Source organism: Corvus hawaiiensis, chromosome 1 (assembly GCF_020740725.1).
Source record: "Corvus hawaiiensis isolate bCorHaw1 chromosome 1, bCorHaw1.pri.cur, whole genome shotgun sequence".
NCBI classification, from domain to species: Eukaryota; Metazoa; Chordata; class Aves; order Passeriformes; family Corvidae; genus Corvus; species Corvus hawaiiensis.
The window spans coordinates 22082565-22226743 of record NC_063213.1 but is presented as its reverse complement, the minus strand read 5'-3'; the positions used below and the strand labels follow the sequence as shown (position 1 = coordinate 22226743).

Sequence of the window (144179 nt, the reverse complement as noted above, 5' to 3'; positions counted from 1 at the left end):
TTAGTTTTTAATGGATTATTATACTGTTGATCAATGTTAATGAAGTTGTAAATCAGTTTAAATAGTTATTAGGTGTCATGAGTTGGGGTGGGAATTTTCTAGAATATGGGTGTAAACCTCATTATCATAAAGGAATAAGTCCAGGAACACCATTGGGCAATTGACAATCCAGTAAGAAGACCCCTGGATGACATCGAGCCAACCAGTGAGCCAGTGAGAAGGCCCTAGAAACCAGCGAGCCAACCATGATACCTCCAGAAGGCGGGGCCATGGGAGGGAATTCTCCGAACTTTGGGGTATAAAATGTAACCTCCCCAGCTGTGGGGTGTGCCTCTGACCGAACTGATCTCTGATCAAGTGCCCAGCGCTGTTACCCTTTACTTTGTGGTTGGGGCAGACCGCCCATTTGAGGTCTCTAATCGTCATTCTTTTGTTAAATAAATTTTCAAGAAGTTTCATCTGTGAGCAGCGTTTCTCACACAGGTAAATCAGGAGCAGCTGTTCAGCCAACAGCAGTGGCAATAAAGGTACTGAGTCAGGACCTCACCAAAACTACATTAAAAGAAATGCCAACACCTTGAGAATCATCTTGCTCAGCCCAGAGTCCATCCAGCACTCACAGAGAGCTGCTGGGAGGCAAAATTCTCCCTGCTCCTCCTGCCTGGGAAACCCTGTTTGCAGCTCCTGCCCCCACACCTCTCACCTGCATCATTATCCTTTTCCTGTGTCTTTGTTAAATAAATAGTTTTTATCTCTTTCACTTTCCTTCGAGGAAAATTTTTTTTTTCCTGAACCTGGTGGGGGAGGTATGGTTGTAAGCTGCCTTCTCTCAGAGGATATATTTCTAAATTTGGCCAAACCGGAACAGAGGGTTAAAAAAACTTTCTGTAAAGTGGCCATCTATGATCTGGCATCATGAGACTTCCACCCTTTTTTGCCATCTTGGATTCTGGCAGAAACCACTTCTGCCTAAGCCACCATCTCTTGAATAGTACTATAAAATACACCCACTCCTCAGAAGGGCGTCTATTCCACTGCTTGAACCAAAGTCCGACTCCAAAAATAACCATGCCTTTGCACCATCCATGTCTCCAAACTGTAAATCGCCCCTTGAAATCATGCTGAATTCAGGGTTACAGTTGCAGTTATGGTTATGGTTAGATTACGGTTAGATTAGGGTTTGGGTTGGGTTAGGGTTAAGGTTAGGATTAGGGTTAGGGTTAGAGTTAAGTTTAGGGTTTGGGTTAGGGTTGGGGTTATGGGTTAGGGTTAGGGTTTGTTGGCTGTTAGTTAGTTTGTTAGTTAGTTGTCACATAAACAAAAACAGGACTTTGGTTAAAGTCTACACTCGAGTTTCTGAAGAGGGTTTTCTCAGTGTACTAATTTATCTCTTTAAGTCGTGTTTTCATGCCTGTGAATCATGTGCCTGAATTAGTAATCTTTTACTTTGAAGGTTCCTGCCCATATTCTTGAAACTACATGATGACAACTGATGCCCACAATTTTCATGTCAGATTTAATTTTTTTTTTTTTCCCTTTATGCATGTCACAAATTCCATCCACCCTTCTTTTACAGCCTCCGAGGGGGTTCTTCATACAAATGTGGGTTCCTGCAAGCAGCTGCATGTTCCTGCATGGCTGTGCCTTGGGCAGAGACCTACTGATAATTGAGAGTTTATTCCATGTGTAATATTTATAAAGTCGGGTAAATAATTTGCATGGCTTGTGCATGCCAGCCACATGCTTAAATAAGCTACTCTATTGCTACTTACAGCAAAAGCAGAATTGATCTACATTGCAATTACAGTGAGTGGTTAGGAAAATCACACAGGGTGTTGCTGAGTTATTTGATTTCTGTTGTCCACATCAGGCAGGAGACTGGAATTTTAACCCTTTGTTTTTCCTTTTCAAGATGACTGCCCTTAGTGTTGGACGATTTTTGTTTGGATGTCCGAATCCCTCTCTGTCTCTTACTCTTCTTCATTTTTCCTTCCTTGAATAATTTTTGGTTAAAAAAAGCTTAGTAACCGTACATTTTGCCTGATACAGGAAGGTGGAAAGTACTTTGAGATTTTGGAAGCAGGAAGACAATTTCTTGCCCTTTGTTGTTATGATAAAGTGTAGAGCAAAAAAAAACCTGTTAGGAACATTCAGTTCTATTAATTTAAACAACTGCACGGGTCATCCAACACATATTAAAGGGCCAGACTTATACACAGCTTTAAAATTTTGAAGCCATTTTAAATAAACAGTTGAAAATATGATCATATAATTTTATTATATTGAAAGCCTAGATGGATTTGAGGGATCAGGAAGACGAGAATATGGGTCACTGTATATTATATATTGCAGTAGAAGTATGGTTTTAATTTCACTCACAGCCTTACATCTGTTCCTTCTGGAGGTGCTTTCTTTTAGTTAGAGTGGAATGTGTTGAAATTCTGAAAAGTCATGATTGAAAAGTCATTCAGTCCTTTTACGGACTAATCGGATTTATTGATGTATTCAGCAACCTGATCCTGTGGTCGGGAGTCTAGACCAATAGGACCAGGCTGTTTTCATTCAACCAAATAAATGGTCAAGCTTCTGCTGATGGCAGTAGGAAGACAACCAGATCCAAAAATTGGATTAGTTATTTTTTCTGTATAAATGTGGAAAATTGATTTTATTTTTTTGTCTATGGAAAAAGGCAGAGATTAAATAATTCCTTAAACGGTCAATAATGTTTGAGTACCCATCTGACCTACACAATATTATTTCCAAACTTTCTGGTACATGCTCATATAAGACCCCTTGCTTGCTTGCTTGCTTGGGGTTTTTTACTTATTTTACACTTTTTTAAAGTTCTTTGTCAGGTTTCAGTATGGAAATCTTAGAAAAATTATTAGACCATTTCAGCTCAGTATAAATATGTAAATAGAACTGCTAGCTAAAAAAAAAAGGGTTGGTATTACCGCAGGCCTGGGCCCTAGGGTATATCACCGTGTCCCGCAGCCATAGGGAGAGGAGGAGAGAAGATCCAGCAGGCAGGAATTGTGCAGCAAGATTGATTGATTGAATTATTTTACAAACTCTTTTATAGACTTTTTTCTTCATAGTCTAATTGGACAAAGGACCAGCCACCCCTTGGGGGTGATTGGCTAAAATCCTAAAACATCTATTGTCAAAATATTTTTCTACTATACATAAACAAGATTTTTCAAGGTTGCAGGTGGCTTGGTTGTTTACATTCCCTGCTACGTCTTCTGCGTGAGAGAAAAGCCTCTCACGGACTTAGAAAATAGCAAGAAAATCCTTGCTAGCAGCATTTTTGTATCTACAGGTTGGTCTACGTTTGTGTGGGTGAAGGGAAAAAATGTGATGCTTACTCCTCTCCTTTGTTTGTATTTGATCTTGGATGTTATTATTTGTTGAAATCTTTGCTTAAATGTGATGTTTTAATTTTCTCTTAACTCCTGTTTTTACTTGTAGTAAAATGTGTTTTAGCTTGACTTTATAAAGCTCAGTCGCATACTTCTGCTATAGAAGTAAGCAAGCAACTGTGGTCTGCAAATACTGATTTTGTTAGCAAGTGGAGCACTTAATGGTTCTTTGAGCTTCTCTCTTTACTTCAATTTCAATATGATAAAACCAAAATATATGCTTCAAGGTTTCCATTTGTGGAGGTACTTTTTATGTACTTGCAGTTAATATTCCTGAAGACCCAGTTTGTGATATTCACCCTATCTTATATGACCTCTGTAGAAGCACCTGCTTCTGGTGGACCTTAACAAGCACCTTTTTCCCATGAGAAAGTGCATACCAAAAATCATCTGCAGCCATAAATACCTATGTGAGAAAGTTTCAATTAAGCGTCCCAGAACACTGTGCCGCTAAGGTTCTGTGGGATGTGTGAGAGGGTCCGAGATAAAAGTGCAAGAAACATCTGCTCTACCATTTATTTGCATGGCTAGTTAGTCTCCTAATCACTGGCTGCATAGTTTGATCCTAAAGCTGTACACCGAAAAACATATAAATATTGGTGTATGCTTAATAAAGCAATTCTGTCGACTTAGAACAGGGTCCGTGTTTCTTCCAATCGCTACAAGTGGCACCCGCACAGGAACACAAACAATGAAGGGACACAAACAGTGAATCTCTGGTAGCGATGCCGAATTCAAACCAAGCTGTGTGGCAGGGGATCCCTGACCCTCGTCTCTACCCACTGGACAGGTGAGACTGCGAACACGGAACTATGGGATAGTCTACATCCCATGAGCATAAGCTTTATTTAGAAATTTTACGTAGAATTTTAAGAGAACAGGGATTTAACACCCCGACAGTTAAGTTAGCTGCTTTATTTGTATGGTTGAATAGCAATTCGAATGTATTCCCTGCACATGGTTCCTACAACACTGAAGTGTGGGAAAAGGTAGGAGCTGCATTAGAAGCACAGAAAAGACAAGGATGACCGACCACTGACAATATGTTAGTTACATGGAAAACTGTATATATTGCTTTAAAAACTTTGCAGCCCGCTGAGCAGGTTTGTGAACGCCCTGTAACAGACATTTTTTATTTGGAGACTGCTTCACATGTCACCCATGCCTACACAGAAGTGCCTCCTGAACTGGCAGATGATTACTCTCAGGGCCTGGCGATCTTTTTGATCCTGGCCCTACCAATCCTGAGAAAAAGCCTGATCTTTAATCCTTCCTGAAAAAAAAAGCGAAGTATTTCTGGATTAGATAGCCTGAAGCTCCTTTTCCCCCTCTTCTCACTATTACTGCTTAGACTAAGACGTTCCACAGGCTTTCCGTTTTTGCTGGATTTCACTAGGGCAGAATATTTCACCTGGAGATCCCATATTTTGTATACTTTATCTCTTTTCTGAGGTTACAGGCTACAACCATTTTCAATCCAAATCTCTGAAAGGAAAACCCACTAGCTTGAAGTTGGAGGACTATCTTTTACAGGAACCACATTGTTTTCTGAGGCTGTTCCAGAATTAAAATTTTTTCTTCTGTGTGCTGACTGCTAACATCATTAGAGTCACAGGCCTACAAATAAACTGTGAACTTGATAACATCAACATTGAAACCATAGGGTAAAATTTATATTTTCTGTATGTAGCCCCATTGTTCAAAGAGCTGAGGATGTTGGAGCCAGTCCAGCAAAGTATTTCAAGGATGCCCACAGTTGTTTAGGTAGACTAGTGGCCTTGAAAGGGATAAGGTAATTAAAGCAAACCAGCTAATGCAAAAATAATTACAGACCAACACACATAGTTCCTTCTATTAGTCCCTGGAATATACCTATTTTTGTAGATTCCCATAGAAGTCAGGAAAGTAGCATTTATTGCATGATTTCCAGGCCATCACTGCAGTCATAAAATGCAGGGTGCCCTCTAGCCAGGCACCCTGGATCTTCCTTTGTTGCCTGAGATTGGAACTTGTTATTGATTTAAAAGACTGCTTTTCTACTATCCTTTTACATCCTGATGATCAGGAGTATTTTGACTTTTCTGACCCATGCGTCAATATCATTGGACAGTGCTCCCTCAGGGGATAATAAATAGCCATACTATTTATCTGCTTTTTGTGGCCAATGCCCTGGCCCCTGTGGGGGCTCAGTATCCTCAGAGCACCATATATCATTATGTGGACGATATTTTAGTTTGTGGACAGGATGGTTCATATTTGCAAGATACTATTCAGCATCTTAATACTCAGCATGGGTTGCAGGTGGCCCCTGAAAAATTCAATAGATCCCTCCTTGGAAATATTTAGGATACTAACAAAATGCGAAACTACAGCAATTAACTTTGAAGCCTGATGTCAAAACATTGAATGATTTACAAGTTACTAGGAGCAATTAAGTGGGTAAGACTCATACTAGATTTAGCCACTTGTCAATTAAAGCATTTGTTTGCTCACTTGAAAGAAGACCCTGACTTTCCCACCAACATTATCTGTAGAAGCTAGTCAAGAATTAGATATAATTACCTCATGAATCTCCACTTGAACAGCAGACAGAATTTTGCCACCTTTACAAGTTTGCTTCTTTTTATTCCCTACTGCACTATACCCCACAGCCTTAATAAGATAATTTAATAGGGACATGGAATGATCTACTTAGAATGGATTGGGGTTTTTTTACCAAATACACCTAAGAAAACTGTCACTACTGTGACAAAGTTCTGTGCATGTTTAATTAAGAGGTGCAGAACTCACATCATGCAACTGATGGGATATGATCTAGAGGTTATTCATTTACCACTGTCTCTTGACAAGTTATGAGTATTTGTTACAAAATTCAGATATTTTTCATACAGCATTAGCAGATTTTGTGGGACAGATTTTCTTTTTCTTTGCCTTCAGACAAACTGTTGCAGAAATGTTGTTCACTTGCCTTTAACACTACAAACTGTGTGCCACAGCCCTATTCCTGATGCATATAATGTTTTTTATTGACAGAGCAGGTGTCTCAGTTTGAGACAAATTTAGGAGGAAACGTCCTGAAATGAACGTCTTTCCTAAAGGAAAGGCAGGTTTTGGCACTCCCTCCCCCACCGATATGAAAGGAATTTTCTTGGATGAAAGTGAAAAAAACTATTTATTTAACAAACAAAGTGCCCACAGGGCATGGGGAAAGAAGTTAATAACTGTTCAGGTATTAAACCTCCTTGATGTGGAGAAAGCTGGTGGATTTAGAGTTCCTTCTGTAGCTGGCTTGTCCCCTCCCGAGGTCCGAGGACAGGATGCGGCATCCCCACAGCCTCCATGCCGGTCCACAGGGTCCAGTGATCTGGTTCTCAGATCACAGCCAGGCCGAACAACTCCAGAAGAAGAAGAAGAAGTTATCGGAGGATTCTGGTATGTCAGTATGCAATCTTGGGAAAAAACTTCTTGCCTCAGCTAACAAGCCAGATAAAAGCAGGAATGAAACTCTCTCCCACTGCGAGCAGAGCCAAGCAACACAAGGGAGTGTGTGTGAGTCCTAGAACACAAACCGCGCTGAAGAATTCGCCCAGCTTCTTTCCCTGCTTTCCTTGGACCCAGCTTACAGCTGCGGGACCCATTTCTGGGCATAAAGCAGATGATGGGGAATACTGTATTATCATAAAATCACCCCAAGATAGCAGGACACACAGCAAAGGCAGTCATTACATGGCAAGAAGATCATGAATGGAAATGGAAATATCAAACAGGTGGTTCCACTTAACAGGTTGAACTTCGTGCAGCAGTACTAGCTTTAACGGTTTTTACACAAGAAACAGTCAATATGATTGGCGATTCTGAATATGTTGTTTATGTCATAATGTGAATACACAGGGCCTTTATAAAGTCAATTAGCTGAAAGATACTGTTTAATGTTACTCATATGCCTTCCTATGGTTGTTTGCGGTTTGTTCATGTTACAATAGATTATTTAGTTAAAAATAAATTACAAAGCCAAACTGGCTGCTTTAGAAACTTCCACATAACCTTTTGTAGTTATCTGCAAGAAATGTATCATTTTAAGAAACTTTCCCACCTGATATTGATAGAGGCTTGTTTGTAGGATATTTTAGGGAAAACCCTCCCAGTCAAGACCCTCCTAGGCTCTGGCCAAGCCCTGTCCCCAGCTGGTCAGGAAGTATGCCATCAGACCCAGGTGTTTCTGCCCTAAAAATGTAATCAAGTCACTTTTTCTTTCTGATTTTGACTTCTAAAGGCTGGACCCCCTCTCAGGATGAATTCAGAAACCTTACCCGGGAAAGGTTCTCCAGGTGCTCGCTGTAAAATGGGGCTCCCCAGCAATTGCAGACCCTGGGTTATAGTAAAGTATTTAGGCAATCGATTATGTATCTTTCTAAATCACTGTCCTTTCTCTTGTGCACTAATGATTACATGTATTACCTTGCTTATTTTTGCTTGGTGCTAAAGCTGAGCATTTAGTAAGCTTATTGTTTTATTACAGGTATTGTTTTACTTTTGTGTTGCCTTAATGTTCATAGTAAGAGAAACGCATGTTATTAAAACAAAAAGGGGGAATATGACCCCTCAAGAACAATTACATAATGCAAGATTTGCACTAAGTTTTTTGAATGCAGATCATCAATCTTGATCCCCGGTAGAGCAGTACAGCTCTTAAGGTTTGTGTGTGCAGAACCAATTTCCAAAATTTTTGTGCAAAGGCAAGGCCCAGCTGATTTGCTAGCCTGGGGGAGAGGATACGCTTGTGTTCTATCCCCTGCAGGTCCATTGTGAGTACCAGCTAAAGCTGTCAAACTGTACCGTGAGCTGAAAAGATGCCAGGCAGAATCCTGCATAGGAGATGATCAAGTTGAAGCTGACCAACCCCTCAACAGGGAAGAAGATGGAGAGAAGATGGAGTGATCTCAAGGCTCTGGATGCTGACGCACTAGAATGATGCAATGTGTGGGGGCAGAACCCACTGCCGCAAATACCTTCTTGGCCTACATGGCCATTGTATCGGCTAACTCGAAAGTAAGACCTTTGCTTTATGTTTTGCTGTTTAGCTCTTGTGTTATGGGTGTCAACATGCAAATCTACTGGGCTCCTGTTTATGACCCTCTGGTGTTTCGTCCAGTAACCTGGTGGGACCTGGAAATTCCCATTTCTAATAACAACTCTAAAATACTAGGAGGGGAATAGCTCCCTCCGAGTCATTAACTAATGGGACAGATTGGCTGTCAGTTGAAGGAAATCAAACTTTTGGAGCAGATTCCTACCCTCTATGCTTAACTTCTCGTAATGACAGTACTTGCACCCCTTTCACATTGCACATGTGTTTGGTAAAAATTCATACTGGCAAGAGAACAACCTTACAAGCAATCAAAATTCCAGGGTTTAACACATCACATAACCCTGTAAACACCACCACAGCGCCAAATAATATTCCCATACGTTAGCTTAGAGCCCTCTCACCTTCAGTGCATATTAAATGGTCTCCATGTAGGATGGAAAACCCGGAGCAACATCGGACACGCTCCCTTAATATATCAGTATCAGAATGGGGCCTGCAAGCTCATTTTATCTGTAACAATGCCAGACTTGACATAAATGGCTCCTGCTCAGCAAATATTAGCTGGAGGAATGCAGGACTCTCAGGGTCTGTCACACAGATCCATGATGCCAATGGTGAATCTCCTCCTCACATAGTTCAATGGTGATTAATGCTCCCCTTCCTTCCTCCATGGATATGGGCTTTGAGTTATTCTCATGTGTCATGTACATGTTGGATGAATGCCACTTATATCAAAACTCTTGACACAATGATCTGCACCACACATCCTTATGCAATTTTATTAATAACAAATATGGCAGTTGAATCTTGTAACCAATCATATTGCATCACAGCTGTCAACCCTATGTACACCTCCTGCATCGCCCCTGAAAATACAACTGAAAGGAATTTTACATATCCCTTACTCCTATGTCGGTATGCAGAACTATGGATTCCTGTGACTCTTACGTGGAATGGGAAGGACAACCAGGATTTGTGTATCTAAAATGCTTGTTTTTCAAGGAATCCAAATGAACTAAGAGATTTGTTGCTTGGCTTATTGCTTTTATAGTATCTGCTATTATTATTTTAGCTTCATCTACTATTGCTATTGCTGCTTTAATGGAATCAGTAAAAACAGCCCATGAAGTTAGTCCTGCAAAGAGTAATTTACAGAGCAGTTACAAATGCAGGAAGTGATTGATCAACAAATACTGGTGCACTTAGATGCCCTTGAGGCTGCTCTGCTATAGGTAGGAGAAAAACAAGATGCCGTAAATACTCAATTACTCCTTCATTGTGATTGGCAGCCCACCAATGCTAACGTGTGTTACCCCTGTAGAATGGAGCAGTTCTGAAATTTCTTGGTATAAGGTGAAGGCTCATTTACAGGGCGCATTTTCTACAAATATGGATAAAAACATAAATGCATTAAGTGATAGCCTTAGAAAACAATCTCAAAAACTGCAAACCATGTCTGCACAGTTTCTATGATACACTTGCTAGTGACTTTACCTGGCTTAATCAAAAAACTTGGTTTAAGGGTCTAGATTTACACATATGGCTGTTTGGCACTTTGGGGATAGGTCTCTTTCTTATTCTCCTTACAGGATTTCTCCGTCTCTGGCGACTGTTTCAAGTCAGCAAAAAGGCAGATGCAAACATGATGGCTGCTCTCGTGATCAATTCCTCCTTAAAAAAATAAGGGGGAGAGGTAGAAGCACCTGCTTCTGGTGGACCTTAACAAGCACCTTTTTCCCATGAGAAAGTGCATACCAAAAATCATCTGCAGCCATAAATACCTACATGAGAATGTTTCAATTAAGCATCCCAGAACACTGTGCCACTAAGGTTCTGTGGGATGTGTGAGAGGGTCCGAGATAAAAGTGCAAGAAACATCTGCTCTACCATTTATTTGCATGGCTGGTTAGTCTCCTAATCACTGGCTGCATAGTTTGATCCTAAAGTTGTACACCAAAAAACCATACAAATACTGGTGTATGCTTAATAAAGCAATTCTGTCAACTTAGAACAGGGTCCATGTTTTTTCCAATCGCTACAACCTCAAGGGGCAGCTCCAGAAAATGGGAGTGTCCTTGGAGTTCTGTGGTACATGCGGCAGCCTGTGAAGGTCCTTCAGATACTTCAGTGTCTGAAACGGTGCTTGGAACATGGACTTTGTAGCATCAATAATTTCCTGAGTTTCATGAGAAAAGAACAAGTTTGTAAACACCCAAATGCCTTTTAGGAACTCTAACATTTTTTTAAGTACTGTTGCAATTAATTTTTTTTTGTAGTGGACAACACGGATCATATTAAGTTATGACTTAGACATTCCAAATAAATACAGGTTCAAGGATGGTATGTGCCTGTTCCAACATATTGAAGAACCTGCAACATTACTACATCTAATTTTGTTCTTCTGGGGATTGAGAAAAAAAAAATTACTCACTTGGTGATTTTTGTTTGCCTTTCTGCATGGAAGTGTCTCTGGCTTCCTTTTGAACATTTGAAAATAGTGGTACTCTCAGTGTTGTGACTCCTAGCATTACGTTCCATTTCCTGGTACGCAGAATCATGATTTCCTGTGCCAGTGTTTCTGGTTTCATCTTGCATTCCAGGAACTTGCAGTGTTCAATGTTTGCAGTATTTCATTGTTACGTGACATCTTGAGATGCGTATGTTGCAATACATAGAAGCCGTTTTATAAACTAATTATCACCTGCCTTAAAAAACAAAGGTGTTAGGAAAAATGTTCTCTTGGCTTGTTCCTCTCTTCATACTGGTGATAAATTTCAACAATGCAGATAGATTTAATCCTGAAGGTTCTTTATGTCTTCTTTTGGTTTTTGATGGGGTTTTTCCCCTCTTCTGTCCTCATAGTGCTTAAAACAATTCTCCAAAATTAGTGTTGCTACTACTGGATTATTAAAAAGACTATGCAAAGAATTGTGCTAATTATTTAACTGTGACACATTGGTGGTTTTAAGCAAGAAATTTGTGCCTTTAAAATTGTCTTGTTTACTAAATATTCTTTGAAACTCCTGGTCCTATGGTTAACCTAGCCATATCACTACAGATTGCTTAGCAACTTTTGTTTTGTGCGCTGCAATTGAACTGTATTTGCCTTTGATCTAAATTTTTTTCCTCTTCAAGAAAAATTCTGGCCTTTTTTCTGTAGGGCTTTTTTCCCTCCTTTCATTTCTGCCAACCAGCTAAATGTACCAGAAGTAGCTGTTTCAGGAACCTTAGTCCATCTCAGTAGGGTTGTCTTCTGATTTTGAGGTTTAAGAACTCCTTGCTCAGTGACTGATTCTACTTAGGATATAGATCCATTGGATGATAGATGTAAAGTGGGCTTTTTGTTTGCTTGTTTGGTTGGTGTTCTGAATGCTTAAAGTACTAGAACTCAACACATATCATCTTGTTACAAAGCAGTTTCTTAACTGTGTATGACAGACCAAAGGAGAGACTGTGTAATTTGATGAACTGGCAAAAGGTATGCCTCACTGTTGATATGTTGGAGGAGAGTTTTGAAAAAAAAAAAATCTCATACATTTCAGATTTGTCCTACACATCCTTCCTAACTTTGAAGCCGGGTCAGATTTGCACATTTCAATTTTCAATTTATGTTGCTTCTAGTGTTTTTGGGAATTTCTCATTCTGTAGTCCTTGGTGGCTTTATATACTTTTGATGAGTCCTTCCTAGCTGTGGTGAGTCTCCAATTCTCTTCCATACAGTAGGCCAGGACTGACCCGTTCCCTGAGTGGTTTGGAAACTTCAGTGTGTAACATGTTACATATATCAAACTAGGAACATTCTTCAGGAGTCCAGGTGTAGGTCGAAGATGGAAGCAACTGTGTTACCCAGACTCAGGGGTCAGAATGAAGTGCTGTTGGGGTTTTAAGTTTAGTCCTAGTTTTTTTTTCTGATAAAGGAATTCCCCCTCCCCCTCCCCGCCCCATATATATTGCTAAGGGAACAAATCGCTGAGTGTTTGAGAAATAACAAAGGACCTGGCTGCTCTTTTTGTTTCACCTGGGGGTGTGGGAAGTTCAATCTCGGCGTTCGGAGAAAGAAGCTGCTGGTTCTTTTTTGGCCGTTTTTTCTTTCTGCGGAGAAAGATCCCAGGATCCCCGACTGTTGGGGTTTTAGTTTAGTCTTAGGTTTTCCTGTTAAAGGAATTTTCTCCCATATGCATGTTGCTAGGGGACAAATAGCTGTACTTAAGAAAGACAAAAAGGGGAGTGGGGCGGGCCTGGCTACTCTTTTGTCTACACCTGGGTGTGGGGTCAGTTCGCTCTGAGCGTCCGGAGAGAGAAGCTGCAGAGAAAGGAGCTGCTGCTTCTTTCTTTTTGGCCGTTCTTTCTTCCTGCTGGAAGCAACGCCGGGACCCCAAAAGCCGCTTTCCCTGCCCTGCTGGAGACCGAGCTGTAGCTGCCCTGCTCCACTGCTGCTTCGAGCTTTCGCTACGCTGTAGCCCTGCTCGCCCTGCCTGCCTGGGCCTCCGTGGTTTTTTTCCCATCTGGATACATCTCGTCTGCCACCCGGGATTTGCGTTCGTCCCTGCCATTCCAGCCTGCTGTTCCTGAGAGCCCGAGATCGGCTGCCCAGCGGTTTGTGAAGCCTTTGTTCCATCCCTCCCCAGGATCCCAGGGCACCAGTGCCGCGTGCTCCCCGAGCTCGCTCCGGAGCGCCCCCTGCAGCCGCGGGGGAACCATCGCACCTGCCCTGCTCACCGGGAGCCGCCAGCGCCCCTGCCGGCTGCGAGCGGAACTGCACCCGAGGGGAAAGGGCCTGACAGCCGAGAAGGCTGGGACTGGGTTTGTGATTGCTGTTACTGCCATAGTTGTTGTTGTTTTGTTTGACTGGTTATATACATATATATATAGAGTAAAGAACTGTTATTCCTATTTCCCACATCTTTGCCTAAAGGCCCTTGATTTCAAAATATAATAACTTGGAGGGAAAAGGGGTTATATCTGCCACTTCAAGGGGGGCCTCTGCCTTCCTTAGCAGACACCTGTCTTTCAAAACCGAGACACCGACCCACCTTCCCTGCCCCGCTGGAGGCCGGGCTGTGGCCGCCCTGCCCCGCCATTGCTTCGAGTCTTCGCTACATTGTAGCCGTGCTCGCCCTGCCTGCCTAGACCTCCCGGGGGGTTCTCTGTTTCGATACATTGCGTCTGCCACCCGGGATTTGTGCTCGTCCCTGCCGCTCCAGCCTGCCGTTCCCAAGGGTCCAGCCAGACACCGGGGCCAGCTGCCCAGGGGTTTGTGAAGCCTTAGTTCTATCCTTCCCCAGGACCCCAGGCCACCAGTGCCACGTGCTCCCCGAGCTCGCTCCGGAGCACTCCCTGCAGCCACGGGGAAACCATCGCACCTGCCCTGCTCACCGGGAGCCGCCAGCGCCCCTGCCGGCTGCGAGCGGAACTGCACCCAAGGGGAAAGGGCCCGACAGCTGAGAAGGCTGGGACTGGGTTTGTGATTGTTTGCTGTTACTGCCATAGTTATTGTTGTTTGTTTGACTGGTTCTATATATAATAGTAAAGAACTGGTATTCCTATTTCCCACATCTTTGCCTGAAAGCCCCCTTGATTTCAAAATTATAATAACTCAGGGGGAAGGGGGTTGCATCTGCCATTCCAAGGGAGGCTTCTGCCTTCCTTAGCAGACACCTGTCTTTCAAACCAAGACAAATCTTGGCGCCCAACCGTGGGGCCTGAGGGCACTAAGAGAGAGAGGTGAAAAAGGAACAAAAGTTCCTGGATAACTTAATTTCGCGTGCTGGATATAGGAACCTTGCTAGGCAGCACTATGTGGTCTATTTTACCCTGGTTTGGGTGGCACGTGGTTGTGGCTATATTCTTCCCCTTTGCAGCTCCTTACCTAAAAGTGAGTCCTCTGACTAAGGCTACCATTGCTGTTATCCAGTTTGCACTATGGGTCGAGATGGTGTGGAATTCATGGGTTTTTAACTTCCTTTGGAATGTGGGCACGTGGATAAATGGCTATCACACACTGAGTGCATGTTTTTGGGGTTGTGTTAAAAATGGTACCTTCTGTGAGGAAATGACACCGGGGAAGTTTTCTCCCAACACCTCAACCAGTTCTTTGGGCCCACCCCACCAATTTTCAAAGGGTTTAGATTCCCTCTGAGTACTAACCAACTGGTGCTGTTAGGCCTACTCTATTTAGCACTCAGGGATAAGTTGAGATTGGCTTGGATAACTACCCAGACACTGGCCCCAGAGACTAGAGATCCTACCCCAGAGCCTGATCCTGCCCCAGACACTAGAGATCCTGCCCCACAGCCTGACCCTGCCCCACAGCCTGATACCACCCAGCAGCCCACCTCAGAAATGGACTACCCGAACTGGGTGGGGGTACTGGTGAAGGGGATGCAGGAGATGCACCAGGAGATATGCCAGGAGATGGGCCAGGTGCGCCAGGAGATGTGCCAGGAGATGGGTCAGGTGCGCCAGGGGATATGTCAATTGCTAAGGGAATACACCTCCTCAGCTAGTGAAAAACCCTCTCCCTGCCCCAAAGAGGGTGAGTCCGATGGTGCAGCAGTGGAACCCACGGATGTTACAACTGTCCAGGTTTCAGCTGAACCACAAGGACAACCACAGCCAGCAGCAGTCGCCCTTGTGCAAAGGAGGAAGTGTAAGACCAAATCAGTACGACCAGTTAATGATGATGAGGAACCAGGGCCCTCGCAACCAGCAGGAGAGCCAGAGCCAGAAATCATCACTGAGTCCCTGTCGTACAACAGTCTCTGTGATATGCGAAAAGACATTGTGCGAAGGGGGTGTGAGCCTTATACAACCTGGCTGCTTCAGGTTTGGGACCTTATGGGCATAGGTGTGCAACTGGATAGTGGTGAGGCAAGGTATCTGGGATCATTGACCCAGGACCCAGGTGTGGACCAGACATTTGTGAGGGAGCCAGGACCCCTTTCTCTCTGGGAGCGGCTCTTAGTGAGTGTGAGAGAAAGGTTCATTCACAAAGACAGAATGCAGGAGTACCATCATAGAATGCAGTGGAAGACACTCAAGGAAGGGATCCAGCAGCTAAGAGAAGTGGCAGTATTAGAGGTACTCTTTGGGAGGGATGGACAGCATGATAATGACCCCGATAAGGTCAAGTGCACAGGACAGATGATGTGGAACCCGGCAAAGCTAGGGCCATCACAATACACCACCTTCATTGCAACGATCGATGCTGACAATAACCGAGAAACAGTGGGCTCTGTTGCCAACAGGCTCAGGAATTATGACAGCATGGTCAATGGCCCGCTGAAAGCTCATGTCTCTGCTGTGGTCCAGGACCTCAAAGAGGACATGAAGGAGATGAAGGAGGAGATGAGGGAGGAGATGAGGAAGGTCAGTGCAAGTCACAGGCCCCCAAGTCAGAGCCTGTCGTCCCCCTGCTAGAGAGAGTGGGTACACCCCACGACCTGAGCTGTGGTTTTTTCTGTGCGAGCATGGGGAAGACATGAGAAGGTGGGATGGGAAACCCACCTCTGTCCTGGCAGCGTGGGTGCGTGAACTCAAGGAGGGAGGCACTAACTGAGGGGGTTCTGCTAAGGTGAAAGTAGCCTCAGCCTCCTGTGACCGAGCTGCCAGGTATAACAAAAGGGAGGATGATATGTCAGATCCCCTTGAAGGTACCTCGAGCATGTACGCCCAGGGAAAGAATCATAACCAAGGCTAGAGGGGCCCTGCCTCTAGCCAGGAGGAGGCACGGGAGAACCGGGTTTTCTGGACGGTGTGGATCCGATGGCCTGGCACATTAGAGCCACAAAAATATGATGCATTGGTTGATACTGGGGCACAGTGTACTTTAATGCCATCGGGACATGTGGGGGCAGAACCTGTATCCATTGCTGGGGTGACTGGGGGATCACAGCAGTTGACCCTTTTGGAAGCTGAGGTGAGCCTGACTGGGAAGGAGTGGCAAAAGCATCCGATTGTGACTGTCCCAGAGGCCCCGTACATTCTGGGCATAGATTTCCTCTGGAATGGCTACTACAAAGACCCGAAAGGACTCAGGTGGGCATTTGGGATTGCTGCTGTAGAGGCAGAGGGCATTAGGCAATTAACACCCTGCCTGGACTATCAGAGAATCCTTCTGCAGTTGGGCTCCTGAAAGTGGAAGAGCAATGAGTGCCAATTGCCACCTCGACAGTGCACCGCCGGCAGTATCGAACAAATCAAGATGCTGTGATCCCCATCCACAAGATGATCCATGAGCTGGAAAGCCAAGGTGGCAGTATTAGAGGTACTCTTTGGGAAGGATGGACAGCATGATAATGACCCCGATAAGGTCAAGTGCACAGGATAGATGATGTGGAACCTGGCAAAGCTAGGGCCACCGCAATACACCACCTTCATTGCAACGATTGATGCTGACAATACCCGAGAAACAGCAAGACCCACTCACCCTTCAACAGCCCCATCTGGCCTGTGCACAAGTCTGATGGAATGGAGATTGACTGTGGACTATCGTGCCTTGAATGAAGTGACTCCACTGCTGAGCGCTGCTGTGCCGGACACGTTGGAGCTCCAGTATGAGCTGGAGTCCAAAGCAGCGAGGTGGTATGCCACTATTGACATTGCTAATGCATTTTTCTCCATTCCTGTGGCAGCAGACTGCAGGCCTCAGTTTGCCTTCACCTGGAGGGGCGTGCAGTACACCTGGAACCGACTGCCCCAGGGGTGGAAGCACAGTCCCACCACCTGCCATGGACTGATCCAGGCTGCACTGGAAAAGGGTGAGGCCTCAGAACATCTGCAGTACATTGATGACATCATTGTGTGGGGGAACACCGCAACAGAAGTGTTTGAGAAAGGAGAGAGAATAATCCAAATTCTCCTGGAAGCTGGTTTCGCCATCAAGAAGAGCATAGTTGTTGGGGTTTTAGTTTAGTTTTAGGTTTTTTTCCTGTTAAAGGAATTTTCTCCCATATGCGTGTTGCTAGGAGACAAATAGCTGTACTTAAGAAAGACAAAAAGGGGGGTGGGGCGGGCCTGGCTACTCCTTTGTCTACACCTGGGTGTGGGGTCAGTTCTCTCTGAGCGTCCGGAGAGAGTAGCTGCAGAGAAAGGAGCTGCGGGTTCCTCGTCTCGGCCTTTTTTTTTTTCTGCTGGAAACAACGCCGGGTCCCAAAGCCATTTTCCCTGCCCTGCTGGAGGCCGGGCTGTGGCTGCCCTGTCCCGCTGCTGCTTCGAGCTTTCGCTACGCTGTAGCCCTGCTCGCCCTGCCTGTCTGGGCCTCCATGGGGTTTTCCCATCTGGATACATCTCGTCTGCCACCCGGGATTTGTGCTTGTCCCTGCTGCTCCAGCCTGCCGTTCTAGCCTGCCGTTCCAGCCTGCCGTTCCTGAGAGTCCGGGATCGGCTGCCCAGCGGTTTGTGAAGCCTTTGTTCCATCCTTCCCGGGATCCCAGGTCTCCATTGCCGCGTGCTCCCCGAGCTCGCTCCGGAGCGCCCCCTGCAGCCGCGGGGGAACCATCGCACCTGCCCTGCTCACCGGGAGCCGCCAGCGCCCCTGCCGGCTGCGAGCGGAACTGCACCCGAGGGGAAAGGGCCTGACAGCCGAGAAGGCTGGCACTGGGTTTGTGATTGTTTGCTGTTACTGCCATAGTTATTGCTGTTTTGTTTGACTGGTTCTATATATAACAGTAAAGAACTGTTATTCCTATTTCCCACATCTTTTCCTAAAGGCCCTTGATTTTTCAAAATTATAATAACTCAGAGGGAAAGGGGTTATATCTGCCACTTCAAGGGAGGCTTCTGCCTTCCTTAGCAGACACCTGTCTTTCGAAACCAAGACAATAGTCAAGGGACCTGCTTGAGAGATCCAGTTCCTGGGAGTAAAGCGGCAAGATGGATGACATCAGATTCCCACTGAGGTCATTAATAAGATCACAGCAATGTCTCCGCCGACCAACAAGAAGGAAACACAAGCTTTCCTAGGCACCATAGGTTTCTGGAGAATGCACATTCACGAGTACAGCCCGATCGTGAGCCCTCTCTACCTGGTTACCCACAAGAAGAACAATTTCCACTGGGGCCCTGAACAGCAGCAAGCCTTTGCCCTGATCAAGCAGGAAATTGCTCACGCCGTAGCCCTTGGCCCAGTCAGGACGGGACCAGAGGTGAAGAATGTGCTCTACTCTGCAGCTGGTAACAATGGTCTGTCCTGGAGCCTCTGGCAGAAGGTGCCTGGTGAGACTCGAGGCCGACCACTGGGATTCTGGAGCTGAAGCTACAGAGGATATGAAGCCAACTACACTCCCACAGAGAAAGAAATCTTGGCAGCTTATGAAGGAGTCCAAGCTGCCTCAGAAGTAATCGGCACAGAGGCACAACTCCTCCTGGCATCCCGACTACTGGTGGGGGTGGATGTTCAGAGGAAAGGTTCCTTCCACGCATCACACCACTGATGCTACTTGGAGCAAATGGATCGCCCTCATCACGCAGCGCGCCCGAATTGGAAACCCAAGTCGCCCTGGGATCTTGGATATAATTACGAACTGGCCAGAAGGTGAGACTTTTGGGTTATCTTCTGAAGAAGAAGAGGAGCAAGTGACGCACGCCAAAGAAGCCCCACCATATAACGAGCTACCAGAGAGTGAAAGACAATACACCCTCTTCACTGATGGTTCCTGCCGAATTGTAGGTGCTAGCCAGAAATGGAAAGCTGCTGTATGGAGCCCCACACGACAAGTTGCACAGGCTACTGAAGGAGAAGGTGGATCAAGCCAATTTGCTGAACTCAAAGCTGTTCAATTAGCTCTGGACATAGCTGAAAGAGAGAAGTGACCAAAGCTCTACCTCTACACTGATTCATGGATGGTAGCCAATGCTCCGTGGGGTTGGCTGGAAAGGTGGAAGAAGGCAAACTGGCAGCACAGAGGAAAACCAATCTGGGCTGCTGAGGAGTGGAATGGCATTGCCACTCAAGTAGAGAAGCTATCCGTGAAGGTCCGTCATGTAGATGCTCACATCCCCAAGAGCTGGGCTAATGAAGAACATCGTAACAACAAACAGGTAGATCAGGCTGCGAAAATAGAGGTGTCCCATAGAGACTTGGATTGGCAACATAAAAGAGAGTTGTTCCTAGCTCAATGGGCCCATGATGCCTCAGGCCATCAGGGCAGAGATGCCACCTATAGGTGGGCACGAGATCGAGGGGTGGATCTAACCATGGACAGTATCTCCCAGGTGATCCATGACTGTGAGACATGCGCTGTGATCAAGCAGGCCAAGCGGGTGAAGCCCCTGTGGTATGGTGGGCGATGGTCCAAATACAAGTATGGGGAGGCCTGGCAGATTGATTACATCACACTGCCTCAAACCCACCAAGGCAAGTGCTATGGGCTCACAATGGTAGAAGCCACCACAGGATGGCTGGAGACCTACCCTGTGCCTCACGCTACTGCCCAGAACACCATCCCGGGCCTTGAAAAACAAGTCCTTTGGAGGCATGGTACTGTTGCAGTGGGGATACTGCAACACGCATATATCAAACCAGGAGTCCCGTGGAAAGGAAAAATATATGGACAGACAGATTCTTGATAGCTGTTTCAGAGATGTTTATTTCTCCAGCCGCATGGCCGGAGCTCTGCCGAGGAACTGTTCCAGTCACGGGACCAAGGGTCCTTCTGCCCGCGCAGGGAACACAAACCAACCAATGGGAACGAGGCTGAGCAGGGACAGGGAAACCCCGTGTCTGTGCCCTCAGGGCCCCTCTCCCAGGGCTACACGGCAGGGGAGGGACCCCAACACCTCATCCGTTTTATTTTAATAAAAGGAGAATGAAAACAACTGGATAAACATAACAAGAACAGTTTCAAAACAAAACAAGCCACCCTCCTGAGTCTTTAAATGTCCAAACAGATTCTCTGGAACATCTTAGGGCTGACAGAAGGGAGACAGAATTCTCTGAGCATGCTTTGTGGGGAAACTGAGGCAGGAGAGGGTTTAACTTCTTCCCTCCCCCTTTTCATCCCCCACTCGGCATTGGAAAGGGATTTTTGGGGAAACAATTGGCAAAAGCATGGTTTTGTGAGGGAAACCATGGGTGAAAAAACGGATTGGGAATACACTGGGGGTAATAGGACATAGGGTAAAAGGGAAAGGTGGGATTAGGAAAGGGAGACTGTAGGGGGGGCTTACAATGGAGATACTGTCTAACATGACTACGATTTTTTGCATATATACTGCCTTTTACAGGAACACCATCAGGCCCAGTGACCTGCGATGCTTGTAACCCTTTTCTCCCTACTACAATATTAAATTCCACCACCTCTCCATCTCCCAAGCTTGGGATGCATTTTTCAGAGTTATTCTTTTTAATAGCAGTTCTATGCACGAATATGTCTTGCTGGTTGTCACACCTTGTTATAAAACCATAATTTTGCTTAACATTATACCATTTTACTATCCCTAAGGTCTTAGTTGCTATGATCTTTTCCTTTTTCCGAGTGGCTGCTGTTTTCTGTCTCGCTGCGTCTTTGCTGTCTCTTTCGGTCGCTCCCGTGTTGGAATTGTTGGGGCTGCTGGTGCCTGCGCGCTCTTCCCGGGGTCGCGTTCGGGGCTGCGCGGGCCGGGCCGGGCCACGCCGCTCAGTTCTCCGTGCGTCGCCTCCTCTGGTCGCAGCTTCGCTGCCGATGTCGGGCGCTGCACCCACATCTCGGCTGGGCCCCCGAGCGATGACTCCCCCGCGCTCCGCTCCAGCGCGCGTCTCGGGTTCGTTCGAACGGGCGCGGCTCCGTTCCACCGCCATCGCCGCCAGCCGCTGCCTGCGCGCCGCCCCTCTCGGCCGGGCGTTCACAGGGCTCGCTCCACCACGCGCTGCACAGGACCGGGCGGGCACTGCCGGGTCCCGCCGCTCCCGCCGCGCCTCGCTCCGCCACCGACACTGCGGCTCGCGTGGCTCCGCCCGCACGCGGGAACTGCCTCGCTGCTGCTCTCAGAGCGCTCGGTGCACGTGGCCTGGGCCGCACGGTCCCTGCGCCACGCTTCCCTTCGCCAGGACACAGCTGACATTGCTCAACAGTCTCGGTAACTAAATAATATTCACGAAAATATTCTTCCATCGGCATATATTTTGACTCCAGTATTAACTGTGTCCAAACGGTTTTCCAAAAGCCCTTGGTAAGAATTAAATCCCAAGAAACATAGAAAAAGTTCTTAAACAACCATGCCAGGAAGTGTTTCAGTTCTTTTTGAGCTTGAATCAAGCTAAAATTCACAAATCGTTGTTCAAGAATCATTTTAAGTTTAAGATAAATGTCCATATGCGGCTCTGAGAGCCAAGAGTCTTCCCACCGTTCCTCCATAGTTTAGATACGGAATAGCAAAGCAAAACCAAGAAGAGGAATCCAAAGTTTCCAGGGTTTACTCACACAAATCAGTCGCTTAGGGATCGGGGATCGTTCTGCTCACAAATCTCCACCATTTGTTGCAGTGGGGATCCTGCAACACGCATATATCAAACCAGGAGTCCCGTGGAAAGGAAATATATATGGACAGACAGATTCTTGATAGCTGTTTCAGAGATGTTTATTTCTCCAGCCGCATGGCCGGGGCTCTGCCGAGGAACTGTTCCAGTCACGGGACCAAGGGTCCTTCTGCCCGCGCAGGGAACACAAACCAACCAATGGGAACGAGGCTGAGCAGGGACAGGGAAACCCCGTGTCTGTGCCCTCAGGGCCCCTCTCCCAGGGCTACACGGCAGGGGAGGGACCCCAACATGGTACCCCTGAGACAATTGAATCTGACAATGGGACTCATTTCAAGAACAGCCTTATCAACACCTGGGCTAGAGAACATGGCATTGAGTGGGTGTACCACATCCCTTACCATGCACCAGCAGCTGGGAAGGTTGAGCAGTGTAATGGACTGCTTAAAACCACCTTGAAGGCACTGGGTGGGGGGACTTTAAAAACTGGGAGGTGCATTTAGCAAAGGCCACCTGGTTAGTTAACACTCGAGGCTCCACCAGCCGAGCAGGCCCTGCCCAATCCAAACCCCTACAAACAACAGACGGGGGTAAGGTTCCAGTGGTGCACATGAGAGGTATGCTAGGGAAAACTGTTTGGGTTAAGTCTGCCTTGAGCAAAGACAAACCCATCCGTGGGGTTGTTTTTGCTCAGGGACCAGGTTGCACCTGGTGGGTGATGCAAAGGGATGGAGAGACCCAATGCATACCTCAAGGGGACCTTGTTTTAGGGTGACCTACCCATGGCTCTGTACTTGTATCAGTATCAGCATGAATATATGTATATAATTCAGGTGATGCATGTATTTATATGGTTCAAAAGGTTAAGTTTCATGTAACATGTTAGTATGGGAAAAATTCGGAGTGGATAATGTTGGGGTTTTAGTTTAGTCCTAGGTTTTTTTTCTGATAAAGGAATTTTCCCTCCCCCATACATGTTGCTAAGGGAACAAATCGCTGAGTTCTTGAGAAAAAACAAAGGACCTGGCTGCTCTTTTTGTTTCACCCGGGGGTGTGGGAAGTTCAATCTCGGCGTTCGGAGAGAGAAGCTGCTGGTTCTTTTTCGGCCGTTTTTTCTTTCTGCGGAGAAAGATCCCAGGATCCCCGACCCACCTTCCCTGCCCCGCTGGAGGCCGGGCTGTGGCCGCCCTGCCCTGCCATTGCTTCGAGTCTTCGCTGCATTGTAGCCGTGCTCGCCCTGCCTGCCTAGGCCTCCAGGGGATTCTCCGTTTCGATACATTGCATCTGCCACCCGGGATTTGTGCTCGTCCCTGCCGCTCCAGCCTACCGCTCCAGCCTGCCGTTCCAGCCTGCTGTTCCCGAGGGTCCAGCCAGACACTGGGGCCAGCTCCCAGGGTTTTGCAAAGCCTTTGTTCCATCCTTCCCCAGGACCCAGGCCACCAGTGCTGCGTGCTCCCCGAGCTCGCTCCGGAGCACTCCCTGCAGCCGCAGGGGAACCATCGCACCTGCCCTGCTCACCGGGAGCCACCAGCGCCCCTGCCGGCTGCGAGCAGAACTGCACCCGAGGGGAAAGGGCCTGACAGCCGAGAAGGCTGGGACTGGGTTTGTGATTGTTTGCTGTTACTGCCATAGTTATTGTTGTTTGTTTGACTGGTTCTATATATAATAGTAAAGAACTGGTATTCCTATTTCTCACATCTTTGCCTAAAAGCCCCCTTGATTTCAAAATTATAATAACTCAGAGGGAAAGGGGTTGCATCTGCCATTCCAAGGGAGGCTTCTGCCTTCCTTAGCAGACACCTGTCTTTCAAACCAAGACAGGTGCCTCCCAATGAAATTGGCAACAGCACCTAACAGAAGAGACATCAGCCTAAGTGACGGAAAGCTGCTGTTTAGAAGCTTCCAACTGATACAGTCAAACAAAAACTGCTCCTCTTCCCTTTTGGGTGCCTGACTGCAGCTCTGAGGCAAAAGAAGTGGGATTACTGGCCAGAAGCTACTTTCTGAGCTCTAATGGGTTAAAGCACTGTGGTTGTAATGGTGCTTCGCATGCTATGCTGATCTGCCACCTTTCAGCTGGAGCAGTCTAGAAACAAATGAGAGAGTCTAGAAACAAGTGAGAGACTCTGGGAGCTCAGAGCATGATAGAGAAGAGGAGCCGACTTTCTGCCTTATCTTTGGAACAAGTTTGGGACAGGGTGAGAAGGGCATTTTTAAACATGTGAGAAGCAGTTATACAGTCAGGTCTCCTTTTCTCTGGGATGTACTAACCTTAGAGTTTCTCATTACATTGAAGTGCTTCATCTTAATTTGTACTATTAGACCTGCAGTTTTGAACCTGATATTGTAGCAGAAAAGACATTTTTTGCCTCCCTTAGGAATTGCAGGGTGGGTTTTTTTCATCAGTTCCGTATTATGCTGGAGGTACAATTGGTAAGATCTGCTGTCTATATATTTTAGGTGGCTGTTAAGGCTGTTTGTATTTTAACTTGCACTGGCTACGTTCACCATGGTACTTGCTATTCCCGTGGGTCTAGCCACTTCATTGTTTTTAGATTCCATTCAGGGTAGGGCATTTAATCTCTAGAGGTCTGCATATGTTTAGTTCTATGTGGGTAACGATTTCTTCTTATTTAGCTGTTAAGACAGCTACATTTATGGACACTTAAGCTAACAGGTGCTAACTTTTAGGTTAGAAATATGTCAGCAGGATGTTTTCTACAACAGATGCGGAACTTTCAATATGCTTTTCATGATTTGTCAGACAGTCTGTTTCATCCAAAGTATTTGCTGAAGGAGGTTTTGTTGGAAAATGAGAAAAGGAATTATTTTTAATAATTTTATTTTCCTTTTGGTCATCAGGTAAAATAAGATTACCTTGCTTTCTTTTCTTTATAATCTTCATTTAGGGAGTGATTAATTCATGTCATGGTCCATTTCTATGAAGGAGAAAGTAGGAGATAGCAATAAAGCACTCTGATTTTTTTTCTTGCCTTTTGTGGATTAATGAGAACAAAGAATGGAAGTTCAATTTAGCGTAAAGTGCATAAGAAAAATATGTTCCTATCACCCTTTAGAGGCACATAATATGTGTTCTATACTAGGCTGATTTTTCATTTCCTGCCGAAACAGGAAGGAACATATAAAGGAGAAGCATGCTTACGAAGAAATAAAAGTCTTGTCAAGAGCTGGTTTATTCATACATAGGATGAAAAGTGAGCAATTTAAACCTGCAAGTCAGAATAATAGTATGAATAACTGTAGTGCTATGCTGTTGAATAGCAAACGAGGGCATCGAGAGAGAAATGAACAGAACAGCCTTGTTCTGGTATGCCTGTACCTTTTTACAGACAATGAAATAATAGGGATCACAAAACATTATGCAGCCCTTAGGAACAGGTTTGCTAGCTTTTTCTTCAAAATGTCTGTTTAACTGCTGTAACTTGCTCTGACAGCTACTATGGAGCTGAATCCTGAAGGGTCCCGTGTACCTCAGCATGCCAGTAGGAGTTATCTAGAACTGCAAAAGGTCAGCTGAACTGCGATTCACAGGACTTGCACTAACCTGACTCATCCCATTTGTAACTTGCTCAGATAAGTATGAAAAACAAAACAGATGGAGGATATTTGGTACTTGAAATTAAGAATAAACATTCTACAGAGTTTACGCATGATTGAATTCAAGAGTGAGTTTTCTATTACTAAATTACTACAGCTGATGTCAGGCAGAGGCTGTAGTTCTAAATTTTTGGTGATCTCAACTGGATGCCAGTACACACAACCATTTTGTCTTCTGTGTGTCTGGATTTCCTTCCCACACAGATTAGTGTTTTTGAAGGGATAGTCAGTGCTCTGTCACCCTCCCAAATGTCAACAAGAACTCCTGTCCAGACCACAGGTGCTCTGCAGGGCTCCTGGATCTGCTGAGCACAGGTAGTCAAAACTGAGTAGAACATACAGTCATTAGAAGCATGCCATTTGCTTAGGTAGCAGTACTAGAAGCTCTGAATGATTAATTTGGAGTACATCAGCTGCTTGGCCTTAAGAAACTATAAATAGTAAAAAACTATTGGAATTCTGACAATTTTCAAGATGCACAGAAGGCAACGTAAAGAGTGGTAGGCAGGGCAAAACAAAACAAGGAAGTTGTTGGTAAGGCGAGGCAAAGCAGATGTAGGCAAGGGAAGCAGAGCAAGGGTAGGCTAGGAAAATCTAGGCACAGTACTGAAGGCAAGAAAAAACCAAGTGACTCAGACTACCTTTTCTTGGGAAGCAAAGGACATAGTGCCAGTGTTGGTGGAACAGATGTTAAGGTACCATGGGAAGGAATAGTCCAGCAAGATACTTCTGTCCTGGCACCTTCTGTGTGAGAGCAATTGTTGGACATATGCAATATGGGAGGTAGTATGCAACTTTGGCTGGGAAAGTTCCTGAACGAGAATGGCAATGCTCTTTCATGGGAAGGAAAGCACATAGCCCCAGATTTGGAGGTGCTGATAAGACACTGCCTCGTGGAGGTCAAGGGCGGCAGCAACTTTCTGTCCTGGTATATTTGGTATGGAAGCATTGCCTCAATTTGTGCAATTATAGCGTTGGCATCCATCTTTGGAAAGTGGTCTCCTGAAAGATTCAATTTCACATGTGGTTTCCACTTCTCAGAGGTAGTCTTCTGAAATTCTGGCAGCACACATCTTTTGGACAAGGTAAACAGCTACACTGAGTCTTGGTGTGCAGCTGATCTAGTGCCCTGGGCAGGTAATGCCCAGTAACAGTGTTCTGGCACCTCTGTATGGGATCAAGCACTGGATGTTTTGTACTTTGGAGGAGGGGATGCCATTTCTTTTGAGATGAGTTCCTCTTTGGCAAAGAAAGCAAGTTTGGATCTGCACATTGGGTGCTCTTAGTGAATTTAAAGGCTTTTCCCACTTGCCAGTTCTCTGGGTTAGAGCTGTTGAACTGTTTGTGGGAATGCAAACACCAAACTGTTGAGCTTTTTGTCCTGGTACCTTTAGTGTGTTAGCAGTCCCTGGTGCCGTTCTGGTCGTATCCTGACTCTATGAGACTGAAGGCTTAGGATGGTACCTAGAGCTGAGAAGGAAAGTGCCGATATCAGGGTGGGTGCGGGTGAATTGATGGGTGCAGTTGAAGTTGCAGACAGCAAGAGCTTTCTCAGCAGGTGCTTTTGTGAGCTCTGTTTTTGCCAGATGTTTTCAAGTTTGTGGCCAGACTGGGAGAGAGTGAAAAGATTTGTTAGGGCACAGGAGTTCATGCTGCAGTTTGAGTGTGGTGCAAAGAAGAGTCTGCACTTGGAAGAGGAAGAATAGTGAAATCTTTTTGTCCTGACAGAGCTTATTTGAGGGCAGGGACGTTTCCAACTTGGCTCTGCCCTCGGGGTGGTTTCGAGCTGGGCTTGGTGCACTTCCTTCTTTTGCAGGTCAACAGCGCCATCGTGTGGTTGCTTTTATGAGCGCTGACAGTGCCCCGGAAAAAGCCAAGCTCTTTTCTGGCCGGGACCCATTCATGTGGGAGCAGCTCGTGGAAGAGCTCTGCTGTAGATCCTAGCTCTTGGAGACTTGAAAGAATGTGATCTTGCATCTAGCAAGAGCAACTTTTCATTGTTGGCTGTTCATAGGTTGCAAAAGAAAAGACAATTCCAGCACGGCCTCTTTCTTTTGGAGCCTTTTCTGTGTGATCAGCTGCTCAACATGTAACTCGCACACACAGTTACTGCATCAGACTCCCTAGACACATGCACTTTCTCCCGAGCTCTATGTACCATCTTACTCTCTCACTCATGGAGACCCCAAACCCCTTAAAACATCCAGCATATGCTCCCAAAGAAAAACTCCAAGAACAAAAAGCCAGGGCTGGCCTTTGTATTCCCTTTGCAGTTTGTAAACTAGATGAAGCACACTTGTGACCCGCAATTTCCTTCTCAACTATGTATGTATCATCAACATATTCTCTCAAGGTGGCAGAGTCCATCATTACAGGAAAGCGTTTCCAGCTGCAGTTTGGACTGAGAGTGTACCAGAACAGAAAGCATTTATGGACCTTACCCCTTCTCCGAGAAATCTGATGCCCAGGGCAATCATTTTCACTCATCTTCAGTGTGGCCAAGTAGAAACAGAGAGAGCTGACACAGATGGAACAGTAAGGACAGAAGAAATTCCTAAAGTAGCCATTTTTCCTAGCAGCATTTAAATTATGCAAAACATACCAAGACTACGCACCTTCCTTCTCAGATATATGAACTATCCTTTTTATCCGTTCTCACAGATCCATTGCAATCCTCCAGCACTGACCCCCATAAATATGATCTAGAAGTAAAAACCAGTGGTGGGCAGCACCTTCCCCTGGCGCTTCCCTTCAGTATCCGAGTTTCGGAGACCATGACGGCAGGATGCAGTGGAGAAGGGAAGTACATAGAGAGTGCACCACTGAGCTGGCTGTTGCTTACATGTGGAAGGCGACGCTGCAGCCCAGCACTGCCTTCTACCTCCACAGCCGTTATCTGTAAGAGCAGCTGCTGGAGGTCAGCAACAGAGCGGCAAGAGTGACAAAGAAGGCAGATGTCTGTCTTGGGAGAAAGGCACGGAGCGTCCGAGTGCTGTGCACTTTTTGAAGGCTGCTCGGAGAAGTGGTGCTTCGGGAAAGCCTTCTGCTTTTGACGCCTGCAACGTGGAACGATGAAGAAAGTGCTTCTCTGCACGCTGTGGGACAAAGCCCGACGGCTGCGCATTCCTTTCCGCAGCAGCAAGAACAAGTCTTGGCTGAGTGCAGTTGGGAAGGAGCGCTTGCTGGACTTCTGCAATTCGGTGTGCTGCACACACAAGCCCGGTGCTCTGCGGCTTCATTCTTCGCCTTGCTTTGTCTGCACACAAGAGAAGCCCAGCCACGGCATTCCACTTTGCTGCTTCTCATCGTGCACGCTGCACGCAGAGCCACCGTGTGCTGTGCACGGTTTTTCCTCAGCTCGAGGTCAAAGAATAAGGCCTTTTGGTTTCGCAGAGTGCACGTTGTCCGTGTAGCTCTTGCTCAGCGAACTTCGCCCGGGGAGAAGCCCTTGCTTGGAGGAGTCTTTCAAAGTGCAAGACGTTTAACACAGCAGCCACAGGCTGGGGCACGAGCAGGGGTGGTGAAGAACGTGCTTTTGTCCTGGCACCTTCTTCTGTGCGAGACGTCCATTGGGATCTTTGCTCCTTGCGAGACTTGCAGTGTGTGCCATGGTGCTTGGAGCTGCTGCCAAGGACCGGGCAGACAGCACCGCCATCTGACGGTGCTTTGCAGCTTCATAAAGGAAAGAGGACTGGCCCCGGCAAGTGGTGCAAGAACAAGTTGCCACGGGTGCCCGGGGCAAACTCCGGGCAACCCGGTTGTCCTGGCAAGGTTCTCTGTGCGAGACGCAGGCGAGAAGCTTTCCCTTTAGAGTCACAGCAGCAGAGAGGCAGAATGCGCTGGTACATAGCTCTCCGAGGGAGAGGTGCAGGGGCCCAGGCGTGTTTCGGCACAAGCAGTGCGCTGGAGTGCTCAGCTGCAGGTACGGTGTTCCATGCGAGAGAAGCAGGCGACTCTTCGCCTCTGGGGCAGCGAAGGTCTGCGAAGTGCTAGAAAAGGCGAAGAAAGAAGAGACGCAGCACCGGGCTTGCGTGCCCATCATACGGGCCTTGCAGGACGAGGGTGACTGCCACTCTCCTGCCTGCTGAATTTGTGTTAGAGCATTGGCAAGGAGGAAGTTCAATGACACTTGTGCTGCTGCCTGTTCCCGTCGCTGTTATTCCCCAGAGAACAGTGAATCACCACGCAAGTCCAGATTGCAAGGCATGGCCAAGGCAAGGCCCGTTTAATCACCCATAACCTTTATAGCATGGTTCGCAAAAGAGAAATCACATGTTGGCCTATTGGCCCACCACCTCCGGAGGTGATAGGTTGAGCAGTAAGACACCCAAATATTTCCAAATATTTTTCTTACAAGACAGAAAACAATTCTAGCATTCTCATAACAACCTGCAGGTGCAGAAATGGTTTACATTCTTACAAACTCTTGTCCATCCAGTTCTCGTGACAACGAAAGCTTTCACAAAGAAGCTGTGAGAAGCTGTGAGACGCTGGATTTCTCTAACTGCTTTCTTATGAGAAAGGCAAGTTTCATAGGAAGAATCCTCTGTCAGGCCTTGCTAGCATCCACATATACCTCTTCCTGCTCCATGTGGAAGTAACTGTGCTTCCCTTCAGTCTCCGAGTTTTGGAGACCACGACAGCAGGATGCAGCGGAGAAGGGAAGTACATAGAGAGCGCACTGCTGAGCTTGCTGTCGCTTATGTGCGGAAGGTGATGCTGCAGCCCGGCACTGCCTTCTACCTCTACAGCTGTTCTCCATGAGAGCGGCTGCTGGAGGTCGGCAACGGAGCGGCGAGAGTGACAAAGAAGGTGGACGTCTGTCTTGGGAGAAAGGCACGGAGCCTCTGAGTGCTGTGTACTTTTTGAAGGCTGCTCGGAGAAGTGGTGCTTCGGGAACGCCTTCTGCTCTTGACGCCTGCTTCTGGGTGAGCTCTAGCTGCATGGACCCTGCAACATGGAGCGATGAAGAAAGTGCTTCTCTGCACACTGTGGGACGAAGCCTGATGGCTGCGCATTCCTTTCCACAGCAGCAAGAACAAGTCTTGGCTGAGTGCGATTGGGAAGGAGCACTTGCTGGACTTCTGCAATTTGGTGCGCTGCACACACAAGCCCGGTGCTCTGCGGCTTCATTCTTCGCCTTGCTTTGTCTGGACACAAGAGAAGACCAGCTACAGCATTCCAATTCCATGGCAGTTACCCGTGCTGCTGCTTCCCAGTCCTCTTGCAGCTCTCTGTGGAAGCAATTGTGCTTCCCTTCAGTCTCTGACTTTCGGAGAACACCATGGTAGTAGCATGCAGCGGAGGAGGGAAGTACAGAGTGCACCGGTGAGTCTGGTGGTGCTTAAGTGTGGAAGGCGAAAGTGAAACCCAGCACTGGCTTCTACTTCTCGGGCCGTTCTCCAGGAGAGCAGCTGCTGGAGGCTGCCAAGGGAGCTGCGAGAGTGAAAGCAAGGCGGGCCTCTGTCTTAGAAGAAAGGCACAGAGCCACAGTGTGATGTGCGCTTTCCGAAGGCTGCTTGGAGAGGGGTGCTTTAGGAACACCTTCTGCTTTGACGCCTGCTCCTGGCTGAGCTCTAGCTGCAGGGACTCTGCAATGCTGAACAACTAGGAAAGTGCCTATGTCCACGCTGTGGGATGAAGCGCTACGGCTGCGCCTTCCTTTCTGGAGCAGCGAAGACGCTCTCAGCTGACTTGGATTGTGAACGAGCCCTTGCTGGACTTGGGACACTCGGTGCACTGCACACGCAAGCCCGGTGCACTGCAGCTTCATTCTTTGCCTTACGTAGTCTGGACTGAAGAGAAGACCAGCGACGGCAGTGAACTTTGCCGCTTTTCTGCGTGCATGCTGCACCCACCCACGGTGCATTGTGCACGGTTTCTTTGCTCAGTTCGAGCTACAAGGACACCCTTTCTGTTTCGCTGAATCCATGCTGCCCATGCAGCTCTCGCTTAGTGAAGTGCACCAGGGGAGAAGCACTTGCTGGAGAAGTCTTTCAATGTGCAAGGCTTTGAGCACAGCACCACAATCGGGACACGAGGAGGGCTGATGAAGAACGTGGTTCTTTCTTGGAAGCTTTCTCCTGTGCGAGACGTCTACCGAACATCCTTGCTCCTTGCCAGACTGCAGTGTGCATCAGCGTACACTCTGGCCGAGAAGGAGCTGGCAGACAGCACTGCCATCTGACGGGCGCTATGCAGGTTGTGACGGAAAGCAGACTGCCCCTGGAAGGCGCTGGATGCTACGAGTTCCCGCAAGTGTCAGGGGCAAATGCTGGGTGAGCTTGTTGTCCTGGCATGGTTCTCTGTGCGAGACGCAGGCCAGTTTGAATATGGGCAATTCTTTAAGCCACTTAAAGTTGTGACCGCCTCTGTGATACACACTTAAGAATAGACAAGCTCCCCCCCAATCTCTCTCTCTCGTTTCCGGCGCTGGGACAGGTGGCTGCGGGGCCCGAGTGGGGGCCAGTGGGCCCAGCCTGGCCCTGCTCAGGCCAGGCCGGGCTGGGCCACGGCTCCAGGATGACCCCCCCCCAGCAGGGCTGTGGGCAGCCAGAGCGGCTCGGCTCTCCCCCGCCCCTCTCCACTTCGGCCAAGATTTCAGCAAAAAGCGTCACCGATGTCCAGCAGAGGTCAGGTGACCAACAGTGATAAGCCACAAAGCTGCAAGGCCGAGGTGAGATTAACCCTTTTAGTGCTGTGAAGAGCTGAAAACCTGAGGGAAGAGAAAGAGGAGATGCTTAAAGCTGAAATTCTGTTGTGAAGCTATGATATATCAGAGTATCCCGTTGTAATTTCATGAAGATATGGGGGGTGGAGTGTTCAACTCATAAGCAAAACCACCTGCGCTGAGATAGGCAAATGCTGACGCAGCTGTAATTTCATGAGAAGTTTGGACAGGGAGAGTTGGAAGCAATGAGGACTTTTGCTCCAAATGGGAAAGGAGAAACCTCAGTCCCTAGAGATGCTCCCAGAGATAGTTCTAAAGATGAAGATGAGGAAGACCCTTTGCTCCCAGGGAAGGAGAAGGGCCTCTGTTTTTTTTTTCTGAATGGCTCGACCTTAAAATTGTACCCCAAAAACTTCAAGAGTGGACCCTCGAAAGCAGTTGCGGGAAAAGCTGCAAGTCAGGGGAAGGGACTCACACGCAGGCAGAGAGACTCCTCTTCCTAAATGAACTGAACGATATTTGGAAGTGGGCGGCTGTCTCGTTGTGATAATGTTTTCATAGCACGAGCAAGAAGAGACTTCTCTTTCTAAATGGACTGAACAAGGTTATTATGGAAGTGGTAAACAAACTGAACATCTTAAGAGTTGTCTTTTTCCATTGTCAGTGGGAGAAGGGAGGAAGGTGGGGGGAGGAGGAGAGTTCTGAAGGTGTGGTATAATTTTTTTCCCCTCTTTTAGGTCTGTTAATAAACTTCTTTATATTCTTTCAAGGTTGGTGCCTGCTTTGCTTTTCTCCTAATTCTTATCTCACAGAAGATAAGCAGTAATGAGTATTTTGGACCAAACCACTACAAGCTGGTACCCCCGATCAACTTCTAGAAAGCGTCCACAAAGCCGCCTGTCTACAAATGATCCATGAAAGGAAATTGAATCCTATGAATCCCCAATGCAATTACCTGTTAAACCTGAACTGATGACCCCTTTAATTCGAGGCCTTCCAGAATCACTCAAACCTACAGCAATTATCCTTCAAAAAACCATAGCAGCTGTAGGTCCTGTAGAAAGGCTGGATAGATTCCTTGGAAACCCGAGCGACCAAACTGGATCTACTGATCCTGGGTTTACTCCATATTCAACCCCCTCTCAGCCGCCAGGTTCACAATCGAATTCACCTGCCGGTGATCGCAAAGTTTGGACATGGAGTGAGGTTGCAGAAGATCTGATTAATTACAGTAGAAAATATGGACCTATAAAAATCCCAGAGGAAAAATCAGAAAAAACAAAAGGTGTCAGGTACATTAAGGCTTCTCATCGTGAAAAGCCAGAGAACGTAAAACAGATCCCTAACCGTCAGCATTGGTGGTTATTAGGTATCAAAAAGGGGGTCCCCAGGGATGTGATGGATGGCTTACCCCTAGATAAATTGAGTAAGGTAGTGTCTAACTGGCACTGCCGAAAACCCATTGAATTCATCAATTCAACCCAGTCCGCCCTTCCCCCCCCCCTCCCCCCCGAATCTGGGCAGTGAGTCAAAGCAACCTCTCCCTCAAAGTCCATTCAGTGAGCCAAAGCAACCTCTCCCTCAAACCAGGGAAACTAGACCCTCTGCTCCTTGTCAGTGGGCAAAGAGATGGAGCATGGGTATACCTGAGATTGCTCACTAAAAATAAAACAGGAGATATAATGATCACAGCTATTACAGGTCCTAAACGGGCACCTGTAACTTTTCTGATTGACACTGGGGCACAAATTTCTGCGCTGACAAAGAAAGATGCCCAGAGGTGTGGAATTGTTCCAACAAAGAACCGATATAGTGTTTTAAATGCCTTGGGAACGACAGAATCTATGAATGTGGCCTTAGTCAAGCTCATTTTGCCTGCAGAGGAAAATCAACTCTCAATTAATATGGTGATTGGAGATATTCCAACCAATTTATTAGGGATGAATGCCCTCATTGGGAGGCAGTGGGAGGACTCAGAGGGTCTTCTGTGGTCTTTTGGCACTCCACGTTTTAACATCAGACTGCTCCAAGCCGCACCCTCTCTACCATTCAGCAAAGTAACTAATGTGAAACAATACCCTCTCCCCCTGAGTGCCAAAGAGGGTGTCAAACCAGTGATACAGGAGCTGCAAGAACAAGGAGTAATAGCTAATATTCATTCTCCTTTCAATTCTCCGGTGTGGCCAGTACGAAAGCCTAATCGGAAGTGGAGGCTGACAATAGATTTTCGCAGGCTAAATGCCAACACAGACCCTCTTACAGCAGCAGTCCCAAATCTAGCAGAACTAATCACATTGATTCAAGAAAAGGCTCATTCAATCATGGCAACTATAGATGTCAAAGACATGTTTTTTATGATATCTTTACAGCCAGAAGATATGGACCCTTTTGCTTTCACATGGGAAGGACAGCAATACACTTTCACTAGGCTTCCCCAAGGGTACAAACATTCTCCTACCCTGGCTCATCACAAGTTCGCCCAAGAGTTAGAAAAAATACCCAAAGCTGACAATGTGGCTGTTTATCAATACATTGATGATATCCTTGTGGGAGAAGATGAAATAGAAGAAGTGAGAGATACCCAACAGAAAATAATCTCTCACTTAGAAAGCCGTGATTTGCAAATTCCCTCAGAAAAAATCCAAAACCCTTCACATGAAGTGAAATTTTGGGGAATTTGGTGCAAAGGAGGTATGACATGTATCCCACCTGATACCCTAACCTCTTTAGATCAGATAAAAATGCCTGAATCCGAAAAAGATTGCCAACATGCTTTAGGATTATTAGTGTTCTGGAGAAAACACATCCCAGATTTTTCCATAATTGCCAGACCTCTTTATAACTTGCTGAGAAAAGGGATAAAATGGGAATGGACTGCTTCTCAAGAAGAAGCACTGCAATTGTTGATTTTTGAAGCAACAGCTCACCAGGCCCTGGGCCCTATTCATCCTACAGATCCTTTTCGGGTGGAATGGGGATTTGCCTCCTCAGGGCTGTCAGTACGCATATGGCAGCGGGGCCCTGAGGGTCCGACGAGGCCTGTTGGTTTTTACTCCCATGGCTTCAAAGATGCTGAAAAAAGGTACGCTACCTGGAAGAAAGGATTGTTTGTGGTTAGCTTAGCTCTCCTAAAAGTGGAGAAGATTGCACAACAACAACCAATTATTTTGAGAGGCCCTTTCAAAGTTATTAAGGCAGTCTCTACTGGGACACCCCCACCTGACGGGGTGAACCAGAGGGCCTCAGTAAGAAAGTGGTATGCTCAGATTGAACATAATTGCAACATCTTCTCAATAACTGAAGGAGCTGTAAAAAATCTGGCAATCCAAGAAACTAAAAACTTGGGTAGCAGCCAAGACAAACCTGCCTCACGCATGAAAGTAGCCCCTCCTTTTACCCCCAGTCAGCAAATCCTTGGTTTACAGATACTTCTGCCAAGCGAGAAGGAAAGGTGTGGAAATATAAGGCTGTAGCCCTCCACACTTCCTCAGGTGAACGAATTATCACAGAGGGGGAAGGCAGGGCCCAAGTTGGCGAGCTGATAGCTGTTTGGAGTGTTTTCCAAGGTGAGGCACAGAATATTTCTCTTGTCAGGCCAGAAATAAGTTCTTAAACCTTCAATGCTGCAGAGTCCATGCAGCTTGAGCACACCCAGAAGGACGCGTGCAGAAAGAAGGAGTTCTTCAAGTACCCCTTCTCTAAGCAGCCTTGAAACTGAGCACAACACACTGTGCCTCGGGGAGCTTCCTTCTCACATAGACATGCCGTCACATTATGCGCTCTCGCAGCTCCGTTGCCCACTTGCAGCAGCTGCTACCAAAGAAAAAGGCTCCAGAAGTAAAAGCCACTGCTGGGCAGCACTTTCCCCTTGCCTCACGTAAAGCACCAGAAACTGTCCGCTGCACTCTGTATTTCCATTCTCTGCTGCATCTACCGCTGTCATCTCTGCATCTCAAAGCATACACTTTGGCACAATTCTTTCCAGGGAAAGCTGGAAGATAAATAGGCAGCAGCACAAGTAGCTGCAAGTTGAACTTTCTGTTTTCAACTGCTTAACATGAATCCGCAAACAAGCGAGTGACAGCCACGCTTCCTCTTGCAGCCTGTGCGATGCGCACACCAGCCCGGTGCTCTGCCTTCATTCTTATGCTCTTCGTACCATGTCACGCTTTTATTCTGCCGGAGTCGAACCATCGTCTACTTGTCGCACAGAGCACTGTGCCGGCAGCAAAATGCTCCAGCCGACTGCTTCTGCCGAAACATAGCTGGGCTATGCACTTTCCCTCGCAGCGACATACACCAGCACATTGGGTCTTTCTTGTCGTCCAAATGTAAAGGGAAAGATTCTCAGCTATGTCTGGCACAGAGAACAGGTTTAGGTCAACAAGCTCACCCAGAGCTTACCCTCGAAGCGAACAAACCTGTATTTGCACCACAGTCCAGTGGCAGCCCTCTTTCCTTTACAGCCTGCACAGCGCCAGCAGATCGCGGTGCTCTCTGCACCTGCCTTCTCACTTCCAAGTACCACCGCGCACATTACAGCCTTGCAGGGAGCGAAGACGCGGATAGGCGTGTCGCACAGAAGAACGTGCCAGGACAAAAAGATGTTCTTCCTTTCTCCTCCTCCTTGCCCGAATTGTGGTGCTGTGTTGAAAGTCTTGGCCAGCGAAAGGCTAATCCAGCAAGTGTTTCTGTCCTGACGCATTTCGCTGAGCAAGAGCTACACGGACAGTTTAGACTCTGTGAAACAGCAAGAAAATGCTCGTCCGTCAAGCTGAGGAAAATCCGTGCACAGCACACTGTGGCTGCATACAGTGTTCACACTGAAGAGCAGCAAAGCTCAAAGCCATCGCTGGGCTTCAGTTCTGTCCAGAGCACAGAAGGCGAAGAACGAAGCAGCTGGGCACCAGGCTAATGTAGTCAGTGGAGCAAATTTCAAATGTCCAGCCAAGAGCTGCTTCACAAGCAGATTCAGCTGAGAATGCTCTGGCTGCTTCAGAAAGTAAGGCGCAGCCGTTGCACTCCATCACACAACCTGGCCAGAAACAGGTTCACCCAACCTCTAAACAAGAACCGAACCACATTCACAGCTCCTAGCAATAGGACCATCCTGGTTTCAACATCCCAAGTGTATTGAAATTTTTCAAAATTCCCAAATGCCACTGTAATTAGCCGAGAGAAGATGTGGGAGAATATAGGTGTGATTGTTAATAGTTCCCACCAGATGGCTCCCGAGGTTCAAGAGATGATGCAGTGCCAAGCAGGCAGACAGGATTAGGCTCATGAACAGCAATTCTACCACATCACAAGCTAGTAATACAAAGTAGAACAAAATCATAACCTCAGCCCAGCCACCAAAGTTGATAAACAACACATCAGGGAACACAGACTGCATAAGCATAACAGAACTCTGAGAACAAAGTCAATAGCCCTGAGACCAAAGAAGGCTTCCATATGCAAGTAAATTAGTAATATTGTTAATCTGCTTCCTAAGTGTGTTTATCATGAAGCTCAGAACTCTGCTACTTTCTACAGAAAATTCCTGCTTTGCCAAGCTGTCATGAAAAATTTGAAAAGTTCATGACATTTGTGGTCTTAGAATCTGATCTGTGTAGATGCAATTTTACATCAGCTTCATCTACGAAGAGCTAAAGAAGTTACTTTATTATGGCAGGTATAGTTGCACAGGTAAAGTAATGCTAATGATTGAAAAAAACCCCATAAATTTTACATAGTATAACATGAAAACTGGATCAATCATAGCAATTATTTCACATGAGAATGAAGTAAAATAACAGTTTTCACTGAAAAAAAAAAGCAATTAAACTTATTACTAAAAAAAAAAAAAAGAGCAATTAAGTACCACAGTCGTTCATACAAATTGACTGGTTTTGTCAGCTCAGACTTCCTCCTCTCTGTCAGAATGATTATGTTATTTGGGTATTAATTATGTTGCTCAGGTGTTTGTTAAAGATTTGATCTTTTTCTTCCATATTTAAAGAACAATCATCTGGCATTGGTTGCACTCCTTTCTTGTAATATTGATGTTAGGGGAGGAAGAGGAAAAAAACCCAAAACCATATTTTTGTGCATCTAGTTTTTTAAATAGTGCTCTGTTGTGCTGAGTTTTTTAGTCTGGATTTGGGTGGGTGTAGAAGGAAAGAGAACATCACCTTGCCTTGTCAATCAAAACCTGGAAATCTTCTTGCCGCTTTCTCACTTCTTCCAGTGAAAGTCCTCCTTGATCTAAAGAGCCAAGATATTTCTTTTGCTCATTTACAAATTACAGTTTTATCTGCATAAAAATACAAAAAAATTGTTTCCCCATTGATCAAATCAAACATACACTCTTCACAAATATAGTGCATAGAATTAGATGGTTTGTTGAAGTAAGTTAATATACTTCATATTATTACTTCATATATTTCTCTCTTAAGAAATTCTACGTCCTTATATTACAGCTGAATTGGTCCAGCTTGACACACTGATTGACCTGATGACTAATTTGTTTTGCATGCTCATAAATTGCTCACATTAATATTAATAGCACTGCACACATATTGTCTCTGAGCAGCACTATACAATGAACAGCGATATACGTAATGTCAGATAAATTCAGCTTTTTAAACAGAGAAAAAGAAGTTTAAAACTGTAGTTTGTTTAATACAATTCCTAAAAGGCAATGATGAACCGGTCACAATCTTCCTCAGATTTTCATGCTTCTCCAAGATTCCCCAGCTGCCAAAGGCCTTTATTGGGCAACAGCAACAGTCTATGGACTTCCTCATCTACTTGATTATACAATCTGGTTACAAACCTCATGCTATCTCTTTTAGATGGGGAGGAAAGATCAACAGAATTCTTCTGATGTGGACTTTGTCAGACAGTAAACTGCCTCCCTCAGGAGGCATCAATCCCTATTTTGTTAAAGAATGTCATTGAAAACAAGCCAGTAACTACAAAATATATTAGCTTATTCAACTTGTCAAATTAAAATATACCTCCTCAGAACCACATTAACATGATGGCTGCACTTTTAAAATGTGTCTGTGAAGGTTAAGAGTATCTGACTCCAGCTGCAAAATAATGCATGGCATAGAAGACCTTTTAAGTCTGTATAAGAAGTTGTCCCCACTTGAGCCTAAAATTCAATTCACCCAGACTGTGTTCTAATGAAACTTGAAATCTATATGCTTAGAAGCAATGGGATTTGCTGAATCAGAACTTTCATACTTTGTCTTTATGGAAAGTGAGCTACAGCTGACTTTTGGAGAGCTCTAAAGCTTCTTTAAAAATAAAGCTGCAGCAGCCATGCATTAGAGGGACTGACCAAAAGACAATGTCAACTTGCAAATGAAATAAATATCTATTTCTACTTCTCCTTAGAGTAGAATAGAATAGAATAGAATAGAATATACTGTTTCTGGAATGGACCTACAGTGATCATTGGGTCCAACTCTTGACGAACTCAGGACTGACCAAAAGTCAAGCATGTCCTTAAGGGCATTGTCCAACTGCTTTTTAAACCTTACCGACTTGGAGCATCGGCCACCTCTCTAGGAACCCTCTTCCAGGTTTTCCTCACCCTCTTGGCAAACAAATTATGACAGGTCCACTGACCTCTGCAGAAGGTCCTATGAACACTTCAAGGTAGACTCAAAACTAGAGTAAATCTGCCAGCTAAATGTGGGATACTTCTATTTGTGTTAGACTAGGAGTCACACCAAATCTCTTGAGATTAAAAATATTGCATCACAGTGAAGTACATAAGGTTCAATGTAGCCAGAGTTCACATAAATGTTTTGACAACTCTGAGCAGTTTTAATTTATCTGAATTGCTATGTCTCAGTCAGGTCTAAAAGCACCCTCCTTATCAATCAACACTAGCTCACTGTGAATGGAATGAGGAATTGCATTCTGGTAGGGATGACGAAATGCAGTTACAGTACATTCATTACTGTGAATATCACACTCTCTTTCATTTGCTAAGATGCAACAGAAAGACGCTCCCCTGTCTAATTGTCACTCAGAATAAAATCAAGAAAGCAACTTGGTTCACCTGAATCTTGGTCTGTTCAGTACACCATCTCATCCCATAAAATTCAGGTAAATTCCATGATGCTAAAATAATTCCTACTAAAATTAATGCCCATTTATGGAAGTAAATTTAGGTTTTACATAAATCCATTCATTCTAAGACATAATTAATAGTTATTATTTCAAAGTACCTCAGAATATCTCCTCTTACAAGTTAAAAAAATAATAATTACAATTTCTTCATGCACTCCTTAGCTGAATTTAAATGCTAGTTAACATAGTGAAAAAATGTCATATTAAGAACTACAGATGTCTCTTAAGATGCACCTTATTATCACTATCATTACTACTGTTAATACTAGTTTTCTGTAAGCACCACTGTTACTGACACCTTAATAAGTACTTTACTTTGCTTGAAATAACTTTCACCCCGTCCTACATGTATTTAATAACATAGGGATGCCATATAATGCAATTAGTAATACAAGGGATGCTAAAAAATTGTTCATCAACAAAACATGCAGCAATTCTCCTCTGGGTATATCATGTTTGGGTTTTTTCAATGTCAGACACTCCCGTACTGTGATTTGAAAAGCTATCCTGAATATTTGCAGTACCCAGTGTTCACAAGCCTCTCTAAAAAGACACTCCTGGGTTTCAAAAATAAGTATTTTAATAAAATGCAAAATGTAAAATAAAGAGTGCAAACTAATAATTTCATTGATATCTCCAAGATCTTATTTATCTTTTCACCTACCAATTATACAGCCATCTGGACGCAGTCCTGAGTATTGTGCTCGGCTTGGGCAGGAAGGTTGGACTAGATGACTTCCAGTGGTCCCTTTCAACCTTACCCAGTCAGTCATTCTGGGATTCTAGGATTCTGTTACATAGGTACATATTCACCTATTCCTGCATGCTGCTTTAGAGCTAGTTTATGCATTAGACTATGACCTATGCTCAGGAGAGAATACTCTTTCTTCCTTAAAAAAAAAGGAAAAAAAGGTGTAAATGCAGGAATTTCACTTTGTATATTAACAACAAGACTCCAATTAATTGATGCTATTCATGTCAACAACAATTACTTGTGTATTTCAAACATTTCTGATTCTGTAAGTATTCTACGCTTAAATAAATCTCCTCACGTACTGGTTGTATACATCAGTGAAGAGTCTCTGAAAGAGTCTGTTGCTCTGACATTGATCCAGCCATACATTAACTAGTGGGAAGTCGAGGACAGGGAGTTTACTGCTTAGGAGACTTAAACTGCTGACCCCAGGCTTTGATTTTTGTTGTTTTCATGTACTGCCTCTTCATTTGGCCTGACCATCTACTGGGAATTTTACTGGTTGTTTTCACAATGTCACTCATCATGATGCAACAGCCTTCCAGAAGAAACATGCAGAAGTCTTTGTGCCCTTTAAAATCTATCTTTCTCAAAGTGCCCCAGCATCCTTCTTTCTTACCAGGCTAATTCAATGGTTTCTAGATCCTGTTACGGTCTGGATGGCCCTGTTGGAATACATACTGACACTAGAGAGTGACAGCTCCATGTAGCATAATTGTAGATAACGTTGGCCACTCCAAGCAGGCCATGAGGATACCAAGATATTTGTAAATTAAAATAAGCTACTGAATAAGGATGAGAAGAATGTTCTGTAAAAACAGTTACATTCCATCATCAGGACAAGTCTCTTTTTGATACACAGGGAGACAAAGTTAACCCAGTTTTCGGAAGAGAATGAAATCTGCCTGCAGCTCTGTAGTTCTGAAGTCAGTATCTCAGAGTAAGGCAATAAATACTTCAGATTGCACTGACAACATACAACTCCCACCACAGCTGAGGAATCCTGCCACGTTTCTCCAGCCAAGAGACAGATTATCTAAAATACATGATAAAAGCAGTGCCTGTAGAAAACCAGGCCATAGAATGTCTGCATTCTTCGTGGAAATCTTGTCAAAGACAACTGTGTACAAGAAAACCACTTTCGCGGTAAGCTGAACTACCAAAGAAGAAATAATGGCACTTCATACTGTGTCCGTCCATAGAAAGAAACAATGAAAACTGAATAGCTAGACAGAACCTTAATCCCTAATGAAGCCTTGCTCCTACTGTTTATGCTGGCTAAGCATAAGCAGCTGCTCTGAAAAACCTAGAAGCTGTGCAAAAATAAGGTATCTAGTCAGGTCTCACAAAAATGTCACATTTCTGAACATTTAAATTCCAACAGTAGTCTCTTATACACTAACTAGAGCCAAAATCTAGATCTGCAGTATTTTACTTTGTCTCTTTTTTTTTTTCAATAACCACTCATCCCTCAACTACATCTCTGTATTTGTTAACTAATCTTTTTCTCTAACACTTATTTAAGTTGGTTGATTTGGCCTACCTGCACAACAGGATGTGGCTCCCTTACAGAAAGAGAACTTACAGAGAGAGAGCTCATCTTTCCTGATGTACAGCTCTGTATTTTAACTGGTACAGGAATATTTGAGTGGGTGTGGATTTCAAGCTCAGGAAAAAATGCTTTTCCTTATTCAGTAGACATAGTGACTTCCCCAGGCAGTGCACAGTGCTCCATTTCCAAGTTACAAGATGGTCTGGGGTGCTGCTTCTGTCCCAGTCAGCTATATTTACTGGTGCTCCCCAGTCTTATCCTCATATTCATGGCACATTTCAGAGATCAGTCTTCTGCAACAAAGGGAAGCTGAGCATAGCAGTCAGTAACTCCTCAAAGAGTTCAGGACAAGAGTCTCAATAATGCATTACTTTGACCACAATCTTCTCTCCTGTTTTGAGCTTACATGAGAATGTGCACTTTCACATCCTGCTTCTTTTTGGATCATGTATGAATTAGATGCAAAAGAACACTAAACCAGTGACATTGGGCAACAGAGGACAGGTGAAGGACTGAAAGAGTTTATTCCTGGAAATGTTAATAAGGCAAAGCAAAGGACACAAAGAATCACAGCTCTTCCCTGAATGCTATGTTTTGCTGTCTCTGCGGTTTTTTTGGAAACCTGCAGAATAAACTGTCTTCTCATCTAGGCAGTGGGACAGACACTGAATAACCTGATACACCGGCTGATTACCTTGAACTAATTTGGCCAGAAAAACTTGTTCCATTTCATGTTCCAAGGATCAAAGAGAGAATGAACAGATGGGTTGTGCAGACTCACAAGATTCCCAGGCTTAGAGCTGGTGGCAAGCCCAAAAACAAATGCTGAAAACATTTGCAAGGGAAAAAACTCTGAAAGTTTTAAAGTAGTTCATCATCCATGTCTTTTATTTTGTCCAAAAGCATAGGATCTAGGCTCAGGCTGTTAATAAATGTTTACAGACACCAAGTCTCACCACCCACTTACTAAAAAGTTGCATTCCCACTTACACTGTCAGCAAAAGAGGTCCAATGACACGTCAAGTTTAAAAAGTTCACTTCCATGAGATTCTGCTTTTAAAGGTAACACCTGTATATGGCTTTGTTCTGCATGACAAACAATATACACTTTGAATAGTTCCCCACAACTTTCCTAATATAATTTATGTATTAACGTACCCATTATTTTTCCTCTCACTTGATATACACGTGATTTGTTAACACCTGTTTCCAATTACTTCATTGCTTCATTGTACTGGGAAATTAATCTTAGGTAAATCCAAATAACATAATATTTTATCCAGAGAGTTTAAAGTTTGTTTGTAATGTTCCACATTTGTGGCATCTCCTAATGCTCTTTGCATCCAAGTGAGAGCAATGAGTCACAGAATCACGGAATCATTTAGGGTGGAAAGGACCATAGGACTAAGTGCCATGTCCAGTTTTTTCTTGAATACTTCCAGGGATGGTGACTCCACCACCTCCCTGGGCAGCCCATTCCAATATTTAACAACTCTTTCAAGGAATAACTTCCTCCTGATGTCCAACCCAAACCTCCAATGGTGCAGCTTGAAGCTACATCCTCTTGTCCTGTTGCTGGTTGCCTGGGAGAAGAAACTGACCCCCACCTGGCTACAACCTCCTTTCAGGCAGTTGTAGAGAGCAATAAGGTACCCCGGAGCTTCCTTTTCTCCAGGCTAAACAACCTCAGCTACATCAGATGCTCCCCCTATGATTTACCCTCCAGACCCTTCACCACCTCCACTACCTTTCTCTGGAGATGCTCCAGCACCTCAATGTCTTTCTTGGAGTGAGGGACTCAAAACTGGACACAGGATTTGAGGTGCAACCTCACCAGTGCCAAGTACAGGAGGACTATCCTGGTCCTGGTCCTGCTGGCCACACTATTTCTGATACATGCCACACCCTCTTGACCTTCTTGGCTACCTAGGCACACACACTGGCTCATGCTCAGCCTGCTGCCAACCAGCACCCCAAGGTCCTTTTCCACTGGGCAGCTTTCCAATTGCTCTTCACCCAGCCTGTAGAGCTGCATGGGGTTGTTGTGACCCCGCATTTGGCCTTGTTGAACCTCATAAAATTGGCCTCAGTCCATCAGTCCAGCCCATCCAAATCCATCTGTAGAGCTCTCCTACCCTCCAGCAGATCATACACTCCTGCCCAACTTGATGTAATTTGAGACCTTTCTGAGAGTGCACCTGATCCTCTCATCCAGATCATCAATAAAGATATTTAAAAGGACTGGCCCAACACCGAGCCTCAGGGAACCCCACTAGCGACCAGTCACAAACTGGGTGCAATACCACTCACCATATCTCTCTTGGCCCGGCCATCCACCCAGTTCTTAACGCAGCAAAGAGTGCACCTGTCCAAGCCATGGGCTCAGAGCTTTTCCTGGAGTATGCTGTGGGAGACAGTGTCAAAGGCCCTGCTGAAGTTCAGGCAGACTATAACAAACAACACCCACAGCCTTTCCCCCATCCACCAGGCAGGTCACCGTCATAAAAGGAGATCAGGTTGGTCAGGAATGACCTGCCTTTCCTAAACTCATGCTGGCTGGGCCTGAGCCCTTGGTTGTCCTGTATGTGCCTTGTGATTGCACTCAAGATGATCTGTTCCATAACCTTCCTGGACACCAAGGTCAGGCTGATAGGCCTGTAGTTCCCTGGATCCTCCTTCTGACACTTCTTGTGGGTACGCATCACATTGGCCAACCTCCAGTTGTCTGGGACCTCCTAGTTAACCAGGACTGATTATAAATGATGGAAACAGGCTTGGTGAGCTTTTCCAGCAGCTCCTTCAGTATCCTTGGATGAATCCCACCTCGTCCCATAGACTTAGGGCTGGCTAAGTGTCTCAGCAGGTCACCTGCATAGTAAAATTCTTCCTCACATTCAGGTGGAATTTCTTGTGCATCAGTTTCTGCCCATTGCATCTTGTCCTATTAGTTGGTACCACTGACAAGAGCCTAGCTCCATCTTCTGGCACTCCTCACTTTGATACTGACAGACATTGATGAGGTCTCCTCTCAACTGCTTCTTTTTAAGGCTGAACAGGCCTAGGTCCTTCAGCCTAGCCTCATAAGTGAGATTCTCTAGATCCTTAATCAACTTTGTAACTCTCCACTGGAACTCCTCCAGGAGCTCCATGTCTCTCTTGTCCTGAGGAGCACAGAACCGGACACAGCACTCCATATGGCCTCAGCAGGGCTGGGGTAGAGGGGCAGGATCACCTCCTTGACCTGCTGGCAATGTTCTTCCTAATGTACCCCAGGACACCATTGGCCTTCTTGGCCACAAGGACACACTGATGGCTCATGGGTAGTTTTTTGTCCACCAGGACCCCCAGGTCCTTCTCCACAGAGCTGCTTTTCAGCAGGTCAGCACCCAGCCTGTACTGGTGGTCGGGCTTATTCCTCCCCAGGTGCAGCACCCTGCACTCATTCTTGTTGAAATTCAGAAGATTCTTCTCTGCCCATCTCTCCAAGATGTTGAGGTCCCTCTGAAGGGCTCATCAGTGAAATTTTTGAGGAGGCATCTGCCCCTTCATCCAAGTCATTGATGAACAAGTTAAACAACACTGGTCCCATTACAGAACCCTGGGGGACACCACTAATGACAGGCCTCCAACTAGTCTCTGTGCCACTGATCATGACCCTCCAAGATCTGCTGTTCAGCCAGTAATGAATTCATCACTTCCAGATCAGGCTGGAAGTAATGAATTCTCCAGCCCAGCCTTACAGATGTTTCACAGAAGAGTGAGCTTGGTCTGGCACTGTAATGATCCGATAAGATTTACATATCCTGTTTTAAAGTCAGAAAACTAGACCACGGGAAGCAGAGTGACCCAGGGTTGTGTCCCCCAGAATATTTTACAGCACACAGAGTATGCCAGAATCTGTTTCTAAATTCATCATTTCTGGTGTAAAATATAAAGATGGTGCTATTCATGTGGAAACATAGAGCATAAAGGACACCTGTTCAGGAAGCAATCACCTCTAAGCAGTTGCTATGCTTCAGGATCTCTCTTCCTTAAAGAGGAGCAAACAGCAATCCTGAGAGTGGTGCCTGCCTCACAAAGAGTACATGGGAAAAGATAAGAATTTCCTTAACTCACTTTCCCACCAGCTCACTCATCTGGAAGCAGGTGGAAAAATGAGACAATCACAGACCTCCCAATTCCTTTTGGCACATTGTACTTATTTTCATTGGCATGCATGCCAAAGAATTCCACACACAATTGGAGTGTACTGATTGGAGACAATCATACAAGATTATGCCAGCCTCAAATTTCAGTAAAAACCTTTGTAGACATATACGAGTACTAGTCTGGGAAACACTTGTTAGTGTTGCTACGTAGATTTAGCCTTTCTCTAAGCACAGTGCTTCAGGTACTTCAAACATTTTGGATCCATCTCCTCATCAGCTGCATCTTAGAGTCTGCATTTATCTCAGAGTTAATTGTAATTCTGTGTATTTGCTAGCAACAAAGTTATTTTTGAACCTTAAAACCAGGCTTGATCTTGAGATAATATTTTCCAAAGGAGAGGTCCTTTGAGGCAAAAGAATTAGTTTGATTTGTTCTCTAGAGTTAAACCTTAAGTTTTTTTACAGCTATTTCAGCACATACTTTGAACCCTGAAAATGCACAAAACTGAAATAATGTTTGAGAGAGAAAATTAGATTTTGATTGCCTGACTTTTTCAATCCACTTAGTCTCCCTTCTACAAGGATGTCTACTTGTTTCTACCTGCTAGCACCAAAAAGCAGAAAAACACTCTATCAAATACAATTTAAAGAATCACTTACTGCCCCAAGAAGTTTCTATGTGACAAAGCAGTAGGAAGTAAACTTGGTTCACCTGCTGATTAAAGCTCAAAGACAAATAAGAAAAATAAGGTGGTAAGTTCAGTCTTCATACCAAGATGCTGTTGAACTCAAAAAAAAGTTCGAAATGTTCCAATTCTCTCTTGATCTACTGAACTTTAACTTGTCCCCCACGATGAACTGATTTTAAACAGAGGGCTCACAGAGTATAACCACTGAACCGAGAATTGCTATACTTAGAATGTTTCTCAACAGGCATGACAGACAGATTTGTTAAACTTGCTACGTGTTGTCTTCCCCATTGTGTACCAGATGAAAGTCAAAGGTGCTGAGCTTCCCTGTGACCCCACAAGAGAGCACTACAGATATTCTTTCCAATTTTATTTAATAGAAATTTGCTTATGCATAAAAGAAGAGCCTGAATTTTCCTCATGGCAAATATTGTATAGTAAAAATATACACTGAATCAGTCTTGAATTCACTATTTATCTGACAACAAGTTATAAGCACTGAACACTAATAATGTTTTGTGAATTATGGGGATATAGCAATAGAGTTGCACTACAAGGCAATTCAAACCGCCTGACCAATCAACAAATTGGTTCTTTAAAATTTTTTCTTTAATAGCAATGTTTTTCGATACTAACAGCAATTTCTTCTCCTTTCAAGCCTTTTTCTGGCATTATTTTGCTAGCACACTTTATGGACAAACTTTAGGGAGAAAAAAGCACATGCTTTTCTCCAACAAACATCTGTAAGTGCATCTGTTCTTGTATTCCAAATTTGGTATGCATATAAAATATTGTTGATTAGCAATCTTCATTTACCAAAATATCACCCAATCCAAGCCTTTCTCAAAAACCTGTACGTAAGTAACACTGTTGTATTATTCTGCTTCATTAAGTCATACCTGTTTGTTAAGCCAAATGCAAAGTTCCCTAAATAATAAAACCCAATGGCTATAAGTGAAGTGTGAAAATCAGTATTTTCTCTTTTGAAAGTGAGAAGCAGCCTATTGAACGTACTCAGTTCTAAAGCTGAGGAAAAAAGGCAGAAGCAAGGATGGTGTGTTGCCCCACTTACACACAGGGACCAAGTTACTCTTGAAAAATGTGAATGTTTATTCATATTTATTTTGTTTGTCTCTCATAGGAGAACGAAAACCCGTACAAAATGCAGAATTTACCAAATGCTACCTGAAGCTCTTGATTACTTATCATAATCATAAAATTATCACCAACATCCATCAAAACACTTTTTGTTGTCTCAAGTTCTTTTTTATGGGCACACACATCTGCTATCACTTCCCTGACTGCACTTACATTCAACATACCTTTATGCTTCGACAGCTGTTGGCACTTGTCTTTGGAGCTTGGGTTTGGTGATGCATATTGAGACTTCCTCCATCCTGATTTCAATGCAAAAAAAGATTGCATAAATAGCACTTTGTCAAGACAATGCAAAACACTAACATCCATGTCACTCTAAGATATGCCACTTGACATATCTTTCAGCTTACACCACCCTTCTTTATGTAATTTTATAAACACTAAATGCTCCCAGGAAACATTCCTCACTGCCAATCACAAACACCTCCACTATATTAGAGTAACTGCTTCCAAATATTGCAAATGCTCTTCTACTGCATCATGATGCATGCTGAGGTAACTCTCAGTTACAGAAAAACTCAAACCAACAACCAAAAAAAATCCAAACCAACAATCAAAAAAACCCCAAAACAAACAAACAAAAAACCCAACAACAACAAAATAAACCCCACCAGAGACAAACAAAAACAAGATAGCAATAACAATACAATAGCTGTTCCACTGCCTTGCCAGGAGCTAAAAGATCCATTGGGGAAGGTAGGGGAAGGCTAAAGGCAAAGGGATAGAGAAAGGGGAGTGTGAAAGAGAAAGGGCAGGGAAAAGGTGAGGGGAATGGGAAGAGTAAAATAATCAGTTGGGCCTCGAAATGCAAATGCACTTGAAATGCATCTGCACATGCACCAATGGGGTGCAGATGTACAGGAATTTGCTATTGGGATCTTTGATATCCACGTGCACTAAACATGGCCTCAGGTGAGAGCCAGGCAAAAATCTTTACATGATCCAAGAGCAATATACCAATCAGAAGATGGAAGATAACAGTTTTCACTATCACTAAGCCTGGGATTTTCTCCACTTTACCATGATGACTATAATAAGGCACGAGGTGGCAAGTTGCACTTTATACTATCTAAATATGACTAACTTTCAGCTGAGAAATTTGTCCAACCTTATAAACCAGTTACCTGTCTATAATCTGAGCAATTTGGCTATACCTCAGGTATATTTTTTTCTTTCATGTGAAGGCACCAAAGTTAATCAAATTTACTTTACATTTTTTTAGCTAGACGCTTGACATTAGAACATAGAAATAAAATAAATTCTCATCACTTAAAATTTAGTTATTCTAAAATTCTGTTAGTCTTCCTCTACAGTCTCAACAAACAGTGTTTGCACATAAGATTGGTTTCCTTCCCTTGCATAGCTAAGTGACCAAGGTAACTGCACTTTCAAACTGTTTAAACTACATAACGTTACATCTACATGTATCACATTTTCATTTGATCAGGGACAGCTAAATTTCATGCTTTATCAAATTTTTTACTGTTTTATAACACAAAAAGTACCACACATAACATCCTCTTTAAATGTTAACAGCATGGAAAAGAAACACATTTGCCTCACAATATAGACTCATTCTAAAAATATACATCAAATTAGTCTATGAAGTTTTACTTTTTAGAGAAAGAAATTAAAATATTCTTTTAGACTATTCATCCTGTTTACAGTATTTTTTTAAAGAGTTCAGCAACAAAGTCAAACCTGTTGGGAAAACCAGGATTCAATGTTACCATTCAGGAACCAAAGGTACAGTATCATGTAAGAAGCAAATATCTGTAAGTTGTAAAAAAGCCTACTGCAAAGCAGCACATGGAATTATCTTCTATTATACTAAAATTAAATTACTCCCTCTCCACATCATGTGTGTGAATGAATGCGTAATATATAATTACCTCTTACAGTTCCTAGCCTGGTATCTCATTCCATTAATTTGATTTTTCACAATATGGATACCTCTGTTTGGTCTTTCGTGCTTTTGCCACTACTTACCACTTAAGATTACTTCAAGGCACTAAATGTTTCAGGTTTTTTAGATAATACCCATTTGTTTGTCAGCCACTGGACATACTTGTTTTGCAATACAAAATCTATAAATTCTGGCAGGTTTAGGTTAGTCCTTTGACTTAATCTATATATACTAAATCTTAAAGTTCAGTTGCAATTTAACAGTTCAAACTTTTAGATTGTTTTTAAAAGCTTATTCTATAGTCACTTTCCAAGTAAGTAGAAGACACTAAAAATAAAAAATTTATTTGAATGAAAGCAATCACATGCATAGGATCCCTTATTACCTAGAAAGAGGTTATAAAAACTGAAAAATCCAAATGAAAAAGGGTGTAAAAGATGGGAGGAAAGTGATTATCTCATGCTTGCATCACTTCAGAATACAGAATGAAGCGCTGTGATCAATAAACTTCATTGTTACCATGTTTCAGCAAGACAAGGAGAGTTTAGAATCAGCCATGGAATGCAAAAGCCTCAGACAGAGCAGGAATTCTTGCAGTGCAGAAAAGTTTTGTATGTCAAAAGGAGCTGCGGTGTTTTACTGACACCTTAGTAAATTATTAACACCCTGGTCTGCTGCTTAAAAATATATTATCTATTTATACTGGTTGACGGTGTGTGGTCTGCAGCTTCAAAAGAGGTAGCTCTGACCAACTCAGACCTGTGGACATGAGATGTAAAGAACAGGTAATCTGTCAAAGGGGAAGAGAGAGTAAAATTAATATAGCCGGGTTATGGAACATAGAAAAATCAAGATACGGCATGCTCTGATTTCTTGATTTTCACAGTTTAAACATAAGAACTAATAGCCTTGAATCTTTATGTTAAACCTGAGGAAGGATGTCTGAAGAAGAGCAGAGAAACTGTTTGAAGGTCTTGAGAGCAAGTCTGATGAGCGGGTGAGGGAGCTGGGGTTGCTGAGCCTGGAGAAAAGGAGGCTCAGGGGAAGATCTTATCACTCTCTGAAGCTATTGAGCAAGGCAGGTGTAAGGCTCTTTTTCCAAGTAAGAAATTATAGGATGACAGGAAACAGCATCAAGTTACACCAGGGGAGGTTTAGACTGGATATTAGGAAAAATTTCCTCATTGAAAGGGTTGTCAAGCCCTGGAACAGGCTCCCCAGGGAAGTCAGTGGTTGAGTTGCTGTCTCTGGAGGTATTTCCAAGACCCATAGGTGTGGCGATTTGGGACATGTTTCAGTGGAGGACTTGGCAGTATTAGGTTTATGGCTGGACTCAAGCTTAAAGACCTTTTCCATTCTATCATTCTAAGGGGAGAAAAAGTTAATGTTATTCACCAACAGTTGGTGAGCAGTGTTGTTTGTAGAACACAGGATGCTAATTCCCCAAAGTGTACCTTTCAGGGGCTTATGGTATGAAGAGAACTTTGTTTTCTAAAGCAATGGCAGCATAAAGATTGGAGGTCACGTTGTTTGTAAGTGTATGTGGTATCATAATCACAGCGTGTGGCTGTACTTGAGTATTATAAGTGGAGTCCATTTCTCCATCAAGCACTTAAGAGCATGGGAGAAAAGTGTGCCCTTATTTTTTCTCCCAAACAAAAGGCCATCACACCATAGTGCAAACGGCTTCCTAAATATTTCACATGAAACTGCAGCTGCCAGTGAGGTTATGTTCATGCCAGTGAAAGAAGACGCCGCGAAAGCCTAACAATTCGGTGTGAACGCAACGGTGTTCAGGACAATAGGGAGCGCGGTTTAAACGGACGGTGATCTTTGTAAAGCCCCTGGAGAACACTGTCTAGGGAAAATGCTAAACCAGAACACAGGGGCGGTTTGAGCCCTGCCATCCCTTTTTCTATGAGAGGTTTGTAGGTCTGAAACCCTGCCAGCTAGGACAAGACTGTTTCCTAAAACTTGGTAGTCCCAACCCTTCCAGCGCCTTTCTCGCGGAAACCGGCGAGGTGCAGCCGGAGGAGCCCGAGCGGGCTCAGGTCAGAAACCCCCAGCACCCAGCGGGACTTACCAGGCCGGGCGGTGCGAGGCCGGAGAGCCGCGGGGCGCACGGCGGAGGCGGCCGGGGGCGACCGGAGCCCGGGCCCGGAGGATGCCGCTCACCCCGGGCACAGCCGGAGCAGCGCGGAGCGCCGGGCAGGGGCGCGGGCTCCGGAACAGCACTGCCCTGCCCCTGCCCCCGCTCCCGGAGCCCAGCCCAATACGTCCGGGACAGAATCCCGTCTCTCTGGCTCAGCGGCCGGTCCCGGGATACAGGCCAGGCTGCGTGTAAAGCTTCACCTCTTTTAAAGAGCTCATCTGCATCGATGAGCAGCAGGTCCAGTAACTAATCTAATCTAATCTAATCTTGTAATCTAATCTTTTTCATGCAGTCTCCTGTAGTAAAATTCTAATTGTTTGCAAGGCAAACTGAAACATAAACTCGTAAAGCTACTCAAAAAGTGTTTATCTATCTGTCCATGGATTGCTAACACCTGTCACGTGCTGTACTCTGTGCTTGTGCAATGTTCTCATGTTGAGGGATCTCGCTGTCTAGCCCTCCCAATTGCTCAATACATATTTATCATTAAAAGTGAGCCTAACTAAAAAATCCATTAAAGTGAAAGAAAATACTAACAATGAGGATGTGGAACTAGGTTTATTATTTGCAGAAAAGCCTAAGTATTAATTTCTTCACATGATCTAGATGTAGGTAGTTTCTTAATGCACAACTGCTTCTTATTTACCTATATAAGGATGTTTGAACCTGAATGTAATATGAAGTGGACTCAGAGCTCAGGTGGGTCAGGTGAATACTTGAAATATGCCATTATTTCCTCATTAGGTGTGGCAGACATGTAGACAAGAGTCTGTATTCTCCCATGACAGGTACTTAAGTTGATAATTTTGCACAAAATAATTCTGGGTGTTCAATCCCAGTCTTCTTGTTTTTCTTTCCTGACCCTGCTGTACAAAGGTTACTACAAACTGTCACAACATCTGATCTGCTGGTCATTGGCTATTCAAACTCATTATTCCATTCCTGCAAACTGGTAGTGTTGCTAACAGCTACAGGTATTAGGAATCCTAGTAAAATCTAGCAAAAATGGTCTATTGGTCAGCACTCAACTAGTTGCTCCCAAAAAAGTAGCTGCTTGTCTCTTCACATATTCACCTAATGTGTACCAAAAGTCCCATTACCTTCCTTCGTAATAGATTTTTTTTTTCTTCTAGGCCTGTCCAGAGTATATCCAGATGCTATGCAGCAAGACAAATTCATTCAGATTTCTTTTCATGTGGGAATCACCAAATGATTTGGAAATTCTTGAAGATATTTGCTACATGTTTCAAGGTACGGGGGAGGGTAAAAGAGGGGAAGACAGCCACCTCTTCTTTTTCCACCTATGAAATTGGTCGTCTAGAAGGGTGGTGTTTGCATGGGAAGATATATCATAAGTTAAACTCTCATACCCCTGTCCATTTTGTGTTAGAATTAAACACCATTCTAACATTAAGCAAAATCATAAGCAAAACCAATTTCAGGTAATTTCAAAATTGCCATTTAAAAAAATGTCTAAATTTTTTACAGTGCAAACCTGTTAAAGAAATAAAACATTCACAACACAAGGTTGTCCCTAATGATATGTGTAAGAATTAGAGCTTCATAAAAAGGTATATTTGTTCCAAAACAAGGAGTTATGAAATGTAAAAACTGGATTAAGAACAATAAAAGGACTTGCAGCACTGGAAAAATGTATTCTCTTCTGTCCAAATTAGGTTAGTTTTTGTATCCATATGGTAATCATTATGTATATTCTCATAATTTTGCTTACTCTTGTATAATGAAAGCTGTTTCACTTCACTGTTTCTTCAGCACACTTACATCTCTTGTTAGACCATTCATGCAGCCAAAAAATCTATTTTACAATGCTCCAGAAAGGTTACCTCTGCCATATGGTTCAGCAATCACTTCAATGATGAATCTAACACAGATCTTCTTTCACTGACACTTTTGGGTGTTCTGTTTGTCCTGTAAAATGTATTTCTACAGCAGACCTACCTGTGTTATGGCATGAGACTTTACAATCATCCTACACTCAATGCTCTCCAACATACCTACATCTCAAACATTTTTAAGCTCAACGTTATGTCCTCATTCCTCAGTGACAGGACAAGAGGAAACAAGTTGCCCCATGAGGCTGCAGGTTGGAGGTTTAGACTGAATATCAGGAAAAACTTCTTTGAAAGTACTGAAAGGACTGCCCAGGGAAGTGTTTGAGTCACCATCCATGGAGGTATTTAAAAGATGGACGTGTGATTAGGGACATGGTTTAGTGGTGGACTTGGAAGTGTTAGATTAACTCATTGATGAGTTAATGGGACTCATTGATCTTAAGGCTCTTTTCGAACCTAAATGATTCTATGATTCTGAATGTCTGAATAGCTTCATTATCTTAAGAAATATAGGAAGTGTTCAGTGGATTAAATTTAGGGTTGTACATCACCTGTCAGTTTGATCTGGCTTTTAAACATGTCAAAGAAGTAGGAGTTTGTTGGAGTGAGGTTATAAATAGTATTACTGAAACTCTTACCTGAAAAGGCTAATTGACTAAATTATAATTGCCATTTTGTAATGATGCTGTTATTCTTTATACATGTCAGATGATGGATAGAATCCACCAATTTTTAACAGAAACCGGTTTGGTGCAGGTAACTCTATTTTAACTTGATAATCCCAGCAACTCAAAAAGTACTTCTTATCACACACAAAACCTGACCAGGTCGCAGATTTTAGGTCATGTGTTGTAAAAGTAAAAAGAGAGAATATTTTTTTCATTTTAGAACTTTTTTTCCCCAGGATCTACCCTGAAACTGTTAGATTATGAAACACAAAGTTCATCTTCACACACACAAAGGAGCACAGAGAAACAGGGATAGCCAGGAAGCCCTTCCAACTGAAGAAGTGAAACTGGGGCACTCTGATCTGTCTTCTTCCAGGGCTGCCAGAGGAGGACGATCAGCCTCACTGTCTGTGTGGTAAAAGCCATCAGGGTCAGTCAAGTGGATGGGCTCCCTCTATCACCCTATAGACCAAGGAGGGTTACTGCCTAAGTGATACATCTTGGAATTCTGCCAGGCATTGTATAAGATGCTTTGAATAGGAAGCAAAGACAGGGGAAGGGGGAGATTAAGGTGTTTTGAGGGTGAACAACAGTAAGAACATAGAGAGGTAAGGGTATTTAGGGGACTGGTTGCATATGAACAGGTTGCTGGTCCATCTGCTCATGTGGTCATGCCATGCAATCTGTTGGTCACTGCAGTCTATCCTATCTGCTTATCAAAATCCATTTCTATTTCCTGGGTGAGACTCTCTCTATACAGTAGTGTTCTGAGACAGTGACTATATGATGATAGCAAACTTCTGTAATCATCATATTGTTTCTTGGTACTTCACTGCGGTCACTGGATAAGTGAGTTTTATGTCTTTGTTAAAGCTACTGTGAAAATTTTTTTCTCACATCTTGGGTTGTAGATCCAGGATTATTTGTGACTACATTAATTGACATTTCTACTGCTTTTACACTGAAGAAAATGTTAGTATTACAATGTCAGCTAAAATTGTGTATTATAGAGTTATCCTTTGAAAATATGTATGTGCGGGTAGGAATTAAGCATTGGTTATTAGGCAGGTGTCATACGTGTGTTTTGCACCTCTCTACATTATCTTCCTTTGAGGTCAGCTTTACCCATTTCAGTTTTCATTGTTTCTATTGTGAACATTCACATGCACATACTTAGCCCACATTTGGTTTTTCCCATTCTTAGCTACTTACACCTTAGCAGCACTAAACTGATCCTTCTGCATCAGACTTCCTTCATTTCTGTTTTCAATCACAAGTACAGCTATACTGCCTTTCCAGGACCCCTTTTATGCATGCACACATGCTTCCTGAAAGCACTGCTCTATTCAGCGATGGGTCTGAAAAGCCTCTTCCCTTGCTGATAACGCTTGGAGGATCACGCTTTAAAATAAACTATAAATACCTCCTAGAGCCAGTAGGGTGTTTATCACCTTTCATGTTTATCACTTAGTATTACAGCTGGTAAGGGACCAGCTGTAATAACTTAGCATTCTTAAAACTTTGCTGAAACTGATGAAATCATTTTCTAAGACTGGTCAGATCTTTGCTTCTATGATGTTGAATTGCCCTGATCCAGGTGCATAATAATAATAACGAGATGCCATATGTCATTTATGTAAAATTTAAATTATAAATAATTGTTATGATGACATCGCTAAATAAAACTTGACAAAATATGTGCCTTTCTGCTCTATAGATGGAAATACTGGCTTATAAAGTCAATCGGAATTCTGTCATTGACTGCAGTGGGGCTAGAACTACACAAAAAGTGTTATAGTTGTCAGAATGAGCCTTAGGAGATCTACAAGTTTTGTTGCTGCTTTTAATGATTTTTGTTTTATAAATGTTTATAAATGCTGATAATTTTATCAGCAGCACTCCATTGTCTTTGTTAACTTCGATTTGGGAGCAGAAATACATACTTCTCAGAAGTCTTGAATGGAAAGTCTTCTCTAAGTGTAATAAAGAAATGATTCTCTAAATCACTTGCGAAAGCAGTGTGATTCCACCAAAGTGATACAATTTATTGCCAAACTTCTCATTATGGTATACAATTAAAACATTTCTACAAAGACATTAGCAGAACAACTTGACTTGTTTAAAAATATGTGCAGTAAGTTGACACCTTTTGGAAAGTACACACAAGTATCTCCAAACAACAGCACTCCAAAGAGTGACAGTTTAAGGCACGTGATTATTTTGCAACCTTTGTTACATAAATCTCTGACTAGACCATGTATTTGTAAAACATAATTTCATATATTTCAATAACTAGGTTCACAGCTCAGAGAGACAGAATTCATCTCAATTCAGGCAACACTTCTGGGGTTTTTTTAACATTACTAGGTCATAGTGCAGCATAATAAACATTGCTAAAAAGAACTTTATTCATGGAGTAAAATATATAGAAGGAACATCAAATACTTCTTCATCTTTTTGCAACAAGGTAGGTCATAGTTACTTATTCAATAAATAGCGACAGTGGAATGCCCAGCTTGCCTTTTTTTGACAGAGCATGTCACAAAAAAATTTAGAGACAGAGTTTTCAGGGAAGTAAGAACTGAACTGGCGTCACCAGAGGTGAACTAGCTATCAACTGATCATTCCAATCTAATAAAAAAGGGCAAAAAAAGCTGATACTTACAGCCATATCCTCAGCAGCTCTGAATTTATATTGCTGTGATAGAAATTAGTGGTGCTTGACTGATTAAAGCATGCTGAAGATGTAACCAAACACTTTCACCCACACATATGCATACCACAGGAAATGTGAATGTACAGTGAAAGAGTATGCAAAAAAAGAAAAAAGACAAATGATGAACTGTTATAACCTGCTTTTTTGTATATACCCTGGTAGACATTGGGAGCAATTGCCCTGGGAAAAAAGGGAACTATAATTCACTGTGTTATAGCTATGAGTATGTTCTCAAATGTGGAAACTGGGGACATGAAAGCTTTTTTTCATCACATTTCAAATTGAGAAATTACAACAAACAAAACCTTGCTGTAGAACCAATTCTACTAGAAAACCACTTCCAGGGGCATAAGAGCTTCAGAGATTATGTGAGATATTCCAGGGAAAGGTCTCTTCGCTATCAGTATGGCCCATTTTATCCTTCATTTGTTCAGCTGTAGTGATGCAACATATAGAAAATGCCTAAGGCCTTTGAAACAGAGAGGTAAGCCCTTTGTATATAGTGTCTTTCCACTTCCATAGTTTGAAATGGTGTGATGTTCCTCTCTGTTTTATAATAATACAGCCCACAGCCCTCTCAAAACCATACAGGATCCTGCTGATTTTTCACAGAGACTACTGCATTTGTAAATACGGTGGTGTCTATTGATCCTCTTTTCTTTAGCCTAAAAGCTTACAAGAACAATAAAAACTTACACCCTATGATTTTCAAAATTGCATACTCTTGTCTGTGCAACATTTATGTGGTGAAAATTCCCATCTGCTGATGACAGTTTACAAGTGTTTCCTTGAAGTAGCCTGTACAAAAACAGATTGGTAATGGTCTAACAAGCTTGCAGAAAACAGTCCACAGTATGGTTCTCTTTCTAACTGCAGGACAGCAATCACCTCTGTACGACACCAATAAGAAATGAAAGTTTTATTTCAAAGCCAACACCTGATGAGCGTCTTGCCAACTTTGGTGTTGGTACTTCAGCATTACACTGTGAGACAGAAGGGTAGGTTTTGGCACATTGCACTTTATCTGTCCTAACATTTGGGATCAGTCATGGTCCTGTTATATATCTATGCCAATTACTAAAATACTTGTTCCAATTATAATATCTGGAACAGTATTAATATGCTCTACTTCACCAAAATAGTATGTTCATATGTACTCGGTTCACAAAAATTGAATTTACATTATTGAATTTTAACAAGACTAGTTCTGGGTAATGAAGCTTTCCAGTTAGAGACACTGATTTGAATGATTGCCCAAGATGACTGCCAAACAGGCAGCTTCTTGTGGATTGATAAAAAAGAACCACTTCTCTGAATTTAGTCTCTGGAGGTTATGTTTTGTATCTGTCTAGGTCTGTATATGGTATTTGCCATCACATCTCTGCAATTTGCACCAGCCTAACATATAATTTTAGCATACAGGCCAAAGATAGAAAAAAGATGTGGGCGTGAGTTTTCACACATTTCTCCACTCTTTTTGGTTGTCTGGGTAAATCTCAATTTTGATATCTGACACAGAATCATCTTAAACCCATTCAAAATCTGGGTAGGTAGAGTGAAACAATCATTAATTCCTATAGATGAAGTTAAATTTAGCAGATAAAGCCTCTGTCCAGGTTCCAGTCTTAAACAATTCAGATACCTCCCTGAAGGTGACACCTCACTTACAAATGGTTTACACTGATATCAAATAGAAAGTAGGAACACATTAAGATCACAGAAGTGGCTAAGCACTCACCTTCTATTAATGTCATAGAACCTTTACAATTTATACCACTGAAGATTTCAAGCCAAAATTTCAGGACTGGAATCATCCAAGGCAAAATGGCCAGAGGACTATACACTGGCATGTAGTATTACACATCTATGAGAGGTCTCTGAGTTTTCACTTTCATTTAGTCTTCATCTGAGTTGGCTTTCACTGATGTCTCCAGCTGTCTTAAAGGTGATGTAGATCTAATTCATATGCAGTAAGTGTCTAGTGCAATCGTAAGTATAATTTGACAGAAAACCACAGACAGAAAAAAAGGACAGTCCTAATACAAATAGGTATATACATGCACAGTAGCCAAACTGCCTCTGTAAAATACTTTGGACCATCAACATCCTGAGTCTTTGTGGCACTTAAACCATGTAGCAAAATGCAGAATACCATCTAAGAGACCACTATCCTGATCAGCTATTGAAAGTGATACATAAATTAACAGGATAATCTAACAGTATTTGGAAGGTGTCTCCCAAAGCAGCAGTAAAAATGACAAATATTTACACTTCTGTCTGAGTGAGGCTATTTAAAATAGAGCAGCTTAATTAAGAATATGAAATGAGTTGCTTGTGACCACACAAATTAAAATTCTGAGCTAATTCTGGATGTTCTTTCATTCCAGTGCTACTGAGTTGAGGGAATGAAGGTGAAAGAAGGAAATGGCCCTCCTGGAGTACTTGATGAAATTTCAAGATGCCAGGACTTTCCTCTCCCTGGAAAGTTATTCACAAGAGTCAATATTCCACAATTACTCAGTAACACAAATATTCAAGAGCAGGAAAGTATTTTTCTTTAGCTTGCACTTATAAAAGGCACTGACTCAATCAGAGTAGACTTAGCAGGGAAGAGGCTAACCATTGGCTTCTCCTACTTTTATTTCATTTAGCATAAATACTTAATTCCATTACTGAAGCAGCAAATGCAGCCTGTTTCTTTTAATGTATTTACGGCATAATGGCATAATAAACCATTTCCATGTAAAAAAACCACCAAGGATTTACCATTTGAAAAGATTCTTGGTTTAGCCCTCCAAAAATAATAGATTATTTGTAACAGTCTACGTGAAAAAATAACAAGGAGTCGTAATTCCCCCTCACTATGCACCCTTTCATTATGAATAAGAACTTTAAAATGTAAGTGCAGCAGAAAAGCTCCAGTGTTTTCTGACATCACAGGACCCCACTCCCTTTCCATCTGAAGCCATCCTAGAGCAGATCCGATGAACCAGTGGGTTGCTCTCTATTTTTACAAAAGCCCTTTGTTCACCTTCTTCTTTCAAGTAAGTCCTGGCTCACAATTGTGTTTCCTCCTGTTCTAAGGAATGTGGAGGGACATGGCAAGACGCTGGAAGAGATGCCAGCTTCTGAAGCTTAGGATGATGCAGAGGTTTTGGCCTGTGGAAAGAACGTCGGCTTTGTACACGTCTGGCTGCAGCAGACCTGTAATTCCCTTCTACATCAAGCAACATTTTCTTTTCTTGGGGCTCCGCCATGTAAGAGTCTTCCAGCCCTTCAAACATAAGCAGAGTATTCTCTTCTTGTGAATTCTCTGACTTGAAGCTAACTTCAGAACAATAACCTGAGTTTACTGTCTCTTTGTTATTTGTATCCGTACCCGATTCCCAGAAGAGATCAGGTACATTTGGGTCACATGAAGCTATGTACTCAGAGACAGCAGAAAGAGATATATTCCCTCTGTTTTCCAATGAAGAATAGTTTTGTGTCCAAGGCATTTGAAGACAAGAGGGGAAGAAGTGGAGGGGATTCACTGAAACACTTCCATTTTGGTTTAGTTGATCATCTGAAGAGGAGTATTCTGTCATTTCAACATCATGGTCCATATCACCTAGAGAGCACAATTAAATACGAACATTTGTTTTCTTTTTGTACACACTTTATCTATTAGTATGCTGGCTATTGGGCTTTGCTTTTGGCTATTTTTATGAAAGTCTTATGAAAGTGAATGATTTAAGGGTTTTTTCTTTCCTGAAGAGCTCTACTCTGTATCCTGTTCTATCTTGGACAACCTGAAGTGAGTTAATTAAACTTCTTATTCTTGCTGAGTGTCAGGCCAAACTTAGCTCTGTGTTTGGGATGAAAAACTGCCTGTTTCAGATAGTTAGGATATGGAGCCATCGTCTGGTCACTAAGGTGTATCTTTATCTTGAAACAGTCCTGATGCTCAGCAAGGAAATATTTCAGAAATTTTTGAGACAAATTGTACTCTTTCAATCAAGTAGCAGAGGGTTTGACTCCAGGGAGTCAATCTCTTATTGATCAGAACGTATGATCAGTTTTCTGTATACATTAGGTGTGAAGAGAAACTTAACATTTCCACTCTTGGCTTCCAGCTTCCATTGTTTTTTAAAACCTTTTAATTGAATTTTTGGTATCATTCTCCTATTGGGAGAATTTTATTAAGGAGATCATTCAGAGGACTGTTTCAGAGAGTAATCCTATACTTATTAGCTTGGGAAATCTACCTTTGCAAAACACTTATTAGGAAACACAGCAGTCAAAAATCCAGTGATTTTGACATATCAAAGATACCCACAGATGAACTTACACATACCACTTCCTAATAATAAATTGAATTATAAATAAAGCAATTAAATGGAGGAAAAGAACACAGGTTAGCAAGAAAATGTTCTGCAGGTCATATGTCAATATTCTCTGACAATGTTCTCAGTGGGGGAAAAAAAGTGAAGAGAATTTCAGTGTGGATAAATGTCAAGGTGAAATTTTCCTTTTGGAATGCTGCTCATTGTTCACACTTTTAATCAGGATATTGGACATTAATTCATAGTCCTTTAATTAATCCAGTGTTTATGTTAAAACACCATTTAAAAAATGAACAAAGACACACCATTAAGGAACTGAGTACTGAAACCAAACACAGACCTACAGGCCACTCCAGTAGTGATGTGTGTCCTCTAATTACCCTTGAACTAGCACATCTTCTGAAGGGACAGAAGCCGGAACAGAAGAAAAATGGAACTTCCTTTTCTATTTCTTTTCAAGAGGTTGTGAAATTCTTCTTAGGTCAAAATTAGCAGTATTCACTCTTAGCCTGAGGTGTTTGTCTAAACATAGTTTCATCAACCAGCTACAGAATACTTTCAACTTACTTTTTTTGTTGATGCACAAAGGATACTAAGATATACATTTGTGACCACGGATTCCGCAAAAGTGTATTCACGATGACACTGACTTTCGTGTTTCATTGCACAATCCCTGCAGTGCCCTGTGTTCTATTCAATCATAATATCTGAACTGTGGACCTGACCCACCTCGTTTGAAGCACTGCCTGACTTGATTATGGAAGGCTGATTTTATGGTGTGGAAAATTTACACACAGCAAAAGTTAAAGGGCAACTGCAATATTCATTTAAACCCAGAGTCAATTTAATTTTAAGCCTCTAATACATTAGAAGCAACAAGATATTTACTGCATCAGAAAGCTATGCCTTTTTCTAGTTTCAAGATAAAGTATGGATTAAAATAAATTCACAGTTTAAGGATAAAGCTCTAATTTCCTCCACAATACTGTTGTGCAATTATCCCCACAAAGACACTCTGATGCATTTTAGTAAACATGATTAATTTTAAACTCCTTTACTATGTAATTTACTGGTACATCAGTAGTGTCACTGAGTAGTTGTAGCAGTGGGGCATTTTTGCTTCCTGGACACTGGATAAATAATCTGGACAAATGTTCAAAACTAACTCAAGGCTTCTTAGCAATAGAGTCAAAAAATTATATTCCTTTTAGGGAATTCAGGTACCAATTTTATCATCTAGGACTGACTAACCAGGAAACCTGAAGCCTCTTGAAAACATATGCCCAATATTCTGGTAGTTGGAATACTATTTTCTTGGCATTTAAATTATTCAAGTGAAAACAAAAAGAAGGACTCTTATCTGCTGTAAAAGTAGCAAGGCATTGGACCCCAAATAGTTGAACAGCTCTTCTGCAGAAGGAAAATAGAAAGATGTTTTGTTAATCAAATTGGAGGGAAATAAAAGATGTTTAGTTGTACAAAGAAATCAGGAAGGGAAGAGATTTTCTGAAAGAAGAAAAAACAGAAAAATAAGTTTACTTCTCAGGATTGATAAGAAGTCTGGTTAAAAAATAAAGGTGATAATATCTTTTAAAATATTACATATGTGTTGATTCTGGGAGAAAAGATCTGGGTCGGTCCTCTGGGCCATCTGCTAGCAGGAAGGAATCTGTTGATTTATTGCTGAGCCGGATTGGAGTGAGCCGTCTGAAGTTGTTTGGAGAATATGGGAGCTGCACTCGGGCCCTTTGAGATGGTACTACAGTATCTTCACTAGATAACCATGGTGAGAACTTCATGTAGATGCTTTGGTCATCATCAGCTGAAAATACTGGGTTATCAATTCCTAAAAAAAAAAATTATGAGTGACAAATAAAAGTAATCAAAATAATTTCTTGATAATACAGCAAGAGAAGGAGAAGGGCTGTTGGTGGAAAAAATGGGCAGATACACGCCGGTATGGATGTGACTAAGTCAATACACAGACCATTACACACACGTATACCTTGGTTATTGCTAGATATATATTGGATTTCAATTAAAGAGAAAAATTGGAGGTCACATTGAACATGCAATTATGTTAGGGATATCTGGAGACAAAAAATAAAATGAATAAAAGAAGTAATCAGTCCATAAATGTTAAGCAAAAAAAAAAGCACAACATGAAATCACTGCAGAAAATTCAAATCAAATTCATAAAAAAGAAATAAGAGATGGGAAAAAAATGAAAAAAAACCTTCACCATTCCATAAACAGATGAGTTTGAGGTAGCTATGGCAGGCCACAAGATAGTCAAAAGTAAGATACAGGAGCCTGTTCATACAGTTATCAAGTTTGATGAGCTTTTACATAAATATTTTGCATCTTGCCATCCACTTATTTCTGGGTGTCTTTATACATACTCAGACATAGAATTTGTCATGAAACAGTGTCACGTGTAAAATGCATTTCAGGGTGTCTGCCTCAAGAGTACAGACATGTATTTCTTCGCTGTAGGCCTCAAGTTACACATGAAGCATACAGTGGCATGCTGAAAAATTTAAACACAGAAGTGCTGAAGAGAAATACTAAATTTTATAACTCCATAAATGGTATGATGTGCTTTCTGTTATATATAGTTATAAGCTTCCAATCTAAAATTTTGGAGCCTTTCAGGGCTGGAAATCAAGGGCATTGAGTGCTCCAGAAATGCTGTAAATCTGCCCTTTTCAGTGACTTTTATAAGCCTGTAAGGATCTGAAGGGGGTGTCAATATAAAAGGAGAGATCTTGCCTGAAAAAAGAAGAACAAAATTTATCACAATGAAGTTCCAGTGCAAGTGAAAAACAATTCCGAAGGACTAGTGTTGACTGGTCTTCTGAGATAAGACAGTTCTAAAATAACATTTTCTGTTGCTAAAAATGCTTAGTGGCTTTAAAACTGGTTTAGGTAGTCATGTTCACAACTTCTATCAGTTTCAAATGTGATGCTCTCCATACCTCCAGATATCCAAAAATCTTTATGTTAACATTAATATTAAGCAAATGTATTTTCAGATAGAACACATAAAATCACTCAAACAAACAAAAACCCCAGGCTAACTCATCAGCATTTCTAGTAGATTTTGCAATATTTGAGGGAAAAAAAAAAAACCTTTGTAGGTAATAAATATTTTTACCAGCAGGAGTATCTGTGAAATTTTGTTTCGTCACATTAGCCAGGAAATCAACTCCTTTGCCTAGATGCAAAGTCTCATAATCATTATTTTCTTCTGATTCAGAAAACTCCAAATCTGGAGGGGAAAAAAATAAAAAAAAAAAAAAGGAAGTGCAATTTGATTAGAGATTTGTATCAGTTCTAATAGAAAATGCTATTACATGCTGGTTTGATCCTGGCATGGTTATCAAAAATATATCTTTAACAAGGATTTTCATCACTTGACACAGGTCAGCATTAGTCATGACTAATTTCAAACTTAATGAGGTCATTGCTGCTTTTACTGCAGTAGAATAAGTTTTGCAATAGCTGCTAAACCACTTTTAATTGGAAGACTGTCTTCCAATTAAACTTTTTTGATTTTAAGTAGATGATAACATCTCTCTGCAGAGTTCTTTAATAAGACAATATTGAATGACCTACTAATAAGTATTTGGAAAGCTCTTCCCATGCAAAGTAGTTCTAGAATCTTACACTTGGGGAGCCAGCCTGTACTGTCCCTCTCAGTCAAACAAAAATAACGGTAAATGATTCAAGGAAGATACATAAGGAAAAATATGTTTGCTTGGAGCTACTGAGAAAAGATAAATCCCTCTCTATTTTATTTGAGGTGTCTTTGAGGTCAAGGAGTTGCAGGCATAAACATAAATCAAAGTTAGTTCAGTGGCATTTAACCACATTTCAGTTTTGAAGCGACATGTATTATTTTATAATTGTATAACAAACATCTTAGCACCCATCACATCTTGCCACGCCTGACATCAATGCCAAAAAATGGCTAAGACAAGAAAGAATTAGGAGCTTTATATGCAAAACCAACTTTTGCTAGGGGTAGTCCCTAGGCTGATCAACTTCCAATTATACTTCCAAGCCTAACCCATGTGATAGATCCGTTCATGAAGGGTGAAGCGGTGCTAGAACTGACCTGACTATGGCTTCCTTCCAAAGCTACGCCCTCCTTGAGTTATATCATGCTTGCTTAGCCTCACCTCTGATTCAGACCCTTCGAAAACAGTGGACTTTAACTCAGATAAGAATGTCATCTCACCTACTGAATTTTATATGGCTGGTGTTCTAGGTAGACATATCCTGCCATGATGAAAAAAAGTTAGCAGCTCCGTGTATCTTATCCAAACAGAAACTGAAAGTTCATTTATATTGTAGCCACTGCATTGTTTTGTTCACAGAATTTAAATATATTTTAAAAATGTGAGCAAAAAAGCCAATTAAAATCTTGTTTTTCATCCAGATTCCTAAAAAAACAACTTCTAAACACTGCACTTAAGCATGAAGCAGATCACCACTCTGAGTTCTGAACTATGACTAGAAGTAAAGTACCTTTTTACTATCAGATTTGCTGTTGCATATCACAAAATCTTTTAGTGATACTTTACTGGCAATGTAGCTGGTAAAATTCAGTTAATGAAAACGGTCTAAGAGTCTTTTTACCTTTTTCCTTCAAAGTAAAATCTTGTACTGGATTTTCTGAAGGAATGTTTCCATTTGGTATGACACTGCTGTTTCTCTGAAAGGAAAGCAAAAAGTGACCAAAAATGCTAATGTCATCAGATAGCAATGGCAGTGACACCCTTTGAAATGATGAGTCCAGCAGAATAACCCTGAAATCCATTGTAATCTTTGCTTGAGACTCAATATGGATGCCACTAGTTTCCCACCTACACTTGTAGTGTGTACAGGGTGAAAAAAAGAAATTTTGGCTCTTTTTATGCTGTGTGTTCCCTCTTAGTTTCATAAAAATTTGGTTGAATGCTCCATGCTGTAGAGCTACCCTGCTACCTCTATCCTACAAAATCTCCCCAGAGCATTGTAGCATGGTTCAGGGTCTGTTGTTTTTCGAGTGATCAGAAGTCTCTCACCCAGAAGAAGAGTCCCAAAGCATAGAGAAGTGCAGAATGTGAGAAGAAGCCCCTTGAGTTACCTCCTAGTTTAATCTCTTCTTGCTTAGGTCCTCTAAGTTCATGAAGTTTTATAGGATAGAGATAAATGCAGGACCATAGGACCCTTCAGAGTCCTCCCTGCCCTTCCCACCCATAAGTTTGCATAATAGGTGGCTACATCTGGCTCCTTGTCAAAGTATTTTACCCTTTTTTGGCCCCGGTCTCGTTTGTGGATTTTATTGAGCTTCTTGGAATGGTTTATTCCTAGTTTGGTACTCTTGAAAGATTCTAAGCGTTTCCTCATTGTCCTATGGAAAATCTCCTTGTCTTGTTTGTCATCTTCACTGTGCATGATCTCATGTCGACTGTACAGGTGTTTGTGCTGTGGCCAGGAAGGGAAGACAATATTCATTTATTTAGAAATACAAATGAAAGCCCTGAATCAATGCATTCAATCAGTGTCATGAAAATGTAAACAACTCCATAAGAAAGAATGAACTAAAGACTACTCTGAAGGCATTAATGAAACTCCTATTTTTTTTTCTTCTTCATTAAACAAGTCCAGGAATTTTAAGTGAGTAAGAGTGGACTGTCATTCAAAGTAAGACTCTCCCTGTATGTGTCTCAATCACTTCAGTTCATTTAATCCTGATCAGAACCTTTGCTGGACACAGTTCTGCATTCCACTGGCCCCAGTGATTTCAAAGGTACTAGTTCTTCTAAAAAGGCATGTTTTTAAATGAGAAATCACACAAAGAGCCTGTCTTCCTCAAGCGTGTGGATTTTGCAGTGGGTTCTCTCCTTCTGAGTTTCACTCGCAAGCTTTGGTTCCTATTTCCTCCTAGTTTTAGATTGGAAAACAGTCCAATGCTAGCCTTTGTGCACTCACCTCCTGCCTGGGCTTATACAGGTACTGTTGTAGGGTGTGATGAGCGAGGGTATCTTCTGTGTCCCGGATACTTTTCCTCCTCTGCTCTAAAGCTTGCATGTCAAGGCAAACCGGTCCAGCTTTTTCTCTCCTGAAGAAAAACACAAGCAGTGGTTTTTAAAATCAGTGATTGCTGAAGAGGAAGGAAAAAAAACCAGGAAGACAAGGAATGAAATGGAGAAGAGAAGATGAAGTTTAAAAAGAAAAAAAAGGAAGACTAAGAACTGGCTAAATAACAATGAGTGAGCAAATGCCTTATGGGAAATGTGAAAAGATTATTGGTTTTTGTCTTTCCGGGGGATGTAGTATTAATTAATTTCACAGTTTACATGACACATGGTCTGTTCAGTGACAGATTCATCAAAAAGTTAAAGAAGGGGCAATTATTTTCCTTGCCTCTCTCCTTACTTTTTCTGGAGCAGACACAGAAATAGCATCTAGCCCTATATATAATAGTGGGTAAACCAAAGGCAAATGAAATAACTCTAATGTGGATGTCTGCTTCATCTTACCAGCCTTTACTGAAAAAAATTGTGTGTAAAATACAACTATATAAATCCATATATACCCATTTTCTGTGGGAGAAACTATTAATTAAAGTTCAAAAAATAGTGACTGAAGCCCCTGTAATTTGCATTTTTCAGTTTTTTAGCAGTGTTTCAATTTCCTCTCATATACCATCCCGTCAGTCCACATTACTTACAGTAAATAGGAGACAGAGCTTTCCACAGTGCTCGGGAGTGGAGTGCTGAAATCCACATTTACCATGTTGTCTGTACTTGGAGAACGAATAAATGCCAGTGAACCTCTACGTTCTCCCTGGTCACGGAAAGAAACAAGACATATTACAGCTGTAAACACCTAGGGCAAAATGTGTATCAGAATACAGGTAATTTGTGAGACTGTATTTATGCAAATGGAACAAGAAGCATTGGAGGAGTTGTAACAGATAAAAACCATTTTTTGGTTTTATGGTTTCTTTACGTTGAGTGTCATTATCCCAACAAACAAAGCAACAAGAAAACCTATTGCAGTCTTATAAATTGATTTTGAAAAGGTGAATGATTTCTTGTGCCTCAATAGATTTGCAATTTTACTTTGTACAATGTTGCAAGCCAAGTCCATAGGGATATACATACAGATGTTCATGTATCAACACATCACTACACTATCAGAAGCATTTTCAGACACAACACTAAGTTTTCTGTTCTCTACCAGACTGGAAGCAGCAAATATTAAGTGGTGATAGAAGTCTACAAGACTATTAGAAAGAGGTTGTAGCATGGCAAGATGAGATATTGAAGAGATGAGATTTTCTTTCCGTTCTAAAACTAGTGTCACAGAAGTGAACTGCTGGAAAAACTCAGTTTTACGTCTTCATAGTTTTCCCTACACCTTAAGTAATCTCCTGTTTAGCTAAAAAGTGTCTGTTGAGTGACATTGTGGTTACACAGGCTGAAACCATCTATGGTTTTGAATCACAGAAGAGAGAAATCACATAGCAGGTGTCTACATTAAAACAGTAATAATCAAGAAAATCATCTCCCTTGCAGAAGAGAGATTTTATCTACATTTCTCCAACTTTAACTGTACTGTGTTCCCTTTACATTCTCATATTCGTGGAACAAACCAAATAAATGCTTTCTTTTGCTGTGGTAGCCCACATATGTATCACAGTATGTGGGCTACCAATGGGCTTAAGAAATATACTCTGGCCTCTGCAGGCAGAAAACTTGAGATTAATAAAATTGAATTCTGGAAGAACATCATCCCAATCCATTTTCTTAAGTGAACCTGACTTTCTTTTCAAATCAAGTTGAATGTTTTATACATACATCATACAATATCATCAGTGAAGGAATTTTAGCCAGAACAAGTTATGAACCATGAGTATTTTAAGTCACTTCTGTTCAGTTGCTCTGGATTATTTTCATTTTTCTTGGCTGAGGTTCTCCTTTCTGAACTGTAAAGATTTTACTTAGATTGAGACTGAACTCTCTCAACTCCTATTTATTGTACAGATTCAGCATAACAGCAGAGCTGAACAAAGAAAAAGATATAAAATCATTTTTAAATTCCTCAGTTTCTTGCAAGTAAGAAGAGAGTGAGTAGCTGGGAGAGGCAGGTCTTTACTTGTCCTGGAAGAAATATCTTCAATTTCAATGTCAGCTTGTAATTCATAGCTATTTAGTTCAAAGATATATTTGAGAAGTGAAGAAAAAGTTGTTAAAGCAGTGTGTCACTGAACCAAATATTAAAGTGAGAATGGTGAAATGACTTTAGGATTCACAACTCATAGTTAATTTCTGCTGGAAGAAAATATGTTACAAAACTTCTGTAGAACTTGGAGATTTTCAATTTCTTTGTCTATTATTATCAGATCAGTACACATCTGCACAATAGAATTTATCTGCAAGAAACAATATACACAAATAGCATTTGGACTAAGGTAACAAAAGGCAGTTCCCTTGTGTTTCATCTCCTAAAAAATTAATAATCTAACGTAATCTGTCTTTACTATATGGGATCAAAGATACTGTTGGATAAAAATTCTGATCCTAAATCTGCATGTGTTAGTGATCTATAAAGCCCTTTACATCTGTTAAAGAGAAGAAACACTGTAACAAATCTACTGAACAGATTCAGCAATGAATCTGAACATGAGTTTCATGGTCATCCGCATCAAAGTCATTATCCAACTTTCTTCCTCTGAGGTATGACCCAGAAAGTATCACAAGAAAGAAAATTAGTTCTTGAGCTCAGATAGTCTGAAAACCAAATGGATAATTTAAAAAAATCTCAAAAGGAAGAATTTGTTTGTCTTGTGAACTATTCTCCATCTTTCATACTAACATAATTTCTGAATTTCATCTTGTTCTGAATTCAATCTCCAAAATTTTATGTTTTCTTGGAAGAAGACTGCCTGGCTGTAGCTCATTTTCAAAAAAAGAAAAAAAATCTTACCAGTAGTAGTAATATAAATCATAGTAATAGTTTTTTATTTAAATTAAAGAAATTAACTGATATATCACCTGTGAAGATTAGTTCAACTCAAGATTATGGGCATGGATAGATTATAATTTCAAAGATCACTTCTAAAATTATTCCATTTAAATCTATTCTTTACACTGTATCAATACTGCACATTTGTGGCCATTTGAACTAAGGTGACTAGTTTCCTACTGAAAAAATTAGGAATTCTTATAAAATGTGGCAACACTACTCTGGTCTGGGAATGGTACTCCTGCAGAAAGTCAGAAACTTTCTTCCCTTCTCCTTTCAAAATTTCTCCTGTTGCAAGTCTGATGTTTCCCTAACTTTACAATTCTTTAATTGCATTTGATATTTGTAGTATATTTACCCCAAATTATTGAATTGTGGGGGTTATGATTCCATTGAATTAAAGTTACATTCCCTTTTTTTTTTTTTTTTGTGTGTGTGTGTTCCAATGATCTGGCAGACTGAGATTAGCAGTCCCATACTTTGGCCACATATGCACATCATTTGGAAGAGAGCTTCCTCAAATCAGATTCATCATCACATAGAACCACTACCCTGCAGGAGCCAGACTCTGTTGACACATTTAGAAAGACAGCGTCCCTCCAGAATTCCAGTATCCTTTTCATGTAATGAATATAGAAGCAAAGATCTTCAGTAAAATCCAACAGAAATGTACACTGACATTAAGTACAATATGCTAGTATTTGGCAATCAGGCACAATACTGAGAGTAGTTCTCAAACAGGCAATACTGACACTCAAAACACATTTAAAAAAAAAAAAAAGCAGAGCAGAGATGGAAATAGTTTTCCTATAGGCATCTCCTGCAATATATCAACTTTAGGTTATATTATAAATTTTAAAAAATCAAATTCCAAATGATGCTATAATATGTCAACAAGTGTTCATAAGTACCTCAGCAACATAGCTAATTGCATCCTTCAAGTTGAGCTCATGGAAAACATTAAGGATTTGGTCTCTTGATTTTTGGGCAGACCTTCTCATCAGTATTTTTCTGAGGAATTTCCTATCAAAATTGGACCACCTGATAATTTAAACAAACTGTGTTAATGGCAACAAGCAATTTTAGTTTCAAAGCATTTTTAATTTAGCATAAATGATATTTTTTGAGCTAAACACTTTGAAAAAGATGGTGAACAGAGGAATGCAAGGGATTTGTGTCTTGAAGCTTTTCAATTAGCATAAAGAAAGTTAAGGAAAAGCCTGGTACAGACTTACGCAGCTGTCACAAAGCATTTAATCAGTTCACTTACCCAACACTACTGCAAGAGTGCTATGATTACAGTATCCCATTTCAGAGTCAGCCACACATTTTATACTTTGGGAGATCATGCTACCTTTTTTTTCCACTTCTGATTATATTTAATTTTTGTCCCTCCTTGGGAAAGTGATCTTCTTTTCCCCAGCTCTATTGTAGGAGCCAGACCAGAAAATGAGTTCAGAGTAGCGGTGCCCTTCCAGAAGTTCTACGAGAGGGCCTTCTTCATGCCACTGATGTTCTCTGCTCTGAGGGATAGTAGCCATGTGTATTTTCAATGAATTACACTTCCAAGATTGTCTGATAGTAGGGTATCTGCCCTGTCACGTTTAGAGTTCAGAAGATAAAGGCTGTTGTACTTTCTTCTAACTTCCTCGACACTTCATCTGAAGGGCATGAGGCAGCTCTGGAGACTATTGCTCAGAGTGACTTTATCCATCTTGCCCAATGGCCATTTTGAGTTTACAACTTTTGATTCAAATTGCTTAAACCCTTTTGTATCAAATATTATTCACATAATTGATCACTATTCCTCTTCTCTAGCCAGAACAGCTGACCAGCAGGCTGTAATTCAGGCTGCCACATCTCAACCCATCAGTGAGGATGCTAGGGGCTGCCATTTCCTTATGGAAGCAGCACTTTCATGTACATAGAGTCCAAAAAGCAGGCTTAAGATGGTTTCATTCAAAATACATTAGTCATCAAACCACACACTCAACCATGAATCTACAGTAAGCTACTCCTTCTGTTCTTACTCAAGGGGATTACTGTCTGACATGCAAGAAGTCACACACTAATCTGCCACTTTAAAAATATAGCTCCATCTTTGAGGCAATATATCAAAACACGAGATGTATTCACCTGTATTATATATAGCCTACTCAAATTTATTCCCCAAAATTAAACTACAAACTTAGACCAAAAGAAAGAAGATGTTCTGTGTGGAGTGCCTCAGGAAAATTCTTCACTGCATAAATGAATGAAGAGCAAAAGGAAAGGAAGTAGGTTGTCTCTATAACTGGATGCAGGTGAGGAATTCTACTTGAGCTCCAGTACGAGCTAGCTCCAGCCTAGGAGTTGTATTGTATTGCATGAGTATAATGCTAAACTTAAGCTAATAGACTCAGCTTCTAAGAAAGGGTTAGGGGAGTGCTCTGCAGAAAGCTAACACAACCACATGACTTTTGGATTGGAATTGGCATGTTGAGCCAGCAAGAGGTTAGCAGGTCAAAACTGTGACAGTCTGCACCTATGAAATGACCTAACTCCAGGGAGAGAATGGCCTAACTTCAAAGAACACTCTTAAGGATGTCCAGATTTAATGTCCTTTTTTCCCCATTTATTCATCTAGGTATGGAAGTGTGCCCATCACAGGGGTAACTCTTCACATGTACTTTAAAGGAAATGGTGTATCTTTCAACTGAGTAATTCTGCTTCTCTCAAGATGAATCAACTACAAACAGAGGGGAGGGTTCATTATTGATTTCAGGCTAACAGGCTGAAACTGTCAGAGTAATTTCAAAGCACCCTCTGCCATCACTTTGAGAGTTGTTGAACACATCCTTGTAGAAATAGGATAAACAGCTAGCATATTTGTAAGTGAGGTTTTTCAGTGCCTCCACACATAAATAGTGTTCATGAAATGTAGTATTACAAAGAAAAACCAACATTAATGTTCTAGGTGAAAACTTGTGCAAATAGTCAATTCTCTAATCTTGGGAGAACACCCCTGTATGTGAACTGAGGCACCTGCAAAGGAATAATCTGAACTGTGGGAGAGAAAGTAAAGATTCTAGTTGTGTAAGGGGACAAAAATACACTGCTTTGACATTTGCTGTATTTCCAGTATTTTCAGTATGTAACCTCTTAAACTACATTTAACATCCTTGCTTTCCCTAAGGTCACAGGCTTAAAAAGTTACAATGTACAGATAATATTTCCTAGCAGTATTTAGAGATTACAAATTAGTTACTACTTACTTGTCTCTCAGATAATGATGCCCTATTTGTCCAGAAATGTCCTCTATAGCAGAAAGAATATGATCAAAGGCCTAGGAAAGTGAGAGTGGAATTAATATCTTTACAGAAATAAAAAAGCATAATTAGAAAATAGCTCAATTTATTTCAAGTTAGACCAGGTAACTATGCAGAATAATTTTATGGCTGTTAAAAAAATTTTTTTCCCATTTACAGAAGTACCAGCTACTATAAGCTTTTCTTCAAAGGTCCTGAACTTTCTAACCAGTTCTTTATAAATTCACTAAGTCTTGAATTACAAGTGTCTCAAGGAGAAGGTACTATAAACTTCCATTTTAACATTCAATTTTAAAACTCATTTTACCATCCATTTCTGCCCTATGAAGTACATCTGCCACTATTAGTGTAGGTGATTATTTCAGTTGAACAATTTCCCCAGTGATTCTTTTTAGATGTTTCAGGAGTTCATACTCCCCTCAGAGTAAAAGTAGGCACCATTCTTTTAATATCCAGGGCAAAATTTCATACTGAGTATATTAGATGGCTGATCGAAATCTGGAAGCTTATAATTCTTGATTCAAACCAAGGCAACTGCAGGTACAGTTTGGCCTTTTTCTGTGGATGGTTATTAACATTTCACTCTGAATGATTACTGCAGAATATACAGATGCTAGGTTTGGAACAACTTGGCTGATATTTGGCGCTGGTGATGCCTTATCTCTAGTCCTATGTCCAGTTCTGGGCCCCTCACTTCAGAAAGGACATTGAGGCGCTGGAGCATGTCCAGAAAAGGGCAATGAAGCTGGCAAAGGGTCTGGGACACAAGTCCTGTGAGGAGCAGCTGGGGGAGCTGAGGTTGTTAAGCCTGAAGAAAAGGAGGCTCAGGGGAGACCTTATCACTCTCTATGACTACCTGGAAGGAGTAAAGTGGGGGTCACTCTCTTCTGCCATGTCTCAAGTGAAAGGAAAAGAAGAAATGACCCTCAGTTGTGCCAGGGGAGGTTCAGATTAGATAATCATAAAAAAAGTTTTCACTGAAAGAGTGGTAGGCTCTGGAATAAGTTGCCCAGGGAGGTGGTGGAGTCACTGTCTCTGGAAGTCAAGAGCTGTCTGGATGTGGCACTTGGGGATAGGGTTTAGGGCTGACTATGGTGGTGCTGGATTGATGGTTGGACTAGATGTTCTTGAAGGTCTCTTCCAACCTTGATGACTCCGTAATGTCATATAGTCTTCCATCCTTTAACCTATATTTATATTGAAAATTTATGTGTTCTTTTACTGAATGAAAACTTTATAATGTGGTGTGAAAGTGAATTAGAAGAGACTTTGTTTCAAAATATTCTAAAAGGGTAAAGAAATCCAGGGACACCCAACATTCACACTGAATTAAAACTGTTGTCATTAATCCGCAATTTCATTTTATAATTATTCTGTACTGGGCAACGAACTATCTTTCTTGATATCTATCTATCGAACTATCTATCTTTCTTGAAAGCAGGCTACAAAACCTGCTTTCATACCTTTTCCAAAAATTAACAGTTTTTAAGAAGGAAAAAATAAGTTTACTTGGACATGCTTTGCCCTAGCATTCATCAATCATTCTCTTCTTTTAGATGAAGAGAAAGAAGCATATTCCATTTGTGCTCTTCCCCCAGGACTCCCAGCCCCATTGAATTCTCAAGTAAAAGACCAGATCTTTCATATGAATACCCTCTCACAGGACTCAAACCAAACAGCAACTTAAAAATAACTTTTGAAATGTTTGAAGGATTTTGCTCTTGAAATTTGATAGCCCGCTCCCATCCAAAAAAATACATTTTCACTAACAATTTTGTTTTCTCTTAAGGTGCTCTAAAAATCCAAAAGATACCATGGGGTTTTTTTTAAAATATCTTACTCTGCCATGAAGTTTCTCATTCAGTTTTGGTTCTCTGTGTTCAGTTTTCTTCACTTTCAGCCACTGTACCAAAGGTTTGATAGTCAGTCCCTAAGGATTGAAACATGACAATAAATACTTGGAAGTTTTCTTAGACTTTCCTTCAGCCAGTGAAACAGAAATAAAGCATATTTGTGTGTTATATGGTGGTTCTCATACTTTCTCAGTTGATTTTTATTCCTTCTAGAAAATAAAATAATGCAGTACCCTCAGCTTCTGTTACAAAGGTTTGAAAAGACAACAGTGGAAAAATATATAATCTATAGGAAAAATAAGGTAGTGGAAGAGTAGAAGTATTTCCTATGCCATTGAATGGGGTATTTTCCCCACGTTTCAGGAGTTTGTGAACACAATTAAGCTTCCTGTAACACATTTCAGAAAAAATTGCAAGCTGGTGTCTATTGACATACTTTCATATAAATTACTGGTTTTCATCCAGAAAATGCTATTTTGTTTGGATGTTAAATACTTTCTTGTCCCACTGCTTACTGCTATATTTTAAAACAAGGACTGAGGCTCAGGTAGATCGGCTTAATGACTGCATCTGCCCATTAAAAGCACTGTTCCCTATAGTTATTCACATGAGGTGAAGGATGTTTAATCAGATATTAACTTGGCACTATTAATACCAAGCAGCTAAGACTGAACAATTTTTAGCACAGAGGAAATTGTGTTTTGCCCCATGTGGTCCCATATGAAAACATAAAATAGGATCTTTGTTACTAAAATTACAAATTCAATTATGCTTTCGGTTCAGTGAATCAATATGCAACCTTCAGCTGAGAACTGCTTTAAGCATTCAGTACTTTTGGGGGACTCCTTCTCCTTGAAAAAAGCGTGCTTAAGAAGTTAAGTTACCTGGAAAATAACAGTAAAAAACACAACAATAATAGTTGTGCTGACGAACAGGTTTCTCTCTTTCACTTTGTTCTTATCCAGAAGTGCAACAAGAGCAAAAGCAACGGCTCCACGTAGTCCACCATAAGACATCACCACCTGGTCTATTATCTCCAACTGGACAGTTCTGTAGCGGTTAAGAATCCACGTCTGTATAATGACACCTGTAACAAGCAAATGTCAGCATGTCTAGAAATAACCTTATGGAACGTCAATATCCCGACTGTGTGTAACAGAAATGGTGCCACCAGACTGCCTTTATGCCAATCTACACCATCTACTTCCCCCTCTCAATCACTATGTTGCCCACTTTGTGCCTTTTCATTACATTGAGCCAAAGGAATTAGGTGAAGCTGCTTCTGTGAGCCAGCAGCTTTTCTGAGAGTGATGCCCTCTGGCACAGGCACTCCAGGGAAAGTTCTGCCATGTGCTGACCTTCAAAATTCGTCGAGAAAGAGTAGATTTTCCAGCACTGTAACCAGTGATATGCACAGGGTCAGTTAACAGAAACAGGTTGAAACAGCACTGATTTTGGGAGTTTGTGTGGTACCCTTTGCAAATCAATGAAAATGACATTTAAGTCATTGACTTATGAAAGGTTGTCTAGTTATGCCACTGTCTTCAGACCTACAGGTGAGATGCTGTCTGCTGCAGGAGATCTAAAGCTCTAGCTGTCTCAATGTATCCCAGAACTCCCAGCATAGAGAGGGAAAACAGCTTCACCACTCCTGCAACTGGCACAGCATGTGTGTGCCACTGCAGCAGGCCAGGGCTGTTAACCAGTACAAAACAGATACTTCTCTTTTTAGAGAACTTCAAACTCGTGCCAAGAGAAGAGTGTCTTGTCACTGTAAGAACGGCCTCCTCTGGAGTGGACCTTGGAAATGCCACCAATCTGACTCTTCCAAGGTATGAGAGCTGCAATTATGTAAGGCCCAATATCATCAGGTATTAAGTAATTTGTCAATTTCTAAGATCAGTTACTTTAGTGGGTGCTTACTGTTATTGCTGAATATTTACTATTTACTTGATCACGTCTATTACAGGATTATTAACCACTCATTCCAGGAATACAAAAAGTGTCAAAGACAAGACATGGAAAACTCTTTTAAACACCTCAGGCACATTAGCAGTTACTGAGAGGCAGCTAAATGAACAATCCTTGCAGACTGTTTAGAAAAGGAGGACAAGGAGCTAGGCACTTCATTCAGCTCAGGAGCTTCTAGACAGAATAAGAACACAGAATCTAGGAAAACTGCCAGCTAGATAGGTGCGTGACCTGTTATTTGAATATAAGTAGAGATAAACAGACAAATAAACTAGTTTAACTTACTCCCAGGTGTATGTACATACACCAAATTGCCATATGTGTTACTCTCTACAAGTACTTCATTCTACACCTTTTTTGTGATTTTAGCAAAACTACATCAGAATTATGTAGCTGGGCAAATCACGGTATTTTGAAATGTTTGCAAACTTATATAAACCCCATGAATTGGCAATAGGTGATCCCTACCTGCCACAGACTTATTTACTCAGATTTTCATCAGTCCCTGAGAATTATTTCTTAAGCCAGAGAACCTGCAGTGTAATTATGTATGGTCTGATATCATTGTGTGTCTAAAACCTCGAGTCAACCATAACATTAGCTTAAGACAATCTCTTTAGTGCCAAATTGAAAGAGCTGAAGGAAAGATATGGCTGACAGGAGTCGCATCTTTTGTTAGGCTGCAAGTTAAAGAACAAAGTCCATTTTACTGGGAGATTTTGCCAATACCATTTGCTGGGTCAACAAAGGTTAGCCACTGAATGATCCATGTTAACTGCTGGGCTACTCATAACCTCACACATCATCAAAAATTAAATCCTGCTATGTTTTCAGCATATGATGGAACTTACTGTAGAGCTTACTCCACTACTCTAACCCAAACCCAGCAATAAATTCAACAAAAACAAATAGAATGTTTTAAAAGAAGCAAACCTAGAACTCCAAATATTTTTGTGGGGAGAGGGCTTAAGAATATGCGATTGCAACAGCAGTACAATGAACGAACAGGAAGTTCACCCCCTTACCAATAACTCTATATACTGAGATGAAGACCAGAGTCAACAGAATAAAAGCTGTATTCCAAGTCCAGATAGCTGGATCCACAGCTGAAATACCCAGGAACATGAAGATAATAGTTTCTGCTCCACTGGCCATCATTTTCATGGTATATCTTACAGTTGTTGAAGACTGTTCAGATATGTTAGCCTTGACATATTTCTGACAGCAAATGCCACAGAAGGTTATCCTAGAAAAAGAAGCAATTGTTCAGAAAATATCTGTTGCAGCATTAAATGTTATTTCCATCTGTCTGTCACAAAGGGATAAAACCCCACCATTAATTCCTAAGAAAAGATACACTCAGGAGCACTTATGGAGTCTACCCTAGGTAAAAAGCATATCTCGAACATACATGCTGATATGACCTCAAGAGGTCTGAAGACAGCATTTCATTAGAACATAACAGACTTTAATTCTCTTCAGATTACATACTGCTTTCAATGCAAAGTTTTAAATCTCGTTTCCATTAGACATTATCTTAAACTAATGATCTGTTTGCAGAAAGATTTTCAGACCTTGAATACAAACATCTACAAACATGACAAGCAAAACTGAGAAGAAAGGTGTACCAGGAATTGATGGATACTAAGAGAAAAAAGACCACAGAGGTACTCAAGGCAAAACAGGCAACATTTAGGCAAACCTTAATGGCCAGCCAAGACTGAGCGAGAGAACAGACAATAGTGACATTCACATGGTGCCTTAGAAAAATATTGCTTTAGTTACAAATTATAGGGAGAGTTGTCAGTAGAAATGGACAACTGCTAAGTTTGAAGTATTATTAGTAACAGAGAGGAAAGAATCATGTCTGTATTTCGCAAAGGAGTTCTCATGTTACACAGCAGATACTGGAAAACTTGCATTCCTTTTCAAGGCTGAATGACAGTATTTGCACACTATAATCTAGTGCAGTGTGGACATAGTATTATCCACCATAAACTTAATGAGTGTCATATTCTATAGTGGTTCCCATATAAGTTAGGTTTTCCTTTCAATGTTTTTAAAAACCATATTCCCTTCTCATCCCCTTCATAGGCAGTAATAAAAGGAGACTTACGCTAAGATAGCAGAAAGAGAAAGCATCTCTGCTGTGAGGTAGGACAGGTACGAAATGATGAACACAAATCCAGGTTCAATGATCCTCACGTGTTTGGTAAAACGACTGACCAATGAGAGCAGGAATGCAAAGAAAATGCCAACCAGTGTCCCACCGAGGCTCACCACAAAGAATGACACTGAAAAATAAAACACCTAACACAGCTTAAACTGTAGAAATATAATGGTTTGAACTAGTTCTCTTCCAGAGAGAGAACAGCAAATGGCCAGTAAATCAGAGAAAATTTTGGAGGACATGTCAAAATTCATTTCTAGGCTCAAGGCTTTTGAACACTTGGTATGTGAATGTATCATTCTTTAGAAAAATAAGGCTACTTCTGTTAAGCCTCACCATTTTACTTTTATTCAAACCCCACTACATTTCTGTGTACTGTTTTTTTCCATGTGCTGTAAACAAATGTTTTTACAAAAAGCATATTGTAGAATATGACAAAGTCACTATTAAAACATTTATTCAAAAGATAATTTAGTTTCATGTAATGCTTGGAATGGGAAATAGTGACTAAAGTTTTAGGCAGAATTTCTTGATAGTTACTGGCAAACATTACTTGATGGTTTTCAGTGATAAGGAGTGAGAACGCCCGTATGCAATCTCGACTTTCCTGGAATGCAGGGAGAGCACAGGCTGAAACTAAGGAAATGCTATTAAATACAAGGAAACGATATTTTGAGTTTCCTCAGAAGAAAAGAGATGTGATAACATTTCCCAAATACTCAGGAATATTTACTTATTTTCTTAAGACATTTGTCTGTGCCATACAAGTGTGTGAATATGAGTAATAATGGAAAGGGCTGAAAAATAACAGTTGCCAATAGCATAATAATAATATTTTGTTTAAAATACTGCATATATACATAAATTGTGTGATACAGAATTCACTTCTACGCACCTATGCCTTTGAGACATTCAATCCCCGTCACATTCGGTGCGCCTATTGCAACAAAAGATTCAAACACGTTGTACAGCACCTGGAAGGAAAAGTAGACTAATTTAATAATTGCTCCTGAATTGAGCCAATTAAAATAATCTCCTTAGGGGCCTCAACATTATGAAGTCTGAAACTGTGTTTGACTGAGGGAAATTCTGTCTGGAGGGAGAAGATTTTGCGGATTTTATATTTTCTCAAAAGAAATGCGGTGGCCTAAGAAGAAACAAAAATTTAGAAAAAGACAAACAAACACCTCACAACATTACCTTTCTTACTTCAGTATGTTCCCTATGTATAGGAAGCATTGTTACATATAGATGTGTTTTCTAAAGCACTTCTCGCTGTAAAATACAGGTCTTTGAAAGATTCATTTAATCACATGTATAAGATAAATAAGATACTTAATAAGACAATAATAAGATGATAATAATAAGATACTGAATTGAAATATGTTGAACATATATAAGTTGAACATAAAAGAGAATATAATAATTGTGCTAAAACTTTTAAAATAACTGACTAACAGTAACAGAGCTGAAAGTAAAGAATTCACCTTATCCATACCTGTGCCTAAGGAGGTTTATATATACATAAATTGTGTGATACAGAGCATCATTTTTGGCACATGCCAATTTAATCTGCTCTTATTTCCTCCAGTGGTGGAGAAGAACTTTACTATGGCTTTCTCAGCTTTCCTTGTTGCAGGTAAACTTGATAATTCTTATTGTACTCACCCAGTCACAGTATACAGGTTACTTTTTTTCTGTAACAGTAGTCTTTTACATATTTATGTTTAAAGAATGCTATACCATCCACTTTTTCTGTCTTCAAGTCTTTCCTTTCTCAAGGTAGTAACTCCACTGTTTCAAATTTCCTCAGAGGCTGAGCTTTCTAATTCCGGATCATACTTGCTCTTCTGTTTTTCTTCAATGAACAATCAAACTTTCTTTTATTTGTAGACTGTTTGTGTTCATTTCACAGTAAAAAAAACTCCTTTCCTTCTCAAAGCCAGGGATGTTGATACTTGAGTTCACCAGAAGTTTATTTTAATATTTGTTTCTGGCAATACCCCAAAAGTATTAATGATACTGATATCCAAGGGCAATTAGGTTTCTCTGGAAGCCATACAGTCATTTCCAAACTCATGTGAACAGTTAGGCTGCTGCTAGTGACTTTGCAGTGCCTTGCTTCCTTGGCTACAAAAAGTTACGTCACTGAGCCTAATGAACATTTCTTACCCTCCCTTGCAGACAGGCAGAAGCAGGAAGAGGAAATGATGCAAAAGTGAACTGAAGCTGCACAGAACTTGGTTGCATAGCATCTTTCTGCCTTAGGATTTCCTGGTCCCTGACCACTAGCACGGCACTACAAAACTATTGGCTGTTTTATTCTGGGAAAAAAAAAATTGTGTGAAAAGAAAAGTTGTTTCAATCGAAATAAAAATATCAGTAGAAATCTAGGATTCTTTTAAGTCTATTAAAGACTTTCTCAATTAAAAAAATGTTTGCAAAAAAAAAAAAAAAGCAGCAAACCAGAAACTTTCTAAAATGTCACACAATTTTTTTTCAAATTGGCTCTTTGTTATATATCTGCTTGATAAACATCTGATCAAAGTAAAACTGAGGGAGCAGGCATAAACACTTTGAAGAGTATTCTCTCTCTCTCACTGGCTGAGGTATGCATATAAATTACGGGCATAACATAAATAAAGAGTATGTGCATTAAAAAATAACAGCAAAAGAAGGCTTAAAATCCCTGGAACTAATTTCATTAAGTCATGAAAGCCCTACTTAAACACCAAAGGCAAATACAATATGCACCCCTGAAACTTCATTTGAAGTGTCCAACCCAGGACTGTGTGTTTTGTGTCACTTACCAGCTCCAAATAGCTTTCATGCTCCAACATCTAATCTTCCCAATACAGTGTTTGTAAGCAAGACAGAAAACACCATGACTACTCTAAATAGCCCATGAGTAGATACACTCAGAGAGTAAAGTGTTTCTTTAAAGGGGAAAATGCACTTCAGAAGAAATCCCCTAGAGTTTGGGTGACTTTGGGATATATAATTTACTGACCACAGTTACAGCATCATTCAGAAGTGATTCTCCAAAAACAATGATGAACAGAACTTCATTGACATGGACTTCTTCAAACACTGCCAGAACAGCTACAGGATCCACAGCGGCAATTAAGCTGCCAAAGAGGAGGAAGTCCAGCAGCCCAGAGTTCAGTTTACCTTCAAAACCAAAGCAAACAAATTATAAGCAGAATCATCTCTGTATTATCAATAGTAATGACAGACTGGGATATTAGAGATAATGCCAAATACTGGAAAATAAAGATGTCAAGGTATCAACTGGAAAGTGTGTTAAAATGACTACTTTAAAACATTCTGCACTGAGTCATGTTGTATCCTACAAATTTTGTTAGATTCAGCATTGGCCCATGTGGATCAAAGTTGTTTCTGGGAGCAGGACCAGTACTGGCCTGTTCTTGTGGCAAGACAGTTCCAGATTTAAACTGGCTTTCTATTTGTGTGTGGTATGGTTTGTCTAAGTTGACTAAATTATCCCAGGATAACAGAGAACTCACAAGATGTTAAGAGGACCCTACCAGGACTTCTGCAGTAAATGTTCCAAAATATTTCGTATCACAGGTCAAATTTGAGTTTTGGTCACTAAGAACTGCTACAGCAGTGTTTAACTGAACTCAGTGCAGCTGAACACCAATTGCAGCCTCCTTACTCACTGATAGATGTGGTTAAGCCACTTGTTCCCAAATTAGGATCCATGAGGCTGTTAAATTGTCTGCAAGTGGACCATAAAAATAGATGAAGGACCAAAATGTACCTTAACATATTTGTGTTGTAGCCCCTTAGGAATTTTGGCAATGATTTCAAAAGTTTTTAAACTACAAAACTCTGGTGACAGTGTAACCCAGTATTTTTTTTTAACCTTCTTTTAGTTATTAAGGTTATTTTGTTCAGTTATGCAAACAGACCAAGACAAACATTCACTGTCATTTTAAAAGTATCAGAAAAGACAGACCCACAAAAAATGCTTTGCTCAACTTCCTAAATACCTTGCAAAATCTATCTTCTTCATGAAATCAAGAGTGGTAACCCAGTCATTTTTTCTGGGGAAAAGATTTCTGATCAGTAAAATTCCCATTCTGTTTGTTAATGGATGGAGGAGGAAACAAGGTTCATTAAGAAGTGATGGTGCCAAAAATTATATGAGGAAGAGCAAAGAACAGGTTGAGAATTCATTCATTAAAACACAATGCAGAGCCCCATGCCTAGAATTATCAGGCATGATTTCTACAGGTAAAGAAGAAATTCATCTAATTAAATGGTTTGGAAGCATGAGTCAGACAATAACAGTCCATAGCTGTAGCCACAAGATCAATAGTGCCTGTAAGGTACTTCCAGAACAATATGGCCACTCCTCTAGAAAGAACTCTGGAATATAATTTTCCAAATTTAAAATGTGCTTAGAATGTAATTGAAACAAAAATCAGATTCCAAATATTTTTTATACAAAATGGCACAGGCTTATTTACTCAAGAAAAGGATACTTATATGGGTAGTCAGAGAGATGAGTGGACAACACCCTGTTATATGTGACAAAGCCCAGTAATCTGGTGGAGCTGCAGATATATATATTCTCTTAGCTGCTATATGCCAATCAGAATATCAACAAGGTTTTCTATATAGTTTGCAGGGATCTTGGTACAGCCCTGAAAACAGAAATTCATAGTTTGCACAGACATATAACTACCTTATTTTTTCAAGAATATAAATAGTCTTGTTCACACTTGGACATATTGGGCTGTGAACAAGGACTCAGACTATCTGTTTTAGCATGAGTGTGGGGTTGAGGCAGTGACCTTAAGTCTGTGCCAAGAATTGTGAGAGCAGCCTTGAACCTAAATCTAAGCAACGGTTCCACCAAATGTTGCCCTTCTCAGGCAGGCCTAAGGAAGGAACAAGCCCAATGACAGTAACTATCAGATATCAGGGTATAATAGAACACAAGGTCTGAAAATAAATTGGCTCACTGAGATTGCTTATCTTTTATGTGTTAGCAATTATAATCATTGGTACATTCTTTGAAGATTTGCAAAGCTAGTATGTAAGTATTTATGGGGAGATTAGGACACATCTATAATTCCTACAAAGCTGTCAAGAGGCCTGGAGTTTCTAAATCAGACTTTCATTTAGACTAATAACAGAAGTTATTTTCAATTGGTACCATGGCTTCTTCCAGCTCATCAGTGACACCTGGTCAAGATAAGCTCACTGGGCCCAGTTTAAGACTTTTAGACACACTGAGCATATTGCAGCTGTGACCTAGATTGTACAGGAAAACCTGTTCTAAGCATTAGTCACAACCACAATACTATATGTGTTAGTTCTCCAGCAGACAGTGAACAGTTCACTGCAATCAGCCTGGAAGATCTAGTATTACATAATTCTTCCTATTCTGTGGAAGCAGACTGATATGGTTGATGGTTAAACAATTAATGTGCTAATATTTTTATTTCACTTCTAAGGAAGGATTTCTTCGTCATTATCACTTTCTCCATTTTCCTTCTGCAAATTATAATATCTGCAATGGTCTTGAATGCCAACAAAGAGCTGCTTTTAACTTTATTTATGTAGGAAAGCTATGCAATCCAGTTTGGATTATGCACTCTTATTCTGATGGACAATACTACAGGCCCATCAAATGGTGAAGCTAGAAATCATTTGGTATTAGCTCATCTTAGTCTGTAGTGGATTTACATTTCTACATTTTAATGGCATTACTTTTAGCATTATTCACTTCAGTTGTAGAACAAGTGGAATAGAAACAAAAATATGCCGTAGAACTTCAACCAGAAGGTACTATGAACTCTTCTAGAAACTGAGTATATCAGCATTCTCCTATCTTCAGCAAGTAACAACGGCAAGGTTTTTCTCAAAGTGTGATGGTTAGATCTTGTTGACCTCTTGGAGGTCAACACAACTGATTTAGTGGATTAGTAAGTCTGTGTCATGTAGATATTTTAGACTCCTGCTCAGCTTTGCTGGAGAATGACATAGTTTGAATCAGGGACAGCCTTGTCTGGCCTTTTTCACAGCTGAAACTAGAACTGTACTAGGTCTTCATGGCAAAGACAGGTCCCCACAGTATACCAATAATGCACTTTCTAAACATTCGAGTTCTCCAGACATGCCAGTTTATTGTTTGCCTTTATTAACATCCCCATATTTCTCTTGTAGAGCTTTAGCTGTGACCTGTGGTAGGGGATGATTCTCCTGTGTAGCTGTAAGCTCAGAGGTCTAGTATACACTGTCACTAAAAATTTGCATACTGATGAAGCAGAAAATGTAACCATCAAATCCAGCTTTTGCAGTTAGTCAAGAGTTGTTTACAGATTGAGAAGAATAATTTAGGTGATTTTTTCACCTAAAATAATTTTTTTTTTTAAACAGTCAACTTTTCCACTTCACATGTTGTAATGCATGAATGAATCCTTTCACTTAAATGACTTATAGCAACATATTTTTTAAAGTAATTATTATACATTTTATTTCCCAGAACAGGATTTTCAAAAAATATTTTTGGTCATATTTTTTAAATTGTTCCAAGCATCTTGGATATTTAAATAAAGAAATCCTTTTCCAATCTGCAGTAGCAATATCCCTGTCATATATATTCTTCCTGAAAACCTTATTTTAATTATAAATGCGATATTGTGGATGAAATATATTGTTTAAAGCACAGTAAACCTCTTATCTACCTATAAAAGTCAAGGGTGTTTGCATATGAGCTGTCACCTTTGTGTCTTCTAAAGAAAATGTTGTTGCTTCTAAAATAAGAATTATAATGAGGTAAATATCTAAAATGTATCTATCGTAGTTGTCTGTATTACAAACATCTGCAATTGCATAACATGAGTCTTAAATGAAAGTCTGTAGAGATTAAGTACCGCTGTTCTGTGCCTCTTCCAGCAGCCCTGTGCCCTTATATCACAGTGTAATTAAGACAGAGTGTGTCTTAGAGTCATAGAATGGTTTGTGCTGGAGGGGACCTCTTACACCCTCCAGTTCCACTACCTGGGACACCTTCCACTAGATCAGGTTGCTCAGAGCCCCATCCAACATGGCCTTGAACACTTCCAGGGATGGGGCATCCACAGCTTCTCTGGGAAAAGCACAAGCAATTGGAAACCCTCACTTTTTGGATTTGTGGCATAGGAAGTTGTGCGTCACCCTCCCTTTCAAGCCCATTTGGACTGCTCCCTTTAAAATGGCTTCTTTTTTTCTTTTTTTCTTTTTTTTTTTAGTAAGACATCTGCTACTTTGTTCTGTAAAACTTCTAAATCTTCAGTTAAAATTTCCAGACTAAGAAGATGCAAAAGAGATGTGTAGATGGGTCATGCATATATACCCGCCCAGTAGCCACTTAATACTAAATAACACTTATTATAAAATAACAATTACATTAAATAACATTAAATACATTAACAACGCTATATTTAATACTAAATAACAATAAAAATTAAATAATAATAAATATAACACATAATACTAAAGCTGACTTCAGGAAGACAGTTTCATTTCACGGTAACTTTTAAGGTTTCTATCACAGCAGAAAGAATTCAGCCCTTCAGTGTGTATTTTTGTCCGAATGTCCATTAGCAGTAGGAATCCTGAGCTTTATCCTGAGAGTGTACGCACGTGTTTAGAGCAGGACAATATAAGAGACATGGATTCAAGTAGCTTTTTTGCTTTCCTTAGGTAAGATTTTTCAGGTCATTCTTAAATTTGACAAAGGTATTACAAACTGCTCCCATTAAAATTGAATTTTTGTGGTGGAAAGAGTTGTTAAATTGTAACTTACACCCATCTAACAGCATATACAGTGGCATTCATAACTGTGCCTTCATAGATCAAACTTACCCATTACTCCTGTCAGATAGACACCATAGAGAGATAAACCGGTTGTGGCAGCATTCCAGACTGTCCCAATGACAGCATACAAAAGGATGGAGCCAAGATTTCCAAAGAACAACCTATTTGGCATAAAATATCCAGCATCCAAAACAATGGGGGGCAGTAAATAGAAGAAAAATACGGTTGGTGTCAGGGAGAAGGAGGCAATGTGATCTGCTGCCCATACAATGCCACCGAGGAAAAGACCGAGGACAATCAGCAGAGCACTTTCTGGAACCACCCGAGTGACTTTGTGGGACAAGTGGAAAACTGCAAGGAAACAGGAAAATAGTTAATCAGAAGTGAAATGGAGAAACAATTTGAGCAACAACTGTTGTTAATTGGCAGTTTTGACTCCACACAAACTTTTTGCTCTCATTGTGATCAGACCACAGTCTGATGCATGGGATACAGGCACTTATAGAATAATAAAAAAAGGTCAATCTTCAGATTTTATCCAGCATGTTTTAACTTACATGAAGCCAATATTCCATGACATTTATATCCTTCCTTGGATTATCTTCTCTTAACAAGATCTGTTTAGGAAAAGGTGGTGTTCTGTGCAAAGCACTAAGTGCAAGACTGAAAAGAAATGGGGGAAGTCCTGGAAATGTATAGCATTATGGTTTATTTCGGTATCTAAAAATACACATCCAGCCTCCTAATAATTGTCTTTAAAAATAATCAGTTTACTAACAGGCTTATTGGAAAATGTGAGAAGGATGCTGAAAGAAGAACTAGTTTCAAGACAACAAATTTATGAAGAATATTCTGATAATGTAGCCTGCAGCAGGAACAGAATGAAGCTTATATCATGGGAGATCCCTTTTGAGCCTTTCCTTCAAAAAATCCCTAATAAGGATTTCTCGCAATTCAGAGGCTTTCTGAAGGAATGGAGGCTTTAGTGATTCTTTCAAATATGTGTTTGTGGAGAATGGTTCTGCAACAGGCTGCTTTCTTTTGTATAAGGTACCATAAAATTTGTATGTTACAATAGTCTGTAAAATCTGTTATTAAAGACAAACTATATATGGCATCTATGATAGCAAAACATGTAATGGTATGGTGTGATCAAACTATTAAACTAGCCAATAATTAGAAGGAGGGAAAATTACTGAGTGCCATGAGCGAATCTAAAGAGACAGAGAGATGGCACAACCAGACAGAAAAAACAGAGTGACAGAAACACAACTAAGACTGCAAATACGTGTGGCAACCTATATTTATAGTGCATTTGTTAGGTATCAGATAAAAGAAAATAAAAAAACAGAGAGAAGAACAGAGAGAAGTCAAGTCTACAAAGAAAGATGGAACAAAAAATAGGAGGAAGAGGTGAAGTGTTTGATAATAAGTAAGCATGGGTGGTTTAACTGACTTTCTTGGGATTTCTGTGAGCTTGTCCTTCAGTTTATCTTAAGTAATGATGTGTCCCAGATGGCCTGAACCCTGGTACTTTGTGAAACTGACCCAATACTTGTGCCTTTACTTGCACAGCTTTGTGTTGAAAATGTGAGTTTCACTTCAGGAAGAAAATTTTAGTAAAAGCCACCAAGTTTCTCCTGGTTTGAACATCAGCTGTGTTGAAGCTGTTACAATGCCAACACAATTTAGCTCAAAACTAGCTTGGACAAGAACTGATGGGTTCATTAAGAATTCCAGACTCTTAAGCCATAGTGGAAGAATATTTCCTATGACCATGCAGAGATCTTAGACCCGGTTAGTTTACTGAAAGACCATTGTTTTTCTTCCCATCCAAGTATTTGTCCTAGTCAAACATTTACTAGTTACCTTTTAGAGTGTTTTAAGGGCCACACTCCTGAACTGTCAGCTTTTGCCTTGGCTGCATCTACATAGGCAATGTTAGAAGCCCCATCCATCATTACAGCAGCCCCACAATAATGTGGTTCCTTAAGCTACAGAACCTTCATGGTCTCATCAGAATAGAAAACATGAAAGGAAAAGTGACCATAGCCTCTATGCCAATAATGAGCATGAATGTAGACATTCCTGAGAGTTTGCAGACAAGGCTTGAAAACATGTTAGAACACAGCTAAAAAGTGGGATTAATACAAAAGCAATCAGACATGAAAACAAACTGCATTCAGTGAAGCAGACTAAACCACAGCAGTTTTCTATGTCATCTGTGTCATGTAATCAAGAGATGAATAACACTTTACAAAAACAAACACTCTGGGTTTTCTCAGTTAGTTTCCTCTCTTTGTTATAAAATCCCTTGGGCTTGCGTTAAAAGAGAAGAAGAGAGAGGAAATTAAATTAAGATAAATAAACTAGCTACTATTCCATGTGCACAAATTGTGGCATTTAGCTTCTCAAAAGTCTTTCCTACTAGTCATTCTTGATTCCTTGAATTTCCAGTCAGTGAATTATCAACTAATTTATCACCTCACAGAGAAGGGATTATCTCTTTATCCCTAAAAATGAATGTTGCTGAGCTAGTCTTACCAACCAAAGTCTGTTTTTCCTACTCTTATGTTAGCAGATAAGCCATGCCTACAAGAAGTTAAAGTTAAAAATTTAAAATAAACCTGTGAAGACTTTTCAGAACTAGCCATTTGGAAAAAAAACAATGTCCAGCTAAAAATTAATATTCTGTAGAATTCTCCCCTTTACAATCATAACCAGTTTTGAATGCTGGGAAATCAATCTGATTTTGGTTATAACATTGTCTCCTCCTAAAAGTCTCATTCTCCCAGTGAATCAGTTCTGTTTTATCTGTCTCTGTCCCCTTTAACTCCAACCCACTGATTATCTGTACGAGATTTTAATACTATCAGCAATAAATTCTTCTACTCTGTTAAAGCATGCAGGCCATGGACAGGAAAGTTATTGCATAAACGGGCTCTAGAGAAGCCTCTTTTCATTTTTATATTTGGCCCAAGCAAAATCTGAAAACCAGACTGTATTTGTTTTAAGATTACTGCCTAGCTAACTCTTCAGGCAGATAGAAAGCCATATGATTAACAGAAACATGTCTATAAACATAGACATATGCAAAAGGAAAATACCACAACTGATGAAGTTCAATAAAACAGCTTCGGACAGAGATTAAATTGGAACTTAGATTAATGTTTGAGTTCATATTTGCCCCTACACTGACTGAATTTTTTTTTTTCTGGCTATGTGTATAAAATATATTTAATCAAGATTGAACATTATGAGTAGTTATTATATTTGTAGAAATTGGTAGAGATAGATTAATTCCAAATTCACTCCTTAATGTTTATTTTTACAATTCATTATTCTGAAGTAATGTCCCCAATACATTATGACTGTATTACAAATTCACATAATGATAGCACTTCCATTTCATAAAGTTTACCTTACTTGTCTAGAAGAGATCCAAAAACTGTTCTACAAAATGAATTGTGCCCCCCATGACAAAGTAGAATTGGAAGCTTTAATCACATCTAAATGTCTAGCATGACTAGGTGTCTCACCTGACTGAGGAGCAAAATACAATCCAGCAAAGTTTGTAAACTCCTAATGGATAAGAAGTTTACTTTGATTCTGATGTGAAAGAAATTTCATCTATCAGGAAGGATAGCATGAAGTGCTGCTCAGATAAACTACTCTGTGATGGACCCAGAGATGAAATTGTCTACTTTCACTGCTGTTAATAAGGAAAAGTACATTAATATATTTTAAAGAAAAGACGGAAAGAGTAAAGGAAGAATACCTGAAGACATTTCATGGCATAAAAGAAGTAACTGTGCACAGGGCAATTTTGTGATCTGTAAATTTTATCAACATTATTTATCAAATTATTATTTAACATTTTAACATTTAACATTTGGAATTCATCTACCTAAGTCTAGAAACAGTATTAGAGAAAAAGTTAAACATACGCCTCCCTTCCAGTACCTGCTACACCTGGTTTGAAAGTGGGTCGCACTGGCTACCAGGTAAACTGGGTTTAAATTCAAGCTGAGCATCACTGAATTAGAAGCTTTCTACAAAATTAAGAAGCAGTTGCACACTATAAACATCCTGTGATTTTTTCAGATGCTTCCTTTGAGATCCAGGAAAAGGGACTGTGGCATTTAATCCATCTGATGAGAACGACAAAACAAATTAGCAACTATGATGTGGTGGCTGGAAGCACTTTCTTTTGACTCAAAGAATGAAAGATACTTTAAGAAGTTGGGGTTTATGGCCTTTTAAAAATGCAGTAACTTAGATTAAATCTTTTAGTGGAATTTACAGCATTCAGTGAATTATTTCTTGCTTTCCAAGACCATCATGACTGCTTTGGAAGATGTGATTCAACAGAATATGTTTTTTCTCAGTTATTCAAAGAAATGAAGACAGAAAGACTGGTTAAAAGAAAGAAAAAATTAATTTAAAAGTAATAAAGAAGACATACTGGACAATTAATTTTCAAGTTATATTTGTAGACACCTAAAAAAATTTTCCAAAGTAGGGTTTCCACTTTTTTTTTCAAATTCTCTCTAACAAAACCTACTTTTAATCAATACTGATTTTTTCTTATCAAAGGAAACATTTTAATACCTTAGGTCTAGATTTTTTTGCATTACTTCCAGCTGAAACGAACAATGCAAGATAGATTTACCACCTTTGAAAATACAGCACTGCAAAAACAAAAATCTGAAACTACCTATTTAAAATACTGCTAACTTTCAGGATTTATGCAGTTATTTCAACACTATTTCAAATGAATAATTACATTTCCATTAACTTTGATAGTGTAAAATCCAGTCTCTGAAAACGCTGAAATTATTTTTGCAGCTGTTCACTGTTCCAGTCAATCACAAAACCTACTGCACATGCACAGTACACAACATGTCACCCAGAGAAATCAAGAATCGACCTATAGTAACGATAATAATTCTCTGCTGGATTTTTTTCCATGTATCTTTGGATAAAATCCAAGGACTCATAAAATAATTTAGAAAATTAAAAGATGATGAGCCTTATCATTTCCATAGTTTCTGTGAAAACATAGATATGAATCTGCAAACATTTCGAAGCTCCTCCTATCAGGGTTAGTGGCATTTGTGAGGTCTCCCATATGCATTTCTACTAGTGGTTCAAATATGCACTGACATTATCTTATTAGTCTATTTTCCAGTTTTGGCTTTTTATTTTCACTTATAAAATTGAAGTTAGCATACTTCATCAAGCCATGGATTTCTAATTGGCGCTCCAAGACTTGATTCCCTGTAACTGGTGAAAACTCTTGCCATTGACCAAAGTGAGAGCAAAACACTGTATGCTCTTTTGTGCTTCTTTACTTTTCAGAGGTGCAAATAATAGTATCTTATCTCCAAGGCAGCACACAATCAGGCTTTTTTAATAGCACAACAAAGAAACTTCTTAAGAGAAGGCATAATAAATTACACAGAAGAATATTCTGCCCAAAGGGAACTCTTTCCTCTAAATATCTTCCAGTAGTTGGACATTGACTGGCAAGCTTGAAATTTTTGTATCTTATCTACCTGTTCATGTTCTCCTTAGCATTATAAAGGAATTCAATTAAAAAACTGTTTAGTTCTACCCTGTCTGCAATATTTTCAGTGGTGCCTTCTGCAAATACATGTTATTATTTAAAAAAAAAAAAAAAAAAAAATTCCAATAGCATACCCGGGAAAACATCTGCTTTATCTTGCTTGTATAATAGCTCAAAGTATAGTCAAATACCAGTTTGTGGCCTAAATTGTATCAACTGTAGCTGGTCAGTAATGTAGTTCAAAAGACACTGGAAAGTCCTGATCCATTGCTATCATGTTGGTCTACCTGACTAAGACATGGCCAAACCCTCTAAAATATAATACAGAGCATGCATTTTCAAGAAAGGATCATTTTGCTTCTCCCATGGCTAAAAGGCAATGGATCCCTGGCCACCCTCTTGCTCCACAGCCCCACACTTCAGTTGCAGCCGGGTAGTCAGTCACAGCTCAGACTAAACAGCTGCATCTGCCACACCAGGAAAGAAGCAGCAGTGCTGCAGAAATGCATATGACCTACACAAGCCCCTGCAAGAGATTGCAGCATTCATAGTGTGTGGAACTTTGTGTAGAGATAGAGACAATGTTGTATTTTCTATTATTTTTCCCCTGTTTGGTTGTTGGGTTTTTTTATCTGCAAACTCCTTGAAAAGACTAATGTAGATTAGATTCGATTGTTTGGAGATTTTTTTTCCCATTAAGCTGTGTAAGTAGCAGCCCTGACATCTAAAAAGCAGCTGAGCAGTCACTGTTTTAAATCACTTCTCACTCTTGGTTTACCAAGAGTCTCATATAATCACTGAGCTTAATTGGCTTCCTCTGGTGTGTGCCATGGTCCTCTCATGATACTGTCATTCCCAGTATCAGTCCCAGTCTGGCATCACCTAGTCCAGACTAACATTGAATTTTTCTTATAAAAAGGACAATACAAAATCCTTAGCAAACTTCCCCATTGCAACATTTTAGAAAATTGCTTAACAATAATGACCATTAGTGTTTCCCTTTTTAATCATGCTGGGGTTTTTTATAAGTTGTTCTCTTCGACTCTACAGTCACCTTATCTTCTGTTTATTGGGCAAATTTATTTATACTTCTACCACTTTAATTTCAAATTTCTTCAGAAGTTTTGCTGATAAGTCTAATCTCTACTTACTCCACTCTTTACTAAGATAAGGTTTTTGATGTAATTTCCTGTTTAAAGAAGTTTTACTTGTTTACAATTCTCTTTTAATATGGCTCCCTTTACTTCTCAACAGTTATGCCCACCTACTAGTTCCCTGATAAACTTCCTGCACATGCTATACTTGATTTCTTTATACTCTTAGGTCTTTCATTTTCTGCTCTATCCTTGTAATTTTTATTATTTTCACAGATGCACCAGTTTTGCATCCTTGTGCATTGACCTCAGTTGTACTGGATCTCTTTGTTAAGATCTCTTTCATGACTTAACTTCCTGAGTTTCCTACTTAAGCAAACACAGCATTTCTTGCCTGCATAGCTGTAGGCACACCTTTCAACCAATTACAGCTGCTTATGCAGCCTGCACAGAATATCTAGGAATTCTCATCAAGAACCATAAGTACTAGAAGGGCTATTTTGTTGTGTATCCAGACCTTCATTATCACACCATCATTTTAATGATTCTCATTTCAGAGGATTATTGCTCCAGTTAAGTCTATGTGAAGGAATGTCACCAGCCCTCATCACAGTTAGAGACTTCATTCTGATTTCTAACCTGAACTTTTTCACAGCTATTTTATATCCAATTTCCTTTGTGAGAGTGATATCAATTTTCTTAAATGGCTAATTTGCCCTAATATTAATTCCTTCATGTCCTGTTATATAAGCAGAGAGGAAAACATACCGTCTTTTTATTGCTTGTCTCTGTTTTTTAAAGTAAACTGCTTCTTTTCAGTCTTCAGCTCTGTCTATTTCAATCTGAGTTCACCTTTGTGGACTCAGAGCCATCAGAAATATAGACTGCATTCTGCATGAGTCATAGTAGAAGCGGGTCCAACAGCATTAATCATTTCCTATCACGATCTATAGTTCAGCTACGTCCCGGATTCATTATCACACTGGTGACTCACAGTCACCCTGTATTCACTTTGCACAGATGTACCTCTCTTCCCCTTCCCATTCTCATGTCCATTCATGTCATGGCCTCTGAGTGAAACTGCCCTTGGTATTACTGTATTACATCCCTTCCCCTAGTCCTCAAGGTTATATATTTTTCCTTGTACAATAGCCAGACCTACATGAATACTGGTAATGGCTGCAGAAACGTGTCATTAGAAATCTTCAGTAGGATGGCCCACCTCTTTGTGCAGTGATAAATCAAAAAAGAGCAAAACCAAAAGCCCTGCATAACACCAGTCCAAAAACTAAACCCTAGTGACTTCCTGTGACTGAAAAATAATCTTCTTATAGTTTCATACTTATAGTTTCATTTTTGTATCATCTTTTCCTTATCCACACAGAAACTGTTTTACCCTGTCTTATTTGCAGATGAGTTTAGGCTTAAATCAAAGAAAAAAATCTTTCATTGTGTTCTATGAGTGGTTCAGTTGAAGCAAGGATTCCAAACATTAGGGAGCTGCATTTCTAGTCTGTCCAGGAAGTGTTTGGGCAGACTCATCAGAACTGAAGCTGATCATTATTACCTATATTTGCCTTTCTAATCTTTATCAACAAAGTGCGTTCAGTTCTTTTTTTCCTGGTCAGGGGACTGATACCATATTCTATAGTCCTTTGGATTCTGTTCTGTGGACCTTGCAACAACAGAACTAGTGTTGTGAATTGATGTTTCCCTTTTGAATTGTTTATATACAATGGGCAAAAATCTCTTTAGAGAGAGAGATTTTAAGAATTTCTTCCATCAGTAATCCTTAGACAAACATGAAATTATTTTATTAATCAGTACCTTATGCTTTTACCCAAAATTTGAGAGATTTATTGAAAAAAACATGGAGTTATTTTATATCTGAAGAAACTCAGATATATAATATACATATATTGTACAACAAGAAGTAAAAGCCACTTTTGGTATTGGATCTTGGTACTGCCTTAAAATATACTACAATAGCATTAGTATTAATATTATTTATACTTAATCTTGGACACATTTTTCCCAAGCAAGGCACGAAAGTCCTTCATATGGAAGGACTGGTTTGAGTTTGGTTTAATCCAGCTCAAGAAAGCTTTCTTTATTTGTCACATATGTGATGGTCACCATTTACAAAGCATACAGCATTGTAATGAGCTCATTAAGGAGGAGATTTTAGGTAGCTGTTCTCTGTAGGTGAACAATTAACAAAATATGTTAGCAATTAAAAATGTAATCAACACACAGGTCAAGGTTCCCAGCTGATAGGTCATAACATAATAAGATAGCCCCAAGTCAAATTCAAAGAAGTGTGTGAGTAAGCAACTATTACCTCTATAAGCACTTAGAACATAATGAAGTTTAAACAGTCAGGCACAGTTTATCATAATTATGCCAAATAGTTCTTTTTTGAAGGAGCAGTCCCACTGCAGTGCAAGTGTGGTAGCATTTGGCCCTTATGGAACTGAACGGCACTGAAAGAAAAATGGGAACAGTCAAAAATAATATTTCAAAATGAGAGCAAAGTACACATTAGAAACACCTTGAAGTATAGTAGAGGATATAAAACAGGACAGTAAAAGAATCATAAAACTGCTTCACTTGATATGTAAAGGTATTAAAATTAAGTTGCAATATATTGCAACTGCTCCAGCTTAACAACTGTCTTCAGAGATTCACTGAAATTTACTAACAGATAGGAAAAGCATTTTTTTATTTTTAAAATACCAAACTATTTTCCAGTAACATGGGTTAAATAAAGAAATGCCAAGAACTGAGTTTCACACTATGATTTTTAGAACTTTTTTCCTTTCAACCTCCATTTTAATATGATAAATTAATTGTAACAAAGACACCCCCATGGGAATGTTTTGGCATTTGCTCATACAGATAAAAAACTGCAAGGAAATGGGTTACTAGTAACATATGGAAGCAGTCGTTCTGTTGTATGATAAATTGTGTAAGGAATTACCAAAGCCTGAATAAAAAAACAGAACCAGTTCTCCCTGGTTGAGGTCTACTGTACATGAAGAAATAGAAGATAAGGAAGAAGTAATTTAATGAGTACCAATCATAGGCTGAAACTCTGAAAATGTCCTTACACAATAGGGACTTTCTCTTCTTCCCCTGTACTGCTTCCAACAGGGCATAGTAAGGATTGTTGCTGTTAGGAAGGGCATAAGGGACATAATTAAACCCTAAGGGCTACAGCAAATAGCTATGTAGGCTGCTACAAGTCATGGGGTAGGAAAGCACTTTTTTTCAAGCACTGGCAGACTGGCTTGCTTCCTGCCCCTTACATTCCACCCTGGTAAGATTTTAATTAATACAACTGGAATAGCATGGAATTACAGTGGAAGTATTCCTGATTACAGCAGTAAATTAAATAAGCATTAGGGTATTCGAATTCACTAGTGATGCCCACAAACAAAAAAAAAACCCCAACCATACAAACACACATTTGTCAAGTAGCTCTTGCTTAAAACTGAAAATTAACTTAAGTTGAGAGAATTAACAAAATATGCCAGGCTAGTTTCCATTGGAAGTAAATACTACTGCACCTCCTGAAAATCTTCTAAGTTTTTCCAGTCATATATTGGAGGAGAGAGTCTTCAGCGCTTGATAAGAGAAGAGTTTCATGGTGGATTACAACTCTTGCACATAATTTCAAAAACTCAAATATATTGTTTATATGTACTGGAAATTTGGTCATCTCAGATTTTCTAGGTGAGATTTTTAACCAAAAAGTTAAAAATAGTTTTAAGAGAAACACACCCTATTGACATGAGGTGTCCAGAATGTCAACAGATGTAGTCTTTTCCCAAGCTCAACACAATTCAGCAGTGTGCGCTCATAGCCCAGAATTTCACTTGTATCTCAGGTTGCATCAAAAGCAGCATGGGCAGCAGGGCGAGGGAGGACATTCTGCCCCTCCACTCTGTTCTGGTGAGAGCCCACCTGGAGTTCTGCATCCAGCTCTGGGGTCCCCAGCAGAGGAAAGGCATGGACTTGTTGGAACAGGTCCAGAGGAGGCAACTAAGTTGATCACAGGGCTGGAGCACCTCTGCTATGAAGACAGAATGGGAGTTGGAGTTGTTCAGCCTGGAGAAAAGAAGGCTCCGGGGAGACCTTATAGCACCTTCCAGTACCTGAAGGGGAACTACAAGAAGGCTGAAGAGGAACTTTTCCCATGGACACATAGTGAGAGGACAAGGGGAAAATGGCCTTAAGTCGAAGGAGGGTATATATTAGGAAGAAAATCTTTACTGTAAGGGTAGTGAGGCACTGGAACAGGTTGTCCAGAGAGGTTGTGGACTCCCTACACCTAGAGATATTCAAGACCAGACTGGATGAGGCTGTGGGTAACCCAGTCTAGTGGAAGATGTATTTGCCCGTGTAGGAGGTTTGGGACAAGATGATCTTTAAGATTCCTTCCAACCCAAACTGTTCTATGATTCCATGGTTCTCTAATTTTATGGCGCTGTGGAAGCATCTCAGTGAATGGTTTATGATCCCGGAGCTTTGTCAGAAAATGAAGAAGCAAGTAAAACCTTTTGTCTTTAAGAATGCTCTTGACATCAGTTGTCACTTACCTCTTTCTCCATATACTACTATGCAGAATACATTATGGAATTTACTTCATAACAGAACAGCTCTTTTAACATTAGTAGTGCTAGTCAGAAAGAACATGGTAAGGAAGTGAGCAAGGTGATATGTGGGGAAAGAAAGAGGCAACTATTCTCATGTTACAATAGTTACACAGTACTCTGTCTATTAAGAAAACACCTTTTTCACCAATCAAGCCTGCGAGTTTCTGGGTTAGGCAACAGAAAACAGAAGACACGACAGGCTTTGTTACTGAATGCATTCATTCCTGCCCATAAGAAAGTAAATTTGTTCAAAAATCCAGGTGATTTATTTTCCCTTAGACTTAAGAAGAGCAAGGTGCACTTTAGTTTATATCACTCTCAATTTTTCCTGCAAATGGCTCTGAGATACTGCTATCATTCAATGTGCTTTAGCATGGCTTTTGATTTTTGTCCCTACAGCTTCTCCAATTAAGTAACATGTTAACTCTCATACCTTCATTATCTCATTTGAGAGGATGTACATGATGGCAACAGCAGGAAGAACTGTGGTTTAATTAGTGTCCTTATACAGCAAAATGTAGTACACGGAAAATAGCTTTGATGTTTTGAAATGCAGTAGGAAAGTGGTAAGACAGCAGGTTTTTTCAGTTATGCATTTGTGTTTTGTAGCGCATGCACAGACAAAATGAGAACGGATAGTGGAAGTTCACAAGGAGATTAGTTTAACATTATTTTCCACAGTGGAGAAATAAAAAGGAAGGGAACAAAACAACTGGCTAAAGCTCTGTTTGAAGCCCAGCTCACAACACAAACATTTTGGGTACTTGAGACGGCTGTTTATTTCAAAAAAAAAGAAAGGTAGAAACCAGATACAAATCCCTTCCTAAGTAAAAAGCATCCCAGAATGTTGCATACATAGACTAACCATGACTCTATTCGATGATATATAGTACAAAATCGTAACATAGGATTCTTTTCTTTGTACAAGAATATGTGTTTTATATTGTCAGATCCCTTCCAACATGGGAAAAAGATTTTGCATATATTCCTAAAAGTGTCTGTGCAGAAATTAAACTTTGGGAACAGTAAGAATTAAGTATGGATCATATATTACTAAACTACCCACAGCAGTGTCTCTTTTTGACTTCTATTACCACATATATGAGAATTAAACTTCAGCAGAATCCTAAAGTAGTCTGAGTTTGAAGGCACCTTTAAAGGTCATCTAGCCCAATCCCCCTGCAATGAGCAGTCTTGCAGTCCTTCAGTCTGCAATCTTCAACTAGACCAGATTGCTCAAAGACCCATCCAACCCAGCTTTAAATATTTCCAGAGACTGGGCATCTATCACCTCTCTGGGCAATCTGTTCAAGTGTTGCAGCACCCTTATCATAAAAAATTTCTTCCTTCTATATAGCCTGAATTTTTTAGTTTACAACCACTAGTCCTTGTCCTATCCCAGCAGGCCATGCTAAAAAGTCTCTCCTAGTCTTTGTTATAGACACCTTTTAAATACTGAAAGGCAACAAAGAGGTCTCCCCAGAGTCTTCTCCAGCTGAACAACCTGAATGCTCTCAGCCTATCTGAATAAAAGAGATGCTCCAACCTTCTGGTCATCTAGGTGGCCTCCTCTGGACCTGCTCCAACAGGTGCCTGTCCTTCCTGTGCTGAGGACCCCAGAGCTGGACACAGTGCTCCAGGTGGGCTCTCACCAGGGCAGAGCAGAGAGGGAGAATCACCCCACTTTGACCTGCTGGCAGTGCTGCTTTTGATGCAGCCCAGGATGGGATTGACTTTCTGGGGTGTGAGCACACATGGACAAGCCACATCCAGTAAAGGAAATTATATTATTTACTCACAGATATATTATAAGACCTACCTGAAGCAACACTGCTTCATACCAGCTATAAAATAAAAAATGCTAGTGGGTTAGTCCTGCTTTTGTTCTGAACTAGACAGTGTTATGAAGATCCAAAATCCATAATTTTCTTCTAATATTGTTTTTTGCCAATCATCTCTTGAAATTGTGCACCCAAATATACTGTTAGACCTGATTTGAAGGCAAAAAGAGATGAACAAATGTTGAGACAGAAGGCAATTTTCAGCTGAATTTTTCTTAAATTTATGGAGTTTCCACTTTCTGCCATGTTCTTACATGCGTGTAAGTAAGCATATGATATACAGTAAGTATATGTAAGCATATATCTATTACTATTTTCATTTCTGTTTTTCATTTCTGTTTCTATTTTTTCAGCAGCTGCATCCATGTGATGATTTATCTACGTTTCTATCATATCATTAACTAATAAGCAGTTCCCTACATATGGGAACAGCTTTACTAAGCTGTTTTTAACCCCAGGTAAAGATACTATGTGTCATGGTTTAGGAGTGATGCTCCCCAGTTTAGTGCTCCCACCGAGACTCTCCAAACCATGCTGCCACTTGCTGGCTCTCCTGCTCCCCAGTCCTCCTTCCCCTTGTGGCAAGCTGGAGAGGACGCTTGGAGGCACAAAAGGGAAAGAGCACAGATTGAGATAAGAACAATTTACTGGAAGCAACAATAAAATAAGACAAGGAACAATACTAATGACAGAGCAGTACAAGAAAAAAGATGACTGATTTGCATGATATTGCCCACCCCACACAGAAAACCCCTGGCAATACCCCAACCCTCCCTCTGACTCACAGCTCAACCCAAAGTGGAAACCCTCCCGCTCTCCCCAGAAAATGACATGAGGGGTATAGAATCACCTCCTAGCCATGCCCCTCCTGCCTACTGTGAAAATTAACCCTGTCCTGGCTGGATCCAGGCCTCTGTGTTTTAGGCACTACAGCAGAAACCCTACCATTGGCTGTAGTACTACTTTGCCCCCTGTAATCAGAAAGCATTTATCACATGAGGGCATAAAGGCAAGATTCTACTGACTTTCAACACATTCCTCCAAAATGCAACAGACAACACACGCTACACCAGGCAGCAAGAGGAAAATATTAGACCATTCCCCCTTACATTTGCATACGTCTTTCCTGACACAAGTGCTTCAGTACCCACACACAAGATAAATTCCCAATAGCAGTAGCAGGTTTATCTTGGACTTTTAATTGCTTTTAATCTTTACTCATAAATCACAATAAACAGAAGGAAACTTCATACTTCCTCCTGCTGTTTTTACATCCTCATACTTTCAGACACCAAACAGCATTATTCAAATGAACATGCGTTAAAAATTATGGTTTTTAGTAAGGTCAGCTATGCTGTATTCCTTAAGAAATGCTGAGGAATTAAGATGCTGTATTGAGTGCCTGAAAGTAATCATTTTGGCTCAAAAAAGCTTTAGCTTTTCCTTTAATTACCATTTTCTTCAGTACAAGTATTCAAGACATGAAAACAAGATGTACTTCTGTTTACTGAAAGGCTAGGGAATATAAGGTTCAAATAAGATTAATGTATTATGTACTAAGGAATTGCTGCTCTCCTTAAGTCCATGGTAAATGTGACAGCCCTTTTTATTTAAGCTCGTGTAGATTGATTGAATTAAATTGAGCAGGGAAGGGGGAAGGAGAATTACAAAATTTTATTTTTCACTGACTTCAATGCTGTATTTATCATAGTGAAAAAAAATAAATTGAAGTTTCTGAACTTTCTATGTTCTTTATTTCTAATAACAATTTTGAAGGAGTGTTGACTTTTTCCCTAAATTTTGTCAAGGACAAAGTAACAAAACCAGCACTCTTTTTCCAGACACTTCTACTTCATAAGCAATATAAGTTTTCACTGCTACAAGTTTCAGGCTCTGTTATAGATGCTACACTTGGATATCTGGCCTGAGTGAGCTACTAACCTATCTTTTATTCGTGCCTTGAATCAGAAGACTTTGCTCCATGCAGCAATTGGCAGATCCAACTTCAAATAGCCCAGAAGATTTATAGAATCACTGGGAGCAGATAAAAGGTTGGCTCCCTCATTTGAAGGAATACTTAGCATAACACTGAGCTGAAAAAATTGATGCTGCCTATTCATCTTGTCTAAGAAATGCTGCCTGTACAGCAGATACACTGTACTCCACAGGACAGCATGTAGAGCTACTGCATAAGTCCTCCTGAGGACAGATTGCCCAAGATAAAAAGCAATCCTCCCGAAGCTCTACAGAGCAAAGTCCCAAAAATCTTACACTGTTAACTCAAGTAAGATATTATGATTAACAGACATCTTGATAGAATCTGTCAGGCAGTAGTTTATGACAAAATCCTTTCCATTAATAGAAGATATTTTAATGAAAACCTTTAATGATACTCAAATGCTTATCTTCTTTGTGATAACAAAGCAACAGAAATCGAGAATTTAATTACTACATTTATATATTTGTTAGGCTTTGAATGTAAATATGGAGATTCTTTCTGCTCTTTTCCTGGTTCTTTCACAATCTAATTCCAACATTTTTATGCTTACATAATAGCACCCTCATCTGTAACTTCCATCCCTCCCTTCTCCTCACACCTTTTATCCTATTTTTTTCATTACTGATCAGGGTACTTCTCAATTCAAAAGTGTTCATTTTTTTAGATGTAAACTATCCTACTCAGCTTGTTACACCAGAAAGATTGTGCATGCAACTTAAATTAGTTGTTTGCCTATAAAGTTATCTGTGATTGCTTTTCTATGTGGCTTCTATGGTAGCAAATGAAGCAAGGAGAAACATGAGAATAAACACAGCATTTAAGCAATAGTTCTACTTAGAAAGTAATGCATGATCCTCTACTAATGATCGTCCATGGCAGCTAATCTGAGCAAGTAACTGAGTTCAAAATATCTTTATCTACTATTCAATAATGTTTCTTGACAAAATACCAGTTCAATAGCTGAAATGTCCTCTATTCAGAGTCAGAATTTTCACAGCCAAATGAATATCATTTGGGGAAGGAATGGAAGACCATTTTGGCCATAACTTTAGGGTTCTTTTTTTTGGAGGACAAAGGCAGTCTTCTTGAGAAAAATCCCATTAAAAATGGACAAACTGAGATGAGGTTGCAAAGTGCCAGTGTTGCAAGTGGAAGATGCAGAAGTAATAGCTGCATCGTACAGAGGAGAACCACAGACGTGTGCTTTTCTGGCATACAGCCTGTGTGCAGGAGAGAGATTTGTAGGAAATAGGGTACACTACATGTTCCTGCTGACTCATTTAGCTGCTGCTTGAGCTTGGTACTAGCAGTTAACAGATCTCATTGCATGTTCCCATCAAGTAATACTACTGAGTAGAATATCAGTTGATTCTGGAGAAAGCTTTGGCTAAAATAAGAGGTGAAACTCACACTGTATCAGCTAAGAGAAGGCAGAAGGGTGAGTGACATATGAGTGAAAGTCATTCATAACAGAAAATTGAAGTCACTCTGATCAGAAAGTGCCTAACTTAGAGGAGAGATAAACTTTATGCTGGTACCTTATCATTCCTTTCTTTAATTCATGATGGCATGACCATGGTGGCCACTATACAGCCACCATGTATTCTTCTCTCCTCTGTAGTGTGCAATTTTGTACCAGCTAACCAAAGTATACCAACTGCATAGAGAAATGTTGCTTTCTTTTACCAAGTGAGATGTAGATAAAGGTCTATCCATGTATGACCACTGCTAATCCAAGGATCTGCAGCTCTAATTGGTAGAGCAACTAATTCTGTAAACAAACACATGAAGGACAAGAAATTCCTCAGAACTAGCCTGCATGGTTCCCTACATGAAAGCGCTTGACTAACCTGATAACATTCTACAGTGAACTGATGCACCTGGAAGATGAGGGGAGAGCAGTGTCTGATGAGTTTCTAATGGGCCGTCAATAAGGCCTTTGATGCTGCCTCCCAGAACAGCCTCAGGCTCTTGCTGTAGGGGCTGGATGGACAGACAATGAGGTGGATTGAAAACTGGACGAATGGGCAGACCTTGAGGGTGGTGATCAGTGGTGCAAAGTATAGCTGGAGGCTGGTAACTAGAGGTGAACACCAGGGATCAGTACTGAGCCCTGTGTAACATCTTCATTAATGATCTGAATGATGGGGCAGAGAGTACCCTCAACAACTTGGCTGATGACACAAATTTGGGAGGAGTGGCTGATAGGCCCGTGGGATGGGCTGCTATCCAGAGGGACCTTGACAGGCTGGAGAAATGAGGTGACAGGAGCCTTGTAAAGTTTGGCAAAGAGAAGTGCAATGTTCTGCACCTGATGAGGAACACCCCACACCAGTATATGCAGGGGGCCACCCAGCTGGAGAGGAGCTTGGCAGAGGTGTGAGGGTGGCCAGACACTGGCACAGGTCGCAGAGAAGTATTGTGGAGTTTTCATCCTTGAAAATAATCAAAAGTTGTCTAGACATGATCCTGGGCAATGAGCTGTAGGCCACTCTGGGTGAGCTGGAGCATAGGACCAGATGTTTGCGCCTTCCAACCTCAACCAGTCTGTGATTCTGTGAACTCTATAGGAGACCCAGTATCTAACACTTTTCCCCAGTTCACTACTGTCCCAAATTCATTCCCAGAACTAAATAGGATGGAATAGCTTAGGGCCAGAACAATTTCAGTAGAAAATCTGGTTATTTAATTCAAACTCTAGACTATTGATAGACAGAAGAGTAAGCATTCAAAGACTGCTTCCGTCATTCTGGAATGAATATTTGACCACTCAAACCACTAAATAACATTTATTAACTTAATTTCCTAAACATATATCTAAGCTGCCAAGGACTGAAAAACTACATCTAAATATTCACCAGTTTTGATATTTCACTGGAGTAGGAGGACTGTAGTATCTCCATACTACACTGATATTTAGTTTTATGTATGATCACATAACTCTACCTCCAGTACAACTGTTAGTGTATCAATATTAACATTAACATAAAGCCATCTTATACCAACTGATATCACCTAGTCCCTGGAATATTATTATATCACCAAACCAATGTAACAATATTAATTTTAATAAAGGAGCTAGAAAGTCTCTCCATCAGTTTACAATCTGTTTGCACCTGGGAGATTTTCATTGTGAAATCTTACTGTCTCAAGACATTTACTGGTTTCTTAATATTTAATATTTTCCTCAAAGCTCAACTTATGAAACTGGCTGAATCCATAAAGCTTCTAGTTTAAACTTTTTTTCCCATTTTGTGTATGTAATTGAAGCAGAAAGAATCATAGCCACACGTTTTTGAAAATCAGTCTACAATCTACACTGAGATTTTCTTCCCTGGTGTGTGACTACTGCTATTGCAACATTTGGCTTTGACAAAAACCAAGGCCCTTTTTTCTTTCAATAGATAAAAGCAGAACTTCTCTCCTAAGTACATTTTAGTGAATCCAGAATTACTGCTTCTATTTTCAGTTATTGGAAGGAGAAAACTCTCCAGATCCAACTACTTAAAACCCCTGTTATTGTGCAGGCCTTTCAGAATACCTTCCAGTTTTCTTCTTCCACAAATGAACATTAAATATTCGTGCCTTAATTAAAAGTGTTTCCACTTGCTGTCTTGCATTCCATCTTGGTCAGATCTTCCTTGTCAGCCTGTAGTTTCAGTATTTATGACTTTACAGTGCTTTACAGAGCAGCCAATTGGGTATCAAGTCACTCCTTCCAAAGGAGTAATTACTCTGCAAATTGCTTTACAAAAGGAAACAAAATATTGCAACACAGCCAACCCACCACGCTGTGTGGTTTACCAAGACTGTTTTAATGGTCTCTAGTTTTAAATGGTTGCCACTTGTCAACAAACTGACTAACAATTAAAGCCTCTATTTCTTCAGGCCATTAGTTTAACTGCACTACTGCAGAAAGAGAAGAAAAATCAGAGTCATTTCCCTGAAAAAACAAAAGAATACTTAGATAAGAAATATTCTCCTATGACTTTGGACTCAACATCTTGGAATAGAGCGAGCCATACGAAAGATACAGAAGAACTCAGTAATCCATTACCCCTTTAATTCAGAGCAATTAAAACGGTGGTAAGTACCGGGGAAAGAAGCCTTTTAGTTGGATTCCAGACATTTCTTACAGCAAACTTGTGGTAAAACTACTGATTTTTGATGGGCTTTTGGCTGTACGTGTCAAATCAATACTTCAAGATTTCCAGTACCAGCTTCCTTGCTAAGCGTCTCTAATACACAAAGGTCCACAAAAACAAAGGGGGACCTCCAAAGCCTTTCACTTGTAGAACCTCTGTACACCTCAAAGGGTTTTCTGCTTGCCCTTATTTCTAGCGGGGCTGTGGTCTGCTGCATTACCACATGAGAGATTTACAGTCGCTTCGGGGGTTTGTAGATCACTCTTGGTAATAAGTGGCTTTAGCTCTGAAGACAGTAAATCAATGGTTTCAACAATCCTAAGACTACAATATTAAAAGGATTCCATTGTTCTGCAGAGAACGCCGAGCACTTTGCACACAGGTGCCTGAAAGTAATTGATGGCAGAGATCCTTTCTTAGGTATGCATGCCTGAACTGTATTCAATTCAGGGCCATTCTCAAAATGCCATTGTTTTCTTATGTAATTCACACAAGTTGCCATTGTACATTTGCTATTCGTCAGGGGATGTAATCTGAATCTTGTCAAATTATACTATCTTGATATCTTCTTCCCTGCTCTAAATAATTAAGACTTGAGACTTGCAAGACTCGGAGGGGGAGGGGGAAGAAGATAGATGTGTGTTACAGGGAGACAGGAAGTACAGGAAAAGGATGAGTAAGGCACAAGAGTAAAATGGAAATAAAATGTGGGAATAGGCAGTCACTTACAGATGATAAATTTAATAAAAATATGGCTCACACTGTTGTTCCCACGATTGGAAATGCAAAGCTATTATTCTATGTTGGAAATGTTCTTTTCAGCTGCCTAAAACATATAAAATGTTAGATACAAAAGGTAATTCTTTAGAAGACAGAGATTTTACAGTACTTAACATTCCTAGCTCACAGGTATTCTACACAGAACTTTGCAAAAGGAAATACAGCATCTTACAAAGATGAAGACACTGCAGATATATAACAGTTGCCAGCACAGTTTTATAGTGTTTCTATGCATATCCGGGGAGGAAATGCATGTGCCTCTGTTCTAGGTGTGCTAACCTGTTTCAGCTTCTACTGACTTCACAATAAAGGCAAAAGATGCAGTTTTCCCTTCTTATCTTTGTCAGGACATGGGGGAAGATAGCCAAGTCCAGACGTCCTAAGTCACAAGGCAAAGACTTTTTCCATATTATCACCTGCTAATGAAAGCAGCTTTTAACAAGCACTACAATCATGACAGTTTAAACTTCGCAGGATCTGGTGATATCGTCACCTTTCAATCTCTAACTCCATTTTCAGTTAAATACACCCAGTAAAATTCTGCTAAGCATCCTTCAAATTTCTTCCTAACGACGTCATTTACCGAAGAATTGCCAACAGAAGAGCTGGTCCCACATTTTTTATTTTATTAAAACAATACCCTAAATCAGTTTTTCTATGAAACTGACACTTTCCAGGAGCTAGAGAGCCAGGAGGAGGAACTTTGGAGTCAAATGCGCTTTTGTTTTGACAGTTTGCTTTGGAGGGAGGGTTATTGATTTCTTCAAAGAAAATATTGCCCCAGGAGTCTAAATTAGATGGGTGGTTAGACCTGCATTTCACAGTTCCTTCCCTAGCCCATCCCTAACATGCTTAAAATTCTCCACAGCAATTGTTTGTGTTAACAAAATACTCTAAAGAGCTCCTTTCTCAGGGTAGTTTGAGACAATGTGAAGGAGCCCAGGCATGCAGAAACTAGACTGTTTGTGGGGACCAATATTTCTAAGCTTAGAGATGCATTGTGCTCTGCAGCTCGTGTCCTCCTGAGGTCTCAAGAGCTGATGGACTCAACAACTCCATCTGACACAGTATCTTCACCAGCCTTCTCCTAAGTGTTTGTTCACTGTTATTGAATCACTTCTTTCCCTCCTCCAAAGCATTGTGGTATTCCTGAAGACAGATTTACCAGCTGCCCTGGATTCAAATTTCACTCCCACTTTTTAATTTCTAATATAAAAGCCTTTAGAATTCGTGTGCAACTACACATAAATAAAAAACTAAAAAAAAAGAGCTTTTGTGACATTCTTAGACTCAGCATAACCTATACCAATAAAAACAGCTGGCAAGAGGTTTGACTCAGATGATGAAAAGGCTGTGTACCCTTCCTCATTCTTGTTCATAGTCACTCACTCTCCCACCGTTTCTTCCAGTTGCTTATCTGCACACACTGAGCAAATCCATGGGGCCAGACAGACAGAAAGAATGCTTTGTAGGGCTCTTTTTTTACTTTGGGACAATTACCTATCCTTCTGTAAAAATGTTGAAAAAATGTTATAAAGGTGTTATAGTACACAAGAGGATTTAAACTGCAAGAAGGAATTTCATTATTTCCCCAACATAACCGCCAATGAAGATATAAATAAAATCCCTCTCTGTTTCCTAGGATTTTGAACACATATAGAAGCCTGTACTGGATATCCCCCAAGTGGAAAGCATTTTTTTTTTCTTTCTTTCTTTCTTTTTTTTTTTTTTTTTTTTGCAATTGACATGGCCTGAGAAATACCCTCAAAAAATGGCATACAATGTTCAGCATTAAAATATTTCATCTCTTAGCCATTTTTAGCTTCTGAGCTCATTATTCCTTTCCTTCTTCTACTTGTTTCCAAAGTTTTCTGATTTTCCACCTACTTTTACCTCTTTCTGTAGAGGCTTTACTGCCAAAATATTGTTTGTATCTTCTATGCATCTGTTTATTCAAAGGTTATTTTCAATATGTGTTCTGTGAAAGACATATAAAGAAGAAGGAGAGCACATGGCCAAGTGAACTGAGAAAGCACGTGAGAGTCTGGTCAGTGTACAAGTGTCTTTCATCTTAAACCAGAACTATATTGTGTAAGCATGTTGTTTAAAAATGGCACATCCTTTACCCACAGGGCTACAGTAGGAAATGTCCGTACTGTCTGTAGCTATAAATGCACACATGTATGCATTTGGACGTTATTCTTTTTCAGTCGTATTGCTTATTTCATCTGGATATACTGAGATACCAGGAAGTGGACATCTAAGTCCACTAGGAGGGTTCTCAGTTGTACCTCATGTACCTTCTTCGTGTAGATAAGATGCTTTTCTGGCTTAGATTTACACATGTAAGTAATTTACTGGCCCTATCCCACAAGGATACTCCTCTGTAGAGATAAGAGAGCCTATCAAAAGAGGAAATAAAGATCATTAGCCACAGTGGGACATTGTGAACCTTAAGAATGTTCCATTTGAAGTGGAAGAATGAAGAGCTGAAATATTTCAGATTAAGAGACTCAAATCAAATCAATTAGAATATGTAGAACAGTAGACCAAGATGCATCAGAAGTTTCATAGAAGGCACAAACTTTTTATTTTCTATAATGCATGAAAGCCAACTGCATGAAAACTCTTCTTCCAGAGTTTCATTTGTAGCAATAATTAGAGTTGACCAAAAACTAGACTAAACTAAAAGAGCAGTTTCCTTCTCCAAAAGCCCAAAACACTAGGCACTTCTTCATGTATTTGGGATACTTACGAGATTTAACATACAATAGTTTATGTTGCAGAATACCTTGTACATGACATGAACATCAAGCCCCAGAAAGCCTGCAAAAATCTCTTAATACAAAAATGCTTCCCCCCATCATGTAACATCATGAACTAAAACTTGTTTTTTACAAAAAACACAAACTTCCACACAAATGCAACAAAACAAATCTAAAAAAAACCCCAAAAATAACAAAAACCCAAATAAACACCACACCACTAAGGCAATTCTAATTCAAGAGAAAGCAAAGTATTCTCATACACATTTATGCCCAGATACCAACTGCAATTCCTAGAACACTTTCTGCTGACTCACTTGTCTATCATCCATCAGTAAAATAACTCTCCCAGTTCCTGTAGCCATGGAGAAGTGAGCTTGAATGTATAAGAACAGCTCCTCCCCTGCTGGAAAACCCTCAGCAAAACCAGTGTTTTGACTCCACTACAATTGCCCTCCTTCAGGTAGTAAAGGAACCCTAGGACAGATGTTCTATTTTTTTTTCTCAGTTATTTTCTGTCTGCTTTTTGAATATGCAAACCTTCTCTGATCCAGCATAGGGCTTCTGCAATTCAAAATCTCATCGATTTCTGACCTACTTTCCAGAACCCTTGACACACCAAGGCAGGCAGAGGCCCCAAAAGCTATTTTTTTCAGTTCCTTTTCTCACAGACCTACATGGACACCCTCATGATTTCTTCTTTAAGAAGCTGTTGAACAGTGAGTGTACATTCTTGCTTTTCTGTGTGTTATTTGTGACTGGTGGGAAAAGCAGAGGCATTCATAGGCTCTCAGGGGAATACAGCAGTTATCCATTGGTTCTTCAGAAACCATGTCCAGAGTAGTATGGGATCACAAATACAAATGTAAAGAGAGAAAAGAACAAAGCTTGAGAGCTTTAGGGAAGAAAAGCGATGGAGCTGATGATAGGTATGATCTACTAATAAGTGACATGCTCTGTGCAGCTGTGAAAGAAGTACAAAGAATTTAAAAACAGAATCAGCATCACTCAGCTCCTGACAACAAGTGCTTTATCAAGAGTTTATATCAAGGACTTCATGGTAAAATGGCTCATCTTAATCTCAACTAATCTCAATCCAGGCCATTGCAATTTAAATATAGTACAATCTAACTGTCCTGTTCTTAGGTTCATTGGGTTTTGGACATAAAAAGATATGGTTGTGCACCACTAATATTACACTGTACAACTGTGCCACATGTACAGAACAGCAAAGCCTGAATAGCACAAGGCCTTAATAACTATATTTCCTTAGAAGAGTATCTCAAGAAGAAGGTTCAAACAAGCAGCCTGTTTATTAGTTTATTCAGCACAATTTTATAGGTACTCAGTGTTGTCAGTTTTTTCCTGTATATGGTTTCCCCAGCTTTCTAATTGCTAAAACTCATCAATAAAAGTCAATTAAAACATAATTGTCTGTTATGTAATCTAGGTGATGCAGCAACTGTCTGAATACAAACTATTTGCATGGTGGAATCAAACAGGTTCAGATAAAGGTATTTAGTTATATATCTATGGTTAATCAAGCAAAACCCAAGATGCAAACATTGCTGGAAAATGATGTACAATATCACCCCTACTTATAACATACTACTCATTTTTGAAATGCTTTATTTGGGTTTGGAGACAAGTCTCACAATGCTTATCTTACGTGCTAGACAGAATATACCTAAGTACACCTTTTTACATCTTTCATTCTCTGTGGCATGAAAAATCCATGAAATGTGATTCTGGTATACCAAATTAGTATTAACAGTACAAGTTCAAAAAAGTCTTTAGTAGGATTTTTGGCTGATCTTCTGAGATGAGACTGATTATAGAAAAGATTTATTGAAAATGAAAATGGCATTTACAGTGTCAGCCAAACTGAACATCTGTTTTTAGATCCAAAGGAAAAAGGACTGAAAGTAATACCATTAATCAGGTAAAATGCATTCCAATTAAACAGTGACTTTTCTAGTTCAGCAAACTGCATTATTGATACAAGATTGCTTTTGGAAAAGTCACAAAGCTCAGAACACAAGAGTTGGAGCATTCGTATAAATTCATTTAAACTACACTGAAGTTAGGCTAAGTCCTGGCTTTTCATTTATTCCACTTCACTTATTGAAGAAAATTATGGGTGCTCTAAAGCTTGTATTTTTTTCAGCTACATCAGATGGTCTGATAATACATGTTACCTTTCTCTATGAACTATGCTCTTTCACTAATTCAGCAATGCACATCAAAGCAGACAACGCTGAGTTCATATGTGTAGTTTTCAGTGTTTATTTTTGATGTTACCAGCTGATACAGCTAACAATCATAATCAGGAGAAAAGCATATCATAAATTGGAATAGGTATTGTGTAAGCAATAAAGCACGATTTCTGTTTCACTTTTGCAAAAAAAGTTTTTCCTGGGAGCAACAGGAATACAAGGTCTCAAGGAATTGCAAGGGTTTACAAGGAGTCAGATGCAGAAGCCACAGTCACTGTCGGTGCAAATGAATTAGGTAACCCCTCGAGGCTGGGGAAAATCACACTGCTAAGCACCGTGTAGGGCAGTATTATGAAATCAGGACAGAGTACAGTAAACCCCCTAAAAACGGGTCAGCGGACCTATGATAAGCTTTCTTCATTTACGTTGGATGGGAGAGGACAAGGGGGAAGGGAAAGGGAGAGGACATGTATTAATGTGTAACTCCGGACTCACCGATTTTGGCCAAGCTGGCCACAAGTATCCAGAGTGCAATGATATACGGCTCCTTGACGTGATCCCATTTGAAAGAGACGATGGCAAAGCTTTGGCTGCTATTTTTAGGGCTTTCCGAGCTTCTCTGTCCCAGCGCCGCTGGGAGAGCCATCAGCCCCAGGAGGAGCGCCACTCCAGATACCTGCCTCATCTTCAAGCCACACAACAAAATCCTGCTTCCCCTTCCCGGAGAGATCCCGCCTCTTCGGAGGTCCTTGGGGGCGAGGTCCTTGTCCCTTCGCAGAGACGCGCCGGACGGCTGAGGACGGCGGGACAGCGGCGCGCGCGGCCGGCAACGGGAGGGTCCCCTCCTGTCCCGTCCCGCACCGGCTGCCCCAGGAGTCGCCTTGCGCGGAGCGGCAAAGGGCGGGTCAGGGGCTCCGTGCACAAGCAGATGCTTTGAGCTGGGGTCCCGCTGCTCGCCCGCACCTGCCTTTATCAGGCTGCTCCCGATCGGGCGGAGGCGGAGCCTCCCGCCGCTCCCGCAGAGGCTGCCGTGCGGGGACGGCGATGCCCTGACTGACAGAGCGCCCGGGAGGTCGGCGGGCAGCTCCGCTCGGCCCCGCTGGGCCCGGGGGCTGGTCGCAGGCTCTGGGCTCTGTCCGCAGCGGCCGTGGGCAGCTGGGCAGCGGACAGCAGCGGCCCGGAGCTGGGGCGCTCCCGCGGGCATGTCCTAAGGGAGCTCGGAGTCCGCGCCCACACCGTAGTCGGGTGCGCAGGACATCCACTGGTCTCCGTTCGGGCGCTTTGGATGCTTTTGTATCAGCCTCCCTCCTTCAGCCCCACTCTCCCGGCAGGTTGTCACTGAGGAAATGAGGAAATGTCACTGAGGAAACTTTTCTGCTTCTCAGCCTCGAGTCCCCTTCTGAGCTCGATCTAGCTCATCGAGTGCACAGCAGCAGGTTTCTCAGACCAACTTTTCCTTCTGTTCACCAGAGAGCACCTCTTCTCACCGTGTTCGGTGAAAGGACACCAGCAGGCAACATTTGGCTTTCCACTTCTGCTTGCAGCTGCTTGTTAAGATGTGCTATATTAAAAACTCTGTTGTTTGTTTGTTTGTTTGTTTTTTAATGCTTACACCGTGAGACCTTTTAGGAGGTTCTACTCTCCCCCTAAAGCCTCCTTTCTTGCTGATAACATTTGCCTGCTATCACAGATGGTCCACGTTATTTGCTGCAGGCCGGTGGACCCATAATAATCATCACCCTGCAGTAAAAGGGCAGCAAAGCATCCTGTTCCCGAAGGGCAGAACTTAGGACACCCTTCCACACAGCAGCAGCAGCAGCAGCAGCAACCCCTCTTCTCTCTTGTGTGCTCCAAAACAATCTGCGTGCAGTCCACACCTTCTGTGACTTTCTGTGGAAAAACACTACTTAACATGACGGCTGGTTTTATCAGGAGGTACAAAACAAACAGGATAAAGCTCTCCTTTAAAATTATTGGAAGACAGAGAAATTATTTTGGTTATTTCAATCACTAAGGAGAAGAGCTACGTACTTTTTCATAGTCATCTGTCCTGCACAGACACTATAAATCAATTAGCTAGTTAATTAAATCTATAAATTTCCATGGAATGTTAATGTCATTATTACCTCAAAGCAAGTGCAGGCCCCAAATTGGACCAACTGTCTTCTAACAATGAAATATCTTAAGGGCTTTATTTCCTTTGTCTTCATTATTTAAGGGAAAGAAAATTATGTGGGAATTTTTTAAAGTAGGAGCGAATCTGAAGACAGAATTGGCAACTCTTTTTAGGAAGCACGACGGACAAAAAAAAAGCTCCTTTATATTCAGTAAATGTTGTAGAAAAAGACCTGAAGAATTCTTCCGTGTCTAACAACAAATTCTATCTACATTATTTTTATCTTTTTCAGAGCATGTCTTGGGCACTCAAATGTTTAGAATTTGCTCCTAAGTTCTGTAACTGTTCTACAAATGGCTGTTGCCAATGCCTGAGTAACAATTTTGTTCATTGCCAGTAGAGAGAGAAAACTGCAGCTGGAAGTAGGTAGCTGCTGATCATCTGCTGCTGAGCCCTGTGGAGAGTAGTAGTTCCCAGTCATTAACGTGAATTCTGTTTGCTTGCATTAGGAGAATGAACTTCAGGAGAGACAAGCTGTCAGCACTGTTTTTACTGTCACAACTTATTCCAAGTATCCTCATACACCAATTAAACATTTCAGCTGCAGCTAATAAAAGGGCACCACAACTGCCAGTGTTCCATCTTACATTCATGATTCTTCCCAAATCTAGTTCCACAAAATGCTAACTGGGTTAGCAAATATCTTTCTATTTAAAGTGCTGAAGCTAGCCATGTTGTTCAGATGGTTGTTATTAAATGTGTCATAGACCAAGAATACCTGCAGCAGAGCTAGAAAAATGAGAAAGCCTTCTCTGGTGGGTCTTTTCTAGAGATAAGCAATGGCTTGGAGGAGCAGCAGTTGAGATCATGCCTGTGATTGCCTGTAGGCGATGTTCTACCCATGACAACAGTAACCAAAGTTAGATGCCAATTCTGAGTTTGCTGGTGGAGGAAATCAGTATTAAGGAAAAAAAGTTGTGAGTACCATTTTCTAAAAACAAGGTTTACAACACTGTTAAAATGCCAACACTGTATTTCTTTTAACAACAACAAGTTAATGGTTCAAAGTTTATTTGTGACTGCTTATGGATCATTTTTAAGTTGACAGGGTATCAAATGACTATTGATATCAGGGAATTGTTGTGTAATTCATTAATATTTCAGTAGGACACAGAGAGGACAGAGGAAAGGACTGACAATCATGAATCTCCTACAGGTACATCAATATATGCTAAACCAAAAGTTCACTGAGTACACATGAGCTCATGTACAAAATATGTACTTGTACAAGAATACATTTGAATAAAAGTATTTATTATTAGAGTCCATTTTCTTGTATGTTCTTTATGGAAGCCCTTACATAGTTTCCTATAACCTGACTCTGTATCAGTAACAAAAAGCATTGGTTGAGTATTATGCTTGCAGTAAAGATATCATATCACACAACAGCTGATATTTCCTGACTTCCAGAAAGACTGCTCAAGGAAAATTTCTACCGACTATAAAAATAATGGTGTTGTGTCCTGAGTCTTTTTTTTTTTTTTTAAGCAACTGACTGAACTCCACATTGTCATTTCTGGAAATATTGTGTAAATAATGGCTTAAAGGAAAGAATTATGAGTATCTTAGTGTGTTATACAAGTATCTTATATACCCTTCACATGATCTGTGTCCTGTAAAGATTACTTCTTGGCGATTTTATCAAAGCTGAGGTAAAAGACAATTTCAGTTAGAAAAATCCTTAAAACTGTATCCATTTTCTCCAGAAAGCACACACAGTATTTCAATTATGCTAATTTAGATGTAGAAGTTACAATTAACTTTTAATATTAGCATTTGCCACAAATCTGTTTAAGGTGATGTGAAATTAAGAAGCACATCCCTGTCAAACTGGGAACTCTGATGAAAGGAAAAATAAATGAATAAATAGCAAAGATTTGGCAAGTCAAGCGTGAAAAATCTCCTGATGCAACATGAACCATCATAAATCACTTGTTATGACTCCTGTCTTTCCTCAAGAAAACACACTCTTTTTATATTAATGTCTGTTAAATGCATGAGCAGGTTAAGATTTGAATGGAATATAATTCCAGTATATATTTTTATGCCATAATGCCAACTGTATAGTTAAATAGAACAGTAATTATTGTGAATGCCATTGTACCAATATAACTGTATGATTTGGTGAAAATTAATGTGGTTTGTATGCAGATGAATGCAGAACCACATTAATTTATAGTGAATTTACTTGATTCAACAGCTGACATTTTACCAACCACTCTCCAAGTGCAGCTGTGCAAGTTTATGCTGCAAGGAGTTGGACAAATACTGCTGGACTAAGTGATGTTGCAGAGCACTATGTTACAACATTATAAAAATGAACCTCTGAAATTACATTAGAAAGTATAGTAATTCAGCCCACACACCTACCAGTTAAAGTGAATAAGATGAAGACTAGGGTGAAGATGAATTAATCAGAGAGGTAGTTGGAAATAGGTTTGGCTGGGAAGTAGGGTGGAAGAGGAAATTAGCTGAATTCTTCATGACTCATTTCAAGACAAGATTCAGTTTAATGATAGTAAGTGAAGGGGATTCTTACCAGAACCTTCATTTTTAGCCTCAAATGTTTCTGAAACTGGCAGACATTTTAGGCAGACTGTGAGATTTTTCTGGTGTGTTGTTGTTGCTATTACTGTTTTTAATGAACCCCCACATTTATAGTAGATTAGAAACTAATCTAGGAGGAGTATGCAGTATGAATTACAAACCTTGACACAGCCCAGGACCTTCATTAAGGAGAGTCCTGTCCATAAGGGATTATATCTGTGTGAGCTCTCAGTGCAATAAACAGTGAAAAGGGAATGGGACAGAAGAAGTTGTTACATATCACCAGACACCTGATACTTTTTATCATTTATGTTCAGGAAAAAAACCCACATATTTTTATAAAATGCCATGTGTATTAAAAGTACTCTTTCTTTCAGTTCCAATTTCAAGGAAATTTCTTCTATTGTTTATTAGGACTCTTCTGGGCTTGCTACAAGTCAAAGGTGACCTAGATTTCCACCTGTGACAGTCTGCACCTTCCACACTTTCCCTATTGTACTCATCTCATTCCCATGTTATTGACATCCCACTTGTATTTCTCTGTTCTTTGTTCACCATGCTTCTGCTCTCTTTCCTTTTCATGCATGTCTTCTATCAATACTTACCAAAAATCCCTAATAGTGAGAACTAAGGAACACCCAAAATGCAATTTGTGTATGATGTTTCAACCCAATACTTAAGATACGATTCTCTCTCTATCCCTTCCAATTCAGCTTTGTCATTTTTCACCACATATCCTCCTTCCAGGTACTCACATCAGCCTGACCAACACAAGTGCTTATACTAGACACACGACACAAGTGACTACTGGTTTTCTAGTCATAATGGAGATTGTATTTGCTGATCTTAAAAAATCATCATTTGGTTTTATGCTAAAAAAGCTGGGGGAAGACTGGGACAGAAATGGTAGCCACAGATTTCAGAGATCCGGTGGACAAAAAAGGAAAATAAAGGAGCATCTCGGAATTGTTTCTGTGTACAGGTATTCAGGTTCCTGTAGCTTAACCCGAGAGGAAAAGTAAAACAGATTAATTTCTTAGGAAAAACAGAAAGACTCTTAAATAACAAAGGCAGCTAAGTAGAATAATTTCTATTGCTAGCATGATAATTTTACACTTATTTCTTATAAGTAGGCTCTGATGTTTCTTGGTCTTAATTTTTGGCTGATCTGTGGAGAGGGAGTCTTTCCTTTTCCAGATTCCCCATACACCATGCCTCTGTGAAATCCATCATTCATGCTTCCCCTGCCTAGCTAAATGTGTGCATGTTCACATGAAAAAGTTCAGCTGATTTCACCTAAAGCCACTCCTGATTCAATACACCATCCCCAGGGCTCCTGTTTTGGCTGGACATAGATTGATTGTTCAAAATCACCTGTGATACCTGAAGGTGGAGACACCCCCCACCAGGCTCCCCAGAGTGTGTCCCGCTGTCCCTGCCCTCCATGAATTATGTGCTGAGGTCTGCTCATCTGGCAGCAGCTACTGCCCTGCAGTGATTCATACTTGCTTCAACTGGTAGGTCATGGCGTGGACGTGGATGGTTTAACCAGTATCTGAAAACCCAGCCACAGGAGTAAATTTACCTCTCTGTTGCAATCCAAAACTAATTCCAGCAGAAGGAGTGGCCCTGTGGTCTGCCTGGCCTTGAGGGCACTCAGTCACCTGTGTGCACAGGGCTTCCTTTAAGCATCTTGGATCTGATGATAGTTTAAAGATATTCCTACCTTTAAGATGCTTCCCAATGGCAAAACACCCAACCTAAGCCTTTCCTCTGTTATTGCACATAAAGGAATTTTCCTGTGAAATATTTCTACAAGGCAGTTGAGATTTTGTGAGTGCAAAATTTCTTTATCTAGATTGTGCTAAAGGAAAAAGTGAACCTTGGCTGAGGAGCAGCAATAATATTGTAATACTTAGCAATTACTTTGAACTTAAATTACATAAACCAAAGAGTCAAATAAATTAATTATGATGCCAAAAAAAACTCTAACTGCCAACACAATTTATGGCCTAAGGTATTGATTATGGCAATTTTATCAACAAAAAAAGACATAAATGGCAGGCGATACTACTTTGTTGTTGACGCGTACTTTAAAACCTGTTGCTATTTAAGAACAATTAAATAGTAGTGGGGATTTTCATTAGTTAATTCCAGTTTACTAAAACCCAAACATTTAAGTGGACCATACCTATTCTTATAAATCTGTCTTTTGGAAGTCTTCACATGATCAGAATGGTGTTCCTGGCTAAAGTCACAGAGGAAGGAAAAACTTCAGAACTGACAACGTCAAGAATCTGCCTAGTTTAGTGCAAAGACATAACCTTGAATTTCATATATTTCAGGTGAATGCCCTTATCATGACTCAGAAGATGTTAACATCGTTCTGATTTTATTTTATTCTGCACTGAAGCAAAAGCAATTGCTGAAACTTCAATTTTTGAGGAAAAAAAAAAAGAAAACTACTTTTTCTCCAGTTTGGGTTATTAAAAACAGTTATTATATTATTACACAAATCTGCACTAAAAGTTACAATCAATTTGGAGAAGTTTGTAGGTCTTATTTCAAATGTCAATTTAAAAGGAATGCTGTACTTGTTTCGCAGTCCATTGGACAGCAGTGGAGCGGAATGGGAAGAGACAGTCTGTCGCTACTGGTGTAAAAAGTGACAGAGATTCTTTGAAGTCGAAGGGCACTCCACTTTGAATTGAGGGAATCTGAACTGGATTGCTGCTTATCTCACTGAAGTTCCAAAGGCCACAAGGTGGAGAGTATACATAACATGCACTTCCACATTACCAAAATAGCAGCCATAAACTGACTCAGGTCAGTAAATGAGTAAGTAAACAAACAGGAAGAGGGATGTTGTCCAAATATGCAAAATTATTTGATAGTATTATATTTAATAACCAACTACATCAATCTGCTATGGGAAATTTTTGGCATCTGGATGCCTTGATTAGAAATATTATTAGTGAATTTTCAAGAATACTATTTAGAATAAAAACATGAAAACTTTAAAGTGAAAACAAGAAAGGAAATGACAAGAACATTATTCTCATGAAGCTGTATAAATAAAATTAAGCAGTGGATCCAGGCTTTTTCAGACTAATGTATTTTAAACTGCTGTTTCCTACAAAGTCACACTATTGGAAATAGAGAAAAATAAGCTGAACAGTTGCAGAGAAGAAGTATTAATTTCATCTCATACATGAAATAAGAATCTACATAGTAAACACATAATTTGGGAAACCTTTCTAAATTTTAACTGTTGTACCACCTTGTTCACACTGTTTGATATGATGACACAGGCATGCATCCAGTTTGGGGAGCTGCTGAAAATTTTCTTCCTGGGACTAAGGATTCAATCCTATCACTTGGCCTCTGGGTGCACATTCTTACAATTTTCCTTCTATTTCCTTGATGGGGCCTTTGATAAGCCATTTCTGCTCACTGCAGTGCTGAAGTGAGGTGACACTAAAATCAGAGGTACTTGTTCTGAAAGGCCATCACTAGCTTAACCTTGGTTCAGGACATCATCAATCTTTATGGACTGTACTCTCGTCTTAAAATGTGAAGAAAAATTTGTGGAAATGCAGGTAATACTGAAGAGAGATACAGAAAGATGAGACTATGAGGGCTGCCCTGGTCACTAAATCCAGGGACTACAGGCACCACGTTGCATATTTCCTGCCACACATTGTCTTGAGAACCTTATCTCAAGTACTCTCTGCTGGTTAAGCATATCCATATAATTTCTAGCCTAAACTTAATCTGAAAGTTCACAACCTATTTATTCTTGTGTGAGTATTGTCCTTTAACACTGTTTCTTCTTCTATTGTTTTTTACCCTTTAAATCAAATCATACACTTCAAAAGAAGTTTTAATTAATCCTTCTTGAACAGAGCCAACCAGGACACACACAAGTGAAGTTTTGCTAAGCTTTGTAGGCTGGCAACAATACTTCCTCATCACAAAAATATGGCCTGAAGCACAAGTGACTGGTATTTGTTCCCAATGGGTACATCCCAGAACTTATCACAATACTCACCCTGAAATCCAGTAATATACCCAAGTCCTACTCTTTTCCACTGATTCCAATGAATGAACCTCTAGCTGATTACTGTATTGCCATTGTATACCTTTCTTTTCATTATGTTAAAACTACCTGAGTCCTCAGTATCACCATATCCTTTCAATACAGTCTTCCTTTATATGGATGATGACTCCAAAGTTTGCATTATCAGCAATCATTTGTGGATGCTAAAAGCACTGATGAAAATATTAAAGAAGATGAGCTGCTCCTCTTTTGGCCTTCTTTCAGCCTGATTCTCTCTCTGCTTTTTCAATAGTCGTTGTCCCCACAGATCCTTGCAGTCTACAAAAAATAACTTAGCACCTTGACAAGATGAACACTGAGCATGTGGTGCTCCTGCATTAAGTTGAGGTAAATATTCACATGTCCTAAGCATATTCCCTGCAAGAGTGGGAAACCAGGATCATACTTGGGCATCACCAAAATTCTACTTTTCCCTATGCCTCCTGTCTCATAAATGTCTTGCTTTAATTTTTCCTTCTCTGAGTCCTAGAGCTCTTGAGTGTCTATAAAAGCAAGCATCAAGAATTATTTTAGAGATCCAGATAAATTTATAGACTTACTGTTCTTGATATTAATATGAATATTAAGACAGAGTAGGAAACAGTGCATAACTAAGCTTTTCATTTTTACTTCTGCTTATTTATATTTCACTTAACTTTTACTGTGAAAAGAGGAATCAATGAGAAGTAAAGCTAACATGTTCCTTATTGAGATTCAGTAAAATGATTTTAAAACACTTGAAACTATGATCTCAATATGCTTTACTTATTTCTCCTCTTAAACAAATATAAAATTGCCTTAATCTATTTTTACGTGTCCAGATTTACTTTCTTTTATAACTACTTGTTTGAGAGAGGCAGAGAGACAGGGAGAAGAGAGATACATTTTTATCTCACACTACTTACATTTTGGTGTCTGTGTTATTTAATTAATTTGGATTAATTATTAGTGATAAAACATAGTGCATAAGGGCACTGCATCTTTCATTACTATAGGCTGATCATCAAATCTAAAGATGAATCAAATTGCTTTATTTGTTCTGGTATATATAGTCTTTAGATAAGATTGAATACTCTGGATTATCAATGGTGGTAGTTCTACAAGAAATATTAGTAAACATCTGTGTTTCTTATTTTTCTCTTGAGCAAATGTGTTTTCTTTCTCTCACATAATGAATTATGGTAGATTAAATTTTGGTCTCTTTATTAAAAAATAGGTTTATCATAATTTAGCTTATGGTATTAATATGGGGCACTATTCCTAAAATCATATTTACTTTTCAGTTATATCAATGGAAGTATGTTTATAATGATTTGTAGGCTGTGGGAGAGAGGAAAGAGGAAGAGGCCCAAATGTATTTCAGCGGAAGTAAGTAATTGAAATTCCTTTATTATTCTCTAGCTGCAAGCTACGGAGAAAGAAGTCAATCCCAGTTAACTGCTACCAAAGCACCTTCAAAACCTGCAGGCTGCTCAAAATTGTAATAGGAAGTGGAAAACAACATTCAAACAAAACTCCAGGAATAAACACACAGTTTCCTTCCAACAAGAAGTACCAGGGGCATACTCATCCTGCTCTTGAACTCCTTACTAAGCAACAGGTACTTGCCACTGTAAGAGAGCTAGATGACTGGTTTGAATCAGGGTGACCTTTCTTATATTCTTCTGTTCATATCACATTTAGCTGTAGCAGTGGTGCTTATCAGTAACACTTAACGTGAAGCTTCATGACCTAGAAAATAATCTATCAAAGGAAAAAGAAGCTGAACAGTGTCAGTTTCTCATTATAGGGGAGGTTTCTGAAAGGTCAGAAAGTTTCTGAAATAGAAAGCAGTGGTGTATGAGCAATACAGCTTAAAAAAATTAAAACCATCAGCAGGAGTTGAGTCTAGACAATATTTTGAATGTTGAGGTTTTATATAAGCAAGAGACATTTTTAATAAAATTAGGAGACTAGAGCATTCAGTGATTTTATTATTTACTTGAAATAATGTGACTCATGCCCACAAGAATTGACTAAGCTCTTTACCACTCCTACCTCTAATTATTAGGATTGTAGTCATGGACTGAGTGATTTTTCTCCTGTTCGTGAGTTTTATTATCCTACAATTTCACAAAATATTTCCTTGTTCCTGTTATTGATAGGAAGAACAAAAGATTCCACCATCTTGTTTCTTGTGTTATTTTACCATATGTGTTTAGCACACTGTTACTCACTTTTCTCTTAAACCATGTAATGCTTTGAACCTTTTCTTTAGATGTAAGAATTTTTGCCATGCTTCCCAGATTCATCAGTGTGGCTTCATTCTGAATTACTACTTCAAAATTTTGGAGTTGGATACAAGTTAATTTAACCTTACATGATATACCTCACTAAAGTTAGGACCGTACTCACTTCAGCATTCCCCAATCAATGGAAAGACACAGGCAGTCCATAGGGAAACTCAGGATATTCCAAAATAAAAATTAACTTCTTTCTGGACATGCCTCTTAGTGTTAAAAATAGGGTTAAGTGGTCTATTTACAGAATTCAGCTATCTCAATGATACTCCTATCAAGTGAGAAGAATGTGGACTGAAGTTACAGTGAACAAAATATTCCAAATAAGATTGTAATTTCTTTTTTTCTTTTCCTTTTCCTATTTTTTAAGTCATTCTAATTTCCGTTATATGCTTGCCAGGGTTGTTTGATTTGTTGGTTTGGGGGGGTTTTCTTGAGTTGCCAAAAAATGACTACATACAACCTGTCCAGAAGATGGTAAGATTTACTTCCAAATTTTCTGAGTGGTTCCTCACAGTTATGTGAGTGAACCTAGTGGTTCCTGACTAGTTTCTGTAACATAATGTCACTTGGATATTTTTAAGTGTAGTAAATTGGAGGCTACTACAATTTAAGTATATTTGAACTTAAAGCATCTTTAACCAAGGAATTATTGATTTCAATAGGCTTGATTTCTACTGTTTCAAAAGTTCTTAATCCATTGCTACAAAGAAAACCATATCAGCTGAACACTTGTTTTCAGAAGCACTATTTGAAAGCTAAAATCCCTTTGCATTTTCATAGTTATATAAAAATGACTTGTATTTTCTTTTGAACTGATGAGAGTATGATCCTATTATAGATCAAATAAGACATCACTTTAGTTTGCAAACTGAACTGTAGTCCTCAGTAAACTCAAATTTTGGCAATGTAACAAATGCAACAACAACAAAGCCACTTCTACATGTTGTTCTTCCTTGCAGCTTTGAGTAACTTCCCATACATCAAACAAAAAGGCTAATATAATCTTGGTCATTCTTCCCCCTCTTGGGGGCCTTTGTAAATTGTATTGCTTTAGGAAATTGAATACAGTGACCACCCCACCAAAGATATCACAGACGAGTGGGGAATACACACTAAGCAAAAAGATCTGTTTACTTGTAGGACTTCTTTTTCCTCCTACATGTTACCCTTTCAAAGCTATATTGTTATCTAGCATATTTGAAATGTTTTAGCAGAAACTGAAAGATTCCATTCAAAAGAAAAAACAGAATTTACTGTTACATCTTTTCCTCGGAAAACTTGCTTTATTGCACTTAATTTTGTTCTGCATATATATGCACACACATACATTCCATCATGACCATTAAAATATTTTTTATAGAAAATACATTTGAAAGCAGATTGATAGCTCACGGCAGGAAAGCAAATGGCTATTCTGCACCTGGGACTCTGTGAAGGCAGGCAGAAGTATTTTTGCTTGTAGAACTTGGTAATCTTTTGCCTGGGATCATAAGTGTATCTAGAAACAAGGGCTCTTCTCTTGTGGCTACCTTTGAATTTCCATTAAAAAATAATTCATGTCATTTTTAACTATAAATAACAAAGATGGAAATGGTCAGCAAGTATACAGTAATCATTCTCTTGATTTGCCCTAAAAAAATTTGGAAAACAGAATTAATTGGTTTTTATTCTTTTCCTGCCATGAGTGCTAGCTTTTTGGTATCTATCTATTAATAAGGCAGATTCTGATTACAAACTTATACCTGAGTAGAACCCAGAGTCCATTTCAGTTTTCACCAGCTGTTTGTAAACATTGTGGGATAACTTGATCTGAAGCTGATTGCTCTGTACTGAGTTCGTTTTTGGCAATTAAAATTGATTAAGAATTAAAGTGTTCCAGTATTATTCCACTGGACATAGGGACATAGTAGAAAATGAACTTTTCCTGTTATTGATTGTAATACACAGGAAAAGAAATGAAATTGCACTGATCAATAGGAACGGTAATATTTGGAAAACAAATTTCTATTATACTAATTCCGAATGTTGATCTCCCAACACATATCGCATAATTCTTCCAATTTACAGTAGGTCTCTCATTAAGTACAACTTGTTATTCTGGTACAGTACTGTGTGAAGAAATAAGTGAGCTAAGATTTAGTGTAATAGAGAATGAGTTAATGTCAAAGTGTTTCTGCCCAGACTATGTCTAAAACACAGTCTATTCTGAAGCAGATGTGAAGTACAAGGAGTTGTCAAGTTCCCTGAGTTTGCTTACTCTTGTTTACATTTGGCTGGAAAAGGTCTGACATTCTCTTCTGTTATTTGTATGCCCAGAACCTGAAGCTGTAAGGAAAGTGCCCCAGGTGCCTTGCAGCTGCTCAAGGAATTTAAAGTTCACTAGCTATCAGTATTCTTCTAACAAATTAATAATCAGAATTGACAGGAACAACAATTTCTCTGGGAAACCTGTGTGGGCATCAAAACCTGTCCTCGGGGTAGATCCGATCTGCAGGCTGCCCAGAAGCCACAGACCCATGAAATCTACACTAATACTTCATGACCCCCAAAGTGTAGAGGGAGATTAGACTCCCAGGACTTTCAGTGCCAAAGAAGAAAAAGCCAGTTGATGTTCTGCATAAAGAAGTCAGTATTTTTTGACAAATTTTTGTTTCACTTAAAGGTTTATTACTAACTGTAGTATGAAGAAGACTTGCCAGTGAGTGAGAACTGTCTATGAAACTTCCTCAAGAGATCCCAGGAAAAGAGAACACTGCATATTCCTCTCTACTTGTAGTGGTTTGGTCCAAAATACTCATTACTTGCTAACCTATGACACTACTAAGGGAAGTTGAGGTGTAAGCTTACTCTTCTTTTGCATCTCCTCACACACTGAAAAACCACAGAGCATCACCAATGAATAGTGAAATATCTCAGTGAGATACGGATGCAGAAATGATCACAGTGTCATTATTTAACAATTAAATAACTATACGGTATAGTAAGAGCTGGCAAGGCTTTGCTGGCATTTCAGGTTTTGTCAGCCTGGATATATGGGACTAACTGTGAATATAATTATTCTCACTTTCACACATCCCAGGTTTTAGGGATAGTTCTCAGCGTGAATGACTCCAGCTTTTGCTGTCAAGATGTAGCCACAGGACATTCATTTACAAAACTTCTGAGAGGAGATACAAATGAGAGAAAGTCAGAAACATGGTTTTCAGGTATTAAGGGAAGGCACAGTATAAGCAGTGTGAGTGGTGAAGAAAATTGGAAAAACCTGAGATGAAAAACAGGGACATGATGAACACGGGGCAAAAGAAAAGCACAGTGAAACTTTACTTGGGACAGCAAGAAAATGCCCTGAAATAGAAAGAGGTGTGTGTGGTGGCCTAGGGACCATGGTTCTGGCAGACACTTCATGTCTTGATGACTGTCCATAATTTGATCTCACTGGGAAGAAGCTTTACACCGATTTTTGTATTTGGAATGGATCTCTTGCCTCTCAGTAGGTCATGGATGGTGGATTTTGCAATGCTAGAGACTGAAGCTGAGAACAGAGGCAGGCACAACAGGAAGAAATGGTTTTTGCCATTCCCTCCGTATCACTGTAAGATTTGTGATACTGTTGTCCAGTTATTACAGTTCTGCAGCTGAAGGAGCATGTAACATTATCAGACTTTGATGGGGGAGAGAAGTAACAAAAAATCTCTTTTTTTGATCGATATTTACTTTCTCATGAATGTAAATGAGGAGGTGAATATCTTGGCAGGTTTGATGAAGCATGCTATCCATGCAAACTCTCTTCAGACCCAAGAAATCATACTTTTAAAGGCACAAGCAGGATTCAATAATACAGAACTAGTCTTCTATTAAGAAAAGTTGCATACTACTTCTGATATTCTACAGGAAGGAAAGTTTTCTTCAAAAGTCAATACATACATCTTTGATTCTTTCTTTTTTATATTAATTTAAGCTTACTGTAACTTCATTATTTTCAAGAGGGTGGATGAACATGCTGTTGTATGTTATAGGAAAATGGCTTCTTACTGAATTTCCCAGTCCTTGAGTTCTTACCAGCAATAGCTGATACCATTTCCATCCCATCTTTCTCCTCTATTTAATATCCTCCTGAATTGCTTCTGTTTGCGTTAGACAAGTAGGCTTTGCTCACTGTTTTTTCTACAGCTGTGGTTCATATCTAAGGTAGCTCAGGAGCCCATTAAGAGCAGCTATTAATTAAAGCAAGATAATTCAGCCATCCCATTCACACACTTCTTTGAATTTTGTGAACGGTCTACTTGCATTTGGGATTTCTCATCTGGTTTACTCATAGCCATGAGGACTTGTCTTTAGCAAGCATTGTTGTTCAAACTCCTTTTAGCTGCCACTCCCAAATTCAAATTGCATGCCTGAGTATCACAGCTATCCCAACAATCTGGTCTTGTTTTTCTGGACAGAAAAAAATTACATGAGTAAGCCATTTCTAGTCAAGAACAAAACAAAACAAAAACAGGACAGCATCAATTATAAAGGGATCAAGACAATGAATGGATGAATTTTATATGATTATTAAAAACTGTGAAACTGAAAATTGCAATGAGAACAAAACATTAGAAAATTAAAATTATTTTTCTTCTACTATTCACTGATCAAATAAAAAGGGGTCTTACATTATAAACAATACTAAGTACAGATATTTGCTAGTCACTGTTCACCCATCCATATCAGTCTAATGGCTTTTCTTCTTAAAACTAGCTTAAATTTCCTTAGGCAAAGCCTGCAGTATGTTTTTGCTTTTCCAGAAGCAAACTTTGTTACTCCTGAGACTCCTCCTATTCATCTGACATCTCCTATTCATCATAGTCAAGTCAGAATTTTGAAAAATAGCAGTAGATAAAGAAATTACTGCCACTGAAGGAAGAGGGATGTGTACATGGTCTGCTACAAGAGAAATGAAATAGCACGAAGAACCATTCACTTAAACCTTTTTCAGTGGTAATGATTCCCACCTGTTGCTTTAACAGATTAAGAGCTCAAATAACCACAATCTAAGTAAATCTATCTCTTAAAACAACTTTAGATGGATATTATGGACATATTCTAATCAGACTGAGATTTTGAGTGAATTACTTCAAATCAAGTCTTTTGGCTCCAAGAAGCCCAGACAAATTGAAGCACACTGATGTTGGTATTCATGTACACTCAAACCTTTACCTTAAAATAATGTGTAAAAGTGTCTTGACATATGTAGGTGTGCTGGGGGAATCTGCAACTGAGAAGGAGAAACATTTTCTCAAACTGCAGCACAGAGACACAGAAATACTGATGAGTGCTTTTACATTTGCCAAAAGAAAAAGGAAAAAATAGTTTCTTTCTGGCTTCCAAGGCCAAACAAACTGGATGAGCTAATGCTGTTCAGAACTCTCACTGTATCCCTGCACTGTGCCGCTTAACATATCTGCTTCCAGCAATGTGGGCTGCAGACAGCAGAACTGCACTCTGGCACAAGCAGAGTCTGTCTATTTGGGTCCTGTATTATATTTCATCTCTAGTGCCCATGTGTCCTACTCCCGTGAACCATTCATTAACAAACAAGTGGGAATTACTTGTACAGAACATTTATGGTTGTCTTTATACTGTGCCCAGGAGGAAAACACTTCAGTGCATTACTTCTACAGGAACAAAAGTACACATAAACCAGACAAAACACATTACTGCATTTCTTAAAGTTAGTACCCAGACCCTTGGATAAAGATGGGCACATGCAATGTGTTCCTTCAGTACTCATTAGTAACTGGTTAGTAACTCACCAGAGGACATTAAACCATGGTGTCTTTGTTGTTAAACTACATTTAGCTGTTATGAAGGCTCTTGTGGAGTGGGGCACTTCTAAAAATTACTCTCATTTTGTAGACACATACACATTCTTCCTCATGACAGGATTGTTAACAGACAATTTACAGTTTCTTTTTGTCTGGGCCTCTGCTGGTATTTTAGCAAATCCGCACAAACTGGTACAAGATAAACATATTTGTCATTCAGTCCTACCCTTTTATATTCGTGGGCAGACTTCCTATAAAGGCCATTTGCCAAATGGGGGTACTTAGTTGTTTAATAATTATTTTGACATCAAAGTGAGACAAAAGAATAGGAAATTGCCCTCCAGCTGCTGTAAAAGACCAGTGCATGGATATTCCCATTAGGAACATGTCTCTGTGCATTATCACCTACCACTGTGCAGAGTTGTTTACCACTTCATTACTTTCTATATTTCAGGACACTGGAATATTAATGTTGTCAATGAATCAGGGAGTTCCATTGGCCATAGCCTATCATTAACCAGGGAGAGCAAAGGGCCATTTTATGACCTTTGGCTCCTATCTGGGAATCTCTCTCTGAATAAACTAACTGAAGTAATACATGTGGAGGCTTAATAATGACTTTCAGGAAGTTCTGGGATGCTCATTTTCATATTGATTATATCTATTTGTGTCCTGTAAGTTCCTTTATTGATTATTTTCTTTGTGTCCTGTAAGTTCCTTAATTGCTAGTATTAGAAGACATGACATTATGTGAAATCCTCTCCAGCCTACTTCTCAAGAAAAATATTTACTATGTGCTCAAAGCTTAACAACTACGCCTGGTAGACATGTGCAAACTGAAAAAATACAGAGTAGGCAGTCCACTGCTTTCAGTGACCATCAGCTTAGGACGTCCAGCAAATTGCCAGTGATACTGCAGTTATTAAGATGTAGGACTTCCTAATGCCTGCCCTAAGCTATACAGTAGCTTTGAAATACAGAATAAGCAGGACAAAACAAGTGCTGAAGTAAGTCAGAAGCCTATATATGCTTCCTAGTTTCAGGCAGACATATATTACACAGTAAAACTCCTATAATGTAGAAATGTTCCACAGAAACCTTGCAGAAAATTATGGCAAAGAAGAAATTATTACTGAATACTCTAAGTAACAAATAGCATGGGTAGAATGCATTCACATTATTTTTCAGCTTTATTTGGCCATATAAATAATCAATCAAAAATTCCTAGAACCATTGCCCCCATATGCGATGTATTAATTAACTGCACTATATAATGGCACTAAGATATACTACAACATCCACATTGGCAGCCAAATTAAAATCTGAGAAAATATGGGAGAAGTCAAGATGCTAAATTACGTTTAGCCTCCACAACCACATACATATAGGAAGCAGAGCAGAATTGAAAGCCCATTGCCCGAATCATGAATGCTTTAATGAATATACAATCCTTTAGAAAATGCGTCTTATAAACAGAAAGTATTCTGCAGCCCAGGCTACCACCATCATTTTGCATCAGTTATATGCCTCTTCAACATTCAAAGCTCAGCCCACCTCTGGGAAAGCCAAAGCAGCCAAAAAAATATGCCGTGAAACTAAATGTCATCTGCACCTTTATGAAACTAGAGCTCCAGAAGCCACAACATTTCACCTACAACCAGGTACAATGATGCAAAATTGATTCAAGAATATCTGAATAGTGGTCAGGCTTTGCTTTGCACCCTTACAGTAGAAGACAGGGCCACCACCCCATTTCTTGGCTGACTGCATACAGCTAAGAGCAGAAATAAAAGCCTGAATTTGCTTCCAAAAGATACTCTTGGGCACGGCCCTAAGCAAAGGTTGGTGTTTAACCTTCCAGTGGGAGTCACAGGACGTAATGTGTCCCAGAGCCACACCTCAGGGGCCAAACTTAAATACGTTGTTTCCTCATTGCTTCAAGGGGGTAATAATTTACTACTCAGTCAGTAGCATTTCCCATCACCTTGTGGCATGTCTGATGTGAGGCTTAGGCTGCTTCTCTTCCATGTTTTCTGCTGGTCTTCATGCTCTGAAACGGTTGTGAATGTTACCATGGAAGGTTGCCTGCACACAGAAAGAAATGAAATCGTGCATGAGAAAGTCTTTCTTCCACAATTACTTTTGTAAGTGCCTAGTCCAGATAAGTCACCAAGGAACTGAATCTCCAATTGAATTTATGTAGACATTATCCACAAGACCTGGCACTTTCCTTATGGTACTTATTCATCTTTTCTACATAATTTAGATTTACTGCTTCTTTGTAATTCCTTATTTTACCTGTTTGAGGCAAAGAAACAGAAGGCAGTATTTACATCCTGGAAGACAGTGATCAAATAAGGCTTGGAGGGAAGAAAAGCATACTTGTTCTGCTCCTGTTATTTATTTCATATAAATAACCTCAAAAGAATTTATATGCTGGACTTTATTTTATTATATGTACAAATAGTCAAAAAATAGTTTGCAAAATCTTAGGAAGAAATAATTATTGAAAAATAAAAGAGAAAGCTTATAAAAGGTTGTAGACTCCACTAGAACCCATGAAATAGTTGGAATCCTAAAAGTATTGATATAACTAAGTTTTTTCCAAACCTAGCCATATACCTTAGCATAGAAAAATTTGCCTTACTTTTTGTTTTGTTGGTTCCTTGCTTGGTTTTCACTTTGAAACTCATCAACCCATAAAAATTCTCCTGCCATGAAGAAAAATTTGCTTCTCTGTTACCAGAAAGACAGTGTAGGTGCTTCAATTCTTTTTCTATAAAATCTGAATTACTTTGTTGTTTGGGTTTTGTTTGTTTGTTTTGCTTTTGGTTTTTTGTTTGTTTGTTCGGTTTGGTTTTGGTTGTTGCGGTTTTTTTTATTATTTGCAGTAGTCCACATGCATTATCATTTTTAGGGTAAAGGATTAAACTAATTTGAAGAATGGAAAGTAAAACTATTCAATAAAGTTTTAGGGCAAAAAGTCTTACAGACATACACCAATTTCCCATTTCCTTTAAGAAAAAGCTGACTTTAGACTCCCTTTCTATCATGTTTTACTGATGAACAAACTAAGCTAAAGAACTGGCTTCTCTGACTCGTTCCTATTAAAATAAGTTTTGTTAGAACTCAACACCTGCCACTAGTTTTAGAGTTTCTCATTATCCTGAACTGCAATTCCTTTACAGACCTGCAGAATGAGTTCCTGGGCAAAAATTGGCCCAAATAGCAAAAATTGGCCCAAATACAACAGGATTCATAACTGGCATTGCTTCTAGTCTCTTGTGAGAGCCCACTTGGAGTACAGCCTTCAGCTCTGGGGCCCTCAGAAGACAAAAGACATGGATATATTTGAGTGGGTCCAGAGGAGGGCCACAAAGATTATCACGGGGACAGAACACTTCTCCAATGAAGATGGAGAGAAAGGCTGAGAGAATTTGAGCCCTTCAGCCTTTAGAAGAGAAGGCTTCAGGAAGAGCTTGTGGCAGCCTCCCAGTGCCTCAACGGGGCCTACAAGAAATCTGGAAAGGGACTTTTTTACAAGGGGATAATTACAGGACATGGGGTGATGTCTTTGAACTGAATGAAGGTAGATTTGGATTGGATATTAGGAAGAAATTCTTTGCTGTGAGGGGTGGTAAAATACTGGAAGAGGTTGCCCAGAGAAATTGCAAATGCCTTATCCCTGGAAGTATTCAAGGCAACCTGGTTTAGTGGAAGGTGTCCCTGTCCATGGGAATTTGGAACTAGATGATTCCCAAGGTCACTTCCAACCCAAATTATTCTACAATTCTATGATTCCTTTTAAAACCCAAGTAATTTCTGAAATTTTGGAATACTGATCTTGTCCCATCTAGGTGTGGCTCCCTTCAAGATGCACTGTGTTCATTCACTCTTACAATTACATGTAAGGATTTAGGCCTTCCTTGTTCTTTCTGTTGATCCTTTTCATTCTCTTCCTTATCTTGTTCTTATCCTTTGAAATTTGAAAATAGCTGATGAGCCAAATAATGAAGACGGAATATGAAGTCTCAAGTACAATATGGCAGGATGTGTTAAAGTTTTAACTTAACAATACATGGAAAAATATATGGTCTGATATTACAATTTACCTTCCTTCTAAATCTGTAAAAGGAACAGAATTAACTGGTATGAATAAATCTGGCATAGTTTAGTCATATACATGTTCATATTTGCACCAGAACAAAATATACTTTAGACTGCTGTCCTACCCATCATACAGACTTCATGGCAACTGGATAACCAGTACAATTATGGCATTGCATAGTTATGGAAAGTTATATATGTGTAATAGTTATGAAAGTGATTTGTAACCAATAGGTGAGGACAGGCTTTATAATTAGGCAATTTAAAATACACTAATTTTTATTTCATTTTTCTGTAGACAGCTGATCTCCATCAACAACAATCAAGGAAGGACACCTTTTGTTATTTATTTTCAAGAGTTTACCAACTTAGCTGAAGTGGGAGAACCTGTAAGCCTGGGCATATCTGGAGTAGGACCATTCTTAAGAAATGCACCTTCAATTCATCCAGTTCTGAAACTTTTGAATTTCTGAAGTAAAACATGGGCATATGACCCCTTTCTGAATGCAAAATGTATACAATACATTACTATTGTAATTTGTGTGCAATATAGAATCATAGAATGGTTTGGGTTGGAAGGGACCTTAAAATCACCTTGTTCCAACCCCCCTGCCATGGACAGGGACACCTTTCACTAGACCAGATTGTTCAGAGCCCCATCCAACCTGACCTTGAACACTGCCAGGGATGGGGCAACCAGAGTTTCTCTGGGCAACATATTCCAGTGCCTCACCATCCTCACAGGAAATATTTTTTTTCTAATATGGGGAAAAAGTCACTCTCCAACTTTCTTGTAGCCTCCTTTACATAATGAAAGGCTGATCTAAGCTCTCTCTGGAGATTTCTCTTCTCAGGGCTGAACAACCCCATTTCTCTCAGCCTGTTTTTTAGGAGAGCTGCTCCAGGCCCCTGATCATCTTCTTGGCCCTTATCTGGACTCACTAACACTACTTTTATCATGCTCATATCAATGACCAGAAAAAAAAGTACAAAATAGTCTTTATTTTGGTGTCTAACTCACGCCAGGGATAAATCTAAGTACCAAAAGTACATCTGGATGTCCGGAATGTTCTTCCATTTATTTGTCTTTCTACAAGCACATAAATTCTTTCCCCATACCAGACTTGGTGCATGACAGGAAGTAGTATATTAAACTTTGCCTGATCTGATAGCACACAATGGACTGGTAACCTTGAAACCAAGATTCTTCCATTAGGTAAATCATCATATCCCTGTTCACATTCCAGTAAGACAGAATTTTCTTTATTTATTTGCCATCTTGAGACGAGCAAAAGTCAAATTCCAACCATTATTGTTCTGCTTTAAAGCTTCTCTCTTATAGAGGTGTATAAGGGAAAACATATTGTCAAACTCTACCATTTTTTGGGTGGGGGGTTTTAAGTTTAAATACCTGAAGTACATAAGTTTGGATAATAATAATAATAATAATAATTCAACACTGAGTACTCTGAATTTACAGAATATAGTGCTTTGGGGAAGCTATAGCTACACTTACGCTATGAAAAATGACTTGAAGAGGCTAGGCCAGAGGGAGAAAAAGACTGAATAAAATTATAAATATCAGCTTGTATTTTATGCTGAATGTATACATTAGGTTGTCTGCAACAATTAACGTGCTGTATTGCTGACAGTTGTCACACTGCAGGCAAGATGATGTCTCCATGAAGGACTATGCTTGAGAAGCAATGGGATGGCAAATTAAAGTGGTGATAAAGAAAAGTCTTGCTGGCAAGAGATCTTTTTCTGATCTAACATACTGAGAATCTGGGCTCACACAGAAAATGAAATCAGATTAGGATGAGGTTAGTGTTTTAAAGATAAGATCACTTGAAAAAATTCTTTGCTAAATTTATATTTCTGATTTTCCAGAGATGCTGTCCCTAAAGGGATTTACCTAGAAGTACTGGAATTTGACCTGTAATTCCACTGATGGAAAAAACAGTGTTCCATATATTCTTACCTGGCTATCTGCCCTACAGGGCACAATGTCACACCAGTACACAGTAGGACTTGGTCAGGCTCAAACAGATCTGTCCAGCACATTTCAACCTAAATTTCCATCCCTCTGCAACATCTGCCCACTCCTCACTTGCTAGCAATTTTTCTAAAGTAAGGCCAAATGTCCCAGAGTTCTTAGCTCATCTGTCACTGTCTGTCTGGATCTCTCACATGTATGGGAAAATGTACTCTGTAAAACAAACCTTATGAGTTCATCATGAAAGAAAACTAATAAACATGACAAACAAGGGCTCAATCCCATTTGTGTAGAACAGTATTAACACAGGAATTCACTAATTCATTATTTAATTAATGAGGTTTCTAACTCAGATGGTCTCTAAATCATAACCTGCAACTCATGCACCTATGAACAAAGTAGTTACCTAGCTGATGGTGAGAATGTTTATCCTTCCTCCTTCCCCATGATGCAGGCACTCCCTGTATACCACCAAGAAGCATGAAAATTTTGGGAGTCCAGCTGCTCAATCAATCCACCTCAAATTTTGGGGGGCTAAGCTGATGTATTTATACCTTCCAATTTGGAAATCTGGTCTATTTCCATCCATTTTTACTGGATTCTGGGGAAACTTCCAGACAACTGCTAATGCAAGGATTCTGCAGGAGATCACTAGCTGTGGGTGACAGTGACTGCACAACGACCTTTAGCCATTTCTGCCCAATCATACCCTGCCTACATGTTGCCCTCATTTTGAGCTAATGGCAGCGCTCCCAGCATGGCCTTAGCATGAGCTGTGTGACAGCCAAAATTTGAGCAAGGTTTGACTGAACAGTCACACTCTATTTAGACAGAATTTTCTGATCATTATTCTGCTGTCAGTGGTAGGGCTACTCAAAGAAAGGTCTACATATTTCTCTACTTCAGACATGAAAATATTTTGTGAAAAAAAAATTAAAAAGAAAAGTTCTGGAGATCATTTTTAGAAATGGGACCCCAGCATACATTCTTCCTTTTTTTCTGGCAAACTGTATTTACTCTTTAGTAACAGAGTTTAGCAATATGCAGCCTAATGGTATTTAATTCATGCCTATTTTCATTACCAGTTGGTGCTGGTGAGTGCAATATTTGCATTGCTATATAGATTAGATGTAGATAAAAATAAAGGATTTTAACCTTAATAACTGAACAGTTATGTGTAACTTTCCTCCAGAAGAAGAGTTGTGTTCAAGCTGGCCTCTTCTTAACAATGATTGCGCCATTCTGCAAATTTGTTTTATAAATTCTCAAGCATGCAAGTTAAAGAAATGAGAAACACACATTAGAACATGCTCTCTATTGTCTCTGTAGAATAATCACTGTGCTTGTGTTGGGGTTTTAGGAGCTCTCCTGGTTTTTTGGGGGTTTTTTTGGTCTGTTTGTTTTTTTCCTGTTAAAGGAATTTTCCCCATACAGGCTGCTAGGGGGAAAAATTGCTGGGTACTTCGGAAAAACAAAAGAGCTACCCACTGAGGGTGGAGTGCATCTGGCTACTCTTTTGTTTCACCTGGGTGTGTGGACAGTCAGTCCCCGGCATTTGGACAGAGAGAGAGGCTGCTTCTTCGGCTGCTTTTTCCTTCTACCAGAGAAACCCCAGGATCCCAAGCCCGCCTTCCCTGCCCCCACCATTGCTTCGAGCCTTCATTACGTTGTAGCCGTGCTCGCCCTGTCTGCCCAGACCTCCAGGGGGTTCCCACCACAGCTCTGCAATTTGGATACATCTCGTCTGCCACCCAGGATTTGTGCTCGTCCCTGCCGTTCCAGCCTGCTGTTCCTGAGGATCCGGCCGGACACCGGGATCGGCTGCCCAGGGGTTGATGAAGCCTTTGTTCCATCCCTCCCCGGGATCCCAGGGCACCAGAGCCGCGGGTTTCCCGAGCTCGCTCCAGAGCGCCCCCTGCAGCCGCGGGGGAACCATCGCACCTGCCCTGCTCACCGGGAGCCGCCAGCGCCCCTGCCGGCTGCGAGCGGAACTGCACCCGAGGGGAAAGGGCCTGACAGCCGAGAAGGCTGGGACTGGGTTTGTGATTGTTCGCTGTTACTGCCATGGTTATTGTTGTTTGTTTGACTGGTTATACACATATAGATATATAATAGTAAAGAACTGTTATTCCTATTTCCCACATCTTTGCCTAAAAGCCCCTTGATTTCAAAATTATAATAACTCGGAGGGAAGGCGGGTCACATCTGCCATTCCAAGGGAGGCTCCTGCCTTCCTTAGCAGACACCTGTCTTTCAAACCAAGACAACTTGCAGTTTACTTGTATAGCTAAATATGGGTTTTTATTACGGGGAGCCAAATTAATATTTTTTCAGCACTCAAAAAGAGAGATCCCACTTCCTCTTTCCTCCATCTTCCTTGTCTAATCAAACACTGTTTTCACCTTCTGTTAACTCTGGCACTTGTCTGCTTGCATTGTGAACTTACTCAAGCTAAACACACAGATATTTTTGCTCAATTAGTGAATTGAGTCATCTTAGCATGTGACCAAAGAAGTAGTGCCAAAAGCTGGGAAAAGGCAACTACACAATTGAGAGTACAGAGACAGAGATCTCAGCTGCAAGGTGACACCAATTTACACACACACATATACTCACACTCTCTCCACAAAACCTTACTATTACTGAACTTTTTATTGTAGGCAAAGTTATTACTGGAGCGAGGCACTGTGTTGCTGTTGATTTTATTATCACACATTATGGCTACATAGTTTTTGTATTAAAAAAATCTTGTCTAGATTTGGATAGAATTTGTTTAGTTTTATTTTATCGCAAGTGATAACAGCATGCAAGTCAATCATTGCCGATTTATTTTTAAATACACTTCATGTAATCCAGGACTGTATCGGTAACTTTTTCCTGAAAAATGGGAAAAAACTTGCAGTCATTTGTGCTGACTATAAAGAGCTTAGGTGAGAAAAAGCAGAGGGAAAGAGGTTTTATTGTTAATGGGAGACACTGTCAAAATAAATATTCAATACAGAGAAGCAGAGTTACACAAAACCATCAAAGCACCCATCGGCTCCCTTGGCTTATTAAATAAAATATGCACATAAAATACAACAGTTAGAAAGATATTCAGTAAGTGTGTCTCCTGAAATATTGATAAAAAATTTTCAAAAATAAGATAATGGGAAAAAATTCTTCTTTTACCTTCCCCTTAGGTGACTTCTTAAAGCTCAATTCCCTCTAAGGGCTTGAGGTCAAGGTCAACCCTTTATATCTTTTAAGTGCTATATATGTCAGAGTATAGCACAACTACAGTACTGTTTTCAGGGCAAAGAGCAGAGAACAGACCTGTGCTGAGCACTGACGAGATAGCAGGTTGCAACCTTAATAAAATTAAGCCAGGCTCCGCCCTTCCAGGATTGTGATACCTACTCCATGCTGTTTCTGGGGAAGAAGAATAATTACTTATTTATCAGCACTGAAATGAAGCAGCATGCTCCTTAAGAGACGCATTCCAGGAAATATTTGAAGTCTGAAATTACAAGCAGATTTGGATTAGTTAGGGAAGTTTTATACTTTTATCCCAAATCCTTCTATGCTCAAAAATCCAAGATGATACAATATATGAGCATTGCAGTATAAAATACCTCTCTGCAGCACAGGGCACAGACTTTCCAAGATATTTATTCTAACTGAAAACCAGCTAGCCAAGGGTCAGCATTGTGGCTACCTCAGTGCAAAGCTCTGTTGTTGTGCAGTTATTCTAACTGGGAAGCAGGGTATGCTACTGAAAGTTAAGTCTGAGCTGGTGTCAGTCAAGGCTCATATTTTCGTATGGCACTGAGCTGCCCTCTGTAGACACACCAGCTTACTCAGAACTAGCTCCAGCTTTATGTGTAAAGCTGCCCTCTGTGATGGAGACATATCCAAAGTTTCAGGCTTTGGACAGAAAGGCTTTGGACTGCTTTACAGTCCAAGTAAGGTTCCATTGTCCTGCACCATTATCTGGGTGAGTCTATTGCTCATGTAATGAGCCATTTATTAATCACACCATGGAAAGCACCACGTTGCAAGTTCATCACAGTTTGCTGTTTGAAGCAGTATAACCCAAGCACTTAGAAGAGTCCCAAGGGAGTCAGGGACTCTGAAGCCGTGAGAGAGGTCATGTTGCACGTATTTACTGGTAGTACCCAATTATTCAGTCAGCATTAACTTACTCATAATTGAGATAAAGCAGATAAGTGGATGGGCACAGCATTTCAAAGGAGTTCTAACAGTCCACTAGCTCAGCACATTATTTGGTTTTGGTAAAATACATGAACCATCAGTCCAGTGGAAATACGAGAGATATGGACTATAATCAAGAAACTGATAAACAGAGAAGCAAAAGGAGAAAGGTGATTTTAAAGCAGCCACGCTACCATTAAAGCTCACAGAATTGTTAAATAAAATCTTAAAAAAGGGACCCACTGCTCATTGAGAAAAACACTTGGAAGCTTTGATAGAATATCTAGCAAAGGATATTTCACTGTGTCCAACTGGAGAGAAATCTTGATAATCCGTGGTGCACAAAAGCATAATGTACAGGATACAAAACTCACAACAAGTTGAAAACAGAGATACTGTTATTACTTTTACTGCATGTTAAACATGTGTATTAGCAGGAATTAGTAGGAACACTAAGAACTTTCAAAATGTATGCACAGAACAGGTAGCTAACCCCAATACCTATTTTATTTCTTTTCAGAAGGCATTATCCTATGAAGTCCTATAACGTGGACTTTCAGGTCTATGGAATTTCAGTCCATCAATATCATCATATTCAGATGTGTAAAGTGACTTGTAGGGTTTTAAACACCTGATAACAGAATACTTCCATGTGAAATCACCAAGTTAATACAGGTTTACATCTCTTCACTACTGTTTAGTATTGTTGCAAACTTTGTGATGAAGAATTGAAAAGACAACAGAAACACCAGGAAAACCACACCAGACCCAGATTTTGGGTCTATCAAGCACACTTAGGGGATGCTACACAAGAGGAAAAATAATGTGTCAGAAACAACAGACCTGATTCAAAATCAGTTAAGACGTACTCAAACCCCCATAATATCAAAAAGGATCAAATAAAAAAATCAGAAAGGAAATCCATCAACAAAGGAAGAATGCTTGCCAAGCACTAACACACAAGCGAAGACATAACTCAGCAGCAGCATTTACTATGTTATTGGTTTATGCAGAAGAAATAATGTATATTATGTTCAATGTATTTTAAATACCATCTCTCAGAAGGATGTTTTTCCCTCATAACTGAACTGAACTACAAGCAAAAGACATGGGTCATCTTTACACATTTGCTGCCCAGCTACTTCTTTGGACTTTCCTAGAAAGTACATGAGTTACCTTCTAGTAAGAACCAATAGTTTAGAAAGTTTTTAAGATCACTTTCCATTTTCCTAGATGAATTGCACAATACTGCTCACCAACACATGAATGAACAAGAATCTGAAGTTCTGTTTCATGATTCAGGTTCTAACACTACACATATAATTACTGGCAATAAATATTTTTTTTAAACTTGAACAAATTATTTCTTGCAAGGTTATATGTATGCCATGACTTGTAAATGTTCTTGTATAAATGATAAGCTCTTCTGAATAGAAGCATTTTCCCATTCATCATCTGTACACATCACATCATCTTTTAGCCAAATTCACATTACAATCCAATTAAAAATAAAAATTTTAAAAAGTGATCAATAAAGAATCTAGGTGTCTGAGTGATATGTTTCTGTCTCTACCTATGTGTATATTTTATTTAACATAAAGTCCCTGGGATAAAAAATGTCTGTAATTGCCATGAGGAGGCTACTTAGATTCTGGGTTTTTATAAAAAGAGAAACTGAACAACATTCTTACAATAATTCTTACACAGAATTTTTTAATATGCTGTGGAAATAGGTCTAAATCATTATCATTTGCAAATCAAGATACAATGACATAAAGAAGATTGCCTAAATTCACTGGCTACATCAAAAACCGAGCTGAGAGCAGACCAGCCCTGCTCCCTGTCCCCGACATTTCTTATGAAACTACAGGTCCTAAGGAGGGATGGCTGCAATCAGGCTGTGTCTGTGGTCTTAAGCAATGTGCTACCAATGCAGAAGCATTTCCCTGTCATTTAACTTAATGCAGGACATGTGACAGGAAACCCTGTCACCAAATGCAAGTGAAACCACATCCCTCTGCCATTACTATGCACCTTAGCAAAGCAAGCCAGGGTATTTTGGTAAAGTTATATCAGCTAGAACAGGAAATTGTTTTTTACTTTTTCTATATAAATGCAGTGCTTCAGCCAGCTTTAAGAACTGGATGAATCCTTTGAAGTCTGACCTAAAGTATGGAAGCAGAGGTGCTCTGTTACAGTACACACAACTGGGAAAAGCTAAACTATCTAAGTGACCTAGTGACAGCAGAGCTGTGGGACCTCTAACAATTCCAAGAGATAAAAAGAATTTTTAAAAAGCCACCATTGTTCTCAGTTTGCATGATGTAAACACAAAAATCCCCATCTGTAAACACAGAGAAAGGATTTCCCGCAAGTTAGGTGGGGTATTCAAAGCTTGTATCTGAAACAAATTGAGCCAAAAATGCAAGAATTCTTAGGACATTTAAACTCTTATACAAGGGGATGTGCCTGTGTCTGTATGTGCACATGTGAGTAAAATCCTAAGTGCTTCCTATCTCTTAATTGTTGCAGAGGTTATAACAGTGTTTGTACAACAGCAGTTTCCTTCTACTAATATTTATGTATTTTCTTTTTGAAAGTATTAAACTCCGGAGCAGGGACAATCTTGGTTTTGCTGTCTGTATCACTGAATGTGCTGTCAATTGTCTTACTAGACATCAGTAAATTATATTTCTGATACTAGAATGTAAGAACATATTCGTTTTAATATTTTAATCAACATACACTGTGGTCTCAAGAGAACATCCTGTAACAATTCATGCAGCTTGCAATGAAACCCTCAGATCGGCAGGAGCTGGTCTGTGCAGACTTGGCAATGATTAGATGCAGTTCATATGGAAGTTTAAAAATGCATTATTTTTCCAGCTAGCTAAACACATTTTAAATGGAACTGAATTATGTACTGACCAACAAATCTCCAGCACTGCGATTAATCAAATCTCATTGTGGGTGAAATGTTTCCATTAGGATCCCAAGTTTCTACAAGGAGAGATGTCTGGATCTCTTCTGCTCAGAGTACCAAATCAAGAAGATCTGATTCAAAACCAGACATCTGACACAAAGAAATGCTCATAAGGCTTTGCCTCTTGTTGAAGGATGGAAAAATATAGGTCAAAATCTCAAGTTCTCATGAAAAACTCTGATACCAGCTTTGTTCAGCATTTCTGTAATTATGATCTTGCTAAAAAAAAAATATTTTGCTAAACAAAGATCTTTGGTTACACCAAACTAAAAATATTACATTTCACATCCACATAGAGATGGAGAGAGACTGTCTTTAAACTCTAATGTAGTTCCAGTCAGTGTTGCACCATTGTGAACATGTCAATCTTACAATTAAAGAAAAGCCCTAGTTTATTGCTCCAGCAGAAGTCCTTGGCTGCTTTTTGATTTCACAAACTAAGTGAATTAGTCA

At 40.3% G+C, this 144179-nt stretch overlaps 2 protein-coding genes across 4 annotated transcripts; both read right to left on the bottom strand.

Moving 5' to 3' along the window:
* Nucleotides 1-34627: 34627 nt before the first annotated feature.
* LOC125317623 (protein shank-like) lies at nt 34628-54124 on the bottom strand. Its single transcript, XM_048287532.1, has 4 exons — nt 54115-54124; nt 52676-52962; nt 48851-48925; nt 34628-35346 (listed from the first exon to the last, which is right to left on the bottom strand). Exons 1-4 carry the CDS (start codon nt 54122-54124, stop codon nt 35305-35307), a joined length of 414 nt encoding a protein of 137 aa, XP_048143489.1. The 3' UTR covers nt 34628-35304.
* Nucleotides 54125-57289: 3165 nt separating this feature from the next.
* On the bottom strand, nt 57290-114609 carry SLC9A3 (solute carrier family 9 member A3). 3 transcript variants are annotated; one of them, XM_048296109.1, is made up of 17 exons: nt 114031-114609; nt 88517-88819; nt 83643-83803; nt 81528-81606; nt 80579-80756; nt 79488-79708; nt 77376-77578; nt 76479-76568; nt 74585-74655; nt 72242-72371; nt 69031-69146; nt 68289-68418; nt 67605-67781; nt 66951-67026; nt 65464-65577; nt 63909-64152; nt 61512-61591 (listed from the first exon to the last, which is right to left on the bottom strand). In XM_048296109.1, the coding sequence occupies exons 1-17, from the start codon at nt 114218-114220 to the stop codon at nt 61588-61590; spliced, it is 2487 nt and encodes an 828-aa protein (XP_048152066.1). In that variant the 5' UTR covers nt 114221-114609; the 3' UTR covers nt 61512-61587. The 3 variants fall into 3 exon arrangements, with proteins under 3 accessions (XP_048152057.1, XP_048152066.1, XP_048152074.1); XM_048296100.1 differs by lacking the exon at nt 63909-64152 and having other exon boundaries at nt 57290-61591; nt 114031-114601; XM_048296117.1 differs by lacking the exon at nt 61512-61591 and having other exon boundaries at nt 63905-64152; nt 114031-114606.
* Nucleotides 114610-144179: the final 29570 nt, after the last annotated feature.

Coding starts and splice junctions, on each gene's coding strand:
- SLC9A3 (XM_048296100.1), bottom strand. CDS start 114,220: ATGAGGCAGGTATCTGGAGTGGCGCTCCTCCTGGGGCTGATGGCTCTC. Junction 76,569..77,375: donor TTTTTACTGTTATTTTCCAG/GTAACTTAACTT, acceptor TTCAATCCTTAG/GGACTGACTATCAAACCTTT. Junction 69,147..72,241: donor CAATTAGCTATGTTGCTGAG/GTACTTATGAAC, acceptor TTCCGTGACCAG/GGAGAACGTAGAGGTTCACT.
- LOC125317623 (XM_048287532.1), bottom strand. Junction 48,926..52,675: donor GCCTCGCACCGCCCGGCCTG/GTAAGTCCCGCT, acceptor CATTGAAATCAG/GATGGAGGAAGTCTCAATAT. Junction 35,347..48,850: donor ACAGCTGTCGAAGCATAAAG/GTATGTTGAATG, acceptor CCTTTCTTCCAG/GTAGCGTACCTTTTTTCAGC.